General features: G+C 40.5%; 5 protein-coding genes across 9 annotated transcripts; 2 read left to right on the forward strand and 3 right to left on the reverse strand.

Moving 5' to 3' along the window:
- Positions 1 to 1,836: 1,836 nt before the first annotated feature.
- On the reverse strand, positions 1,837 to 57,391 carry ATP6AP1 (ATPase H+ transporting accessory protein 1). 2 transcript variants are annotated; one of them, XM_065663503.1, is made up of 11 exons: positions 57,177 to 57,391; positions 50,925 to 51,048; positions 50,751 to 50,819; positions 44,023 to 44,216; positions 42,924 to 42,967; positions 37,460 to 37,545; positions 22,596 to 22,634; positions 18,239 to 18,480; positions 17,565 to 17,618; positions 6,560 to 6,797; positions 1,837 to 3,253 (listed from the first exon to the last, which is right to left on the reverse strand). In XM_065663503.1, the coding sequence occupies exons 1-11, from the start codon at positions 57,374 to 57,376 to the stop codon at positions 3,044 to 3,046; spliced, it is 1,500 nt and encodes a 499-aa protein (XP_065519575.1). In that variant the 5' UTR covers positions 57,377 to 57,391; the 3' UTR covers positions 1,837 to 3,043. The 2 variants fall into 2 exon arrangements, with proteins under 2 accessions (XP_065519575.1, XP_065519661.1); XM_065663589.1 differs by lacking the exon at positions 22,596 to 22,634.
- A 6,561-nt stretch (positions 57,392 to 63,952) lies between these two features.
- IQUB (IQ motif and ubiquitin domain containing) lies at positions 63,953 to 88,322 on the reverse strand. Its single transcript, XM_065663696.1, is given in 13 exon segments — positions 63,953 to 64,497; positions 66,093 to 66,278; positions 69,626 to 69,874; positions 71,456 to 71,632; positions 72,868 to 73,038; positions 78,103 to 78,278; positions 82,138 to 82,348; positions 83,349 to 83,504; positions 83,748 to 83,923; positions 85,873 to 86,034; positions 87,163 to 87,315; positions 87,318 to 87,603; positions 88,140 to 88,322. Coding segments are annotated over 13 exon segments (2,388 nt in total). The 5' UTR covers positions 88,257 to 88,322; the 3' UTR covers positions 63,953 to 64,329.
- Positions 88,323 to 93,467: 5,145 nt separating this feature from the next.
- On the reverse strand, positions 93,468 to 96,476 carry NDUFA5 (NADH:ubiquinone oxidoreductase subunit A5). The gene is made up of 5 exons (XM_065664133.1): positions 96,368 to 96,476; positions 95,876 to 95,920; positions 95,122 to 95,238; positions 94,210 to 94,275; positions 93,468 to 93,674 (listed from the first exon to the last, which is right to left on the reverse strand). The coding sequence occupies exons 1-5, from the start codon at positions 96,386 to 96,388 to the stop codon at positions 93,573 to 93,575; spliced, it is 351 nt and encodes a 116-aa protein (XP_065520205.1). The 5' UTR covers positions 96,389 to 96,476; the 3' UTR covers positions 93,468 to 93,572.
- Positions 96,476 to 118,638, forward strand: ASB15 (ankyrin repeat and SOCS box containing 15). 4 transcript variants are annotated; one of them, XM_065663809.1, is made up of 10 exons: positions 96,476 to 96,597; positions 108,247 to 108,388; positions 109,487 to 109,539; positions 109,636 to 109,767; positions 110,178 to 110,336; positions 113,868 to 114,113; positions 114,748 to 114,919; positions 115,301 to 115,871; positions 116,441 to 116,594; positions 117,945 to 118,638. In XM_065663809.1, exons 2-10 carry the CDS (start codon positions 108,273 to 108,275, stop codon positions 118,115 to 118,117), a joined length of 1,776 nt encoding a protein of 591 aa, XP_065519881.1. In that variant the 5' UTR covers positions 96,476 to 96,597; positions 108,247 to 108,272; the 3' UTR covers positions 118,118 to 118,638. The 4 variants fall into 4 exon arrangements, with proteins under 4 accessions (XP_065519881.1, XP_065519944.1, XP_065520025.1 ...); XM_065663872.1 differs by lacking the exon at positions 96,476 to 96,597 and adding an exon at positions 102,419 to 102,952; XM_065663953.1 differs by lacking the exon at positions 96,476 to 96,597 and adding an exon at positions 104,314 to 104,381.
- A 10,429-nt stretch (positions 118,639 to 129,067) lies between these two features.
- Positions 129,068 to 135,663, forward strand: LMOD2 (leiomodin 2). The gene is made up of 3 exons (XM_065665012.1): positions 129,068 to 129,427; positions 133,565 to 134,896; positions 135,233 to 135,663. Exons 1-3 carry the CDS (start codon positions 129,155 to 129,157, stop codon positions 135,257 to 135,259), a joined length of 1,632 nt encoding a protein of 543 aa, XP_065521084.1. The 5' UTR covers positions 129,068 to 129,154; the 3' UTR covers positions 135,260 to 135,663.
- Positions 135,664 to 144,179: the final 8,516 nt, after the last annotated feature.

Consider the following 144,179-nt stretch of genomic DNA (forward strand, 5'->3'; position numbering starts at 1 on the left):
GCTGGAGACCGGTAACGAGTGGTGTCCCTCAGGGATCGGTGTTGGGACCGGTCTTGTTTAACATCTTCATCGCTGACATGGACAGTGGGATTGAGTGCGCCCTCAGCAAGTTTGCCGATGACACCAAGCTGTGTGGTCCGGTTGATATGCTGGAGGGAAGGGATGCCATCCAGAGGGACCTTGACACGCTTGTGAGGTGGGCTGATGCCAACTTTATGAAGTTCAACCATGACAAGTGCAAGGTCCTACACCTGGGTTGGAGCAATCCCAGGCACAGCTACAGGTTGGGCAGAGAAGAGATTCAGAGCAGCCCTGCAGAGAAGGACTTGGGGGTGCTGGTCGATGAGAAAATGAACTTGAGCCGGCTTCAGTGTGCGCTTGCAGCCCAGAAAGCCAACTGTATCCTGGGCTGCATCAAAAGGAGCGTGACCAACAGGTCGAAGGAGGTGATCCTGCCCCTCTACTCTGCTCTTGTGAGACCTCCCCTGGAGTATTGTGTGCAGTTCTGGGGTCCTCAACATAAAAAGGACATGGAACTGCTGGAACAAGTCCAGAGGAGGGCCACGAGGATGATCAGGGGACTGGAGCACCTCCCTTATGAAGACAGGTTGAGGAAGTTGGGGCTGTTCAGCCTGGAGAAGAGAAGGCTGCGTGGGGACCTCATAGCAGCCTTCCAGTACCTGAAGGGGGCCTACAGGGATGCTGGGGAGGGACTCTTCATCAGGGACTGTAGTGACAGGACAAGGGGTAATGGGTTAAAACTTAAACAGGGGAAGTTTAGATTGGATATAAGGAGGAAATTCTTTCCTGTAAGGGTGGTGAGGCACTGGAATCGTTTGCCCAGAGAGGTTGTGAGTGCTCCATCCCTGGCAGTGTTCAAGGCCAGGTTGGATGAAGCCTTGTGTGGGATTGGTTTAGTGTGAGGTGTCGCTGCCCATGGCAGGGGGGTTGGAACTAGATGATCTTGAGGTCCTTTCCAACCCTAACTATTCTATGATTCTATTCTATGATTCTAAGAGTCCACACACTCAAGAGGAGGCTGGACAAATCCAGGGACCAGAACTGTACCCACAGTTATTGAATACAAAGATACCACTTGTGGCTGAGGTATTCCCTGAGCTGAAATGGTGGAGAATGGGAGAACATCTGCAGGAAGTAGTACTGCAGGAAGTACTCCTACATGCTCACCGTACTCATACCATGGCTAGAGATAGGATCCTGAGCTGGGTGGCCTTGTAAAGCTGTTCTTTATTTCTTATATATCATCACCATTGAACAAAATCTGTTCCAAATTTTGTTGAATCTAGAAAAAGTCATAAGAAAGCTGTCTTCTACAAATCAAATCCTTTGTAATAGCCTTCATTTCTTCTAGCTATCATTTACATGACCTGTTATGTCAGTTTTCAATTGTCGTATTCACATAACTTTTTTTGAAGGGAGAATTAATAAAGCAAGTCCAGTTGCCTCTCCTGGCAGCTAATTTTTGCAAAGAAAATGTGCCTTTCTAACACAGTTTTTTCATGTAGATCAAATGCTAGCATTCTTTGAGGGTTTGGAAAACATTTGGGAAAAATATTACAGCAGAGGGGTTACCTCTGCTAGCTACATGACAGCTTTCTTTTTCTTTTCAAGGTCAGGATTGAATGATTCAGGAGGAATAGGTTCAGACAGCATTTAATTTACCTCTTCGACTGCATAATACAAATGTGACACTCAGGAATGATGGGTAGAAACTATTGTTGGTCTACTTAAGTAGTTGATTCTGTCTTTCCTCTGTATCACCATCCTATGACATGGATCAAGATCAGAAAAGACAAAATTTTTCTCAGGCAAATGTAATTTTGTCAAAGTGATATCTTTTTGTCCTTTATTAATAGAACACGCACAGTTGTAACAAAACATTGCAGAAGAAAGAATGAAAATGTTATTTTTAGCATTTTACTATTGCTCTTTTACTATTTCCTATTTTTCCATAACATTTAATAACTCACTCTATAGTCAGATTGCCCATGAGAGGCAGTGTCTTTATTAATTACAGCAGAATCCAGCACACTCTGAGTGTTTTTTAGCCTACTAGGATCATTGAGATAACCATAAACATCCTCAGACTTAAACAGTACATTAGCACAGTGCTTCTAGTGACTATACATTTGGTTTGGTTTGCTTTTTTATGTAAACTTTGTAACTACTCCAAAGATGCCTGGAAAAGGAGGGATGCTAAGAAAATCATCTTATCTCTGTTGAGATGCTGTCTGTGCTGGCATGTTAAATCATACTTGGTTGTGAGCTTGAAAAGTGGCATTCATTGCCATAACACCAAATACAATTTTGTGACCAGATTGGACAAGGACCTGTCTTGATGAGTAATTCCATCAGCTGTCCATGGCTAAATTGAATACATGAGTTAGTGTTACTCACTGTAATTCTCACAGGCAGAAGATAACATTAGAAGGAACCTAAACCTTAATCTACACATACTCATTTGTGATAACACATCTGAATAAAGTGATGTATTTTGAAAACACTTTTCAAGACTATTTATGTAGTGGATTATACTTTATTAGTCCCGTACATTCCTGAATTGTTTTCTCAAGAGAAAAAAATGACAAGACATAGTTCAGCCTTCTTAAGATGGAGCATCAACATGACATCCTTACTAAAGAGGCTTTAGAGAGACCAGTAGTTTCAATATATAGTTTCCTATCAAATAAGTGATTTATCCTTCCGATTTATCTCTGTGTGATATCCTTTCTTTGTCAATAATAGTTAATCTGAAGGCAGTTTGTAACGGTCTAATAGCCAGATAGACTAATGACCTCTGCAGCCTCGCCTCAGACCTTTAGCACAGATGGTTGTTAATAAATTATGGTAATAACAAGTGGAAGTATTATTATTGCCAAGCATAAGGAACCTTTTTATATGTAACATAATTATCTCTTTCTGCTATGCTATCTTTTTAGGTTACACATATGAAGTAGAGAGGTTACAAAAATCATAAATATCAGATCAGAAAAAGACATAGCAGCATTAAGTTAATTCATGGCTATTCTGTCTGAGGAACTGACAGAGATGGACCTTTGGGATCATCAAATCTGCTGTTTGTTGTGAGCTGCATGATCATATGGATTCCGTATGCCAGGATCCACAATAAAACTATAGATGTCACCAAGCCCATCCAGATCCCAGGAGTGAAGAAACCTGTACAGTCACTTGCGTAGGAAAACTGGTTGTTTTCAATGTTGAAGCCTTGAATCTGAAAATGGAGAAAGGTAGACAGATTAGTGCAATTAAGCATGGAGAGTAGGCCTTACTTTCAGGATACATGTGGTAGTTACAAAAACCACACCTGTTAATTACCACTCACACTCTACTCACTTTAAAAGAGTGAGAACCAAATCCCCTGCGTAACAATTTTCCAGATCCCCTTTTCGCCCAGGAAATTTAAAGATGCAGAATTCGTTTGTCTGCAAGAAGGTTTCCCCCTTCAGAAAATTGTGTTGCTTTCAGGCAAAGTCCCAGAGGGGACATGTGGTCAGTATTGCTCAATGACCATTTAAGAACCAGGAAACTCAAAGCTCTCAAAGGCATAAAAGTTAAGCCACCAACCCTGAGAGCTTAACATTTATTGAAATCCCCTGAGTTTTTTACCGATTAACTCCCTGACAAGATGAACTCCTGAAGCCTGCTTTAAAATGCATCTAATGAAGATGACCTTTTGAGTTGAGTTTTGGTGAAAGTTCAAGCAGTTGTGAAACCTTTCTTCTCCCCTCCTTAGACATCAGAGACTTGAAAACAGGAGAGAGGACTTGTTTTATTGAGGTGTGGGATCTGTCTGTCTATTAACATATGAGACCCATAGAAGCTTTTCCAGCAGTTAGAAAAATCTGTAATATCTCTCCTTTGACTGGATTTTTGAGGTCTGCCATTGACTGAGCTCCAACCATATTACTTTCTTCAGAAAAATGAACTAATTTGGGTATCTGTTCTCTGCTTAGCCATCACCTTCTCAAGAAGTATCAGCAAACAAAATGCCTTTGAGACCATTATCCTTCCAAAAATTTTCATAAATCCAATAAAAGCATTAGAAAAATTATGAAGAAAGGCAAGACATGCCCCCTTCTACAGACACGCACCTAATGACATAGGCAACAATTCCTTCAGAATAAAGGGAATCTAACTGGTGAAAGCAAATGATGAAAGGAAAGAATTAATCTTTCTCACATAATTTTATATATATATAAAAAGAAGACTGGGATTCTTCTGCATTTACAGATTATTTGAAACGTGTGTCTAAGGAAAGCACCAAATATCATAAATCCACCAGTAAAGAAACAAGACCTTAAAACTGACTATTTTTTATAAAATATCATAGAATAATATAATAAAGTGATTCTTTTATTTAAATCACTTCCCCCACCAGGCAGTAAGCAAGGAAGTAGAAGATCATGGATTTCTGTTTTTCTTACTCCATGATTACTCTATGCTTGGCATGCTAATAAGAGAGTTTTTACTTCTTAGGAAAGGTGTTGGTACAAACACTGAAGAACTTAGTTTGTGGCTTGCATACCATGCTGCACCAGTAAGCACTCTGGCTTTCAGTTCATTTATGGCCCAAGCACCTAAAGTTAATGTGTACATAATATGCGTGTTAAGACCAATGTCTATACTTTCCAGAATGTTGATTAATAAATCTATTCTCATATGGAGAACTAAGGGCTATTTTGGTACTGTGGAGGTGAAGACAATTTTAGCAGTCCAAAACGTCTCTGGGCCTTTTAGAAGAATCTTTCCAAGTCAGATCATGGTAATTAACTTGCAAAGACTGCCTGTTTTCACTATAGGCAGTCAGACTTCTGATTAAAGAAGGATTAGAGAAAATAAGCTTTTGGGTTGGATAACTGCTTGCATAGTTTTAGAGAATACAGGTGATTACCAAAGCCTTTGCTTGTTAAGCCACCGCTTTAACAACAGATGAGAATGTGAATAGGAGTCATGAAGTGTGGTCTGAAAGACTTAGAATAAAATCAGGAAGCAGGTGATGATTTATGTCATTTATAGTGAAAGAACTGATTGAAATTCTAGAAAACAATACACACTTGTTATGACATTTACAAGAACTCTCTGAAGCACTTAGCAGATATATTTGGTTTAGAAAGGTTTTATCACTTCGGATTTAGAGTCACAAATATTGAATTTTATTATATCAATCCTATTGTGATTTCATTGGTTTTTTTCTGAAGCAGTATTATGCTTACTGAACCGTCGAGGTGAAAGCTTTAATTGTACATTCTTAAAATGCTCCCTCTACTTCTAGGCATGAGATGAAATATATGCGGCGTTCTCTTATTGTTTTTCTGAAGCTTTATCATTTCTGTGGGGGTGTTAGATTCCAGGTGGGAGATAAAAATGTGACTTCCAGCAGGATTTCTATCTATAGATAAGCTAAAAATACTTACATGTGATTCTCTAGTTTTTATGAATGTAAAAGCCTTTTGGACAGAGACTCCTGTACTGCGGAAGTTTTAATTTTAGTGTTTGGAGCAGCATCATTTGTCATGGTTACACGGGTCTGCATTTCCTGTGAATTTTTAAAATATTTTTTTGAATGGAGTTCTTTCATCATTTGAGCTCTGACAAAGCCTTCAAGTAAAATCTGTTGTTTTCATGGCTCTTGAGTGTACACTGAACATCTGATTTTTGAACTTAGAAATATTTTAGCCACAAAGAATCATAATATTCTTGATTTGAAAAGTTTTGGCAGTTTTTCTTAGCAACTAAGTGGACTCTAAACCACTAAGACACATACTAAAGAAAAGCAGTGCTTTCGGTGTCAGTCTTCTCTTTCAGTCCGTAGGTGATTCTGAGATCCTCAAAAGGACAAAAGGTATAACGGCAGAACAACCATTCTTGTAACAGCAATGAAACCAACAAAAAACTGCAGCAGAACTGGAGCAGTTTTGGTAGTGTACAGCTATGAGTGCTGACATCCAAGGCTATCGGCACTCCTAGACAACATCCCACAGAAGTTCTTTAGGTGGTAGTGACATATATAGCTCCAGAACTGAAGTGAAAAGATGTATCAGTTCAGCCTTGCCTTGGAACAAGCTATGTGAGGCTTCACTGTGCAGGTACCACTAACTACTAAGCTGTAGTTTCCTAGGTAAACAAAGTGCAAAGAATTCAAATAAAAACAAAGTAAGCAGCATAAAGCCACTCACCTAGGAGGCCCACATTTCCCACAGCAGCCCAACTTATTAAACAGGCATGTGGACTTAGTCATTCTTTGCCTGATTAAGTACATTTGGTTTTATTGGTTTTTCTTTTCTGTGGACTACATCATTGGTTTTTGTTTTTCAAAACTGTGCTTTCATGTTCTTATTGTTCAGCAACTGGCATCCTTTTTAGCCCTTTATTGAATGGATCACCTAGGGAGAACAAATTCTCTCTTACATTTTCCCTCAAGCTGAAAGTAAAGGCATTATGAATGTGTGCTGTTCAGCACCTACAATAGCAAGTAATAGTTCTTGAAATCATCTCTGAAATGGCAATGTGTACTTACTTGCAACCTGGAAATGAAAACATCCCAGTTTTTTGCCTCATCGTTGGATGGAATAAGCCTTGCAGGATAAAGATTGCTTGTTCCCACCAGCTGACAATGAGATGAATACTCTGCAGGAGCAGAGATGACAGAAACATTAAATTTAGCTAACTCTTCTCCATCTTGTACAATCTCAACTGAATCTAAAGTGGACCAGTTTCTAGCTGAGCCTTCATAGAACTTGTTGGTCATTAAAAACCTACAAAGAAAACAGAGGGGGGAAAAAAAGTCAAAATGACAGAAGGAAAAAGTATTCATTTGATAAAGTACTGGTGGTAGATAGAAGTTCACTATTGCTAGCTGCAAACATCACAGTTGGTATCTTAGCTTGGCTTCCCATGTCATTAGGATTGTTCATTAATGAGATTCTGTGAATATGCTTTTATTACTTACAGTTTCATCTCACAAGCACAGCTTTCCATAGCTGTGGCAGGCAAGAAGCAAATGTAATTTCATTCAAGGGCCTTTGCCAGTGCAGTATTTCAGCAGTTACCAACAGTTTATAATCAGTGGAGCAGAACCTGAGAGACTGTCAGTTGGCCTGCAGTGGCTCTCAATAAACATTTTATGAGGTTTTCTGAAAATTGCTTTTATGATAGGTGCAGGCATGATAACCATTCTGATTTATCATTGCAATTCTTCCTTGGCTCAGATGCCTAAATGGCAATTTCCTTCACAAATGTCTGAATTTGAGGGGAAGACAGTTTTCTCTCACTGGAGGGTAGGGAGGGGTCATCAGCTCTAGTCTCCCAGCTCATAGTGGGTAAGGCACAAATAACTATTTTCTCATTGTCTATGTGTGGTATTGCAGCTGTTTCCAGTAGTTTATACTCATGGGCTTTATATATATGTTACTACCTTCGCCGTCTATTCAGCCGCCAAATAAATGTTCTGAAACAGAAATAATTGAGAACATCCAGAAATATATCCCAGTCCTTTGCAGATCAGGACTACATCCTGGTCTTTACCACTTTTTACCCAGTTACTTTTAAGTATTCAAGTTATCTCATAAGGATAGGATAAAGTTTCTTCCTTATTGTATGCTGATTAATACTTTAACCTTACTTGGTCTATGAACGTATTGTGGAAGATTTTTTATTTTGGCTTATTGATAACCACAAAGAATTTAGAAAAGGAATCTTTTAGCAATAAAAGAGGCTTGATACAAAATGAATTATTCTGCTTATCCACAATGCGCAACACTGTATGTGGATTTTAAAATTTGGGATAATACCTAGATGAAATTATGACAGGCTTGAAAAATAAGCAGCCATCTATAAATATAGCACAAAATAGAATATTTTCTGGTCTGGAGGGCACATATGTATAGAGAATATTCTTTGTTGTAGAATATTGCTTACTTGTTAAAATCAGTTGCTTTCAGTAGCACAGCATAGACTCTAAATTCAACACAATGGCCTTAGGAGCTTCTGATTCATAGGACTTTCTAATCCTCAAGGATTTCAAAATGCTTAAAAGGAATCCTAGAACTCAATGTGTCATACAGGTGAGAAAAGGATGTTTTGCTTTATTGCATTCCTTGCATTTTAAGCCTAAACAGCTCTTTCCATACATTCAGCTGAAAGTGAAACATTCAGCATCAGCGAAAATGAAAAAAACGTTTCCATTTCATCTAAAACACATTCACAAATATTTATGGAAAATATTGTATTGCTATAGTGAGAAAGCTACAAAATTAAAACATGCATTAACTTAGATGTTAATTCCGGGAAGAAAGGCATCTGATATAGAGCCCAATCGGAACAGAATTTCCATCATGTCTCAGTACAATGCTACAGGCACTTATAAGCACAGTTATAAGCCAGTTATAAGCACAGAAAAGTTGACTTAAATGTTTGTGCCAACCACAGATGCTGGGTGTGCTCTGTACTTTTGCTGAGCAGATAAGAAAAGTGGCAAAGAAGGAAATTGTTCAAAGACTTACCATATGAAAAAACAAGTTTTGTAAGGTTATGTATGTGAGTAAAATCCAAAGTGACCACCACAGAATCACAGAATAGTTAGGGTTGGAAAGGACCTCAAGATCATCTAGTTCCAACCCCCCTGCCATGGGCAGGGACACCTCACACTAAACCATCCCACCCAAGGCTCTGTCCAACCTGGCCTTGAACACCGGCAGGGATGGAGCATTCACAACTTCCCTGGGCAACCCATGCCAGTGCATCACCACCCTCACGGTAAACAACTTCCTCCTTATATCCAATCTAAACTTCTCGTGTTTAATTTTGAACCTGTTACCCCTTGTCCTATCACTACAGTCCCTAATGAAGAATCCCTCTGCAGCATCCCTGTAGGCCCCCTTCAGATACTGGAAGGCTGCTATGAGGTCTCCACGCAGCCTTCTCTTCTCCAGGCTGAACAGCCCCTACTTTCTCAGCCTGTCTTCGTACAGGAGGTGCTCCAGTCCCCTGATCATCCTCGTGGCCCTCCTCTGGACTTGTTCCAACAGTTCCATGTTCTTTTTATGTTGAGGACACCAGAACTGCACACAATACTCCAAGTGAGGTCTCATGAGAGCAGAGTAGAGGGGCAGGATCACCTCCTTCGACCTGCTGGTCACGCTCCTTTTGATGCAGCCCAGGACATGGTTGCCTTTCTGGGCTGCAAGCGCACACTGAATCCTGCTCATGTTCATTTTCTCATCGACCAGCACCCCCAAGTCCTTCTCCACAGGGCTGCTCTGAATCTCTTCTTTGCCCAACCTGTAGCTGTGCCTCGGTTTGCTCCAACCCAGGTGTAGGACCTTGCACTTGGCATGGTTGAACTTCATAAGGTTAGTATCAGCCCACCTCACAAGCGTGTCAAGGTCCCTCTGGATGGCATCCCTTCCCTCCAGCGTATCAACTGAGCCACACAGCTTGGTGTCATCGGCAAACTTGCTGAGGGCTCACTCAATCCCACTGTCCATGTCACCGATGAAGATGTTGAACAAGACCGGTCCCAACACCGATCCCTGAGGGACACCACTTGTTACTGGTCTCCAGCTGGACATTGAGCCATTGACCACAACTCTTTGTGTGTGGCCATCCAGCCAGTTCTTTATCCACCGAGTGGTCCATCTATCAAACTGATGTCTCTCCAATTTAGAGAGAAGGATGTTGTGTGGGACAGTGTCGAATGCTTTTCACAAGTCCACGTAGATGATATCAACTGCTCTACCCCTGTCCATCAGTTCCGTAGCCCCATCATAGAAGGCCACCAAATTGGTCAGGCAGGATTTCCCCCTAGTGAAGCCATGCTGGCTGCCACCAAGCACCTTGTTGTTTTTCATGTGCCTTAGCATGCCATCCAGGAGAATGTGCTCCAAGATTTTGCCAGGCACAGAGGTGAGACTGACTGGTCTGTAATTCCCCGGGTCTTCCATTTTCCCCTTCTTGAAAATGGGGGTTATATTTCCCTTTTTCCAGTTGTCGGGAACTTCACCTGACAGTCATGATTTTTCAAATATGATGGCCAGTGGCTTAGCAACTTCATTCGCCAGCTCCTTCAGGACCTGCGGATGGATTTTATCAGGTCACATGGACTTGTGCACTGGACCTGTTGAAATCCATATGTGGAGAACACTTTCCCTTCATATTGCAACAGAGACTAAAATTTTATGTTACTTGCAGATTTATGACGATTAGCATTCTAATTAGTGAACTAGTTGAGCATGCTTAACTTAATAACACAGGCTTTTATCCTTAGCATTTTTCCAAACAACTGAGAGTGAACAGCCTCCAACAAGCACATGCTTAACTGGTACAACTATAATTCAGTAAATGATAAAAAAGCCATTCAAACAACAAAAAGCAATAGAATTACTTCATTGAGTTTAATATTTTCTCAGATGAGTAGATAGTAACTAGAATGAGCACAATATATCAAATGAATGACAAAGGGAGGAGAGTTAACAAAGATTTTATCTATCTGCAGAATTGAAAATGCCTTGGCTTTTATGGGAAATGCTGTATTCATATTAAACATCAGGCCTGACTCTTTTTGTGCCAGGTAGCCATATGAACTCTAACTGCCACCCCCTGGTACTGATCACCATCTCATGCACCCATTCATTACGAAGAGAAATAGTTCAAGAAAAGAAACTAACAGGAATTACTACTGTGTCAAAGATTCAAAGAGAAACACTACCGTCGGGTAAAAGACTTTAAAACATGGTTTTTGAATCAGTTCTATTCTGTACATGCTATAAGCAATAACAGTCAAGTACTTATCAGTATAAGTGGTGTAAATACTAATGCTCTGCACTTCCATTCGCTTTGACACTTTTTCCCAGAGAAGATGACAGACAGGTGCTTGAACAGCTGGATGTCACCAGCTGCTGAGAGAACTGACATGATGCCTCTTCCAGCAAAAACTACTGCCCGCTCCTCCCTGGTGCGGCAGTAGCTCACTTTTCTAAAGCTAGCACAACCAGAAATGCGGCACAACCACTCCCTAACAGCTCACCTCTCAGTGGCAAGTGCCAGAGGATGAATGGGACTGATGCTCTTGCTAGACAGAGGGAGAAGGAGATGGCAGCTCTTTGCATGGGTAACAATGGTCACTATTGCCCAGGTTATTCATGAGTGTGAAACATGTGCTGCAATTAAACAAGCCAAACGGTTAAAGCCTCTTTGGTAAGGAAGACAATTGCTGAAGTACAAATATGGGGAGGCCTGGCAAATTGACTATATCACACTCTCACCAACCTGCCAAGTCAAGCGCCATGTGCTTACCATGGTGGAAGCAACCATTGGATGGCTGGAAACACACGCTGTGCCCCACACCACTGCCCGGAACACTATCCAGGGCCTTGAGAAACAGATTTTGTGGTGACACGGTGCCCCAGAGAGAATTGAGTCAGACAATGGGACTCATTTCTGGAACAACCTCATAGACACTTGGGCCAAAGAGCATGGCATTGAGTGGGTATATCACATCCCCTACCATGCACCAGCCTCTGGGAAAATTGAATGGTACAATGGGCTGTTAAAAACCACACTGAGAGCAATGGGTGGTGGGACATTCAAACATTGGGATACACATTTACCAAAGGTCACATGGTTGGTCAACACCAGAGGATCTGACAACAAGGCTGGCCCAGCCTTTTACATACTGTAGGAGGGGACAAAGTTCCTGTGGTGTACATAAAGAATTTACTGGGGAAAACAGTCTGGGTTATTCCTGCCTCAGGTAAAGGCAAACTCACTTGTGGGATAGCTTTCCCTCAGGAACCTGGATATACTTGGTGGGTAATGTTGGAAGATGGGGAAGTCCGATGCGTACATCAAAGGGATTTGATTTTAGGGGAAAACAGCCAATGAACTCAATTGTATGCTGTTGCCTGCTACATAGCACTTTTATAGCCCACCAACTAGATGTCTTCAGATCACCAGCAACTGGCCCTGACTTCCCTCCAACCCTCATCCCAACAAAGAATGAACTTTGACAAAACCAGGTGAGTTCTGCGGTATCATCAGTAGGCAACAATCCAGCATTGCACACAGCATCTCCAGCTGTGAAAGACTGTCACAAGAGATGGCGCCAGACATCATGAACCAGATTAACTCAGCAGCTTTATAGGGATTGGTCCACACACTAAGGAATGATCTCTCTCTCACTTTGTTTGTGTGTGTATGTGTATATATATATATATATATGAGACAAGAGTGATGTTATATAGAAAAATGTGTGATCTGAGCATGACGTGAATGGCATGGAATAAGGGGTGGATACTGTCCTGGGTTCAGCAGTAGCAGCCATTTATCTCCTTCTTAGTAGCTGGTGCAGTGCTGTGTTTTTGACTTTCAGCCTGGGAAAGATGTTGATAACACCAATGTTTTTAGTTGTTACTCAGTAATGTTTACTCTGACCAAAGGCTTTCTGAGTCTCATGCTCTGCCAGGGAGGAGGGGAAGCCAGGAGGAAGCAGAGACAGGACACCTGACCCAAACTAACCGAAGAGGTGTTCCATACCACAGCACATCATGCCCAGTGTATAAATTGGCAGCAGAAACCCGGAAGGGCTAGATCACTGCTCAGTCAGGCTGGGTGTTGGTCTCAGATGGTGAGTGGTTGTATTCTCTTCCCTTGCTATTTCCTTTATCAATATTATCATTGGTGGTAGCAGCAGTGGTTTGCGTTATACCTTAGTTACTGGGCTGTTCTTATCTCAACCCGTGGGAGCTGCATTCTTTCGATTCTCCTCCCCACCCCTCCAGAAGCGGGGGAAGGAAGGGCAGGGGAGTGAGTGAGTGGCTGCGTGGTTCTGGGTTGCTGGCTGGGCTTGAACCACAACAAACTATTAAATCTTCTTCCACTCTGGCGTAGCTTTCTGTCTTCAAGGGATGCTCTCCTACACCTCTGTAAATGGCCTTTTAAGGAAAAAAAAAGGCAGGCAGGGCTCTAAGCTCTGTACCTTCCGACCTCTTTGCCCTGCTTGTGTCCTGTTTATTGAGGCAGACTGTAATCTTACCAAAGAGTCATCTTGAACAAGAAATGGAATCAAAGTGAAACAGAAAGGGAAAACAGAGGTTGCAATGTATCTCTGTACATTTTAGAAGCTCTTGACAATAGACATGCTGAGATAAACAAGGTGAAAAAAGTGTTCCTGAATCTTGAAAAGATCACTGGGCTTTTCTGTTTCGGTTGAGTATATCATTATTTGCATGATACACCATGCAATATTGCATTATGGTAGTTAACAGAGGCCTAAAGTGATGCAACTGTTTCTTAAATCAGGAGATAATCAAACAGAAAACAGTACAAATAACGAGGTGTGTCTTTAGCAGAAAGTTTTCTTCATAAAGGCTTCTGAGGTGTTATGAGTTGATGCTAGCCAGCAGCCAAGTATCCATGTAGCTGCTTGCTCAGTCCCTATTGCAACAGGGCAGGGAGGGAGAATAGAAATAGCAAAAAATGACAAAACTCATGGGTCAAGACAAAGACAGCTTAGTAACTGAAGGAAAGAGGGGGAAAAAAAGCAGTACAGAAAAAAAACACCTCCCACAAGCAGGGCAATGCACAATCGGTGCCCAAGATTGCTGGAAGCCACTCCCCACCTTCTTCCTCTTCTATCTTTTAGTGCTAAGCACCTGTGTCAAACATAATCAGTTTAGGTATTTTTTGCGTCTAAGTGCCCTGGGGGCCTATTAAAAATTAGATCACACCTAACCCAACAGAGTAAATCAAATTCTCTTGCAAAACACAGCCAGACTATGCTTCCTTAATTACTTTCTGGTCATGAGAGTGATCAAAACTCCATCTGCACTCTTTTCAAGTCTCACCTATTGTGGAGCCTGAGTTTCTTATCCCAGCTTCAAAGGGCTGTTTATGTATTCTGGTGTTTAATTATAATGTATTCAAGTAGACACAAGTCAAGAGAAACTTTGCAAGTATTTCTGCCTTTACTACAATAAGCTCGAAGGATGTAAAAAAAAACATTCCAGAATAGGAGAAAACATGAACCATTCACCTTTTGTACTGATATTCTCTTTTAATTTACAGGCAGTGTGTCTGCAGATTTGCTTCAAATTTCTTCAGATGCACCTCAGATTCATGACCACATTAAAGTTTTCTTCCAATAATTAATTAAAATGGTAAGATTTTAGAATACGAACTACTAAACGTAAGTCTGAATAACCCTCATTAAGTCCATAAACAGGTACTGCACTAACATCACATCTGATCTTATTATGCCTGCTGGAGCAATCAAAACCTAAGATAAATGTTTCAATTGCCAAAGTATTTTGCTTCTGCATGAGCATCCTAAGGCTGTAGTTACCTGTTGTATAGTTAAGCAAGACCTGTTGACTACTTTAAATAAAACAACTCCTCTAAGACCTATCAATTAACTTGGTTGCTAGTTTTGCAGCACAGTGTCATGCTCCACAGGATTTTCAAGTGCTTTTTGATTGCGATTTTTCTTGGAATTGAAATTTTACTAGAAAGCGTGGTACTATGCTGATGATGGTCACATTCAGGACAAATGTAGAAAGCAACCAGATTACAGGAGAGCAGCTAAGACCTGCGTTAGTATGAGTAAAGATGCAGAACAAGAATCTAGGGCACCGTTTTGGTGGGTCTGTCTGTACAAGAGTGAAGCAGACTGTAAACAGAGGCACCAGGGCAGCACCAGAGAAAGCTGTATTTTGTGTCTTGGAGTAAAAGCAAAGACCCAATTTGGGCAGAGTTTTAGTTAGAGAATAATATTTTTTGAATAGAATCCAAGGAAAAATTTTCCTTAATCCCCCATGGTGTTCAGGGAAATGCATGTCCTTTGATAATTTACAGTACTGAAACAAAAAAATGCTTGACTCCATCACTAAAGACACAGCTAAATAAATCAGTCAAAAGAAGGTAAAAATACTATACTAACAGCAATCTTATCTGTATATTATGTTCTTTCACAAAGTTCTAGATGCTTGGTGTGGAGGGGAGATGTTAAATAACAAGGTAAGTTTGGGTTTTGACACAGATCATGGTCTCTGATGATGACTGAAAGTGTCTATATGCACTCTAATTATGGTGTCAAACTCATAACTGATTCTGTTCAACCCAAGACCTTCCAAGTGTCCTTTTACCTAAATCTAGAATGTTCTTCAATCTCAGTTTTAGTAATGGTATTTATTCCTTCATGCTTACCAGCTTGATGTCATGTGCCTCTTTTACTCTCCTATCAAAATATCGTTCAAGCTGTGATTACCTCCTACATTACTACTTTAATCTTCCTCTCTTTGGTTTCCTTGGATTTCAATTTCTCTTTTTCAAGATGTCAAAAGTATTTTTAGATGGCAAAAGTCATTTGTCTTTCTGCTGCCCGAGCAAACATCTAGTTCATCCTCTTATGTGCATACATTTACTTCAATGCACGTTTTCTCGCCCAAGTTCTTCCCAAATAAATTTAAGCAATTACCAAATGTAGCTAAATGACAAGAGCATGCCACATTATTTTTGCCAGTGCTTAAGAAAATAATTTTAACTGCAGTTCCTGCTGCTGAGGAAAGAACTGAGGATTGTGGACCAGCAGCTATATGGTAGCTCTCAGACAGTAGCAGATATTTTCCCAATCCCTAGAACCCACAAGTGAGAGCAACAGCTTCAAGTTCTCAAAGGGTGGTGGTGAATGGAGATAAAATCCAGTTGGTGACCAGTCACAAGTGGCATATTTGGGCCAGTTATGTTAAATATCTTTACCAATGAACTGGACAAAGGGTTGAGTGCACCCTCAGTATATTAGCAGACAACACCAAACTGGGCAGGTGTGTCGATCTGCTGGAGGGTCTGCAGAGGGATCTGGACAGGCTTGACTGATGGGCTGTGGACAATAGTATGAGGTTCAGCAAGGCTCAGCACTAGGTCCTGCACTTTGGTCCCAATAACCCCATGCAATGCTACAGGCTTGGAGAAGAGTGGCTGGAAATCTCTAGCAGAAAAGGACCTAGGGGTGTTGGTCAACAGTGGCTGAACATGAGCCAGCCTGTGGCCAAGAAGGCCAACAGCATCATGGCTTGTATAAGAGTGTGGCCAGCAGGACTAGGGAAGGGATTGTCCCCCTGTACTCAGCACCAGTGAGGCTGAACCTCAAACACTGAGCTCAGTTTTCGGCACCTCACTACAAGAATCATAGAATTATACAACGGTCAGAGCTGGAAGAGACTCTAAGAATCATCAGGTTCTAAATCCCCTTCCACTAGACCAGGTTGCTCAAAGCCCCATCCAAACTGGCTTTGAACACTTCCAGGGATGGGGCAGCCACAGCTTCTCCGGGAAACCTGTTCCAGTATCTCACCACCCTCATGATGAATAATTTTTTCCTAGTGTCTAATCTAAATCTACTCTCTGTCAGTTTAAAGCCATTCCCCCTTGTCCTATCTCTACATGCCCTTGTAAAAAGCCCTTCTCCAGATTTTTTGTAGGCCCCCTTTAGGTACTGGAAGCTGCTCTAAGGTCTCCTCAGAGCTTTCTCTCCTCCAGGCTGAACAAGCCCAACTCTCTCAGTGTCTCTTCATAGGAGAGGTGCTCCAGCCCTCTGAAAATCTTAATTGCCTCCTCTGGACTTGGTCCAACAGGTCCATGTCCTTTTTATGTTGAGTACACCAGAACTGCACACAATACTCCAAGTGAGGTCTCACAAGAGCAGAGTAGAGGGGCAGGATCACCTCCTTCGACCTGCTGGTCACGCTCCTTTTGATGCAGCCCAGGATACGGTTGGCTTTCTGGGCTGCGAGCGCACACTGAAGCCAGCCCATGTTCATTTTCTCATCGACCAGCACCCCCAAGTCCTTCTCTGCACGGCTGCTCTGAATCTCTTCTTTGCCCAATCTGTAGCTGTGCCTGGGATTGCTTCAACCCAGGTGTAGGACCTTGCACTTGTCATGGTTGAACTTCATAAGGTTGGCATCAGCCCACCTCACAAGCGTGTCAAGGTCCCTCTGGATGGCATCCCTTCCCTCCAGTGTATCAACTGAACCACACAGCTTGGTGTCATCGGCAAACTTGCTGAGGGCGCACTCAATCCCACTGTCCATGTCAGCGATGAAGATGTTAAACAAGACCGGTCCCAACACAGATCCCCGAGGGACACCACTTGTTACTGGTCTCCAACCGGACACTGAGCCATTGATCACAACTCTTTGTGTGCAGCCATCCAGCCAGTTCTTTATGCACCGAGTGGTCCATCCATCAAATTGTTATCTCTCCAATTTAGAGAGAAGGATGTTGTGTGGGACAGTGTACCTTAAAGTATGTTTGCCTACACCACTTTTTCAGACGTTTACCTGAGCATATTAATATATTCTCTCTATAAAGACTGTGTTGTTGTTCTCCTGCATAGTAACTCTTCAGAACAGAAAGGAAATTGTAATTTCAAAACAACTTTCACTTAACTCTTTTTCTTGTTTTGCTCCTAATTTACAAACAGGTTTTGTACATCACAAAGGTCTACTTAAGAATAAATCATAACTTACCTTATCTCTAGGCTGCTGACTCTATTCACTGGCCTTGTGTATTTTAATGACAGTCTATAAGAAACAGATTTTTAATGTTACAGTAGTCAGGTTTAGTTAGATCATTGTGACATTTCAAGCAGAGGAAATATTCTAAATCAACAGGTAATTACAAAAGTCATATAGCAAAGGTTCAGTACACAGAAAAATACTTCTAAAGGGTTTTTTCTTCACCTAGGAGCAGGTGCTTCAAAGTAAAGGAAAACAGAGATCATGTTTCATTAATGTACTTCCAGCTGAATTACTACCCAGTAACTGCCATTACTTCCCTTCAAGGGAATTTTGCAATGAAATTACGGTCTCACTAATGCCAGTGGAGATTTCTGTGACTGTGAGATTGGGCACAGGGAAACATGTTTGGACCAACATAAACCAACAAAGAAGTAAGAACTGTAAGAGGGAAAAAGTTGTGAAAATAAGGGGCTGCATCTGAACAATTTTAGTGGTCTTGACTCCATATTCTAAGAATATCCAATTTAGTTTTGCTTTGGGTTTTGCTTTTTTCTTTTTTTTTTTTTTAAATTTGGATGCTTTAGAAGAAGAAAATTAAAATAAGTATCAACTTGACATGCATCATTTCTGATTAATTTTCAGAATCACACGTATTATGATATGAAATTTCTTGTGCTACTCACGTTGTATTGCTGTCTGAGCACTCGGAGGAAGAAGTATCCACAGTACGTGTTACAAATGTTGCATTTGTCAAATCTATAAAATCTGAACTGCTGGTTTTGAGGCTGAAATTACTAGCGTAAAAAAGGATGCATATATCATTCCCAGTGGTCACATTCAGGGGAGAATATGATGAACTGTCTTCTTCCTCAGTGGCCATTAATTGTCGTCTTAATTCCCCCACTACTACAGCTCTTCTAGAAATCTGAAATGACAGCACATTAACAATTCATCTCCTTTGTAAGAGATAATATCAAATGACCACACACTTTCACCATTCTGCTCCATGACCACCCACCCTTCTTAAATCCTAAAACAACCCCAATATTTATTATTGCCTGTCTACTTAATTGGCAATATGGAGGCTAATAAAGTGGTGTTAACCTAGGTTCCCATGGTTAGGTGTCCATAATGTGAATACAAACACAACTGATATTAAGCAAATTAATGTAAACCCATGTTGTTAATGCAGACTTAATGTAGCAGTATGCTTTAGTGCTAACAGGTTAAAGATTTTAATTATTTTTTCTTTTTTTTGTCAGAAGAATGTTAAGAAAGAAATTAACTTTTTTCCTGAAATAAAATCACCAGAGAATTTCAGCTTGCTAGTTCAGTGACCATCTTCCCTTAGTAACAATGACAGTTTTTGTACTCTTCTTTTTAACAAGCGTGAAAGCAGCAGCTTAACTACCAGTGTTATATTTAGCCTCTTCTGATGTCTTCTGGAAAAAGATCTATGCTCATTTGGCTGGTGTGATGAACTCCTATGGGGCTTCTCTGCATATACACTTTTGCTTTTAGGAGTTTTCAAGGAATTCCCTTTAATAGGTAATGTTTTTTTACAAATGTGCCCAGGGCATCATTGGTAAAACAGCCCTATTGCTATTAACTGTAAAAGCTAGCTGACCTTTTCAGATGATAATTTAATCCTGTTCATATCTTGTTCTTCACTTCTTATTCTGTTCATATCCAGGCTATTCCATTTATTTTTAAGACCTATTTCAGCTTTATAACTTTGTATTCTACAAGTGGCCTCTACCCTTGGATAACTTCGGGATACAATAAATGAGAGGCATCACAGGGGTTACCAGAGCAATAATTATGTGGAGCAATAGCTTGTAACCCCTTTTAGCAGGTTTAAATACAGGCAAGGACTATTTTCCAGTCTGAAACAAAGGATCTAATATCACTTTATAACCTGCCTGTGGAGAGAAGCCCCAGAAGATATTGTCACTGTAACTGCTGCTCTCAGGCCATCTGTTATATAAATGCAACTTTGCAGATACCTCATCCTATGAACAAAGCAGAATGGACTGAGTTAAAAACCTTTGACTAAACACTCAAATGAAGATTGCAATCTCCCTCTCCCATACATGCATACTTTATGAATTTCTTTTTAATTCAGAGTAGTGCCTTTTGAAGTGCATCAGAACATGCATTATTTTAAATGAATACCATTTTCTTTAAAAGAAGAGTGTACAACAAAAGAAAATATTCAACTTTTGATATAAAACTTTTAATCTTCCCTTAGGCTCTCCCGAAATGTAATCATTTTATTTCAAACTGAGAGGAAGAGATGAAGTCTAAATTATATCCTGTCTAACAATTGACTTCACTATGTGGGCCCTATGTATCATCTAAAGAGGGCTTTAAAATCCGCCTGCTAATAGCTGAAAACAATGCTGCATTGGAGACTGTGGTGGGCTAACTTGGGGGATTAGGTTTAAGTATCTTAAAATAAAAAGAAAGCTATTAAAATATAATCATGAGACTACAGCTTTATTTCTCTTACTCTGCTGCCAGTACTTTGTCATGAGGCTCTCACATAAAGATTCCCTTCAGTCACTAAAAAAGCATATGAACCAAAAGAGTGTTTGCTTGTGAAGAAGAGGTGTCAGGAACTAAGAAATACGCTAGTTTTCCGCGATTAAACCTGTTTCAATAAATCTACCTGTGCTGAAGAAGGAAGGCAATGCAGCTTAATGAAAGCATTTCTGAAAGTGGGCTTTATTTTGGTCATATTTGTAGTTTAAAATACAGGCAGTCACGGACTGTGCAGGCCTGTGAGTCTTCACTTGCTCAGCTGATAGGCAGGCAGGACTACTACACTAAACAGGAGCCTGAAAGCATCAGCTCTCTGGAGGAATCTCCCCCAAACTCTTACCAGCCTGTGTATTCATCCCTCAGCCTGGCGATGTGTTCCTCTAAGATAGCTGTGGGTGAGGTAATTCAGCACATTCACAACCAGAGATTCAAGAAAATTTAGTCTTGAGGCTGGAAGGAGGATTTGTGGCACACCGCAGTGTGGGACCCACTGGAGACCTGAAGACAGCAGTTGCTCCTTCCCATTGACCTGCAGTGGGAAGCTGAGAGCTCTCCAGTACATCCCTGACTCTATGTCTTAGGCACATTTTCTTACTCTTGTTGCTGAACAAGCATGAGTTTACTGAATTAAAATAATTCTCTCCATGCCATATATTTCATGCTAATCTATAAATTACAAGATTTTTCCCTGAGAAATGGATTATATCTACATTGAACTCTTGTAAATCATATTAGATTGTTTAGTAAAAATCCACAGTGGCAGTGTTGTCAATAATTAAACAATATTTTATTCTGTTGTTTAGTGCCCACTTTGCCTTCACCTAATCTGAACAATGGGATGTTTGAGTCACTGTCTTGCTCCTCCAGATTCATCAATGACATTTTTTGATCTTGGATATGCAATGAACAATCACAAGACCTAATTAAATAAGGCACAGAAAAGAAAGGGTGTCATTTACAGTGTCCTAGGCCAGAACTGTAATTACCAACAGAACCTGCAGTACAAGCAGCCTGGACAAAATTCTTCCCTTTGATCTGTGTTGCAAACCTCCTAATTCAGAATCATCTCTGTTGGAAAGGAGAAAGACAGCTGATCTGGCAACATTCTGATGCACCAACATGCTGATCTTTTCCAAAGTAAACAGACCTTACATCCAAAATTATTCATTTGTTTTCTTGTTGCTGCCAGGGTTTTGTTGGCTTTTCCAAAACAGAATGGCTAGACACAAGAAAAAAGATTTGGGGCCATTTTATATATTTGTTTGCAATATCATATTCAAATCAAATGATGGCAAACACATATGAGAAAAATACAAAATATGGGGAAGTAAGATTTTCATTGGCTGAAATGATGAATGGTAATGAACCATAGAAACAGGTTACATTTCATTACTAGTTTCAAAGTAGGATTTTTAGGAATCAGTTCAACATATGGTTATGCCTTTTTTTTCAGTCTTGGCATTTTTATTGCAATGTTTAGGTGTGCACATAAAGGATAAGAAAACTGTCTTGGTGGTGCTTGTTGCTCCTTTTCAGCTCTAATAGTATGGATCTATGACCGCATCCTCTCTGTGGAGTTATTGTAGCAGCTAACGGAAGGGGAAGGTCTTTCTGTACTTTCAACAAGTGAGGTGAGAAGGAAGAAAGGTCCACTCCCTTTCTCTTTTTAGGCTGCATCTTAGCCTAGTACCTGCCTCCATACTGTGCTGTGCACTGCAGCAGTGCACTCTCAGTATACATGCTATTTAGATGGCAAAAGGTAATTTTTAGTCACAACACAACTAAACCAGCTGTTGGTGTCACAAAACTGCATAAAAATCTCAGCTTCTACTAAAAAAAAAATTAAGTGCAGTAAAAAAACCAGATATTGCTTAATAGCAATAATAAATGCACAAAAGAGCCTGAAAACATAGGGCATGCAGATGTAGACAAAAGCTTAAAATACTTCATGAAAGGGAAGGTCAAAGAATCCTTTTGGATCACTTACGATGGCCTGAATCATGAGGTGTAACTAATATCGCAGGAGGGGAAACCAGGCACTACAACTGCTCCACAGCACCCCAAAGACAAATAACTGCTATCTGAACAAGATTTTGGGCTTGGTAGCTTGGGTCTTATGAATGTGTACAATTACCAGAAGGGAAATTGTGAAGAAGGTGGAGCCAGGTTCTTTTCAGTGTGGCCTGGTGATAGGGCCTGAGACAATGGGCACAAACTGAAGTACAGGACATTCTGTCTGAACATCAGGAAACACTTTCTCTGCTGTGAAGCGGACTGAGCACTGGCACAGGTTGCCCAAGAAATTATGGAGTCTCCATTCTCAGAGATGTTCAAAATCCAACTGGACATGGTACTGGGCAACATTTTTAGAAGGCCCTGCTGGAACAGGGAAGTTGTAGATGATCTCCAGAGGTCAATTACAACTGCAATTATCTATTCTATTCTAAATTATCTATTCTGTTCTAAATAATTTACAGGTTTAGACCTTGGCATTACCTGAGCAGGATGCAGGATGGGGAAGGCTTCTTCAAATTCCTGGATTTCAAAAAGAAGTCGTCTTGTTAGGGTGTGGTTTCCTGCCTACTAAGTGAACTACTCATATTTTACCTGCTGCTTTTTCCAAGTCCTATTGTTTGAATCAACATATCAGTACAAAATGTGAACAATGAGATACTGGCTATTGCCTACAGAGATATGAAATTAGGCATAGTACTGAAAAAACCCACTGATTTGGAGCAACGCAACATTTTGAGCAAGTTCAAATGCAAGCTTTGATGCAGCAACTACACTTCTTGTGCTCTGTTGTGAAGGATCTTATCTACCTCCAGCTAATTTTGACTTTCATTCCTTGTAACTAAAACTGACAGAGACAAAATTTCTGCTCTGCTTCAGCAGAACCCAGAGGATATTTAAACTACATTTTCCACTAGGAAAGTTTGTAGGTGTTTGTGACCCAGCTATATCAGAATTCCCCAAATATTTCCAGTGGAGATGCCTAGTTTATCAGGAACTACCAGAAGCTCATGTGAGTACACCATTATTTCTCATTCACCTATCTCATTCATGGTGGTACGTTAGCACAACTTCTGGGTAGCTTTTTCAATTTGAAATTTCTGTCATACTAAATCACCTGAAATTTTATAACTTGCGTACAATACAATAAAAAACACACATCTAAAGACTGCACACATCCCAAGTAATTGCACTTGCAGGTGTTCTCAGAAGCACAATTCAACTTCTGAAATTGCTCTTTCTTTTCATATAAAATCTCTTCAATGCAAGCTTCAATGTAAACCTACATTAAAGCTTTCAAGGGAAACAAAGCTGGCAAAAATGTGCATTGAGTAGATTCAGGGAAATTTAGAAACCTCATTTAGAAAAATCCATTCTGTACTTATGTAGAAGCTGCAGTAAGCTCTTAGATTGTGAGAGCCAAGCCCTTACATTTTTTACTCAGACATATTTTCTGTCAACATTAATGATTTTTTTCCTATGTAGAAACTTTAAACTGACCAGCATTCCTACTCTACACAGAAAAAGCAAGCAGGTACGTAATGTACTACTCTTCAGTGAAATACAAAATAGAAAATCTGATCTAGGTTATAACCAAAGAGAGAAACATTCTTTAAAATAAAGATAAAATAATTCAAAATCCATGGATAATTGAACTGTGACAATACTTGGCATAAGTATGGACTTGGATACCTGTATTGCTCACATACTTATGTGCATTCACACATATACATATATACAGAAAGAGTCGAGTGGAAATACACTCAGAAGTGAAGAATTTCTCATAGATCTCATTCTTTTCCCTATGGACTGAATGATCCACGTGTAGATCCAGATGGAGAAGGCAGAACTGAGGGCATTTACAAGAGGACTTAGAGAAGGAACTTAAAGTAGTCACGCTTAAAAGCACACAGAAAGAAAACTGTTTTCAAAGCAGGATTAAGTTTGCATTGCTGAAACTGGAATAAACCCTCACCAAAGAAAAGGAAACTAAACTACCAGAAATGGAAATTAATTAACACTTAGCACTATACTTTCTCCTTTTCACTTCCACTTCAGCAGCTGGCAGGGAATCATTAGGCCACTGCTTGCTATCACACTGAAGTTAACTCTGTGCTTCAGTATGACAACACTGTCACTTGCACTCTAGTGCAGGCACGTTTTACTGTGGAGCAGGGAATGGCGGCATACAGTAGGTGTTCCTGAGCCTGGGAAACCCCAGGGGAGTGCTGAGATCCTCCAGGAGCGTGGGGAATGTGAAGCTCCAGGGCAACCTTGGCTGCAGTGACCATGGAATGGTGAAACTGCCTTACTTTTTTTGCATGTTTGTCAAGCAACTGTAAACCTAACCAAGACATCAGAGTAAATACCAATAGCATGACATTTTGCCCAGAGGAATCCTCCACCTCTCTTTCCCTTCTTTACTGTCTTCATGTGAATATTAAAGTCAAAATATTGAGTCCCACTGTAAAAGTTAATTATCTCACTGTAAAAGATAATGTTCCATAATCGATTGCACTGTTATGGCTTGTGGAGAGTACCCAAGTAATATTCTGATAAAGCAGGGGAAAAAGAATGTGCAGGAATGAGGTAAATTATATCAATAGCAGTCATTTTTAATAATGATTACTATAATTTTCGTGCCCTGCAGGACGTACAACCAAACTTGCTGGCCCACATTATCATCCGATTGCTCCCCTGCCCAACAATGCAAACTTCTACCAGTAAACCAATGGCTCAGGACTGTGACACTCAGTTCCTACCTGGTGTTTTGCACCTCCCAGGGATTTTCATGAAAGCCAGGCCGGGACATGAATATTAAAGTCAGAATATGAGTCTCACTGTAAGAGTTAATCATCCCTTTAATGTAAAAATCTAAAAATCACTGCAAAATATAATGTTTTTATAATTGATAGGACTGTTATGACTTGTGGAGAATACCCAAGTCGTGACTAAGCGTTTCTAAATCTTCTGCTGGAAGGGACAAGAGAACTGCAATATTTATTACACTGCTCTCTTCAGTGGCCTTCATAGACACAATCTGCAGGGTCGGCTCATGTGTTTATGGCTGGATAGGCTGCTTTACAGGCCTGTCCTTTTGTAGCACCAGGCTGTACAAAAGAACTCTTGACTGTCATTTACAGAGAATGTGACTGCTCCGTGCAACTGAATATGGTGCAGAGATGAGTCAGTTAGCAGAGACCATGCAAGAGGCAGAACCCACAGCAGAGGAAGGCATTGTGATGCACCACTTGTGATAATCATTCTGATTGAAAGGCCTTAAAATGAGGCAAGACATTTTTGCATGGATGGGACACATAAGTACATTTATAAATGCCACAGTAGCCCAAATTTTCTGAAGAAAATTGTATTTCCTGTTATTTCATGCTCCAGATTTTAACAGATTTTTATACCAACTTTTTCAGCTAGCTTAAGGAAGAGCAGGGTTTGGCCTATAAAAAGATCTTGGTTTTATAAAATAAACCAGAATATGTACAAGCTGAAGTAGCAGTGGAAGGAGCTGCTACACTTAATTCTCCACCCTAAATTACACTGGTTTGAGAAATTCTGCCATGAAGATAAAAGAAGCTACAGATTTTACATCATTTTTAGACTGCTAAGGGGAATACCCGCTCCAACTGGTTGTTTTCCTCACTTTCTTATGTCCATATGTGGAATCCAAGTGCCATGGGAGATGTGAAAAAGGATGAGGAGCCTCTGCTGCAATAAGAGGACATGGATGTGTGGTGAGGGTTGGACTGAGGTTAGGTCAGGGTCTGGTGAGTTACCTAACTGAAAATTGCAGACAGGGGCTAAAATGTGTTACTCACAGTGCTGGGAGAGTCACCAGCACTGTTTGTGCCAGATGGTGGCTACTCCCAGGGAAGTGAAAAATCTGAAGATCCATAAAAGTCTGATTCTCTCCACTTAAAATTTTGATCCTTTTTCACTTTAGAAGACTAATCTGCAAAATTAAGCCTCTCCACCTTTTCTTTCCTAACTTGAAGAAAGAAGTGTGGACAGGGCGATCGTAGGACACGCTGCACTTCAAATTTTCACTGATACTTCAGAAACCAGATTTTTAACTTGAAGAAGTTGCACATCATTCTTACATGTCCCCAAGTCTGTCCGTAATAAATTACAGTCTAAATACAAGTGTGTTTTTCAAATGGTCAGATTCTCCCTGTAAAAATACTGTGATCAATATGACACCACCATTCTTTGCTTTCGGCATCTCCATCTGTGTGTGACAACTCTTTTGGAGGAAACAGAGGAAACAAGAACTTGCACTGCAGGAACTTGTGAAGGGAGCCTGGCTCTTTCTTTCTGGTTTCGCTGAATCAAAACACAAAGGCCAATAATTCTAGCAAACTAGATCTCTTCGACAGGGAATTTAAAACAAGGGGATTTTTGGTTTGTTTTAGGTTGTGCTTTTTGTTTTTTTCGGGGTTTTTTTTTTCCCACAGGAAATCAATAAAAAGGTTCTTAACTTCTATTCTGCTTTCTTGCACTCAGTATCCACTTAATTTTTCTGACAGTAGTGTATATATGCTAGAAGGTATATATATAAATGAAACCCACATCACAAAGCTTAGACAAAGCTAATCTTAGAAATAGCATCCATGCTTTTTAAAAGGAGATCACCATGTCATATTTTCTCTTGATAAACCCTATTTCCTCTTCCAAGTTTGTCTCACAATAGACATATTCCCACCAAAGCTTAGCTGACCCTTCCAGTTAACACATCTCAGCCAATGTCATCAGTCTCAAGTTTCATAATTTCCTTCATCTTCTAACAGGCCCTAGCCCATCAGCTAAAACAAAATGAAACCAAAGAATGCAACCTTTGCCAGCAGTTAGGTGTAGCTGCCACCTCAGAGGCTGGTAGTCACTGACTCCTGTCATGATGCTTTGAAACTTTGGAAAACTGAACTTTATCAGGTGAGGGGTATTAGAAAACAAATACCAACTTCCTTCCAGAACTTCTGTGGGATTGCTTTAGCAGCTTGATGCCTATTGCTGTTCCTACCCCATAGCTAAGCTTTAGCGCCAGGTAATAGCAAGCCTAGCTGGGGATTTGATTCAACCTCAAGCAGTTGCTCCTGCTGGCAGTTCATATCCTGAGAAAAGCCATGAGCAGTAGCAAAGAATATTGTTAGGGAAGTCATGTTCTGAAGAGGAGGAAGGGGTTCTCAACAGTGAGGAGGCAAAGTGGGATCCAATACCCACCTTGCAATAGTTCTGCTCAGTGTAAGGCAAGAAACCCTCCTTATTCTGTTTGAGGATTTTTCAAGCGATTTGGCTGAAAGCCCCAGAGGCAGAGATATCTAGCTGTTAGACTACTTGGGGTTTAGCTTTCATACTGTAGTGCACTAAAATGTGGAATGGCATTTTTTCTGATTCATTAAATATCTGTGAAGTCACTCAATCACTTGTACTGAAACAGAAATCCCATCACAGAAGAACAGCTGTAGTGTTTCAATAAAATTGTAAACATTGAGGTTTTAGTAAAATAGAAAAGGACAGAACAAGAACAATATATGCCATGTCATATCAAATTTGGTGTCAAGAACCACTTTAAGCACAGCTTTTACAGCAATGCGTCCATTAACAAATTAAATAAGAGCTCCATGGCATTCTGTCAGGAAAATTATGAGCATCTTGACATTTTTATTGGGTTTTTTTGCCTACCAGTGATACTAAGGATATATGTCAAACCACAACCAAAAAACAGAGATTCCCATGTGAGGCTGGAGTGAGCTGGAAAGGCCACAGTGTGATATGGTAGAACGACAGTGCTATGATGCTAGGTTGGCTCCCAGAAGAAACAAAGACTTTTCAACTTCACGCTGGGCAAATTGGCCTCCTCTCTTACAACATCCCCAGCTAACAGTCCAGGGGTCCACTGGCAAGTCCCACCATTGCCTCTGGGTTTGCTGTAGTGTGACTGGTGCTAACACAGGTGACTGCACAGGGGTCTGACTGTACTGGGCTATTTCCTCAGATGTTAGCAGCAAAAGTTCCTGTAATCAGTCAATTTTCTAATTAGACAGCTTTCTAAAAAGAAATATATTAGGTGACTGAGATCTGATCCAATTTAAAGCTGTCAGCTACAAGGGATGGGGAAATATAGTCCTCAGAAAGAAATAATGTCTGCATTTCAATAGACAAACACTGCCGTAACAGTCTGACAACATTTTATTAACACCCTGGACTAGTACTTAGCTTTGTCTGCTAAAGCGCTAATGTGAAAACTTTGTGAATAGAGGTTTGCATGCAACTTCAGGTTCGCATTTTTATGTAAAAGCCTGTAGGATTTAGTAAAAGTAACTTTTAGATCATTTCAACATAACTATCCATTGCTAAAGCAAGGATATCTTTATTTCTCTGTTAATCTCATAAATATGCTTGAAAAAAATATGCTTGTGAAGTAATAAATATGTTTGAAAAAAAAATTATCATCCGCTACCCTAATTTTAGAGACATGCATGCTGTACTTATGAGTTTAATGGCTGCATATGCACAACGGCTGTGTATGAATAATGATGGCCCCTCCTTTCAGTTTCAAATGGCAGAAAATCATTAGCTGATAGCTTTGAACAGAGTCTAATACTTCAGGGATAACAGGCAGGGTAAGAGTTATAAAGCAGAGAAAAACATAACCACTACGTGTGAAATATCGCAGATCTAGAACTGTCAAATATCTTCCTACCACAAAACACTGAATTTTTAAAATTGAAACATTCTGTGGCACTACATGAAGTGAATGAATTCTTATCAAAAGTGAAAAGAAAGACAGAATATGATATGCCAGTTGAAACTAAACTGAAATAATCCAGGTTTCTTCTCACTAGTTTTAACTGTGTTACAGATGGGATGCACTAAAGCTTACGGGTTTTTTATTCTGCCACCAGATCACAAACACTTCCCAGGGTGAGGGATCTGCATTTTACCAATTACTGTCAAACTTTTATGCCATGTTTTGGCAAAATGTGCATTTGTTCCTCTAATAGCTACCTCTTTAGCATAGACAACAGAGGCTGCAATAGAAATGTAATGGTGCAGGATACAAATGCCTTTGCCAGCACACAGGGCACCCCTGTGGTTGCACCAGCTGGTTCTTTTACCAGATTTATTCATTTAATTTCCTACAAAGGGAAGAAACACAAGAAGTACTGCAGGTAGATGTTTAAGGCAAAGCTGCTCTGACCCCACACAGGAGCTACCTAGCTGCACAACACCAAGGTGCCGGCTCTTCAGCCCTGGGAACATGCGGGAAGGAGAGACACTGAGATCCTCTGGGTGGATGGGATCGTTCCCCATTTCTAACACTTAACTTTCCCAAACCGGGAATGCATATCTGCCTCTGAAAAAAATCATGCCTATGGGCTTCGGTGTCTGGAAAAGGTGCTGAAGATACAAGTCCCTATGCTCACCAGTACCAATGAATGGAGGAGAAGGGATTCAGAGTTCCCTGACATGACTTGCATATCCTTAATCACAAGGATAGGATCTTGAGAATCTAACCTGTTTCACTGCGCTGAAAGCAGGAAAAACTGCATCATGCTTAGGGTGCCGCCTACCCAGTTTCCAGCTCACACAGCCGCTTTTTGCTGTGGACTTCCTGGTTGCCAGCAGAACAATGATTTACATGCAGCAGATGTTCATTTGATGTGGCAATCATTTTAATTTTCAAAAGTGGCAATTCTACAACAACCTATAGGTGAGCATGATGAGGAAAGTCCGCAAGCTTTCTTTAGTAGAGCTTTGTTTAGTCTGTTGGCTGCCTTTTCTGGCTCAGAGCCTTTAGTTAAATAAATTACATATTACCTTTCACATTCCTGTCCCTGAGGAATGCTATGTCAATATCCCAACCCTCCACTGCCAAGACACAAGACCAGCTAAATTGTGAGACCAAAGGTCCACCTAGCTCACTGCCAGTGGTACTGATAGTAACTGGCAGCTAAAAATAAGAAAAGGGTAAAAACAAATAATACTTGTCCCAGGATACCCTCCACGATTTCTGTAATGTGTGGGTTAGAATCCTTCAGAGCTGAAGGCTGCATTCAAATGAACACATGCAATAGGACTTTATTTTAACTCTTCCTTCCTATCTTTCTTGCATCAGTTCACCAAATCACTGAAATCCACGTACTTTCATCACCCTAAAATAGTTTATTTTGTTTCTGTAAAGGAATTTGGTGCTCCTGCATTCCTGCACCCCGACCTGTGAGTGGAGGTAATCATGATTACTGGCCAGAGACAGTATACTTATCTGTAATTATTTCCTGTTTAGTCCAACCATGTAATTGGTGCTTTATTTAGTATTTGCCTCTTGAAATGTCACATTTTGTAGCAAAAATATTTTAATCTCCTAGCTCTGCTGTATCCCTTTGGAAATGGGTGGTCAGAATCGCACACACTATTCCACTGGCAGACTTGATGAAGGACATAGTGAACTAATTGATACTTGCTGCTTTGCCCTTTTCCTTTCCAACATGCTTGGTAACGCCATGCTTGCTATTCATCCCACTGCTGACTGTTGGGATGTTCCAAGAGATCTACTAACGTTCACACTGTAATCCCTCTTCTGAGAAATAGCAGCCACTCATCACAGTGTAATATGCATATTTAAGGTTTTCCTTATGTGTGTTACTTTCCTTCATGCTGGATTTCGTCATTTTATCACCCAGTAAGACAGTGCTGTAAGTAGTTTCTCCAGCTTGTCAGTACATCAGGAAACTTTGGCACCTTTGGATTTCAGCCCCCTTTTCATACTAACAACATCTCTGTTGAACAGCCCAGGCATCACCATCAGTCCTCACAAAATCACACTGGTAATTACTGCCCACTGCAAACATCAATCCTTTATTTTTATCCTTTATTTCCTACTTTTATTTTTTTTATTTTTGTGCTAAAATTATTTCAGTTTTTTACCTTTTTTTACTGTAGCAACATGATCACTTTTACCTACATATTTTAAATGTCTCAGAGAACACCAAATCATATTATATTTTCTTCATATATCCACATATTTACCACCTTAGTTTCAACCATTCTTTTAAGTACAGAAGGCAGGATTTCTGGTTGTATTTCTCCAGAGAGATGGATCCTCTTTTCAAACTCCATGTCGCATTTGACACTTCCTGCTCCTCTGGGATTAAGACTGAAATAATTTGTAATTTATATATTTAGATATATGTTATATAAAACATAATTTGTAAGTAAGTTGCACATTAGAAAACATGACAATTAATAGTTTGGCAGTTTCTTATTTTACTTAAAATTTAGGTGAAAATTATTTGACCCTGGTGATACGATACTATTCATTTTATTGATTTATTCTGAAATCTCTTCTACTACCACTACAGCAGCAGCAAATGTTTTTGAGGCTTGATAATTTCTGTAAAAGTCTTTAAACCAAGGACTTCTCTACGTTCCACCATTGAGATGATCAACACAAACTCAGTTGACTTTGCTTTCTCACTCATTTTTCTGACTTCCTCTGTTTTGTTATACCAAATACTCTCTGAAACAATTCTTGTCTAATGTGGTTTTATTAATACTTTTTATGTCTTTTGAAAATTATTCTTTTTAATATCATTAAGTCTGCCATATGGTTTTGCACTAATATTGTAAGAATTTCTATTCTTTTTTCTTTTCTGTATGCACACAGGACTTTGCTTTTTGAAGTGTGGCTTTATTACTTTTAATAGCCTCACCTCTTTCACTCTGTTGTTTGATTATGCCACAGTTTGGGGTGTTTCCATGTGGGGAGGAGGGTGAGAGGAAAGAAGCTGTCTTTCAAAAATGCTTTCTGACATATAGTTTGAGTTTTTAATATGTTGTGTTTAAGCAGTTTGCATTCCATCTACAGACACTGCAGTTCACCAAATCACAGATATATGGATCATTTCTACTAGGTTAAAGTCTTCTTACTTGGACGCTATGTTCAGGCTCAGTCTTCAAAGAATAGGACTCTAGAATTCCCAAAATACTCGCCTTTGTCTCCTTGAACTCAAATTTTCTTTCAAATACAACAGCAGTCCTCTTTAGATCTGTTCTGTCATCCTGATAAATCTTTTACCTTGGCATTTTCCTTCCAGAAAGTTTTCAGCACACCTACCAACATGCCATATCAGTATGCTTCGGTTACACATTCATTTATTCTATCCTATTTTAGCCTTATACCTTAATTCTGTTCTGAATTATATTTATGACCTCTACTTATATATGACTGCATTTTTAAGAGTTTTCATTGCCATTTTTATACCTGCATTTTATCAGTTTCTGGGTTTTTTCCTAAGACAGAATACATCTTCACCTGTGTTCTCCACCATTGTTTTCCCACCCCAGGTTTCCTGGTCCTTAGTTTCAAATACAAAATAAATAGAACTTTTGAATTTGGTGTATATGGAACACCTGCATGGGCTTCATTATGCCTTAAAAATTGAGTTAGCATCTGAAAATAAAAAAAATGTTCTGATCAGATAAGAATAAGAGTTCAGTTCCACACTGCCCTTCATTTCCCAGTGAAGCCAATAAGCTTATATATATATATTAATAAATATCAAAATAAAATGAAAGCTAAAGTTGCAGAAATGTTTAAAGTGAATCTTAATGCCCTAGTGCAAAGTCTGGGGTTAAAGGTAAAACACTAATTTTCACTTATTTCCCTCAATTTCCCACTAATACACAGAATGAATCATACACAATTGCTAACAAGTATTTCTCACATCCTGAGCACTCAATTTCCAAGCTAACTTGTCTAAATGTTTGTTCATTTTTCTTACTCTAGACTGCTTTAAGCAGTCCTTTTCTAACTATTAAAAAGATTGTCTTTATTTAAACTTAGGTGGGTAAAAAACCCACCTAAGTGCATAATTTTCATCTACAAGTTGTTTTTGGTTTTTTTTATAATGGAATTCTTTAAGTGGGGAGAGGTAAAGGATGAGGAATTCGTTTGGTTTCTTCTTTTAAGTTGGAAGCACTGATGCTTTATTATACTAAGTCAAACTGTAATTGCTCCTTCAAATGTAAAAAATACAAGAATAAATGGACAAGGAAATTCCTATATTCTAGAATGCAAGAGGATATTAACCTTACAACCCCAGCTCCTGCAAATGTCACTGTAAGCATTTTTCTGACATGCCGTTCATGGGGAAAGTTCCAATCATATAATGTTTGAGTATATTAAATGGTTAAAAGCATACCATTAATCAGAAGCCTTCATTAATCGGAAGCTGGAAGTTAATGGGGTGGATGCTGCAGAGTTTAGTCTCCTCAGAGAGGCGAACTGAATAGTCAACAAGAGAGGAACTGGATCTCAGTGGAAGATGCAGCACTGAGAAATGTAGAAGGCGAAAACTAAGAAAATTCAACCACCAGCACTTGTAAAAGAAGATAAAAACTTTTCATACTCTTTTCAGCTGGGTTTCACATAAATAGCACCTTTGAGATACCTTCAAGAGACACTTTTTAAGGGTCAAATGAAAACACTTGTGCTGTAGATGCCCGTGGTACTTATGGCTGAATAAAGCTACTATAACTCACATTGCCTGGCTCTGAGTGGGATCAAAGATTCAACACACTTAAATGCCAGCCAGAGCAGACAGCTTGTCGAATGAAGTAGTCAAAAGCCCACAGTAGCTGAAGCTGTCTGAAGGTGTGGAGGCAGTAATGAAGGTTTAAATAGCACTTCACAATGCATCTGTACAAAGTGTATTCAGCAAAAAGATTATCAGCTGGGAAGCGGCCATAAATCTCCTTTTGGCAATATGTGGTTCCGCAGCATTCAATATAACTGGGAAGAGATAACAACTATAAAGCTGTCTTGCAGAAGTTTCAGAAGCAAACTTGTAAAAATATGGCACGGACTAGAGTTTCATCTCATCCCACAGCAGTCCCCTACAAAGTAGATCGGAAGGATCATACCCTAAAAAGCCTTTGATTGGAAAAAGAACCCTGGTTGATGACTTCAGATGTAGACATTTACACCTCACTTGCCCAGAATGAGGTGGTACAAATCACCCTCTCAGTATCAGAGCAACTCAGCCAGACCTTGAAGGCTAAGCATTTTAGAACAAGAGCAGAAAGATGTGGCAATTGCCTTGTTGGAGGAAAGCAGATGAGTTATAACACGATGGGATATCTAGAGGAATCATCATCTGGTTAGTGAAACTATCTCATCTAGGTCACCAAAAAGCCTATGTTTCAGGGTCTTAATTCTGTCTTCTGCTTCGGATGCTGAAACTGGAACAGAACAAGCACCAGCCTGAATAAATCTCTGTCATGCATTGGAGTAATCAACTGATAACTGTGATAGCCCAAAGGGATCAATGGCTGCACTGCCTAAACTAAACAGCTCTTTCTCATCAGGTCCTAAAAGAGATTCGATCCTGTGGGAGTTTTCCTTTCTGTCTCATAAATTCATTTCCTGTGAAGTCACTACCAGTCTGGAATCTTTTCCAGTATATCTCACATTTATTTTTCTCTGCTTGAGGTAATGGAAGAATGAATGAATATAAAAAGACAACGCTACAAAGCCATTAACTGCCCAACAGCAAGAAGGTAGTGTTATCAGGAGAGAAGTATCTCATAGCCCCAGTTGTTGGCAGCTTCATTGAATAAAATTTATTTACCTAATCAGAAGGAGTTGTCCATTCTTTTTTTTAAGTGCTATGTTTAAAACTCATTTCCTTCACCAATGAGAAAAGCCAACTTAGTAAGTGCAAACCTTTCCCACTGAATAATTGCTATTGATTTTTAAATGTACTAAGTAATCACAGAATGATAGAATGTTTGGGTTGGAAGGGACCTGAAAGATTATCTGGTTCCAAACCCTCTGCCATGGGCAGAGACACCTTCCACTAGACCATGTTGCTTAAAACCCCACCCAACCTGGCCTTGAACATTGCCAGGGATGGGGAAGCCGCAGCTTCTCTGGGTGACCTGTGCCAGCGTCTCACCACCCTCGCAGTGAAGAATTTTTTCTAGTAATAGTATCTAATGTAAACCTCCCCTCTGTCAGTTTAAAGCCATTTCCCCTTGTCCTGTCCCTACATGCCCTTGCAAAAAGTCCCTCTCCAGATTTTTTGTAGGCCTCCTTTAGGACTGGAAGGCTGATTTAAGGTCTCCCCAGAGTCTCCTCCAGGTTGAATAACCCCAGCTCTCTCAGCCTGTCTTCATAGCAGGGATGCTCCAGCCCTCCGATCATCTTTCCCATATGATCAAAGTCTTTTACTTCTCATGTATAGTGATCTCGGTTATCAATGGGCAGTAACTCTGTAACTTCTAGATCATGATACATAGTTTTTAGAGTTTAAACAAAAGGAGTTAGCCCTTTATCTTAAGGTTATGAAACAGTTCACATCTTCCCCAGTTCAAGCACAGCCAAAGATATGCAACACATACCAAGAAGAGGTTACATGCAAACGTACAGACCGATGAACCCTCAAAGGTACTTTTTGTTTTGCCTTTTCTAGCTCTGTACAGAAGCTGATAACCTTGAATGCACTGAAATAACTTAAAAGTTTTTTGGGGGTGAGAAAATATGCTTCAAATGGGTTTATATAGCATTGAATTTACAAAATTAAGAAAAGTTTTAATTGCCTTTTTTTTTAATGCAGAACATCTTAAAATACATTGCTTTAATTATTTAAAAGTGCTCCAGTTGCTCAAACTAAGTCACTTTAATTTAGAAAGCCTGTTGAAATATGTATAGATGTAAAATTCAACAAACTTTAAAAACTGCTCAGAAAATTCCTTCTCATAACACCAATTCCTTCATTAATTAAAAATATTTTTCATTCCAATTGTTGTAAATGCAATTTTCAGCTAAGTGTGCCTTTGATTTCAAAGAGTAAAGATCCACAATAGCTAAATAATTTTTATTTTTACTTTGGGTATCTGTTTAAAAAATTTACAAAAAAGGCAGATCAAAACCCCTGGACTCAAAAAGGACAGATCAAAAACTCTGGACTAAATTCTCCCCTTTACCACAAGAACATACAGCATAGAGAATGTCGATGTGAGCTTGCTTCCTCATGCTTTGTATTCTAAGTCTGGTCTTCAAAACCCAGTCTCTGGAAATGAATTTCACAGGGTGGATTACTGAAGAAAGATCCTGGTTTTTCTCAGTAGAACTAGCCTTTTTCCTAGAGTCTGAAGGGACTATTCTGATCATCTTGTTGGTCAGCCAGATGTTCAAGACCCTACCTCCCTGCAAAAACCCAGATTATTTCTAGTTGAACACAGAACACCTCTGGGAGATTCATCCACTTTTGGCTTAAAAAACATGTATGAAGTGCAGTCAAGTTGCCTCTTATTCTTCTCTTGGATAAGCTAAAGAGACTTCACCACCACACCCATTTAAAACAGGTTTTCTAGGTTTTGTTCTTGTTTTAAGAACAGATGTGAATTTTTCATAGTGTTGTCTCTTGGAAACCCTGTAGCTTTTAAGATCCTGTCTGCGCTGCTCACACTAGAGCTAGATAATCCCACTAATGCCTTTCCTGTTGCCTAAATCAAGGAAATGATATCTTCTGTATTCTCAAATTACTTTATCTTGAGTTTGAATTAAAATTCTAATTAAACTAAGCACCATATCAGGAGCTCATATGTGTTACCACCAGAACAGATATTTCTTTCAAAGTTGCTGATGCATACAGCCCACCCTTCATAAACCTCTCTTCTTAGTGGGAACTCTATTCTGTTTTTCTCAAGGCATGACAAACTTCCATTTAATCACATTAAAATTAAAATATGAATATTTCTTAAGTACAACCTGTGTGTCATACAAACCAGATAACTCTGCATAAATAACTATTCTGCAACACTACTTACTGCTAACGTAATATGATGTGATCTATAAATGGTGTTCTGGCTATTAGGAAGGGTGAAAACTTTACTTCCAGTTGTAAGTACCAAATACTGACTAAAAGAAATGAAAAAGCTAATTTAGAAATTTACACATTAGTAGCCTTCAGTTAACTAACACTTTGTCTTTACTGACCAGCCATGCTAGGATGCTCGATGAGGTTTCACGTAGAACTTGCTATAAGACCTTTAGAGTCAGTTGGAAAAAAAAAAAGTATCTAAAATTACAGTCCTTCAAAATAATAATAAGTCCTAAAGATAACTGCAGATTTATGGTCTCCTAGAACAGGAAAACTTCAGCAGTTATGTAATACAGCTATCATGCATGAAAATTCATTTTTGGTCAAAACCTCATAGAATACAGATTGCTTGCTTGTGTAATCTTGAAAATCATCTACAGCGTTTCTCTCTAAACATTAAGTTGTTAGTTGCCAAAAATCTGACAGCTCTAGGCACTGAAGATTACTCACCCTTGAAGGTCTCACTGCAGTATAAATTACCGAAAAATTAATCCCTCGTTCCTGCAAATCCATGGTCAGTCTTCCAATTATTTTGTCTATAAATAGAAACACACATAATTTAACAAACTCTGCAAGCTGAGAAAGCTGAAATTTACAGTAGCTGGAAAATTAATGAGTTAGATGTTTAAGCTTATTTAGTTTATTTAAGCAATTTAGGTGTTCATACCATTTATATGTCACTAGGTACAAATGGGGTAAGACATGTTCAGTGTCTTGAAAAATGCACAATTTCAGTGAGACAATACAAGCAATTAAATTACAACAGTTCAGAAAAAAAGGGTGATTTTGAAACTGAAAATTAAATGCCACAGAAACAATACCTGAAAGGTTGAACTTTGGGCAATTAAAAGCAAGAGCAGAAGAAATCACTTAAGAGATGAGAGCAGGATGCATACACTGTCAGTAAAGATGAGTTAATAAATAATAAAGCTTAAATAGTATTATTCTGTGATTTACAAAGTACACAGAACCAATCACTGAGAAACAATACCCCAATGCAGTGCTTAGTCTGGGACATGATCTGCGTATTATTGGCAGCAATATTTCTTTTTGCTTCAGTGGATTTGGAGCCTGATTCTGCACCCTCAACAGGATATGGAAAATTTCATTCTTGACTACACTGTGGGCCAAAAGAGAAATATGGTGGGATATTTCTGAAAAACAGGAGGGAAAAGTCAAGGAAGAGAGGACCTTGCAAAAAGGTCCAAAGACACCTCTACAGAAGATCCTCCTTTAGTTCTGAAACCACAGGCAGTTGTGCCACATATTTACACCTGTAAAATGTTTTCAAGCTGTATGCGGAATATTAACATCTGCTTATGATAAGGATCATAATAGCTGTGAATCAGGAACCATTATTAGTGTTGTTATTGAGATTGCTAAAGAAATAAGAACGCAGACTCACATTTATTGTTTCACTTCTCATCCATGTGCCAGTGTGGTGAATGGATATTTTACAGGCTGGACATACATGCTTCTCAAATTCTGAGGTTATACTTTATAAAAATTGTATTTCATTTTCGTGAACTGGAAGTAGAGCTTATATTATTATCCTTTTTAGCCTCTTCTATTTACAGCAATTATGATCTGCTGGCTGAGTAAAATGCTTAGCTTTTGTAAAAATGCAAGCATTGGTTTTTCTGCAGGATTTTAATCAAACTGATTTCCTCATATCAGTCAAGAATTGCAGCTAAGCAAATCTTCCTTCTAAAAAATTATTGCTAAAAGGATCTACTCTAAGAAATGGACTTACTCCGAAAAACAACTGCTTGTGTGCTCCTAGTGTAATTGTATTGGGTGTGGAGGCATTACATAAGGTAGGATTTGCATTCTACATGCACAGGATGCAACTCACTGGAAATTCTCAGCAGCCTCAGCTAAAATTTGCAGCAGAAAAAAAATAATACATAGGAAAATACATGGATTGTCTCTGGATTTTCTTTCACTACAGCAACCGATTGCTTTCTGAAATAACATGCTATTTGCATGTCACCTCAGTAAGGAGCTATGCATAACTACAGTTACCAGTAACATCTATATCTCTTGCCTTTGGGAAGATTCTAGAGGCAATTCCTTCATTCAGAGAAGCTGCTGTAAACACCCTCATGACAACAGAGTTGATATCGATCTTTGTTTGCCTGTGTTCAAAATTCTACTTTGCTTCTGAGTGTCTGCAAATTTCCTAAGGAAAAGGGCCCAGGTTGTCCATCATGTTTTAAAGCACCTGAATTACAGAGTTAGCCATCCCAGGCTCTTTGATGGAACAAGAGGCATCTCCAGGTGGTGATATTGATGTTAGAGTGGTTCTACTGAAGTGTATCTTTAATTTTAGATAGCATGGATCAAGAAAACACTACATACATCTACGAATGTAAAACTGTTTGTCTAGGGTAACACCTTCCAGTTAGCAAGACTGCCTGAATTTACACCCTGGTGGAAGAAGTAAACCCTTCTAATTCATTGACGACACATGCCTTGAATTTCAACAGGGAATGTGGTATTAATGCTACTGTTAATTTCTAATCTAATTTAATTTCTTTTTGTGAACATGGATGGAAGGGATGGAAGAAACTAACTGAGAAGAAATGTTCTGGAAGAAGAAAGGTGACAAGAAGAGTACAAACTACAAACAGGAGAGAAAGAACAGAAAAGAGTAAGATGAGAGGGGGTAAAATGAGAGAGAAGAGAGAGTGGAAAGCACTGAGAATCAGAGTGGGAAAAGGAATACATGCAATAGTAACTAAAGCACTTCAGCTTAAGCAGATGGAGTCACAGGCAGCTTTTCCATCAATTTTGAAGGAAGCTGGATCCAGCAGGTAAGACTGACATGACAGAATGCAACCTTCTAAGCAAAGAAACATTTAGGAAAACTGTCAAAAACTGAGGAGCTATGTCAAACACTGCCTCATGCAAAAGAAAAAAAAAAAGAATACTGAAAGGAAGCATACGGAAAACAGTAAGCCTGAATCCCTTGAAACTTGAGCAGATTTGGTTTCTGAATTCCAGTTTGAATTTTGTAATGAGCCTCATTTTAATAACATGCTAAAAACCTCTGCTTACTCCAGCTTCTAGATATTTCAGAGCAGTACATTTCCCATGGGAAGAATCTGAGCCCATTTGTTCTGTCTTACAGAGCTTCCTCTCTGCAGTGAGTAAAACAGCAGGAGAGATTTCTCTGACATTTTATTACATCAGATTTTAAAACCCTCTGCAGCAGAAAGGAAAGACGTTGATGTGACAAACATAAGAGGCTTTGTGAATTCTGGGCAGCCTAATACAGGTCTGCAGTGTTCTTCTATGGGTTTATTGTTGATACTGACAAAAAAACCCAACAACTACACTCCATATTTATAGGTTAACAATTCTCTTATCATAGAATCATAGAATCACAGAATCATAGAATAGTGTGTGTTGGAAGAGACCTCCAAAGCTCATCTAGTCCAGCCCTCACTGCAATAAGCAGGCACATCTTCAAAAATATGAGGTTGCCAGAACCACATCCTGCTTGGCCTTGAATGTCTCCAGGGATGGTGCATCCACCACCTCTCTGGGCAGCCTATTCCAGTGTTTTACCACCCTTATGATAAAGAGTTTCTTCCACACATCCAGCCTGAATCTCCCCTCTTTTAGTTTAAAACCATCACCCCTTGTCCTATTACAACAAGCCCTTCTAAAAAGTTTCTCCCCATCTCTCGCAGGTCCCTTTTAAGAACTGAAAGACTGCAATAAGGTCTCCCTGGAGTCTTCTTTGCTCCAGGCTGAACAACCCCAAATCTCTCAGCCCTTTTTCATAGGAGACGTGTTCCATTCCTCTGATCATTTTTATGGCCCTTCTCCGGACTCTCTCAAACAGGTCCATGTCTTTCCTGTACTGAGGACACCAGAGCTGGATGCAGGACTCCACGTGGGGTCTCACGAGAGCAGAGTAGAGGGGCAGAATCACCTCCCTTGACCTGCTGGTCACGGTTCTTTGGATGCAGCCCAAGACTGTCCTGCGCAGTGAGTTCACACTGCCGGCTAATGTCTAATCTTTCATCCTCCAGTACCCGCAAGTCCTTCTCTTCAGGGGTACTCTCAACCCCTTAATACCCCCTGTATTGATACTGAGATATTGCCCCAACCCAGGTACAGGACCTGGCACTTGGTCTTGTTGAACCTCGTGAGAATGAGGTTCATGTGAGAAAGTATGTGAAAAATAGCATTTTTTGTTGCTTACCCAAGTTTGATCTAGCAGCAGTCCCTCTGCAACAAACACCCATTAATTCTCCACCTTGCAAGCAGTTTTGACCTTGAAGGGTCTCCTGACAGCAATATTCAGCAAATGACCATGGTTGTGCCTAAACACCTAAAGCTGCTGGAGCCCAAACTACATGACTTGGAAGACTGTGTCTGGGACACTTACCTACTACTTTTGGAAGGACTCTCTTCCGATTCCCATCTGCTGCACAGACTTTCGATGTTTTAAGGAACTGTGGCTCAGTAAATTTCATTTGAATTAAGACTTCCTGCTGATGTTATTTCTAGTTTTTATTCAGCAATTGAGTGGCCACTTTGCCAAATAAATCAGAAAGTGAGGATTCAGACCACACTCCCACTTTTCTAGAGCACAGCTGAGATGCAGAATACTAACCGCAGATTTTGCACTTGGTCATACAAAGCAGTACATCTTCCCTCATCCACACACCTTTTTCCTCATAACAGCTAGATGACACTATCTAGAAAGCTGGTATAGCCTGTTCCTCCATCATCCCACAGGTCTCCCATTAACTTTGCTGTTCCAAAACGAAAGTGGCCTGAGACAGGGTTTGGGAAACTTACTCTTGAGTTTGTGCAGCTGATGAAATAAATGTCCCATAAAGAAAAGGCTAATGTTTAGGCAAGGCCAGCATTAAGCTAAGGCTTTTCATATTTAATATGCTTGGGGACAAGAAAGCAGAACTAAACAACTCCTCTGCAAATCAAGGCTGTAAATCCAGCTGCTTGAGTACAAAAACCACACTCACTTTGGAGCAGTGGAAGGGACAAAGAGGGAAGGATACACCACTGGTTCCAGTGCTAAGGTATTTTCCCTTGATTTTCAAATTTACACCCATAGCTTTAGGCAGAAACAGTCACAGGCACTAAGGACACTGTTTAATCATTAGCCCACTACACTATGCTACACTAGACTACATTACACTACACTACACTATACTACACACTCCTGAAGATACCACTACAATGATTTCCAGACTTTATAACTTGATCTCTATTACAAGTAGTAAGTGAAAGAACTGCAAAATCAAAACAGATACCTCTCAGTGCCTTTTGGGTGTACGGCACCTCTTTTTCATCCAGATGGTAGGTAAGAGAAGTCTTATTATAGTGTTATTTGAGAGATTGAACTTTAACAAGCAGTCTTCAGCAAAAACAATAGAAGACTAAAACCAAAGGCTGTGAAGGGCAACAGTATAGTTTTCCAAAGACTAGAAAAACATTTGCTATTAATTCACATACCTTCTGTTGAGACTATGACCTTCAAACTGCTGAATGAGCCTGACACCTCCAGCTGCCGGTGCGGCAGGTGAGATGCAAGGAAGCAGCTCAAGCTGGATGGAGACATAGGGCCTGTACTCTGAACAAGGAGGATCTCAGAGCATAAGCAAAGGCCCATGCCTGAAGCAGAGGTGAATTATCATTACATTTCAGGTCACAGAGCCATATCCTTTTAGGGGGATTTTGAATCAGATGCTCAGTACTTCAACACTACGATAATTGACTGCTTGTAAGTACTATAGACAGGGGAAGAACAAAGAACAAACCTTTAAATAGTAGTATTACAGCAAAACCCAGGAACTAGAGAATACAATCTGCTCAAGCGAAAACACAGACTTAAATGATAAAATGTGAGTTATATCTTGATTATACTGCTTACCATTTTCAGCAATTGCTTCCAGGGTGGAAATCTCATTTAAACCACTACAAAAAGAGTGGGAGAAAAATAATTAAAAATCTTTTCTAGGCAAGAACAATGTGAACCAGAAATGTACAAGGACACTGACTAGGAGACGGATTACTGTCAGCATCAGTCACTTCGTCATTCTCTCATGTCCTCCTCACGACCCTTTTCTTCTGCAAAGCTATTAGTAGTATAAGGACCACACCTTCAGCTGATTCTTCAAAACTCTCAAACTTCCTTAGTTGCAGAGAAGCGAGACTACTGATGGTATTTTGACCAACCTCTGCACGGGGTTTTTTTCACTTGGTGTTGGCCCATTGTCTAACATTTGTACATGAGCTCCTTAAAATGGGTATCATGTCTTTTTATGTGTAGTGATGTGGTAGCTATAGTTGCACTTCATTAGGACACATTGGTACATGCACCCTATACTGACATGTACAAATGCCGGAGTAACAGGCTAGGAAGAACAAAGTGCAGGAGAAGCTGAGCAGAGGAAATTGATACACCCAAGCCTTATATTTTCTAAATATACATTCCCTGAAGGAACCATTTCTCTCTCCAGCTCTGTTAGATCACAGTTGTCACAGGCCTGGAAACACGAAGAATTATAGCCCTCTTTTTCCTTCTAGAGTGATGAAAATCAGTCTCGTTATTCATACTAACTTTAGGTTTGTCTGTATGTTTATCTTCTTGTTTATTTATCCTGCCAGGTTTTTTGATGCCTAGGAATGCCTTCTAGTAATTAATTCTGCAGGTTAATCATGTACTGTATAAAATAATTCAGCCTTTCTGCCAGAAGTGTGTTGCTATTTAGTTTTATTAGTTGTCCCTTTGTTCTCATATAATGAGGCAGACAAAATAGAACACTTGACTGACTTTCTCAACATAATTCATCTATTACACCTGCTAAGCTCATCAGGGGACTCTAAAAAGCACCAAATTCACCCTTGCAAGAAAAATAACTTTGTTAACCCTACGAACTTGCACTTTGTTTTTTAAATTTCCTGGATTTTCAAAAACTTTAAGAACTGTGCACACACACGGGTCAGTTTTGTTTGTGACAAGCTCCTACCTGACAAGTGGTTGTAGCTGAATCACCAGTAAGTTTGGTTTAGGTGTATTCACTTCCAGCTGAGAGACATTGAGATTAGTTACGTTTGTTAAGTTCCAATCTTCTGACTCCTGAAGAAAGCTCAGGAGGTACCTGGTAGTCTCACAGTCAACAGCTGGCAAAAGTAAAGATGAAGGAGAAGACTGAAGAATTTCCTGTAATAAATTTGCAAACAGTTATTTACTTGCTTAATAATGAAACACAAACCTTGTTTTTCAATGCGTCCCTAATTTAATATTCAAGGTGAGGAACCATCATGGCAAACAGTATGTTAATTCTCACCAGCCTGATACTGCCTGCAGGCTGCTCCTGAAAAGGGGCGGTGAGTGGACATTTGGGTCATTCTTATTCCTGCAACTTTTGGGGGAAAGTTTAAGATACTCAGGGACATCAGACTCTTACTGTTCTTTGCACAAGTGTGGTGGAAGAGGAGAGACAGATGATGTAGAAGCTCTCAAGCTAGACAGGTTATGAATGCTGCCAGAAATGAAGCTCATCATACGGCCACCTAACTGAACACCCTTGGAGGTGAGAAGGATCAATGTCAGACATCTCAAGTTCCATCGTCTGTATTCAGTACAGAGTCATACTTTGCATAATAAATGCCCTTCCATTGTGTATATCCTGGTAGTACAGCACATAGTATTGACAAATGTCTAATTTTTAACTATTAAAGAAAGCTACATGTTTCAGGATATAGAAAGCTTCCAGACACACAAACTTCATGTCATGTGCTTTCTGTCTTTGTACTCAAAATACAAATTATAAAGCTCAGGCTGAACTGGTTCAGATAATCAAGCATCAGTTTAGGTATCACTCCATTTGTAATCCTCACAGCTCAGCTTCTGATTAAAATACTTGAGTGAAATGAATTTAAAAACATCCTCATTCTATAAATTTGAAACCTGCTTAGTCAAAAAACATCTTTCCAAATATTTTTCGTGATAATAAAATTAACTTGAAATATTCAGGGGAAAAAAATGCAAGATGGAAACTTGAGAATGATCAAAATTAATGTAACCCAAATTTAATGTAAATATTAGAAGACATTTTTAAATTGAGTCTTAGTTTAAACCTTGTTAACTTTGCTTTCCCACTTTCTACATTTAAGTCTAGATTGAGTCTGTCACATGCTCCAACATTCAGATATTCAAGTTGCTGGAGACACTCTCTCTCCCTCTAATTTATGCAAGTGTTGTGCTGTTGCTAACACTTCTCTCCTCCTACTCTTTTTCCCTTTTGTCTGTCCTCCAACTGCCTACCACTTTTTCTGACCTGCTCTGGTTCTTCCTAGTTGCTCACACGTACTCCTTCCTAGGCTAGGGCTAGTTATTTTCACATTTCTATAGATTCTCAAAGGGAGAATTATGCAGCATTGTCTGATTTGTCAGACTGGTAGACAAATAACTGCAGAAATTAAAATAGAGCAGAAAGCACCGATCTGGTTCACAAGTTTGTGAGTAGCATTTTTAGCACTGCCGGGAAGGAAACAGTGTTATGCTTCATTTTTGTTTGTTTATATGAATTTAGAGCTAAAATTCTGAGCAATAGTCAACTTTTTTTTTTTTTTTTCAATATTTAATCCTTTGCCCCCTAGCAGCAGCCAGAATGGCAGCAGCCACTTCTTCCAAGGACATATACTAAACAGATTACTCATTTATCGCAGAATAAGATATAAAATGCATCATTACTGAGCATTATCAGAACTGTGCCTCCGCTCCTAAGCAATCCTGTACTGCCATCTGTCTCAGCTTCCAGCTGCTGGTATTCAACTGCTTTCCAACTGAAAGCCAGACACAGCTGGATATCTACTCCTCAGTCTCAGAGAGCCGCTCTGATCCCATGCCTCTTGTTTGTCATTCTTGACATTTGGCCACTGCACACTTCTCTTTACAATACCCATATGTTGCTTTACACATTTTAGGATTTCAACTGCCATGTATGTTCAGAACACAAGAACAAAGACGGCGGAGAATGAAGAGGCCTACTGAGAAATCTGCTAAAAGACTAAACAAAGAGGTATATCCATGCACTAGCTAGGAAAGAAAGAGGAAGGGGGAGAAGGAAAGAGAAGAAAACCTCCTATTGAGCTGTTGGACTAATAGCAGAAATTCCTACATTAAATGCAGAATTTATAACCTGTGTACAGGCAGCTTACTCTGAGTACAGCTCCCCTCTTTATTGTTCCCTGAAGCACTTCTTCTGATGAAATATCACAAGACAGCTCACGCTTGGATTACATACATCACTGTTGAGGTTTTTTTGAAGGTAGGTGTGGGATGACTGCCCACTTTTCTAGCCATCCTGAAGCCAAGTAGCTACACTATGATAAAGTTGTGCTTGGACTTACTTGCCCAGCTCTCATTTCAGTGTTATGTTAACTGGATTGATATCATACCTGAGCAATTTGATCCTGGAATAGTGTAAATTTAGGTCTATAATTAAAAAACTACTGTTAAAATCTTTGCTAAAAACTTGTGCATCCACCTATAAGAGATTATATAGGTGTACTCATTGTTCTGCACTAGCTTATGTTTGGTATCAAAACTGATAGACAGTCCTATAATAAAAACATTAGTTTGGAAAAAGGCTCCTGTGCTGGCTGTGGACATATCTGGGAACCTACACACAGAGTAGGCAGGCTCCTTCATGTAAAAAAGATCTTTTAAATATTATTTTGTTACCTGTATGTAATTCAAAATATTAAGTATTGTATTTATTTTCTACATTGTTGGTCAATGGGTTATCTATACAAACAGAAAAATCCCTTCAAACAGATTTGGAAGCACATCTGTTTCTATACACAGTAATAACAATGAAGAAAATTATCATTGTTGCATTATAACCTTCTAATTTCTATTACTCTTGCAGTGTTTTACACTATACCTGTGTTCTCCAAATATATGCATAAAGCTACATATTATGATTTTCATGAAAATTGATCTGATTTACTTCAGCTGATGAAATACGTTGTAGTTACAGAAAGTGTTGTTGAGCACACCTCCATACCACTGTACTGTACGGTGGGAAACACGACATCAGGCTTTTTTCAAGGGTTACAGACAGATTCGAGGAAGCCTAGAGAAGGAAACCTGAAGTCCAAGAATGGGAGGAACTATTCCAAAGAATAAAATACACACTACAACAACAAGGAAGGATTATAGTGGGGAGAAGCTGACATGGCTTTTGCAAGAGAAGCAGTGCCTCAAAATTCTGCTGAAAATCTCTGAAGGAGTCAATAGGCATGTACAGCAAGGAGCTCTAGCTGATATGGTGTACTTGGATCCACAAAAGGCACTTGTCAGAGTCTTGAAGCAAAGATTCATAAAGAAATAAAGCTGCTTTAGCATGGGGGAGGCAGTCTTCACGTGGAGGTAGGAAAAGAATAGGTAAAAAGCAGGTAAAGAGACGGCAAGCAAAGGGTAGATAAAAGTATTTGCTACTGCACTAGGGTCTGTTCTGTTCACATGTTCATAAATTATGACATAAATACTGGGCTAATGAAATCTGCCAATTATGTTAAATTATTCAAGATAGTGAAGGCAAGAGCTGACTGATGAATTGCAGAAGCAACTTCTAGTACAACCTCTTGGGCAAAAAAGTAACTGATGAGATTCAATGTAAATTGATTTTGGCAGCGTGCAGGGTGAGAAAAAAACCAGCACTGATTTTATGTACACAATACTAGATAATAGACTAGAACTGAGTGTTACTCTTCAGTAATGAAACCTTAAGAGGCACAACAGCCCTTTGAAAATGGCTATTCAGTGGCTGATAGCAATCAGAATTGAAAAATCAAATTTTAGCCTTTTTTTGAAAAGGCCAGAGAACAAAACGTCATCGTATCACTGAGTAAATCCATGATGAACTTATACCTTGGTTATTATTATGCAGTTCTGCATGCTGCCTTGTCAAGAAAAAAATAATATACATATCTAGATACACATTAAAACTCAAGGGGGTAAAGAGAAAGGAAATAAGTCAATCAAAACTATAGTCGGATCTCTGTACCATACATGACTAAACAATACTCCTCAGTCTATGACCACTGAGTGAGAATACAGTTAATACATAGGACTACGAATGGCAATGACTTAAAAATTATGCAGCTGCACAGCTGGCCATTAACTGGAGTGTGTTACCATACACTGCAACTCTAAGGAACTGGACACAGGTTAGGCAAAGCCAAAGCTAATACTAAAGAGAAATAGTTTGCATGGTAGGTGACTGCTTGACAAAAAAGTTCCCCAAGTGCTAAACTTTGTGTTTTATTATTTAATTTAAAAATTCTTTAAATGTTTAAGATAAACGATCTACCTATAAGCTTCCTTTTGTATGAACAGGAAATAGAATTCTTTTATTGCATACAAACCCATTGATACCAAAAGCTCAAAACAGCTGCTAACATAGTTGAAAAAACGTACTCTGTAAATGTCTCTGTGGTTTACAAGCCTGTAACTCTTTTACAAATAACACTTCCTTCTTGTAGTACCCATGCTGCTACATGAACATATATGTTCTAAATGAGATCGTCAGTTTAGGTTGTGAACAAATTTCCATTTCTGAAGTTCAAAAGGAGGATGCCCAAGTGACATGGAGTGCCTATTACAGCCTAATGAATCACTTGTACAGTATCAAACGTGAAGGTATAAAAATTTGTGATTATGCAACATCCAAGATTCTAATTTCCCCAGTGAGAAAATTCAGACCTGACCCTTACTTTGTCCTGTGTTTTGTGCATATTATGAGGGAGTCTTTCATAGCATGATTAAGGATGAGTTTCTTTCCCAAAGTAGCTCAAGTGGAGTGCAACTGATGCCATAGCAACTGAGCAAATTTTTGTAGCCTCTGTTACATCCAAGATGGAACTGGGTGATTATAAAGATGCTTTCTGGTCCTAAAAGCTACAAGCCTATGCAATAGATACTGACAAAATTCTCCATGCTGGCACCTAGTTGAAAAATAAATATTTAATTTATACATCCCTTTTTTTTTTTCACTCAAGTTACAGCACCTCACACCCACAGAGTTATGCTAGAAAAGTATTAAGATTTTCAAGTCCAACAGCACAAATCCAGGAAGTGCTGGAGTTAAGGTGAGCAATTTGTCAAAAGAAACTTTCAATTTTTAAAGAAGCTGTAATGAGAAAAATTTTCTCAGCTCCCAGACAGACAGAGAACAGAGGCAAGGTCAGAAAGCAGGTACTGACATTTATTCAGCTTGTTGAAAACCTGGGTTTAAATCTGTGCTCTGCCAGATACAAACCCAAGATATATAGCTATATAGATAAACAAAGGACCTTTGTTTAGCTGAGGACCTCCTCACAAGCTCTCTGTAGGTCCCCACCCACTCAGTACACCATCCAATTTCTAAACCTGCAAATCTCTGGACTCATCTCTAGCCTCAAGCTTTATCTATGGTGCTGATGGAGTCCTGATTACAAGGCAAAAATAGTATTAAATACTTTAATATGCCTCCTTTTAGACATCCAGGGCTTGCTTAAATAATGCCACCACATCATTAGGAGCTTGCAATGCCATGTGCACATTTCACACAGCTTCTGAAATCAGAGTTTTGCTGTCAGACAGCAGCAAACTTTGCTCCGCAGACTGCCTTGCATAGGTTTGAAACCCAGAGAGTATAAGGCGTACCAGAGAAGTACCAGTACATCCGCCTGTGGACAACTGCTGATCCTTATACTACAAACGAAGATTACCCCCATTCATTCCTCAGAAAACACAGGCATATACATACCCTGAATAGCTGGTTTTGTTCTAGCATCAGTGTTAAACTGCTGTTTTGTGGCAAAGAGATGAAGAGCTCCGGTATTAATAATACACGGAAGATGTGAGGTTCTTAGTATAGATGTAAAGGTAATACGTGAATATTTATGTGTTTAATAACACATGCAGCTTGCTGTGTGGTGCTTGGGAATTTACACTTCCTCTGTTCATCCAGCACTGCCTGCAGGAATACCTTTATGGCTTTCATGTGTGAACACTCCCTCTGTATAATTACAGTTCAATAAAGGGCCATGCAAATACAACCATAGATGCTGTGCACAAAATCCATAAACCTCCTCAGCGAGGACAGAAACTGAAGTTGCTGACTGGCTCAGGAGGACTCCAACTTAGAATCTGTGCCTGGAGTTTATTTCAAATTACTCACGTACCATTACTTATTTTCTCATGAAGATTAAAGCAACCTACTATCTAGTTACATATTAACCATGTTTGAATATGAAACCATTAACTTCCTGCATGAAAACAAATGGGGGTTCAATTCCGAAAATCAGGAATAAATAATTGATTCCTACAGCTTCTTTTCTTCCTATGGCTTCAAAACAGAATTTTGGGGTGTCAGTCTTGAAGTTTATGTATTTATTTTTTTTTACAACACTAAATTGCAGCATGTTTAGGAATAATTTTGTCAGTTACAATGAATTTTGAACAATTGATCTTCAGATAAAATAGCTACAAAACACATTTCTGCAAACTCAGTTGATTTCCTTTAACCCATCTGATTCAACTGGAATAATCTCAATAAATAATTAAAATAGGAAAACTGCTGCAATTCAGTTTTATTTTCTCAATTATTGCCTATTTGCATCTTTCTTACATGTTTGTTGGTTTATTTTTTTTTTATTTTAAATACTACATATAAAAAAAATAAAAGAGAGAAATGCTTGCCTGAATATTTTGAAATGGATTCTTGTTACCGTAGGATTCACTGAGGTATGTGAAATCATCTATGCTAAGCTGAAAAACAAAGAGAGTAGGCTGGTGAGAAGGAGCCATGGCATCTCATTCAGGTACAGAACAGCACTCAGCATTGGTGAGAAAAAAGGAATTAATGTTACGTACCATATCTTGCAGGAACAAGATGAGGTTTCTGGAACTCTGGGTAAATGGTTGTAAGAGTACAGTCAGTTCCTGTGCTGAGACGATGTGTCCTTCATGCAAAGCAGCATGTGGATTCCACTGTAATCTACAAAAATAATTGTTTTTCTGTAAAATATCCTGCTAGTGATGACACCTCTTCTTTCTTTAACCATGAAACAGAAGGTAACGATATCATCTTTGGTTTGAGATCAGGTTTACAGCTCAGTTTACTTACACTCTACTCAAGAGGAAAAGAACTTGCCCATTTATGCCCACATCATGTTAATTGTGTTACAAGATGAACAAAATTGGTCCAATTAAGATAACTGCCTCTCTCTACTTTCTTGTTTGTGCACAACAAAAATAGCTACTGAGTAGAAAGAATAACATGTTCAAAAGATTCACAGAGAATTCCCAGAGGGAATCCAAACTCCCAAACCACTTTCCAGTGCCACTGGATATCTTGGTGGCCAGAGAGGAGTAGAACTCAGGCTAGACCACGAGTTGTCATAAAATCAAGGTTTTTAATAAATCTTTTCTTAAATAAAAGTGGCTTTTCAGTGTCATTGTAAACAATATGTAAACAATATGGCCTCTCTTAAGGTTTTCATGGTGAAGGACCGATCCTGCAGAAGCAGCTCTGAATTGCTACCTTTCCAGAAAGAAGAGCTCTTCTGAACAGAATAGCTCAAGACACCAAGAAAAGCTTATGAGTCTTTTGCCAACCTGTCATTATGAGGACTGGAAAGAGAAATTTCTCATTCATTTAGTTTTGCTGCTATAAAAAATAGTTATGGACAAAATGAGATGGCATTATTCTTTCAACACATGACTAGGATTTTAACAGTATGCAACATGGGTCTACAGGGATGAAATTTATTACAAAAACTTTGGTCCTGGGTGTTTTGACTAAGGTAAAACTCATTCTACAGAAAACCCAGCATTTGAAGCACAATCTCCCATCTTCCCCAAATACTTATCAGTTGGTAATGACTGAGAAAGCAGGTATTCCAGATCCTCTAATTGGTTCTAATTGCAAATAATAAAATACAGAGAATTGCTGAGTGCTGTAGCACCAGCTCTTATATGATTGCAATTTGGTGAAGTTGAGATGCTGATTAAATTTTCTAACCCAAAAGCAATTTGAAAATGACCCTTACACAGCAAGCTTTTATGAGTGAGAACAATCTTGGCAGTCTCTTAAGATGGAGGCAGAACAGGGATAATGAACACATAGGGGGGTTTCAATGTTGTTTCTTGGATAAGGAAAAATCTATATTTCACTTCAAGACTTCCCAGTAATTCTAATGAAGATTGCCAAGAGTGAATCGAAAGCCTCAAACTGGACCCACGGCAGAGATAAAACAGTGCAGTCCTGCAGCACTAGATATCCAGCCTACTTCAGACTTTGGGGTTTGGGAGAGTGTTAGATCAAACTGTACATGTGGAAAACTCTTTCAGGACAACGTGCTGCAGATGTTAAAATCAAATTCTAGTAGGTTTTCTGCCTGTCACTTTTCAAGCTTTAGAAGCAAACTTTGCTGCGCAGGAAGGATGTTTTTTTTTTCTATTTGGTTGAAATGATCGTTTGACATTTTCTTAGTTTTACTCAGCATCTTCATTTCTTTGATAATTTGTGCTTGGAAATTCACATTAACTTGTATTTATAAAGCCAAACAGTTAGAAATTGTAACCTCAACTTGTCAGAAATGCCTCAACTTGTCAGAAAAGACAAACCTCGCAATCTCAAATATCTAAGTATGATCTTTGAAAATAAGATCCATGAAAACACAAACCCCTCAAAGATTCTGAGTGGCTGTTCAGGAACTGACTTTCATACTGACTTTTTGCATTGCATGGCCACACCAAAATACTAATGACATTAAAGGAAAAGAAGATTGATTAAATTAAGAGATGTTAAAAATTGGGTAGTGTGAAACAAAATGAAAGTGAATATCTTGGCATATTTATTTTAAAAACTAACTGTATAAATCTAATCTTAAAAAAAATGAAGACTTTGAGAGCTTTGTGAACATGTAGTTAAGAATAAAAGTTAATAGCACATGAAATAGAACAAAGTTATTTGCAGCAGCACAATGGCAAAGGCTTTTGTTGTGAACTCAAAAACTCAGAAATGTAATGATAATGTTTTAAAGCATACTTGCTTCTAAGGTATTCCTCGTGCCTTGTAGCAGTTCTTGCTAACAATCCAATCTTGAAAAGCGCTTTTTGTGAAACCTTTTAGCTTCCAGTCAACTTTAGTAACTCCAGCATCATCATTAGAAAAATAAATCTACATCAGTTATTCAATAATTCTACTATAATGCAGTGTTTTCCTAACGCTTACATTCAATATATTACACATGCATTTATTGTGCTTCTTCTAAACAGTTTGCTAAGCACTGTAGGCAAGGCTATACTCTTTACTGAGGGGGCTGCTACTGTCAGCTGGGTGCAACAATATTCTCGCCATGGTTCAGATGGGAAATGCCATATGTTTTATGTTGTACTAGCTGGTTTACTGTGAACTGCAGAGTGAAATGGAGATACGTGACTGCCACAGGCAGTGCATCGTGGCTACGCTGATGGTGCGCTTTAGTGAATGCAATGAACCAGCCCATCCCTTTGAATGCTTCACATCAAGCGGTCAGCAAGAGAACAGTCAGGGGTGGCATAGGATGAAACAGGCAGTAGGCCAACACACATATTGATTGCTACTATTGATTGCTCTCACATAATATTATGTCCAAAGATGAACAGCCTTCTGTGGTCCTCTGCATGCCAAGAACATCAGACTTAACCTTCGCACCGCAGAGCCATCCTAGAGTCCTGAGCCATGGGGGCTCACAGTGATGAGCATCTCTGCTAATATACGTGCTTTTCTGTTGGCTAAAAAGAAGGAAACTTGGAAATCACCTGCTCTTTCCTCCAATGGCAGACATTAGACTGTTATTTTGCTTCTTTCTTGTCCTTAACTGCTCTGGCATGACAAAAGGTTTAAGCATACAGATTCTTAACTGACCAGTGTTTTTTCTAGGCAGAACTGGAATCTGGGCTCTTATTATTAATGGAAGCAAAGATGCCAAGATTTCTTGTATCCAACACACCAGAAGGGCAGATGGTAAGATAACAGTAACTCTTACTTGTGAGCTTACACTTTTGCTTCGTAGCTGCCTCCTGAACTCTTTCCTCCACATTATTCTGGTCATTTGTCTCTTTCAGTCTCATTGTGATTACCACATAAGAAATACTGCTTTCTCCTGCACAGCAGAAGTAAACTGGCATGCACGCTAGCACACAGCAACTCCACAGAAGTCACACAAAGTTACAGCTGAAACATTTTTCTGTTCCACTGTATGCTCTTCATGTTCCACCTTCTTCCAGTAGATTTTTCAGTCAATTCCTTGCAGTTTTAGGAAACACAGTAAATAATTTGGTATTAACGCTGTCTCAAAAAATCACTTATAATTTGGATTTGCCAGAAAAGAATTCATTTCCCAATATTAGCATAGCATAAATGAATGTAGTAATGCATTTTGCAATGACTGTAGGCAAAAAACATTTCTAAAACAAATAGATGAGGGGCAATCATAAAAGCTAATTTTAATAAATTTATTTACTCAAGCTCCCTCTCTAATCTGGGGAGGGAAAGAAAAAGTTCTGAATATTGGTTCAAAATGACTAAATAAGGTTTCTGCTATGTATTGTTTGCAAGAGGAATTTCTCCATCTCTCTTGCATCGAAAAGCAACTGGAGTTATTAGTTTAAAGGCTGATTTAAGAGAAAGGAATTTTTTTCCAGGCCAAAGTTATTTGGAGAATCTTTACTGATACATTAGTATTCCTTAGTGAAAAGCAGGACACCGTGACATACTGAGTTATTTCCACTCCATCATTTACTGGGATCAATGGGAAAGATTTTTGTTTGGTTAAAAGCACTTATTTTTCTCAAAGTAGAGATCTGCATTTTTCTTTATAGAGGAAAGAGGTATTTGTATTACTAATATCCCTGTAAGGAGATATATTACGCTTACCTTATGCTTTGTACACTGCATATACTTGTCAGTTGCAGTTTTCATCTGTATCTGATATCTAACATTATCTTTAATAGCATGATTACAGTACAGTAGTAATGCATAAAAGAGAGACTTTAAAGTGTTACATTATTCTGATGTAGCTGTTCTGAGACAGGGCTTTACAAACACTGGCTAGTTCTAAAGAAAAGCAAAATATATTACCTTTCAACTATTTGATATCAGATCCTAACAGATAACCTGGGAGAGAGTGGTGGAACAGATCGGTGAATCTCAGTTCTGTTGCTTAGTGAATCACTGAACTTTTAAACTGTGGGACACACTTCCACGAAGTGAATAGAAATCCATTGATAATTGCTACGCCTCTTTAGTTACTCTTCCTAAAATTCTTAATAGTTTCTAGGTTTCATAAGCCTGAAGACCACACACTGCAAACCTTGCATCACTGCGAAGTACCAAGATGTAAAGCACTCATTTCAGGGTTAGCAACCAGAAGTTGTTGCTACTGTTTCTTTATTTTACAAAATAACGAGTATTCTTTCCTGTTACTCCATTGACTCTCACCAGAACTAACTTCTGCCCCACAAGAACTTCTCTTTTAAAAAACGCAAAGGTCATGGTAGGAAGAACGCTTCCTCCAGAAAATGTTCTATTTGTGGAACCATGAAACCAGACTAATCAGTCCACAGTCCCGATTTTCTGGCTCCAGATTTGTACAAACCTGAACAATCTGCAGCCTAATCTAAAGCAAGATGCTAATTGTGGATGCAATCTTGGTGGAAAGTTTGCTTTTATGACCACCCAGGATTAACTGATAAAATCTTGTTTATATTTGCAACAGGTGTGTTGTTTATACCAACTAGGAAGTGGGACAAAGGAATCACTGATCTTTTCTTAGTCTCTTAGGAACACTTTTATTCTAAAACAGACTCTTTCCAACATTTACCTGCAGCAAAAGTGAGGGTTAACCTGTGCACCAAGGCTATGCACAGTACAGTAACGCATTTTATGCTTACAGAATCACCCAGCTGGATTGTGACAAATTCCAGATACTGTTGCTGTAATGAATTATTTGCATGAGAGAAATAAATAAGCAAATAAATGCCAAGCTGAGATCAGGTTGAATTAAATATAATATATACTTGTTTTCTGAGGGTATGAGATGGACTCTCCATTAAAGTGTTTACAATTTATATAAACCAGGTTAAGAATAAAGAGGATTTAGGAATCAGGAGGCGAGAGTCAAGTAATTCACTCAGGCCAAAGCACACCTTAAACATATTCTATAGAGTATAACCGCTCTGTTGTCACCTTCCCACCCAGAACAGAACTTTGCTTTTAGCCCTCCCAATCAGTCCTGTGATCCCATAGACCTTCAGGAGCCTTTTCTTACAGATCTCTGACATCAGCTTACTGTATCTTGGGGCAGTACTTCCTAGACAAACCAATGTGTATGCCCTGCAGAGACAGCCTTGTGAGTAAGAGGCGCATAGGCCTCTGACAACTTCACACACCCAGTGCCCCACCTGAAGCTGTCACGTTGCCCAAGCTGCCAAATTTCTGGAAATACCAAGTAATTTTATAAAATCCTTAAAGTCTGCGTGAATAAAACTCCTGGATGGAAAAAACAAGATCTGTATCAGGCTCTTTCAAGACAGGTTCAAAGTCTTCTTTCATACGTGTAAGCCAAATCCCTGAATTTTGTGTGTCTCTTTGGATCTGTCAAGACTCTGCTATTTTTTCTAACAATTGATGTCTATGCATACAGCAATGCATTCTGCTAAAAAAAAAAAAAAAACCCCTGCATTAAAAAAGAAAAAAGTGAAAAATCAAGATTCAGGAGATAAGAAATGCAGGGATTAAAGTTGCCCACACAGTTTTTAGTCAGGCCTCTTTTGTGAGATTGCCTTATGTCTTGCCTTTAAGTCATGACATCTCTGACAGCAGAGTTCAAGGTCGCCTTAGCGTGAATGTCTACTTCAGGGCTGAAGAATATGCCCAGTTGAGAATGCTAAAATTATGAATAAAAATGGGTAAATTCATCAGTGACATTGTCTGACTGCTGAGAAGCTTATTTATTTATTGGGTAATATTATTGCCCAGAGGTTATTTACACCTGATTAAATACAATAATTTCTGTACACACATACACACAGAGAGCAATGGCACAAGTAGAGATACTCTTTTATTAGGTTTCTTACCTCTGAGATGACCAAAGCAGCATCGGTACATGGCCCACCGACATAGATGTTCTGAAGAGCACAGCAAGGGTGCACAGCAGCGGGGCTGGAGCAGCAGAGTAGAGCCGTGTCATGACTCCAGGCAAGTGTGTACGTAACTGGCCAGCTGCAAAGGCAAAGCACGAGTGTATGCGCAGTGGCACTTCCTGGTTCAGTTGCATTATCCGGATGCAGCCAGGCTGCTGGGTGAGGTTGCTCTCTAACGACAATGGGAGTTTTCAAAACATGGACTTCCTTATCTTGCAGTTGGCAGTTATGCATATTTTAGTAACTTTCAGGTTTGTCATTTAAGCAGCTCATATAACTCTCCGCAGTATAAGCACGGATTCCTCTTATGTTCTAGTACAAGGGAGAGTCATGAAGTCCAAACTCCTGTCCTGCTGTTTTCTAACTCCCTAATAACTGCAGGCTGATAACAGAGTTGATCAAATTCAAAATGGAGTTCATCACAGAAAAGTTTTCTGTACTGCACAAAATGTATTCTGCAGAACTTCTGTCTGCTTCCCCTGCTACATATTAGCATGTCCCTCAGCTTAGCTCTTTCACATGTACTGAGAGCTGGTGTCACACATTTGGGTGTTGACAGGTTTGAAATCTGCAGTAAATTTACCCATTCCAGATTCCAGAAAGAAGGAAGAGAGTGAGAAAATGGTACTTTCAGAGCGTATCCACTGAAACATGCAATTGTTAAGCTATCTTTTGCATGGAGCAATGCTGTCCCCAAAATAAAAAATATCAAAAGTCAAGAGCAAATTTTAATACTTCAGAACCCAACATGACTTCAGCACTTCACAAGCCTCATGCAAGATCAAAATAGTCACAGAGAATTTCTTCATGCTGGGAAGCAAATTCCTCTGGCATACTGTTTTACTCCTGCCAAGCACTGAGCTGTTTCTACACCTTGTCACTACATTAGGCAGCAGCAGTCACTCGGCACATGTTTGGCACAGGGCATAGATGTCTCTTCACAATCGGAACAAGATGTTAGGGAATAATACACAGAAGACATTGTTAGCTGTGTTAAAACAAGTTGTCATAAGGGCAAAATAAGGAAGCACAATGAAAATTGTAAGAGAATGTATAAATGTGTCAGAAGACATGCACTTCTGAATCTGAGCACATGGAAATTAATTAAATCCTTTTGCCTTAACCGACAGCATAATGTTGTAGTGCTGTTGTCTACAAGGGAGTTTGTTCATCACTGCTGTCTGAAATCAGATTTCTGAGACAAAAATAATGATTTTGAGGGAAGCAATAAAACCTATCATCTACACGTTCCTTTTCTTCTCCGTGTTACCTTTACATAACACTGAATTTAACTCCTTAATTGCACTTTTTTCCTCTTCTCTTCAGAGATGTATTAGAAATCCTTCATCTCCCTTTTCACAAGCCAGTGTTTGTCTGTTTAAGGGTTTGTATGGGTAAGACAGCAATCCAGAGCAGAACTGGAATGCCCTAGGGAGAATTTTGTATGAATTGGAATAGCTCTGTCAAACACAAACAAAATACTTCGTAATTCTCAAAGTGCTTGACTTTTCCACGGTATCTCCCAGGCCGCGAGAGATCTGCTTTCTCAAGTAATTGTTCAGAATAGTCTTGCCAGGTTTTGTGGGCATTTCCTGCCCACAAAGCCAATTCACTGTAAGTCTTCCTGTCTGCTTCTTACAATTCCCTTTATATAAGAAATGAAGATGAGCTGAAGGTCAGCATTATGTAAATCACGAGTGCTCAATATGATTGCCCACTGAATAATAAAGGAACCACAGAACTCAGCTAAAGTCACAATTTTGCAGAACCCACTAGATTTGCATTGCAGTTGGCAGCCTGGAGAAATAATTAGTAACACTTTTATTCCACTAAGACCATTCCTTCTCAGATTGTGATTCTTTTAATGCTTTAGCTAGCATGGCACAGAGATCCTTGTTTTGCAAAACAGAGCAAGAAAGCAACATATCTTACTACGCTTCTAACAGGAACCAACGAAGAGTAAGCTCTAATGGGTCTCCTCCATAATTAATACAGTTAATAAATATGACCTACTCTGCCAGGCCTTCCACATCAAATTAAACCTTCACAATCTGATCTGAACATGTTGAAATCAAGACCCTACAAATACATTGTGTTGTACAAATACATACTGTAACCTGACAGGAACCTCACTACAAGAGCAAATGCTTTATTAATAAATATTTGACAATTTTATACTTTTTAAATGAGTGACAAGTGCTCGACTCTATTATTAGAGAGCATTTTCCTTAGGCTAAAGCATTTACACCATTTCAAAAATTCCACTGCTGGTGTGTGCAACTTCTTTTATAAGTTTGTACTCAAATGCTGACACCCTGGACAAAAACCCCAAGTCATGTAAGAGATTCCTGGCTTCTTACATTCAAAATGGCTAACAAAGTAGGTTAATGAAAACAAAGGAGAAGCTAATACAAGGGAGACAGTTACGAAATAAAGGTATATTATCCCTATCTCTTTGCAGCTGGTAATATCTCAAAACCTAGATTATCGCCTGTTTGAGCTTCATCTTTTGGAGGGCATTTGCACACACTAACCAAACTACACACAAGTGAGATGGAGCAGTTTGTGGGTATACTCTGTATTCTGCCTTATGGAAACAGTCTTAAAACTTTCTGAAACAAAACCAGATTGTTTTGTCTCTGATTGCCATATTACTTATGATCAAAATTTCAACTGAAAACAAACTGAATTTTCCTTTTTAATATTTCTTCACAAACCACAGTCTGCGAACAAGTGAAGTGAAGAAAGCTTTGAAAAAAAGGAACGAGAAGAACCTATTGAGTGGGATGTTAATTTGCCTCCCTTTCTAAATTTGGCTCACAAATGCATCTGCATGCATTTTCTCCTTTTGCATTTTTTTCCATCCTAAAAATATTTTTTTGCCAAATTGTAAGAAAAAAGATACATATTGCAGAGAAATTTTTCAAAAAGGTTCCTAACTTTCATTTGATTAAAATGAGATGAGGTCACAGTGGTTCTCTTATCTGTGAGCGGCAACCTAAACCACTTGATTATTGTGTCAGTTGGTATACACAAAAGCACACAAAGTTTACTGTTGCATTTTCCATAGGGCTTTTCCCTTTAAAACCTATAACTGATCTTGAGTCCAGGTTTAGAACTGCCTGCACATGAAGATTCTTTTTAAATTCAAAAAACTGAAACTCAGAATACTGTGAAAACATTATGAAACTGATGAAGAAAAATATACCTCCATTACCATGTAACTAAAATAACTTTTAAAGAAGCTGTAATATTGACATACCATGTATTTACATTCTATTCCTACCCATTTCTCCGGAATTATGCTTTCTTTTATAATTGTATGCCTATCACATATCCTATGCATTTCTTACCCTGTCAAAGTTGAAATACGGAACTCATAAAAAATAACTGGGAAGCAAAGACCAAGATAATGGAGGCTTAATTTCTTTTGCTCATGAATCCTTTTTCAAAACAAAACAAAAAAACAAACAAAAAAAAAATCCTCCCAACTTCAGAATTCCACATTCCCAATGTAAAAAATTTTGAATAAAAAGAAGTGTGAATGCCACATTTGTGTGGGATGTAAATTTAAGACTGTAAGTCAGGCTAAAGGGGATGACTATCATAACAACGACAGTTTACAGTGCAATGTAAGCCAGAAGAACTATCTATATATAGGTGACAAAAATAAGTGCCATCCATTTTGCATGTAAATTTGATCCTTGAGCAATGGGTTTGGGTGCTAACAGCAGTATACTAAAAAACTTTTTCCTCCAGCTCAGATAACAAATTTACTCTAATTATCCAAATTTATGTTAAAAAAAAAAAAAAAGCAAACCCCCAAAAACCCCAAACAACCTAAAAGAAACCAAGATTTGGATTATTTTTTTTTTTTAAATCTCAACTACTATTAGTATCATTTCCTTCTGAAAAAGTATTTTGCATATACCAAAAACTGGTCAGCAGCTACTTTGCTACACTCACATATTTAATTTATAATCCTGTTTTATCATTTGTTATAATCACTTTATTATCTGAGAAGGCAATTAATACTTCGTTCGTCAGGACATCTTTTGGGGGCAAAGACGTGATTTTTATTTGATTTACGCAAATTACTCTGAGTTCTTCTTCCTTTAAGACACAAATAGGGAAATTTATATCCTGGAAAAAGCATGGACTTTCCTCTTGGGAGTTCAGAGGCAATATGCACGTGCTGCTTTGCTTAATGAATGTATTACCCACTTTTGCATGTGGGAGGAAAGCCAGAACTTTTCCCTCTGAAATGGATTAGCACTGGTGTTGGAGGTGGGCAGATGGTAATTTTTGCTTCAAACTTAGAGTCCTGCTCACAAAAGAGTCTTGTGAGGTAAAGTGCAGGTGTTAATTGGCCACGGGTCTCTGCTAGTGCAGAAAGAGAAATACGAGCCGTGTGGCCCAACAACTTTTTCCTGGTAGTGAGTGTGTACATCCAGGAAACAACTGAAGCAGGCCCAGCACTTTTCACCAGTTTCAGAAACATGCATTCCTCATGGTCCCAACTTCTAAACCACTATTTGAGAGACTTTATAAGCCTATCACAGTAGCCACTTCTCAGAAGTGAAGAGAGAAGGTTGGAATTTCACCTTACAGTCTATTCTCCTTTGAAGAGGCACTGACACTGCAACCACTTGTCCTCATTACCCTGGAAAGAACTAGGCTCCAAACCAGAGGCTTTTTTACCAACAGATTCCGAAACCATCTTGTGTGCAACTCTGAAGCTCAAGCAAAGATGATCAGGTGTACATCTAAAGAATTTACTCAGTTTTAACAGAAATTGGCAGATCTGAACCTTTATCTGAACAGTTTTCTTCTCCTGATAAAATGCAATGACTTTTTCTAGAAATACAGCATCTTTAACTTTACTCTGATCTTTTTAATCAGAACAGTAACTATTTTCAATTCATTCTTTTTCAAAACACAATTGTAAATGCAATGGATAAAAGGGGAAAAATATTTGTTTTAAATTCAGTAACAAGAGGCTGAGACCAATTCTCCAACAAGGCAAAGTGCTGGGTCCTGCACTTGCATCATAACAACCCCATGCAGGTTTGGGGAAGAGTGGCTGGAAATCTGCTCGGCAGAAAAGGACCTGGGGATGTTGGTCGACAGCAGCTGAACATGAGCCAGCTTGTGCCGCGGAGGCCAAGAAGGCCAACAGCATCCTGGACCTGTATCAGAAATAGTGTGCCCAGCAAGGCCAGGGCAGTGATCATCCCCCTGTACTCTGCACTGGTAAAGCTGCACCTTGAATCCTGTGTTCAGTTTTGGGTCACTTATGACAAGAAAAACATTGAGCTGCTGGAGCATGTCCAGAGAAGAGCAGTGAAGCTGGTGCACAGTCTAGAGCACAAGTCCTGTGAGGAGCAGCTGAGGGAAGTGGGGCTGTTTAGCCTGGAGAAGGGAAGGCTCAGGGGGGACCTTACCACTCTACTACCTGAAGGGAGGCTACAAACAGGTGGGCATTAGAATCTTCTCCGAAGTAACAAGTGATAGAACAGGAGGAAATAGCCTCAAGTTGCACCAGAGGAGGTTTAGACTGGATATTAGAAAAAATTTCTTCACCAAAAGGGTTGTCAAGTATTGGAACATGCTGCCCAGGGAGGTGGTTGAGCCACCATAGGTGCAGATGTGGCACTTGCAGACATGGTTTACTGGTGGGCTGGACAGCATTAGGTTAAAGTTTGGACTAAAGGTCCTTTCCAACCTAAATGAGCCTAGGACTCCAAAAATCTCCAACGTCACATGGCATTGAAATCAATGGACTAGTGGCTTTTCACATTGGTTTGTACTATTGCCTTACTGTTTATTCAAATTGCTCTTCTGGGATCAGTACATATCTTTAAAGGCATTTAAAAAGAAAGGGAACAAATTTTTAAGAGATAGGTTACTAACTACGTGATTCATGTTTTCCTTCTTGCCATTCAAATCATAATTTTCTTCAAAATCTTCAAAATCACCTTGGAGGAAGCCCGGTTTAGCAGCCATTCCTACCTAAAGGCTCAGATCCTGGAGAGCACATAAGCCAACTGAAATGATCATGTGCTGCAGTCCTATAACTGGTTCAGTACAGAACTGAAGTCTAGAATATGAATTTAATGGTAACTTTAATGGAAAGACTCCACTGATGTTAGAAGGCGTTCATCAGTCAGGCACTGGTTCTACAGTTCATGCATATTCTGTTGTGAGAGTCTACCCAGTTTTCAGCTGCTTGTTTCCAAATACATGCTTACTTCTGTTTGTAAATGCTACTGCTTTTTTCTAGACAGAGCAAAAGGCTTTTTCCTGGGTCAGAACCACATCTAGAATAGAGGTTTCAAGCAGAAATATGCAACTTTCTGTAGTACATTATTTAATGTACAAGATATCGTCTTTTTCTCTGTAACTGTGATCAAACATAAACATAACTAAGTTTATAGATAAACTGACCTCTACTTTAATTAACAGAAGCTTCTCAAAAATAATCATGTCCCAAACAGTCTGCATTGTCTATTTCAAATTGCCAGCCTGATTTACACTAATTTCAAGATCTCAGATACAATAATTACAGGCCGGCAGTTCCACTCTCACCATCAAGATGAACTATAAAGTTACTATTTTGCCCAAATCTTTGTAAGGCAAAGCATCTATATTTGTAAGGCCATATCAATTCTGTTGTTCTGCAGGAATTCAGGTTTAAAGGATTTTCTGCCTTTTATACTTGAGAGAAATTTAATAGTTTGTAGCATTATTTTTCTAGATAAAAGGTGACAAAGAATTAGCTAAGTTCCCCCAACACAGACAGATTGTTCCAAGCAACACAGGCAAACACAGAAAGACAGTCAATTGCTCTAAAAAATCAGAATTTACAAAACTCCCCAACATTTTAGTTTTTAACTAATGAGGTTACAAAACATGAAATACAGTTTTATTGACTAATCAAGATCAAATTATTTTATCCTCAGAAGTTTATTTTGATCTGTGTGATATAATTAAGGTATTGAAACAGTACATTTCTTTAAAACCAAGGAAATTGTATTAATCAATAATTAAGTTAACTTCTTTAACTTCAGCTAACTTCACCTAAGAGTTATGTTTTTGCACCAGTAGGAAAAGGCGTAGCTATTAAAAATTCATTTGCACTTGTCTGATTTTCACTCCTCTGCAAAAATGATGTCACGGCTTGAATCTGAGCAAAGTAGTTTTTTGCCCAGATATGCTTATGCTTTATTCTGTGAATAAATGCTGCTTCGTAAGCCTGAAAGGAAAAAAATCCAAATCCCATTAAATACAATTAAAATTATCTAGCAATCTACATGTTGCTTCATATTTCAGACAGTATAAATAGTGACCCTTTAATGAACTAAGGCAAATAATTTATCTGTATATGATACATAATGAAATACTTTGTAGTCCTATACTGCTACCTTATGGTCCAATAGTGAAAATTACTAAGCACTCCTTGAGTAATATTAGTCAACTTTTACAAACAAAAAAACTTCTGGCATTTTTTTATCTGTACAAGATAAAATTTATTTATTTTCAGGTAAGAACATTCATACTTGGCTTTGAAAATTAAAAAAGGCAATACTTAAATATTAACATTTGCAAGGTAATGACTGTAGGAAATTTCCTTGATAAAAATCAAGCGATTATTTACAAATAATCATGGCAGCATTTTGCAGCATTTCAGTTGGCCTTCAAGTCCAATGGTGACATTTTCCTGAATTTCTACTGATTAGTAGTAGTTCAGATGATATCATAAATAAACAGATTAATTAGCTAAAAAACCCTTTGCTATCACTTTAGTCATCATTATGAATAACTGCTATTAAATAGAGTGCTTGAGAGGCCTCTGGTTTTTGTTTCAGTGAATAAGAAACAATGATTCAACTTACAACATTCTAACTTTGCCTCATTTTCTTTATTTCACACACAGTTTTTGTTGAACAAAGCTTTGGCCATTACCAGTGAAGGAAGCTGACTCCTCTTTTTGTAGCAAGAGCTAAGGGAAAATATCTTATGATTTTAGGTAGAATTGCATACCTCACCTGTTGCTCTTCTGGCCTAACTTCCACCTCCACTGAAGCTCTGGATCTAAGTTAATGACATCTCTTTGACTATGACATCCAGTCTTACGAAGTTAAACCAGATCAGTGCATAATCAGAATTGTTTACCATGTTTAGATATGGAATTTGAAGGGAGTGGTGTAAAAACACAGTTCCGATGACAACTTTAACACATTCATGAGTTTTTTAACTCAGAACAGCAATTATATTTTACTGCTTAATTGAAAAAAGATTATGTTGTCAGGGGTACTTAAATGACATCTATGTAAGAAAGCAAATTGAGACAAACTTTATTATGACTAAGGCCTAAGTTCTAAACAAAGCACCATACTGTGACTTGATGATAAATTTATAAGGCCAAAAACTAATGAGGCTAGAGCATGTGCAAGAGCACAGGCACACAACTGTTGTATTATTTATGGTTAGTCTTTTGTAAGTTTTTTATCCAGGCCAGTTCTCGTCTGATCTCAGCTGGGTGAAAGAGCATAGACATGGCACTGTCATCAGCAGGCAGCCTGGATGAGGCCACTTAGCTTCTTGCATTTCAGGAGAGAGAATCAGGGCAAGAGATAGCTCAGGTACATGGATATGAGTTGCACATGTCAGCTGCCCTCTGGACTAGTGCCTGTCTTATTTAATTATATAAATGCAATCATTCAAATAGTCACAGTGGGTCAATTTAAACATGGATGAGTGTAAGGACTAAATTTGGCCAAACAATATTAGTCACAAAATTCCATTAAAACATAACTATTGTAAAAAGTTAAGCCCATCAAATTTTACCTTCTGAAGGTCACACAGTTTAAGATGTGCATCTGCCTCATCTTTAGTGAGAAGAATAGTGTTCCATGGAGACCATTCATGCTGCTTATCCCACCTGACCATAACCAAATCATAGAGGTCACTGGAGGCACTGAGTGCTGACTGACAGCCCCATATTTTCTCAATCAGGTATTGCAGATCTTGATGCTGAAATGGAAAACATGGTTCAGAAGGAAAAAGCATGTTTCATTCTCCAACAAAAGCACTGTAACCATATAAGAATCCAAATAAAACTTCGAGTAATAAATTTTCTATGTGTATGTGATATAATCACTTGGTTAAAGAACATCCAGATGTACGCCTCTTCCTTTAGCATGGTTTGGCAATTATTAACTGCATTTTTCTTGTATCACCTCTAAAAGACTACATTCTTACTTTGATTGTTCCTGCCAATGGTAATTCATATCTTCCACTAACATGCTGATTGCTTAACCACTCTTAAAAAGCTTCCTAAATCTCATGTTGGTTTTTTTCCTCATCGAGCATGCTTAAGCCTGTTAAGAACTTTTTGGATAATAATAATCCATCTCTGCCATTACTGAGATGACTCCCCCATTTCATTTTTGGATTAAGAATTAATGTTATTTGATAAATGAGCTATTACAGTACTAGATTACTTAAAGTTTATATACAATCAGAATAATCTGGCCTAGAAAATGTGGAAAATTAGGACAAGAAAAACTTCCACCTGTGACAGACTCCAAATCACTGCCTACTTTGCTTTCTTCCCCTCCCTTTGCTGCTGACATATGGAGAGCTTATTGCGCTCATGATACTGTTGCTCATTTTACCAAATAAGATTAAAGATGAGGTTGCTATGATACAATATTAGCAATAAATAACAGAAGGTCTGTTTGTAAAGGTTTCCCAGTACAGAAAGGCTTTAAAATGTACTTTTAACCTAGATCTAAGGTTAATTTACATCAATCTTAATTTGTTTAATTTATTACCAGCCATCTGAAATCACTACTAAATCTTGATAAACACAACCTCTTGAATGAAAGAAAAAAAATAGTAATTGGGACAGCAATTACTACTCTGGCAGGTATTTCTGTCACCCTCCATTAGAAGAGTTTTATCTACACAGTCAGTAAAAAACAGATTTTTAAGAAGGTTTTCCTCCAAGCTACCCACTTAAAGACTCATTCCTCTAAAAAGAAATCTTGACCTAATTAAATAATGGTATTTACATGTTACTTATTAAATTCCTGACAAAGGATGAATAAAACTATAAAAACACAGTGCTTCAGTGAAATGCAGCTTAATGTATACTTATCCATCTTGCTCCCAGAATCCAGGAGCCTGTGAAAATTCTTGTCAAGGAAAATGTAACATAAAAGGGATGCTTAGAACCTCCACTGGTAATAGGTCTGATTTCAAGAATATAGGCCTAGACCTAAATCTAGTCTTAAAAGTGGTCCTACAGAGTCTCCTCTATTCGGTTTCACTAATTGTCTTCTGTTTTCAGTACTTCCTCCTTTTCACAAAATTTCAGATAATTTCTATATCTTCCTCTTAGAAGCCAAAAATTTGCAAGCAGACACATTAGCAAGTACTACTATTTCTGTACTAAGCTACAAGTCTCAAAAGCTACCTGAACTTGCACAAACCTATACTGAGGTATATAAAGGCCCATGTAAAACAGATCTATAATTTAATCTTTCCTGGATTACAATTATTTTTTCTACCTGAAAAATAGGCAAAAGCTTGTATTCTGTTAAAACTTCTCAGGTTATGGGGAAGAGTTTGATTTAAGAGACAACTTCTGCACTTACTAAAGGTAGACATACATTTTTTTTTCTGAAATTTTAGTTAATTAATTTCAAATTATGCTCCTCCCCTCAATATGTTCTGTGCTCACAAGAAACAGAAACAGCCTTCAAGTACTGTCATCGAACAGGTTGGGAGCAGGTATCATTGAATGCTCAGCAGGTGAGACTGGGAAACAAGGGTAGGCAGCAAATCAGTGAAGGAGTTAGGTGTATGTATAGCTCCAAATGAATACAACATTGCCATCAGGATGTGCTCATCAAGATAACTCAAAACCACAGCATGTGCCATCAATTCTAAGGAGTATGGCCTAGTTAAATACTCTGAAAGAATAAAAAGCAGTCTCAGGACCTGACATATTTGCTGAACAAGTTCATTTTGATACGAAAAAGGTCTTTAGCTGCAGTAGCCATAACTTACTGGAGCTACCATAACTCTCACCAACTGTTTTTAGCCTTTTAAGCCTCAGCAGCACTTCCATTGGTGGTCAATCCAAACACAATTAAAATCAGTATGCAGGAGATCTCAAGAAAAATCTTTTATCTTATCAGAAAAGTCTTGCATCCATCCACAATACAACCACAGCCAGTAACGGTACTTTACTGAGCAATGAATGAAGCTGTCATAGCTCATGCAAAAGACTTTAAGTTGTGCCCAAGTAATTTCTAGATGCCCCAGAACTGTTTTCTGCATATAAGAGCAGAAGGGGACAGATGGCTGTTGAGAGGTGAAGGGAGAATACAAGCAAGTAGCTCATTAAAAAAAATAAGGAAATACTAGGAAAAAACCCAAGGAAATTAGTGATTTTAAGGTACAAACGCCTGCTTAGATATTTACAACTCTAAAGAAAATAAATTAATTTGGATGAAAATGACACAGTATCTAGGGATGCTGCAGTGGTACAACCACTAATGGAACTGCATGTGAGGGCTTTCAGTGCCAGAAGTTAAGAAGCAGTTATATTCCAGTGTACCAATGGCCACCAGCCATCACAAGTGATTTGAAGAATGTTGACATATTAAATAAAGTGAGACACAGACAAAAAACTTCCCAGCCTAAGTGAAAACAACATGAATGAAGAACATCTACAAAATCCAGGTTCTTTGATCATATTTCTTAATACAGGCATGATAATTAAAGAATCCCAATCTTTCTCTTGGCAACTGCCATTGGCAAAGTGCTAAACCCTCTCCTAATAAATGCAAAAGAGTAAAACTTCCAACTATATAGATATTCTACTGAGATATAACAGATATGTCAAAACCTCAGCTCCTTTATCTTTTCCTTCTGGGACTATAAAACAATTTATTTGTATTACTAAACCAGTCTAAATAATGGGGCCCAAAATACTTTACTAGCATTATGTCTTGAAGGATATTATAATCACAAAAACATTACTATCACTTTGCAGATGGTGGTAGTATCTTTAAGCAACAGGATGGCCATGGGAGAACCAGAAGAAGAATTTGGATCACTCCCTTCTTTGACCTTGTCAGCTAGACTTCTACCTTCTTGTGATGTACAGCTTGTAATCACTTCTGAAATTACGGCTATACTTCAGAAGCTTAAGTGCTGCTTCCTTATGGTATGTAACATTCCCTGTCACAGGAAAAAGCTTTGTAGCTCTTAATCTATTTCTCAACCTGTCAACAACATACACAAAATAAAGGAAAAATTACAGTCAGAGCCATTGTTTTTATTAGCAATGCTCTTTTAGACAGTACCTGAAGTAAGAAAACAATTTTAGCATCATCCTGATAATCGGCTTCAGACTTCCTGAGGTTTTCTAGTATAAGTTTGCACTTCAAAAACGTTTCTCGGTGCCGAGCCTCATTATCAAGCTTGCAACACAAGCGACATCTGCCAGTAGTGTGGGTAGTAGCAGGAATAGGAAATGCAGTAGACGGTAAGTAATTTTTGCAACTCTGACAGCAGTTCACATTTTTATAAAGCTTTAAGGGATCTGGTGGAACCTAGAAAGATTAAAAAAAAAGTTAATTTACCACGAAGTACCTTTGTATCACTTGTGTGCTACCCTAACTCTGTCAGAATACACTGCACATATATTCATGCAAGTATTTGAATATGTGAAAGCTAGAAATAGTTATTTTAACATACCCAATAGGTTTGTTTTTAATAAAGACCAAAAGCCACTGTATTTTCTTACTGTACTTGTTAAAATCAGTTATATAAATCAGCCAATTCATTTTTAAGCTATTGACAATACTAGACATTACGCTCCAGTGCTCTTGCTGACTATTATGCAGATTGTCAGCCATTCTGGAAAGACAACACAGAGAAAACAGAAACTAAGCCTTCTGGATTTAATTTTTCATATAGAATCTGCCCTTTATGTCAAAGATAAATCCCTGTGATTATGTGCATATTAATATTTTGGCATAAGAATATAAAGTCATCAGAGCCAAAAACAACATGGGGAAAATAATAAGCTAAACTTGCTAATGATCTCCTCATCGCACATTGCTTCATGGGTTCTGGAAAAAAATATAATGCAGTCTGTGCAGAGGGCCCAAGTCTGTAATTGGATAGTTTGAGCAGCCTTATTATCCAGCTACCTATTGAGGTCATCTGCCCTTTTTTGCAAACAACCTGAGGATTTGGTCACTTTATTGACTGTCTATTGATGAATTCCCATCTCTTTTATGGTCCACACAAGGTTACAAATTTCAAATAGAAAAAAAGATGCAATTCAGACTTCAACTCAGTGTACAGCCAACCAAAAGCTACAGAAGACAAAGATCCCCCATATCCAGTCTCTGCTATGACACATTTAGGTAACTCTGTGTGTAAACCTAGTGTAAAATAACTGTTAGTTGGTTCTAAATCTGATTAACATCTACTGACAGATACTTTACCTCTGAGATATCATCACCCACTGTAAGAGGAATACTCTTCTGACAGATGCAAAATACATCTTGCTGCCTAAAGCAGCAACCTGTGTTAGTGAATCATATTTTTAACTGTAATCTGTAGTCAGAAATAAAAACAATCACACACCTTTGAAAGGCATCTACCACTTTCTCTGCTACCTAGCTATCTTCTTACCATGAAGTAGCAACTGGTTGTACAACAGAAGCTCGTAACAACTCTTGCTTAGGTGCAAGCTCATTAGACATAACTTTGACAATGGCAACATTCTTCCTTTCTGGAAGGGATGCTGCCTTTGTCCAGTGGAAAGAAGATAACCACTCTCTCTATTTGTTCCTCATTTGCTATTACATTTTCCTGTTACCATCCCATAAGATCTATCATTTACAATTCTCAGAATTTTTATTTCATACATAGAGTTCCTGGGCTCTCCCAGTGCTACCAACCACCTGTCAGGTTCTTACACCCATATCTATGCCCCATGCTTCCTATATGACTATTTAAGCTTATTTTTGTGAAGCCTGTGTACTTGCTACATTTTATTTCTTGAAGAACTCCTCTAGCAATTTTACAGCAAAGGGTAAAATAAAAAAGCTTTCCATTCTCCTTCTCCACCATCCTTAGTTCGATGGGCACTATGTCAGACTGCAAAACAGGAATAATACCTTAAGTATCTTAGCAACTTCAGGGTTAAACTTCGGAATTTTAACAAACTGAAGAAATAACGTACAAATTCTTTTTCTTAGTCCTTCCAAGTTACATTCTTTCACATCTCTTGACATAAGATCAATTTCCCTGTCAATTAATTCCATGATTTCCTGTGTTAATTTACACTCATGTTCCTGGGGGGAAAAAAAAAAAAAAAAATCACAAAGAAAATGGAAAACAAACCACAACAGCAAGGAAGCAAACCAAATAATTCTAATGCAGATATGAAAGCAAACTATGGATTCTATGCCAATGATCATTCATACCTCTCCATGTTCACACAAGAACATGTTCATAGAAGAACCCCTTAGTGTCTTAGGAAAACAACCTCCAAGAAAACTAATATAAAGAACTACAAAACTGAAAATGCTTACAGATTCTGCTTTAAGGTGGCCTGTATATATGGCCAAAGCTGTAAGGAACCATAAGCTTGGAGGCATTAAAAAATGCTAAACAGAGGCATACAACATGCAAAATTTCCAGTCTCCATAAACCCAAGAAGTATCCCCCAAAGGAGCTTCCTTTGAATAGGACAGGAAATAGGAGAGGAGGTACAGTGTATATACACAGTAGATGGTTTAAAAAATGCCAACATGAATACTGACTTGTATTGAGATGGGCAGGAGTTTATAAAGCAGCAGTGTTCCCAGCAGTGCTATATGGGCTTTAAATCAAATTCTGGTACTACCAAAGCAAACAGTGTTTGACGAGGAAGCAGCATTCTCTTCTAGCTTGACATCAACAAGTTAACAAGTATCCTGAAAGCAGTTTGAAATTCCTAATATTCTTTTTGTACATGACTACATATATAAAACAAATACGAAAGGCTGAAAGAAATTCAACCAGCTTCTGATTCACTGGGAACACTGGCAGCAGCAATGGGGGCGGGGAATAAAGGATAAAGGAAAAAAAAATCCCAAACCAAAACTATTTGCTGCCCAAAAAACTGGTAACCTAAACAAACAGAAAGATGAGGTTCTAAACAGACATTTCAAAGAACCCTGAAAAATTACTAATAGCCACTTACAACTCTGCCATGGTTTTCATCAAGTTGTTACAAACATTAAGCTAAACTTTGCACTAAAACTCTATTATGCACCAGTATACAAAAATTCTAAAACCATGGCGTTAAAATTCTAACACAACTTCAAGAAAAATGCGCACATCACAAAATGACATATGAATTTAAGGTATATCTGGAATGTAAATTACCCTCATGCCAGATGGTACAGGAGGCTTTCTCATGTTGCCAGTTGATCATCCTGGCACCTGTCTGCCAGAAGAAGCACTGCTTGTGTGTCAACACAACTGATTGTATCTTTGGGAAGTACTGCTTCAAGCTAAACAAAGATAGAAAAATAAGACATACCTTCACTGTACGTCTGAGTGTTAGTAGCACATCTATCCTCTCATCTTGTGGGATGTCAGTCATACTAATGCTGCGGTAGATTTCCAATAGTTCTCTGGCACGGAGTGTGAACTGCGTATCCATTTCAGTGATTTTTCCATCATATGCTTTCCATCTCTTAGGTTGCGCACACTTCAGAAACAATTTGTATAACTCTGAGCTCTTATAATCTGATCACCAGTTAACAAGTGCATTACTTTACATCAAAGTTCACCAGAGTAAATAGGGACTTAGCATTAATGCTTGACTAATACGAAAGGCTAACTCTACTGTCGATATTTATATTCCTTTGTTGTAGGTCCTGAAATCTGGACTTAACAGTATATTAAAAGTAAAAAATATTCTCCTACAGAGATATGCGCTACTTCTCTAAAGCAAATTTACTGCCAGTAGTGTTAAAATACATTTGCTCTGTAGTTCATCTTGCCCTCATAAATCCCTCTAAACTATCAGTAAAAATCAATGGGACTGTTGATTGTGTAAAGATTGCAAATTTAAGGCCTTAGACTTACTGCAGTACAAAATATCTCCAGGGAACTGTTCTATTTATGCTAGCTATACAGATAGACATGAGGTATTAGCAAAGACTTTGTTAAAGCTGACTAAGGCAAAGAAGGAGTTACAGCTTATCAGATACTTCACCAAGCTTCTTGTTTGCTAACTTAACCACATACCTTACTGCTACCACTTCAATCGTTTCTTTAACTTCTATAGATATGAGAAGTTACACAGCGTCAGCTGCCCCAATCAGTTTGTACAGTCCAACTATTCACCCCTTTTAAGAAGGCTGGATCTGGTTGCAAACCACAATGTTACACAGGGATGTAGGTGTTTAAATCCAATAGAAAGACAAGTATTCAAAACCCTCTCCCTATCACAACCTAACTCCACTCCCTTTCCTTAACTGGGACAGCTCTTTGGAACCTCATTCTGTGTATTAATTATTCTCTTTCACTTTATTTGGAAGTTGACAGCTCACAAAAACCTGTGAGCTTCACTTTGCAGTCTCAGTGTGAGTTAACTACAGCAACACTTCTTGCAGCATTCACATGACTAATAGTTTTCTGGATATGACCCCAGCATTGACATAATCATTATTTTGACTAAATACACATGCTTGCTATGGTGATAAGTCATTAAAATGCCAAGAATGTTAGGTAGAATAGACATGTTTAGTCACCAACACAATCAAAATGGAGCTTCCCTCACTTTTAGATAAACAAATTATAAAGTTACACAAGCAAAAGGAAGACAAAATAATCAGGGAAAAAGGATTTAACATTGAATAACTGACATTTTTGACCTTCCGCAAAACCAGAAAGAGGCGATTTCCTCCATGTCAGCAAAAAGTGAGCATTCTACTTCAACTTTACCACTGTTTCACTATCTCTGTACAGTACTACGAATTCTAAAAAAAAAACCCAAACCAAACCAAGCAAACAAAAAAAAAAACCAAACCACCAACACTTAGAAGCTGTTTCATGCTTTAACTCCTTCATATGGCAGACTGGCAAAAATTACCTTTTCCTTTAGAATAATTAATTTAGTATCTACATTTGATCCTCTTCAATGAAATCATTTATTACATGACAGGAAGGCCACCTGCTTATGCTAAGGTGAGGCAATGGCCAGAGTTTCCCTTAGGAAGTAGTTACTAAAATTTGGTTCCCCTGATAAATTTGCAACAACCCATATATGAACTAACAGTCTTGGTATTCCACTCTGCAAATGATCCTTAACACAGACCAACTACCTTATTATAACCTCTGAATTATTCAAAGATAAAATATCTGTAACTTCTGTAGTTTTTATTACTACCTCATTGTAACTGGGTATTAGATAAAGTAAAATAATTTGGAAAAAAAAAAAAAAAAAAAAAGATGCAGTGTTTTCCTGTTTTCCTGAAAAAAACACCAAAACAGATGTCTCATCAATATGAAGATTTCCAGTATTTCAGAAAGAATCACAGGCGCTCTGACTTTAGGACTATTTTCATGTATTCAAGATTGATGTAAGAAAACTAAAACTTTGATATTTTTTGCCAGCTTTCTCTTGCCTTTTAGTCTGCTGGCAGTGCTGCAGAATTTACAATAATCCAGTTATCTGGACTACTTGAGAGAGCAAATTTGCTATAAACTGCACTCTGCTGGCAATGCATGAAAGCAGAAAAGAAAAAGCACCTAAGGAGAGAAACACAGCATCAGAGACATAGAAAAAGGTAAGAAAAGTAAAAAATAAATAAAATAAAATAAATAAAAATCCAATCCCTAGGTTGAGTGGAGAAATAGCACAAAGCGTGAAAGTTATGAATTCAGTGACAGGTAATAATTACACAAGTTCCTTTAAGAAAATGATTGCTATATAGAAACTTAATCAAGTACTTCCCCTTCAAAGTACAAATGCTGAAGAAGCATGAGTACACAAAAAACAAACTAAAACAAACTAGAATGCAGTACACGCACAACCAGTAGCAACCATTGTAAAAGCATGAGTAGGTACATGCTTAAAGTAGCAAAGAAGCAAACGAAGGTTTCCATGGAGAAGCAAGTTTCATATTGCATTGGATACTGCAGCAAAGTGAAATGCTTGCAGTCTTCAGATGTGAAAGGTATTACTTTAACTGGCAAGTGTCTAGAGTAACATTATCAGCTCAAAGGTCAAGAAATAAGTGAATAATCTATAACCTAGCACTTCACTAATGAATTTCTACTACAGTTTGAAGTGTTTAAATTGCACTGCTACAGTCATAACAAGCCATACATTTAATATTGAGATTTCAAAAATTCTTTTTACTTATTTCTTAAGAAATGCAGAAATTACTTTCTCTACCTCTGAATTAGGCTGCTATCTATGTCAACAGCTCAGAACACTTAAAGCTCTATAGCTGACATAAAAAAATAAAAAAATATGAAAAGAAAAAAGTTTCAGTAGTTCAGAACTCATGAGATTTTCAAATTAAAAAGAAAGCAATTTCTTCAATGGAAAAACAAAATTAGTAGCAAGTGCTTCAGAAACATGTCTACTACTTGGAAAGAGAGAAAATCTCTTGTCTGTCATGTGTCTCCAGGATCTCCAAACGTCAATTGTCACTAAGGATTCTGGTACTGAAGAGCATTTTGCTTCTGGTTCCTAGATGTAAAAAAGCTTGTGAGAGTATGTACTGGCAGTAATCTATACAGGGCAGGACATTGGAAAGCAGTCCTTAATGGAAAAATAAAGGTAGAAACTCATTTAAGAGACAAATATATTTGTTTCTTCTGAGAATATAACAAAATATATTGCAAATAGCAGAAGCAAACATTTAGTTATTAATTAACATTTATTCTATTAAATAGAAATCATTCAAGGTTTTAATATCCTAAATATTCCTTTTTGATTCCTAAATATTTAGTTTTGCACTTTCATCAAAACACTTTTTACAGTCCAGATCCCACACATCAGTAATAAAAAGAATGAAAAACAGGGTGGGTTTTTTAAGATAAAACTCCCATTTTACTTTTGAGCACTAAACGGTCAAAATTAAAAAAAAAAAAATAATTATAATAATAAAAAAAACCCAACCCCATAAAAAAAACCTATTTCTGTTGCAGCATTTCTTTTCATAATTATATCACTGATTCGGAGAAATCTCCAGGACCTCGCCAACAAAGTTTAAATTGACAAGCAGGTATCCTTTATCACTGTGCCGGGAGACACGGGGAATAGCTCCTCCTAGTGTGTCTGGTCAGAGCATCAACCAGGCTGTGATTATACTGTCCTTAAACATATACATTCATTAGATTACACACATATTCACTGAGTTACTTATTACATCATACTTCTAGAATTCCTCCTGCATGCACACTAAAATGTGGCAATGGGCTTTGGGACCCCTGGTGGTTACTTCTTCATCATCTTCCTCTTCATCACTTCATTTTAGGATTGTTGTCATGTCAGTAACCACCAGGCTGGTTCTGGCCAGTTCTTGAGCAATGCTTATGTTAGCCATCTCTATAGCTGCTAAAAAAGCCTAACATCCTTGAAGTTACTTATTTACAACCCCATTCTTCAATCAACCCCATTCTTCAAGCGACCCTATTCTTCAATCAGCCCCATTCTTCATCACATACTATGAAAACAGCCAGAAAGTAAACTTTTTTTTTTTTTTAGGGGATGGATGGCTGGGTTGTCTACCTAAAAAAAGGCCTAAATCATGTTTGTGTATGAATGCTCTTGTTTTACATACGAAAGCCTGACGCAGACTTGCGTTAAATTTCTTCCTTAAGATCATGCAAGAATAAGACCTCAAGCTAAAGTTCTAATGGATCTGAAACTAGTGAATTAATAACCGAGTTCAATATGATGTAAATTTCAGTCAAAGTCCTTTTGGTTTTCTATCCTGTACATGGAAGAGAATAAATGTTTTCTTTAAAGAGAGACATATGATGACCAGAGACCTGTGCTCAACTTGGAAATTGATCATTCTGAATTGTTAGAATTAGAGCCTTTAATGCTGTAAAACAGTGCCATTTGAAGCACGTTCTTTATGCAGAATACTACATAATGAAGGGTCTATAAGGATGCTGGGAGGGACTCCTCATTAGAGACTGTAGTGACAGGACAAGGGGTAACGGGTTAAAAATTAAACAGGGGAAGTTTAGATTGGATATAAGGAGGAAGTTCTTTACTGTGAGGGTGGTGATGCACCGGAATGGGTTGCCCAGGGAAGCTGTGAATGCTCCATCCCTGGCAGTGTCCAAGGCCAGGTTGGACAGAGCCTTGGGTGAGATGGTTTAGTGTGAGGTGTCCCTGCCCATGGCAGGGGGGTTGGAACTAGATGATCTTAAGGTCCTTTCTAACCCTAACTATTCTATGAGTCTATGATTCTATAATACAAAGTTCATTCACTCAGTGCTATTTTTTAATGTTATATATACACACCTGAGATTTATATTAGACACAGGTAGTTAATAGTCTTAATGATGCACTATTAGTCCTTCAATCAGTCACAGATCTAGGAAATTCTCAGCTTGGAAAAATAAATTTACTGAATTGTATTGACTTGAACAACTAGATAATTCGGATATTTATAACATTAACATCCACATAATTAACTGTTAAGCTACAAAAGTTACTTTTGGCAGGTAGTTTGCAGATGTCTTTTCTGTTCCTGTACCTTGTTATTTTTTATTTTCAATCTAAAATTACATCACTGACCTTATTCAGAAAGTGCAGTATCGCTTTTTGTCGATTCTCCTCATCGGCATTTAGTTTGTGTCTCCCAATGGAAGCAATCAACTGTGCCTCTTGTTCCAGAAGTCCACAAAGTGCTGCCTTTCTTTCAGCTCCAGTAAGAGTTCTGTTAATCTGCTCAGTCTCCTCCTGCCTCCATACTACAGATATAAATATTGTGGGTACTTTTTACAATGTGTTTTCCAGTGAATGTTCTGATTTCATATTTAAGAAATAATATAATTTTTAATGTTCATTAAAAGCCAGTTTCTATGTTAGAGAATTGATTATAATGCATATTTTCAACACACACAAAATAGCCCAGAAATTAATGTAAATTATACATATGTTCTGTGAGAGTATGTGTGTTTACATCAACTCCAAACTGCCAATTCATACTGCAAACTCAAAAATGGGTTAGGAGAAAAAGCTGCTCTGTGTGAGAAAAATAATTTAGCTCCTGTGGAAACATGTATGGAAAAGGTATAAGCAATAGGGACTTTTTACACAATTGCTCATCAAAGCCACAAGAAAATATACCATAGAGATCTTCTCACCAGATTAAGTTCAGCATCTTACTGTTTAGTGCTTCCATCACTATTCCTGCTTCTCCCTGCATAAATGAGTAAAATCTAAAGAAGGCTGAACTCTTCCAAAATGGAGATAAAACTTGACTGACAGTCATGTTTAGCACTCCAGGTCTTACAGTGAATATTTCACTGGTATCACCTTTTGCCACCTAAAGCAGATGGAAGTGCATTAATAATTAGACAGTATTTGCTTTACTCTCCTGTTCTACAACAGAAGGTGGAAGGAAGTAGCATGCAAACCACAGGATGGACATCACAGCAGCACTTCAACTACTACCTGCTGTACAGAATCTGGCCTTATGACTCTTACAGTCAAATCACCAGACCACAGGTACCAGTGGCACTTACAAGCTAGACTACTTAATGACACAAAGATACAAATGTATACATATGTGTCTATCATGGTTTATTTTTGTAGTACCTATTTCTTGACTATAACTAGTGATACACAGAATACCAGTACAGAAATCTGTCAGTAAAATCAAATTGTGTTTTCTGAATAGTGTTTTCCTTTGCATACATTGTAACAATTCTTGACTTCTCTGAAGAATTTGTTCCATTTCAAATACCTCTAGAGTTCTGTAGGAAATTTTATAAGATAAAAAAATGCAGCATTCCTGAAATCTTGCAAATCCCAGCATTAAAGAAAACAATCCAATATGTGATACACAGTTACTGTATCAGGTAAGAGTAGATGTAGAAGGGAAAGGAGGAAGATTTAGTTTCTGCCTGTGGCTTCCTTATCTACAATACCTTACGTTTTCCATTTTAAAATGTTACAATTCATTTCCTTAAGGCTCTCTAAGCTTTGGTATTAATATAAAAGTTGTCTGACAAGTTCTGAGTACCCAAAGCTATATTTTTAAATAAAGTAATTTCAACAAACAAAAGCACTTCAGAATTAATTTACATTAAGTTTTATATGCCTGCAGGGGGCAGCAACATCAAAGATAGAGGTAATAAATACAGTAAGCAATTTTGTGTGTACAGAAATGAAAAAGCTGTCAGTTACCATCAATACTCACCTCCTGACTCACCATATATATGCAACCAAATTAAAAACATTCCTCTTAGATTATCTGTTCTGTAGGCAGAGATTATACTCATTACTTTTTTTTCAGTTTTTACAGAACAAAGTAGTTCATATTTTTCAAATAAATAATTAATGTCTCTATACGCAGACACCCTGAACATACATATACATCTCATTTGCAACACGCTGTCAGCAGGCAAGTTTTTTGTACCAACAGGAATTGCTAGTGCTGGCTGACCCTGTAATAGTATCCCCCTGTTGAGATCAGCAGCAATAACCTTCACAGGTCTCTGGAGGACAATGGTGTCATTCTATTACTGTCACAATGATTTAGCTTGTGTAGACTGTTGACACTATAAGAATGTAAAAGTAGTTTCAGATGCAGGTAGGAAAAAAACCTTCCTAGAACCACTAAGCTCTATTAAAATAAACAGCATGACTGCAAGTCTCCATGTACAGAAGCAACTAGTCAACAAAGGTAAACAAAACCAAAAAAGACTAATACTACACCATTATTTTTAACAAAATGTTAAAAAGACATTTCAAATACTGGAGCTTGTTATGTTCCAGCTCTGGAGTGGCACATGGTTTTTCAGGTTGCCCTGACATTAAATTCCTGAACATGCATAGCTGAAAGGTTTACTATTTGTGAATCCAGTTACAACAAATTAAGCAAAAGAGACATTGACATAACCATAAACTCTAAATCTAAAAATACTGGGAATACCAGCACTAATTTGCAACTCCAACTCAGCTCTGTTGTTTCCATTGCAAATAAGACTCTTCGCACTTAAGAAAAAAAAAAAAAAAAAAGGTGGATCATACATTTAACAACATATTAAAGAAAACACTGCAGGAAATCAGACACCAAATACTAGCACTTGCCACAAATGGAGAGTAAAAAACTATTTGAGTGCCTTGGCTTTTGATTACCTAATCAGACACACCTTAAATTGAGACTGATTCTTGTGAAGCAAAAAGCTAACTATCTGTGAAGAAAAAGGGAAAACAACCCCTATCCCCAAGTCTCATAAAGATACCATTCCCAAAATTCTGAAGTTTAAGATCAGTAATAACTTTAAATTTGTCACAAGCACCAATATTTACAAGTCATTTCTACACTCAGACCAAGCAATTTTCTCAGTGACCCAAGTATGACAATATTAAAAGAGTAATGTATAACTTTGGAGTTCTTGAATCATGACCCTAAGCTCTATGAATAACAAATGCCACCAAATTTATGCTCAGTTCACCATGGAAGAAACAGCTGAGATTATTTCAGGTAGGTCAGGTGGCTTTGCAGAATCGGGCAATCCATTAGGTCAGTTCTGCTATAGGGACAAAAATGTCCAAACTGCCACAGAGTTATACCATAAACAAGCACTGTAGCCTATATAATATACAAGCTACTTGCAAGTCACAATGCAAGCATCTTGCTTAAAAGGAGACCTTTTTAAAAGAACTCTTGCAGTTTCACTTTATGGTGCTACAAGTCCACCGATTCTATTGTTTTTATTTTTCCCCAAAAGACAGGTTTTTTGTCCCATTTTGCAACATTACTGTCCTGTAAGGCTTTATGTCAATTATCTTCATATTATTATTAAATATTCATCTTATTTTTCCCAGAAAGGTTAGAGGTGCTTGTCTGTACTAGACACCATCCACCCCAACAGGAAAACGAAGTCCTTCAGGATGCCCTGTAGGACTCCTAACAGACTCCTAAAATTTTGACAACACAGTTTTGTGCAACATGGAATAAATTAGAAAGGAGAAAAAGCATCTGTAGAAGATGACTAGGGCAAAAGGAATAACCTCAGTCTTACGCTGCAAAATTATGGGCAAAAATTTAATCCATTATAAAAACTACCTTTATTAAATGGCAAATGATGGATCTCAATACTGTATTTCTTCATGCCATTATTTTCAGCATCTTAAATGTAGAGTAAAAAGATTAACATAACGCTGATCCAAAAAAAAAAAAAAGGTTCCTGTTCCTCTAGATGACCTTAACATTAGAGATGAATAATAAAAAAAACCCCAATAATAGAACTGCCAAATAGCACTATTCTATAAACTGATTATTTCCTAAAAAGATGTACTGGTTTTGGCTGGGACAGAGTCAATTTTCGTCATAGTAGCTTGTATGGTGCTATGTTTTGGATGTTGATAATATAGGGATGTTTTAGTTACTGTTGAACAGTGCTTACACAATATCAAGGCCTTTTTTTCTGCTTCTGATAATATATGAATGTCAAATAATTATGTAAAAATGAAATTCCAATGTAAGTAAAATTTAAAAATCAAGGCAGTATCTATAAAAACACATAAAAATATAAGTCTGTTTTAAACAAACTATATTTTGCTGATTTAAGAGTAACCCTTCAAGAAAAAGCTTACATTCTAAAGCATGGTACAGTAGCTCGAAGTCTCCTTTTGTTTTAGGGTTCAGTCTTCGCTCATGCTCCCTTCTCAGTTTTTCTTCTTTTTCTTTTTCTCTCCGTAATTCTTCTTGTGCCTCCCACTCCAGCCTTAATCTCTTTTCTTCCCTCAGTTTTTGTACTATATTTGTAGCATGCCAACGACGGAAATATCTCTGTAATACTATTACCTATGTGTGATACAATACCAAAGAATCATGAATTTAAAACAGAACAGCATATTTTGTTCTTAGCTGTTATTTTTTCCAGCCACTTAACTGTATCTTCTAAGATCTGCCTTGTACTCAAACTAACTGAAAGGTACATACACACAGAATCAACTGCATTTTATTCAAAATGAAGTTAACAATGTTGTTATTACCAAACTTAAAAAATTAACCCTCCAAAGAGGCAGCTATTAAAGACTAGGGAACTGTCTATAGTATGCTAAGGGAGGATAATGCACAAACCCGACCTGCCACCTGCGTGGACCACACAAGCAGGCCAATACCATGAGCTAGTAAGCATTGTGCAGCATTGACGGCTATTCAAGCAAATAACAACACTAATAGTTATACTGTCTCTAGAGATATCTTATCCTAATATGTCTCTTGAATGTGTCTTCAGCTAGGATTTCAATATGGACCTACACTGCATGGTGCAGATCCATCAACATGAACCAACAAGAAGCTGATGTCTCTCACTGTGTGCTACCTATTACCTATAGACACATTACATAATCCAGTAATGATCACAGCAAACATATTGGTAGTCCTGAGGAAACAGTAACCTATTCGGGTTTTCCACTTCTACAAAATACTTCCTGCTGCTAGTTGATGCTGACCAACTAAGAAGTTCTTAGAGAAAATTTCTACCAGAAGTCTTCAAAGCATCTTGCCAACTGCATTAATACAATCATCCTACTTCAACACTCAGTGAATCAACTATCTCTCCATTTAGTTAGATTCAGACTGCCTGGTTTAGGCAATCAAATTAATAACTAAAACCCATATGTCACAAAAACCACAGAGCAAAGACACACGTTCCCCATACACGAAAATTACAAAATGTGAAGATTAAGCAACACTTTGCAGTTCACTTTTAAATTCACTCTTTGAGCACTCATTAAATATTCAGATGGCCTTTGTAATATTTTGCTTTACAGATAGTTTCAAACAAATAAGAACTTACTGCTTCAAGTCTACGTTTATGGTATTCTTCTGCTGTAACATACTTCCCAGGAGTTATCAGTTTGTCAGTCCTGTTTGACACATACAGGCCAGTTTTAGTCATTTGTGTTGATGTTGTATTCATTGTTTGTTGTTGCTTATTTTTTTCAAAAACTGTCTGGGGAAAAAAATACATGTCAGAATATAACACAAAATAGAGGGCTTTTTTCCTCATCACAGAAAGTGGCAAAATTAGTTTTCTGTAACAAAAATCACAAGACCAGTGATATTCACCCACTAAATATTTCAATTGCACACTTATTCCTCATCTATTCCCTTATTCCCATTGGAAATTATAGTGTCAACATTCCATTCCATTTGGCAAAAACAAGATTCTAAAAAGACACTACAAAGCCGTTACCTGTGTTTCCCTATGGAATACAAGAATTCCTTTATCAGGTAGTTTTTTTGGTATCGTTTGTGATCCTGCATTATGAAATTCCACTCCTGTTATCCTGTTCTTAAATCCACCCAGAAATGCTTTTTGATAGGTAGGTCTTTCAATTTTTACAACTACATCTTGGAATGAATCAGAATCTGTTAAAAAGGAAGTTCCAAGATTGAAATATCGAGATTAGAGCACAAATACATGTATCAACACATAGAATCATAGAATCAAAGAATAGTTAGGATTGGAAAGGACCTTAAGATCATCAGATCATCTAGTTCCAACTGCCTACCATGGGCAGGGACACCTCACACTAAACCATGTCACCCAAGGCTCTGTCCAACCTGGCCTTGAACACTGCCAGGGATGGAGCACTCACAACTTCCCTGGGCAACCCATTGCAGTGCCTCACCACACTTACAGTAAAGCACTTCTTCCTTATATCCAATCTAAACTTCCCCTGTTTAAGTTTTAAACCGTTACCCCTTGTCCTATCACTACAGTCCCTAATGAACAGTCCCTCCCCAGCATCCCTATAGGCCCCCTTCAGATACTGGAAGGCTGCTATGAGGTCTCCACGCAGCCTTCTCTTCTCCAGGCTGAACAGCCCCTACTTTCTCAGCCTGTCTTCATACAGGAGGTGCTCCAGTCCCCTGATCATCCTCGGGGCTCTCCTCTGGACTTGTTCCAACAGTTCCATGTCCTTTTTATGTTGAGGACACCAGAACTGCACACAATACTCCAGGGGAGGTCTCACAAGAGCAGAGTAGGGGGCAGGATCACCTCCTTCGACCTGCTGGTCACACTCCTTTTGATGCAGCCCAGGATACAGTTGGCTTTCTGGGCTGTGAGCGCACACTGAAGCCGGCTCATGTTCATTTTCTCATTGACCAGCACCCCCAAGTCCTTCTCTGCAGGGCCGCTCTGAATCTCTTCTCTGCCCAACCTGTAGCTGTGCCTGGGATTGCCCCGAACCAGGTGTAAGACCTTGCACTTGTCATGGTTGAACTTTATAAGGTTGGTATCAGCCCACCTCACAAGCGTGTCAAGGTCCCTCTGGATGGCATCCCTTCCCTCCAGCATATCAACTGAACCACACAGCTTGGTGTCATCGGCAAACTTGCTGAGGGCGCACTCAATCCCACTGTCCATGTCACCGACAAAGATGTTAAACAAGACCGGTCCCAACACAGATCCCTGAGGGACACCACTCGTTACTGGTCTCCAGCTGGACATTGAGCCATTGACCACAACTCTTTGCATGAGGCCATCCAGCCAGTTCTTTAACCACCGAGCGGTCCATCCATCAAATTGATGTCTCTCCAATTTAGAGAAAAGGATGTTGTGTGGGACAGTGTCAAACACTTTGCACAAGTCCATTTATATGACATCAAATGCTCTACCCCTGTCCATCAGTTCCATAGCCCCATCATAGAAGGCCACCAAATTGGTCAGGCAGGATTTCCCCTTAGTGAAGCCATGCTGGCTGTCACCAAGCACCTTGTTGTTTTTCATGTGCCTTAGCATGCCTTCCAGGAGAATCTGGTGTGGTCAGAGCCTTTGCCAGTGAAGACCGAGGCAAAGAAGTCATTCAGAACCTCAGCCTTCTCCAAACCCAGGGTAACCAGTTCTCCTGATAGCTTCCGCAGGGGCCTACGTTGTCCCTAGCCTGTCTTTTATTCACCACGTACCTACAGAATCCCTTCCTGTTATCCTTAACATCCCTAGCTATGTTTAATTCTAACTGGGCCTTAGCTTTCCTAACCTGGCCCCTAGCTTCCCCGACAATATCCCTGTATTCTTCCCAGGCCGCCTGTCCTTGCTTCCACCTTTTATAAGCCTCATTTTGCCTTCGAATTTTCCTCAGCAGCTCCTTATCCATCCAAGGAGATCTCCTGGCCCTCCTGCTGCACTTCCTTCTAGTCGGGATGCAACACTCCTGAGCTTGCAGTAGGTGATCCTTGTATATCAACCAACAGTCCTGGGCCCCCCTGCCCTCTAGGGCTATATCCCATGGAACCTTACTAAGCAGGTTCCTGAAGAGGCCAAAGTCTGCTCTCTATATATATCTCTACACATGTGCAAAACCAGCATTTACCTGTTTGTATTCTGACAGTTATGACATCAGGCATGCAGTAATCCTGTTGAACTGTTTTCCCAGGAGAATGTTCCTGATCTAGACGTAACTTCTCAGACTGGATAGTTTCATCAAGGTTAGCCCTAGTCCTCCCAGGATTTTCATTATCCTCAATCATGCTTCCTAAAAATAAAGCCAAAATTAATTCTTGGTAAGCTTCGTAAAATAAATTAGTAACTTTTTCAAGTTTACTCTGAGGTGATTTTACTGAAACACTGCAACACAGAATAATCAGATTTTTGAGCTGGAATGACAGTGTACTTGAAATCTGAAACAGTATTATCACATACTTTCTAAAGAGATACCTAAATACTGTCACCACTGAAAGTCATTCATATTTCAATTTTTTTACAAGTTACAGTAAATGCATAATCTTAAATTAGTTACCCATTTACATAGAGAAATTTTACTGAAAAATCTCACTGAAACCTCCTCCACTTTAGACCTGATCTAAGCATGTGTTGTACGCTTAGAATCACTGTTGTCTTTCACACAATACTTAATGCTGTGGTATTTACTCAAAGACTATATTCTGAACCAGATCTACTCAACTCCAGAAATTATTTCTTGAGTTAGAAATATCTGGCTCTGGTACAGTGCTTTTCCTAGGACATGGTCACCAGCTACTCTGAACAAGAGGATCTGAATGCAGCCCTGCCAAGAGGACAGCAGTCGGCAGGTCCATACTCCAAACAGTCACTCACTGCACTCGCCTGCTGAATGGTATGTGCTACCTTCTGCTCTAAAGACCTAAGAAAACAGGGCACTGAATTAGGAAGTAACACTGGACATCCAGAGTGCAGAGGAAAAAGTGCAGCACATGATGGAGTGTTGCAGGGACTGCATTGATAATGGAAGGGTGGCAGGCAAGTGGCAGGGGAATCCAAGAGAGCTAAAATAGTAAGGTGTTTGCTGTGATCTGATCTAAACTGTTAGTAGCCCATGTATTCAAGTGAGTTATGCATTGCTGTTTTGCAAATGTGTGTACAAAACACATAAACTTACACACATTTCTGGAAATGAAGATCTCTATAAAATGTCATATGAGTTTCTACTACAATTTGAGATGTAGAATGCATTTCTCATCTTTTCAAGTGTGTTTTACATGAGAATTAAAAAAGTCACTTCAAGTTCAAAAACCAGCAAACATGAATAGAATGAGAGTGTGGGAGATGAAAGAAGACATAATCAAGTTGAAGAAAAAAGCAAATCTCTTTAAAGCCTTAACATCCAACATTTTCGTAACTTTACCTGTCCCACTTGCCATATTCTCTGATATTGAGTTTTGAGATGTTTGTTCTTCCCCTTCTGAATTTCTTACTTCAGTTAAAGTAGGGTAATTCTCATTGGTAACAGATGATGTGTTCTCAGATGATGTGTTGAACGGGGCACCTGGCTCAAATCTTGCTGGTTATTTCCAATTGTTTCTTAATTGCTTAGCCCTTCTCCAGGTTGTGCTGAACTTGACTGCTCCTGTTCCTTCAAAACTGACTGCTCCAGAGAAGACTGCTTCTCACAGCCCTTCTCTGACTGTGTGGTGCCTGTAGCTTCTGAAAGCAGAGGCTTCTCTGCTTCGTCTGCGCTCTTGCCCTCTCCAGCTGCTCTTCTTGGTGGGGATGCAGATGGTTGCTCTGCACTGGGCCCTTGTGCTGTAACAACTTCAGAGCAATTATCCAACGTACCTTCCTTTTCCTGAAATATCAGTTGCACACTTTCAACCTTTCTGCAAGAATAATCACAGCATCTATTTAAAACCACGTACTAGCATAGCTCTACTACCAAATACATGGATGGTGTAGTGTCAAAAGCTTTTTCTGTATCTGTTCCCTAATAGCCTGTTTAGAATAGCCAACCCCCAAAACACTTATTATCTTCCCACTGGAGTTTAACAAACATAATACTGCAGAGCAAGCAGTCAGGACAATTGGCCAGGTTGGTCTAGCGAGAGGCGTCCCTATCCATGGCAAGGGGGCTGGAACTAGATGATCTTTAAAGTCCCTTCCAACCCAAACCATTCTATGATATACAGACCCCCAGACTCAGCATTACTCAGCGACAGCACACCTTTAATGTTTTCTGTGCTGCCACTCAACGACGTGGGCTGAAGAACCCCAATCCCACACTCGTGAAAAACACGGGCAGCAGCTGCAGCAGCAGCGGAGAGCCGTGATCCCCGCCCAAGCGCCGGTCGCTCGGGCCATTCCTACCCACGGGCCATTCCTACCCACCGCCCATCCCGGCCGGCGCCTCTCGCCAGGCCGATTGTGCCACTGGGCCCCGTCACGCGGCGCCCGCCGGTGCGCAGGTACTACCACTAGGCCGGGCCGGGCCGGCCCTCCCGGCATGCTGCGCGCCCGGACCGGACCCCAGCCCGTGGCTGTGCAGGAAAGCAGCGGCTCCCCTGCGCGGCCCGGCCCCGGCCCCGGCCCCGGCCCCGGCCCCGGCCCCGGCCCCGGCCCCGGCCCCGTTACTTCCCCCCGCAGTTCCCACCCCTCGCCGCTCTCCGCCGCGGCAGCTTCTTCGAGCGGCGGCGCGTCGCGGTACCCATAGCAACCGAGTCGGCACGGCAGGGCATGTGAGCATGCGCACTGGGGTCGGGGGTTGCCTGGCCCCCGCCGAGCAGCAGCTGTGGGCTGGGCGGGCGCTGCTGTGCACGGCCCCGAGCCGAGGAAGGCCAGGGAGAGGTGAAAAGGGAGGCGCGATGAACGGACGAAGGCCGGAGGTGACTGCGGCAGTCAGCAGCACGGCGGCACAGCGCACCTGCAGCGACTCCGCATGCTGGCGTACCGTAGGTCAGTGACTGTGCCTCGGTCCACACGGTGTTGGTGACCAGGAACTCTTACCAGCTGATAGTGGCATAAACGTACAAAACCACTATTTTTTCTCTCGGTTCACATTGTGGACAGTAGCAGAAATTGTGCTAATACCCCAAGCTGCTCCCTGGATGTTATGAAAGGCTGGGATGTTTGGATGTTGATAACCCTTGCTCTACAGCCCGTCATTCCCAGACCCTGTGGCAGCACTTACCTATATGATGCGCTCAGCCTAACCGTGTTTGCCCTGAAAGGTCTGCGGTTCTGCTGCAAGGGCTGAGGCTGCTGAGTGGAAATGAAGACACTTACACCAGAATTAAAACCCTGTGAAACTGAATTTCCTGGTGTTTGATGGGTGATTTCTGAGACAACACCTACAAGTACTTCAGCACGGCGCAGGACAACTGTGACCAGACTCACATCACAGAACCACTTTAGAGGTGAAACACAGTTCTGTGACACAACTGTGGGAGAATCCTGCAAAAAAATGTATTTCAGCAGGCAATGTAATTATATCTGTATTTAGTAATTGTATGCTATGATGTTTCGATGTGCCTCAGACACAGGCATTTGAACGCAGGCCTGCTTCCCACCAAAAGGAAATTTCCCATTACTACTGTTAATGATCTTTTTTCTAAAATCTGGACTGAACTTAAGGTAGAATAGGACCAGCAGTCACTACTGCATAGTCAATTTGGTCAAACATTCAACCTCCTCTTCAGTTTGCAAGATAATTTTTCAGGGTTTTTTTATGAAATGGCATATAAGCAGTAAATTAAAAAAAAAAAAAAAAAAAAAAGCAGCTTTTACTCATCTCCCACTGAACACAGCCAGAAATTACGTGGAAGACTAAAATGGTGTCCTGTTTAGCCACTTGGAACAGGGGAAACAGCACACAGTGCAGGTAGGAATAAGAAAACCCTTGGTATTGCTGCTGCCTGGCAATCTGAAAGCTGTTTTCCTGGTTTAACAGGCTCTGTCTCCCTTTGGCCCCATCCTTGCAGAGAGAGCGATGTTCATTCACAACGACTCCCATCAGATGATCTCAAAGCATTTTAAAGATCTAAAGTTTGTTAACTCTAAAGCTTGCAGTTATTTACCTTACCATACTACACAGAGAAAGATAAAACTCTTTTGCATCATTATGTATTTTCAACATAAAGGAGAAAAATAAGCAGAAGTGTTAGTCTCCAAATTAGACCTTTCTAGCACATTTATCTGAAATTATTTGCAACATAGTACTCCTAATATAGATTCCCTTGCCTGTAAAATACGTGTACTGTTTTGTTGCTACATTATGCTGTGGATTGAAATAACAGATATATAGTTACAGAATTAACAGCAAGGTAAAAAATATTGTTTCTCTTCTTAGCAAATATGTATTTTTAAATCAGCCAGGAACAAGCATGACGTGAACTATACAACACTGCACAAAAGGCACATACCATTCCATCTCAGAACTGCAATCCTCCCTTTCTTCTCAATAACTAAAGTTAATGCTACAATATAATACTAATTAATTTAGTAATCTTATGTAGCATAGATGATTAATTTATGCTAAGATAATGAACCATAATTAACCAATGATGATAATAATAATGAAAAATGCAGAAAATGCTAAAAAGCACAAAGCTGAAAAATCCTTATTAATGATTCCTAGAGTAGGCTTCAGTAGAACTTTTTTAAGATTCCAGTTAATTGATTTCTAAATTAAAGCATTTGTGAAGGCTAATCCAGTGTTTTGGATAGAAAGATTTAGAGAATGTTCTTATTTTGAGTCATGTGAAACAAACACTCATACACCAGAAAAATCACTGAGAATATACCTCAGGAAATAAGCTCTGAAAAAAAAAAAATCCCCTCAAGGTAGTGAATAACTTCTGTTAGGGCCTGTATTGAGGACATATTTGTGCATTTACGAAAGGGAGAAGGTGCAAGTACACTTTTGATCAGTGAAACTCAGTTTTAAAAGACCAGATTTTTAAAAGACAAATTTCAGCAGCAATAGGCCAAGAAAAATACTTCCTTTCCCTTGCAACAAATTTATGAGCTTACTGGAGAGCTACTGGAAGTCATGCAACAAGTACAGCTTTGGAAGTGGAGAAAATAACCGCACAAGAAGAGAGAGTTCAGCTAATGTCTGTTATGAAAGAGTTCCAACAGTTGCCACCACTTCTGGCAACTTATTTTTCCACCCCCCTTAAGTACCGCATGCCAGCACCATTCATATCAGACTTGTAGTATTTTATTTTTTATTTTGCTTCTTCCCGCATCAGCTCAATACTTATACCTACACCCATTCACCTTCATTTCTCACTGGACATTGTTTGCCCTCATTCCAAGCTTGTAATCCTCTAATATTTCTCATGTGAAAACTGTGCATGTTAACTTATCAAACTCCTCTTCTGGAATGCCATCTAGTGGTTTTATCTCAGAAGAGACCAGCTTCTACCCTTTTGAAGACTGAAAATCCTTCAAAACTAAACAGTGCAGCAAAATACTTTCCACTTTTTCAGTTGTCCTGGGTTCAGCAGTAGCAGTCATTTTTAATCCTTCTTAGTAGCTGGTGCAGTGCTGTGGTTTTGACTTTCAGCCTGGGAACAGCGCTGGTAACACCGATGTTTTTAGTTACTGCTCAAATGTTTAGTCTGACCAAGGACCTTCTGAGTCTCATGCTCTGCCAGGGAGGAGAGGAAGCCAGGAAGAGGCAGAGACAGGACACCTGACCCAAACTAGCCAAAGAGATATTCCATATCACAGCACGTCATGCCCAGGAGGTAAACTGAGAGTTACCCAGAAGGGCTAGTTCATTGCTTTGTCGGGCTGGGTATCGGTCAGTGGGTGGTGAGCGGTGGTATTCTCTTCCCTTGTTATTTCCCTTATCATTATTATTACTGGTGGTAGCAGCAGTGGTTTGTGTTATACCTCAGCTACTGGACTGCTCTTATCTCAACACATGGGAGTTGCATTCTTTCGATTCTCCTCCCCATCCCCCCGGGAGCGGGGGGAAAAAAGGCGTGGGTGAGCGAGGACTGCGTAGCTGATTTACGACTGAGCTTAAACCACAACATCAGTCTTCAAAATCTAAAACTTTTTGTAATGATAGTAATAATAGTTGAAATAAACAATGCTAAAGAATGCAGTGCAAATAGTTGCTAGAGTCAATACCCTAGGTATACTTCCTGGTTTTTTTAATTCCACTGCCCTACTCCTCTAATACCTTCACTATATGAAATACTACGTAAAGACATAATTAATTATTAATAATAATGATGTCACAGGTAAGCTTATAGGCCTAATGACTATGAAAACCAGCTATGTTACCTAATGTTACATAGTACAGTGTCATTATTGTAAACGCTTAATCAACCGCAGATTTCTGTCATACAGCTATATTCTTCTCTTTAAACTTGTAAGAACTTTATTAACACTACTGAAAAAAAAACTACGAGTAAAGGCAAACTCATACAGTTCCTCTGATCCAGTTTGGATATTTTAATTGGAGCTTATAAACTGAAATCTGTAAACAATCAGGAGAGGCAGGCACTGTTTCCATTTAAATGCTTGAAAAAACCTAGCCAGATATACCAAGAAAAAAATCGGCTATTTTTCTTCCTTTACTACATAATATTCAAGGTCTGAATCAACAGTATACATCTATAAAGTATATGTGTTTATATACCAAGCCTTTGTAAGACCCCAATAGTAAAGTCTGTGCAATGCGTATGATGCCAAGTGCTGTGGTTTAAACCCAGCCACACAGCTCGTCCACTCACTCGCTCCCCCTACTCCTGGAGGGACGGAGAGAAGAATCAAAAAGAATGCAACTCCCACTGGTTGAGATAAGAACAATTTAGTAACTAAGGTATAACACAAATCACTACTGCCACTACCAATAATAATAATGCTAAAGGAAATAACAAGGGAAGAAAAATACAACACCTCACCACCAGCTGACCGATAACTCGCCCAACCCCACCTGACCAAGCACTGACCAATACCTAGTCCAACCCTGCAGTCTAAGCCCTTCCGGGTAAGTCTCCATTATATCCTGGGCATGACGTGCTGTGGTATGGAATACCTCTTTGGTCAGTTTGGGTCAGGTGTCCTGTCTCTGCTTCCTCGCAGCTTTCCCTCCTCCCTGGCAAAGCATGAGGCTCAGAAAGTGCTTGGCCAGACTAAAACATTTTTGTTATCAGCAATGTTCCCAGGCCAAAAGTCAAAACACAGCGCTGCACCAGCTATTAAGAAGGAGAAAAATTACTGCTACTGCTGAACCCAGGACACCAAGCATAGTAACCTACCAGCTAACCAACAAACCTGTTCTTGCCCTCACCTTCAGGGGCAGTTCTCTCGGGTCTTTCCAGAGCTTCCCCTGAGACAGAATTAGCATTGATGTGGGCAGACACCAGTCACCAGATCCCGATCTTGGAATTTGTCTGATCAGACACTGGCAGTGGCTGGCAAAAATGCACAACCCAAGGTGGGAAAGAAGGGCAGGATCATACTTTTCTACAACTTGGATTCTGATTTCAAATGGCCTGTAATATCAGTATTTGTTAACATACAGATGCAGATTATAAAAATTAAAAGGCACAAATATCCTGTTAATAATAAATTACTAAAGAAAATAAACCAAAGGTTGTATAAATTGTGTAACATCTGGAAAGAAATTTCCAAAAAACATTTTTCCAAGAAAAGCAGTCTTTAGATTGCCAAATATAAACAGACATTGGGATGAAATATGTTTTTATGAAGTTATTATATTTAATTTAAGGACAACTGTCAGAAATAATAGATTAATAATTAACTTTTTTCAACTTTCAAGAGCTTACACCATTTTGAAAATCAGATTGGCCATCTCCACTGGTCAGAAGGAGGTTCTTCAACTAGAGGCTCCCATGGTTTCCACTGCACCATTTTTCTTGCCAGAGAAAGCTCACTTTCAGCCTGTTAATAAACACCATACACAAATGCTTAAATTCTGTACAACTGACAAAGTATTAAATTATCTCTACTTCATTATCTAGGTGATGTCACTACCCATAACAGTTACAAACTATCAAAAGGAACTGTGTGTTTTGGGTTTTGTTTCTAAAAACCATACTGAATCACCCCCAAATATGAGACAGTCTGTTCACCAAGGCATTCCCAATGATAACTTCATATTTACCAGTTTATCTGGATTACTCCCCAATATTATTCAGTCGCTTTCTGCCCTTTCCACTGATTTAGGACTCTGTAAGAACCAGTGTAGGTACACCACAGTACACATGTAAGCATAATAGTAAACACGTGCTGTGTTAGGTTTCAGCATGGTCATCCCAATCACATGACAATTCATTTTTAGATTTTTTTTCTGTTTGATTGTTTTGCCACAAATGAAGATATGGAGAACTGTTGATTTTCTGACTGAAGCTTAGCCAAAAGAACACTGAAAACCACAGCTCCCTTTTGTGCTAACCTTCCAATTTTCCCACTTTACCTGTAAAATGACTTCTTCTATGTGACCACTATTCAGTTTGTCCTGTAGCTTTTGCACGTCAGTCTCCTGTGTATTCAAATACACATAAATAAATGTCTATATTTACTGAGAAGTAGAAAGCCCAGATAAACTATGAAAACAATAGTTTAACCAGATCACGCTCTAATCTTCCCCAAACCTTGCACCAAATTAGCTAGCTTCTATCATTTTACATTATCAAAGAAATTTCACACACTTTTCTTATTGGAAATCAAACATTAAACAGTGATAAATATACAAAAAACAAGTACAATTAATGACATCCCAAGAATAATTAGCAGCTCAGGGCTTCAGTATATATCTTTGAAAGACAATTTTGATCTTACCTTTTTATAAAATGATATGCAACCTTCCAATTATCATCTTAAATACACAGTTCCAGTACTGCATAGTTTAATGTACCAAAAAGCAGTTTAAAATGTCAAAGGCAAGGACTGGGCTTTCACCAACCCTATCTAGTGGGAGGTGTGCCTGCCTATGGCAGGGGGTTGTAACTAGATGAACTTTAAAGTCCCTCCCAACCCAAACTATTCTGTGCTTTTGTGATTGTGCTAAGATCCTACACTGTTAAGAGCACATGCATTTTTGTGCAAGTGTGTGGAAATTACCACTGTTCCTAAAAATGTATCTTAAAAAATTATATTTTCTTCTAATTTTCACAAAAAACATCAGAAAGAAATTAACAATTCTTTTTAATATACCATGAAAATGTTCCAGTCAGTAAGAAAAATAAACCTCAAGTCTTCAATTATTTCTGAATTGATACCTGAAGGGTACATGTACTCCTGAAAACAGCCAGTCATTTTGAAAATCTTTCTCGTCATCCTAAAAATGTTTTCATGTGTAACATTTATGAAGCAGCACCGTACTTACCGTCTGCACCAAATTAAACCGCTCATTTATAATCTGCTCAGTGTATTTCCTGTATGCTGCATCTTTGGGAATGTTCTGCAGGACACCAAGGATTTTTGTGTACAGCATTCGCAGGCGCTGAAGTGATGACAAGACATGGTTAAATTACACAACTAGAATTACTTAACTTGTCCTACTTAACCTACTAGCTATCTAACTATACAGAAATATAGAGGGTTATACTATCCAGAAAAGTAGGATTAACAAAGTAAGTAAGTCTGAACCACAGAACTGTGTCTTGGTTAAGACTGGGATTTATCAGGACTGAAAAGTTAGGACTGTCAGAGTCCTCAAAGGACAAAAACAAAGTTGCGATCTGTAGCACATTTGACGTAAAATGGAAACAATAAAATCTGTGTTTCTAATATTAACCATACTTTTAAAAAAATCTGGTAAATTCACATCTGAACCATCAGCTTCTGAAAAACTACCTGGGAAAGATTACTTTGGAGATCAGAGAAATCAAATACTAGTTCATAAAACTATGTACACCAAGGAGGTTTTTGAAAATTAGCACATGCGACAAAAAGCAAACGTACAAAATAACTCCTAATGGTACCAATTAAACTTCTGAGAATTCATTTCCCTCTCACTTTGGAATTATGACAAGTTGTGACTGCTTTATGCTACACAGTGTACCTACTACAGAAATATATACCCAAAAGCCTTCACCTTGCTGACAATTTCCATCAAATACACAAGACACGTGACGTACCTCATGAGGGTTTTCAGCTACGGCCAATCCTACAAGTCCAGTGGTCTGCACACAGAGCATGAACACATTTAGTATACCTAAGCATCCATTTCCGTGCTACCCGATGATTCTGTTTTGGCTCAATATACACCTGACAGCGACCACCCCATGACACGAGTCTCCGCCTCACATCACACACACAGGATCCCATACGCTCTGCGGTGCTTTGACAGGGAGAGAGAGCGAGGACTCCTTCACAGGACAAGGCGGCTGCTGGCAGCCTCCCCGGCGCGGCGAGCTCCGGCTTACCCGCCTCCTTCCCCGGACCCGCCCCTCCGGTAACTGTCCTGTTGCCCTACGAGCACCCGGCGCCTGACCCGCGTACCCCGCGGAACCGGGCCTCATGCTCCCCTCAGCCCTGCCCTCGCGGGGGCCCCGGCTCCCTCTCGCCCTCCGCTGCCCAGTGACAGGCCCCCACTGCAAGCAGGCCGCCCGCCCGGCGCACCGCCTCACCCTCCTCAGCGCCCCCGCCATGGCCGCGCTGCGCGAAACGCCCCGTCGCGCCCTCCGCCGCCGGACACCGATCAGCCGCGCGCATGCGCACACGGGACGCCGGACGCCTGTAGGCACCAGTTAGAGGACGCGGCGAAGGACGCCCTTTTGCGCATGCGCCCCTGCTGCGCCGGCCCCGGTCCCTGTGAGCAGCGAGCGAAGCACAGCGGAGCGTGAGGAACGCGCATGCGGTTTGTAACGCAGCGGTGACGTGAGCGCCGGGCTGTGGTGTGCGCATGCGCGTGGTGGTGGATGAGGTGGCCGGGTGTTCGGCCGCGGGGTTCCTGCTAGGGCCGGTGCGGGGTGGCCTCGCCCGCTGAAGAGAGCCGGGCCGTGTCGGTGGTGCGGTGGCCGCTTGGGGGGCAGGCGGCTGGGCCTTCGCTGCGGAGCGGCGGGGAGGGGAGGCGGTGTCACTGTCTGTGAGGCCGGGCTCGGTGTGGGGAGAGGCCAGGCCTGCTTATGGCTCCTGTTCCTGAATCTGTCGCAGGCCGGGGCCGTGCGCGGCCTTTGTTCGGGGCGGCTGTCCGACCCGAAGGCAGGTCGGGGTTTGTAACTCAGTGCTCCTTGGTGGGCAGGGTCTGCTGTAGCAGTACGCTGCAGTTTGTGCTTTGCTGCACTGAGAAGAGTTACAGATCTGGTTATCCCTTTTAAATCTAAATACTTTTAGCGGTGGGCGTGAAAATTCTAAAGACAGCTTTTGGTCCGTTTGCAGAAGTTAAAATTTTCTAAATGACAAAATACTCCATTGAAAGAGCTGTTCTAGAAATGCATCGCACGGAAGTCGTATGTGTGGCATGTTGCATTTAGGTTTTTAGGATGTTTCTAATAAAGATGCAGCATAATTTTTGTTGATGTGTTTGGGTGGTGACAGCAGTTGAAATCAACTGACTTTTGCCAAGTGATAGCTAACTGCCAATGAGTTCTCAGTGCTGACAGGTTCATAGCTTTGGATTTATTTTCCAAAATATTTTGCAGAGTCCAAGCTTCAGACTTTATTTCAAAGCTCCGTTTCATGGGTCAAACAGAATCACAGAATCACAGAATCCCAAGGGTTGGAAGGGACCTAAAAAGATCATCTAGTCCAACCCCCCTGCAAGAGCAGGGTAACCTACAGTACATCACACAGGAACTTGTCCAGGCGGGCCTTGAATATCTCCAGTGTAGGAGACTCCACAACCCCCCTGGGCAACCTGTTCCAGTGCTCTGTCACTCTTACAGTAAAGAAGTTCTTCCTGATGTTAACGTGGAACTTCCTATGCTCCAGTTTACACCCATTGCCCCTTGTCCTATCACTGGATATCACTGAAAAAAGCCTAGCTCCATCATCCTGACACCTACCCTTTACATATTTGTAAACATTGATGAGGTCACCCCTCAGTCTCCTCTTCTCCAAGCTAAAGAGACCCAGCTCCCTCAGCCTCTCCTCATAAGGGAGATGTTCCACTCCCTTAATCATCTTTGTGGCTCTGCGCTGGACTCCTTCAAGCAATTCCCTGTCCTTCTTGAATTGAGGGGCCCAGAACTGGACACAATATTCCAGATGCGGCCTCACCAAGGCTGAGTAGAGGGGGAGGAGAACCTCTCTTGACCTACTAACCACTCCCTTTCTAATGCACCCTAAGATGCCATTTGCCTTCTTGGCCACAAGAGCACATTGCTGGCTCATGGTCATCCTCCTATCCACCAGGACCCCCAGGTCCCTTTCCCCTTCACTACTTTCCAGCAGGTCAACCCCCAACCTGTACTGGTACATGGGGTTGTTCTTCCCCAGATGCAAGACTCTACACTTGCCCTTGTTAAATTTCATCAAGTTTATCCCCGCCCAACTCTCCAGCCTGTCCAGGTCTCGCTGAATGGCAGCACAGTCCTCTGGTGTGTCAGCCACTCCTCCCAGTTTTGTGTCATCAGCAAACTTGCTGAGGGTGCACTCAGTTCCCTCATCCAGGTCATTGATGAAAATATTAAACAGCACCGGTCCCAGCACCGACCCCTGAGGAACTCCACTAGTCACAGACCTCCAGCTAGATTCTGCGCCATTGACCACAACTCTCTGCCTTCTTCCTTTCAACCAGTTCTCGATCCACCTCACTACTTGATCGTCAAGCCCACACTTCCTTAGCTTATCTATGAGGATGCTGTGGGAGACAGTATCAAATGCCTTACTGAAATCAAGAAAAACTACATCTACCGCTCTACCATCATCCCTCCACCTAGTCACTTCCTCATAGAAGGCTATAAGGTTGGTCATACATGACTTCCCCCTCATAAAACCATGTTGGCTGTTCTTAATGACCCCCTCATCCTTGATATGCCTAGTGATGGAGTCAAGAATAAGTTGTTCCATCACCTTTCCAGGGATGGAGGTAAGGCTGACCGGTCTATAATTACCCGGGTCCTCCTTCTTGCCCTTCTTATAGATTGGTGTGACCTTTGCCATCCGCCAATCCTCAGGCACCTTGCCCGTTTCCCACGACTTACCAAAGATGATGGAAAGTGGCCTAGCAATGACCTCCGCCAGCTCCCTCAGCACCCGTGGGTGCATTCCATCCGGACCCATCGATTTACAGATGTCCAGATTGCATAGCTGATCCCTAACCCAATCCTCATCTACCAAAGCAAACTCCTCCTTTGTCCTGACTCCTTCTGGGGCTATAGAAATCCGGGGCCCTCGGGGAGAGTCTGCAGGAGTAAAGACAGAGGCAAAGAAGGCATTCAGCACCTCTGCCTTCTTTATATCCTCTGTCTCCAGGGTACCCACTTCGTTCAGCAGTGGGCCTATATTGCCTCTTGTGTTAGTTTTATTTGCTATGTATTTGAAGAAGCCCTTTCTATTGTCTTTAACCCGACTAGCAAGATTGAGTTCCAAGGAGGCCTTAGCTGTCCTAATTGCCTCCCTACATCCTCTAACAACTGTCCTATATTCCTCCCACGCGGCCAGCCCCTCCTTCCATAATCCATAGATTCTCCTTTTCCACTTGAGTTTGCCCAGCAGCTCCTTGTTTAACCACGCCGGTCTCCTAGATCCCTTACTTGACTTCCTACTTATTGGGACGCTCCGATCCTGAGCTTGGAAGAAGCGGTCCTTGAATGCTAACCAACTATCTTGAGCCCCTTTACCGCCTAGTACACTTTCCCATGAGACTTCCCTTAGCAGTTGACTGAAGAGGCCAAAGTTGGCCCTTCGGAAATCCAGAACTGTGGCTTTGCTAGGTATTCTATTCCTCCCACACAGGATCCTAAACTCCACCATCTCATGGTCACTGCAGCCAAGGCTGCCATTGACCGTCACCACTTCGACCAAACCCTCCTTGTTGGCGAGTACTAAATCTAGCAGCGCTGCTCCCCTAGTTGGTACGTCCACCATTTGCATTAAGAAATTATCATCAATGCACTCGAGGAACCTCCTAGACTGTGAATGACTGGCTGTGTGAGTCTTCCAGCAAATATCGGGGTAATTAAAGTCCCCCACGACGACTAAGGCATGTAGTCGCGAGGCTACTTCCAGTTGCCTGTAGAAAGCCTCATCAACTCCTTCGTCCTGATCAGGAGGTCTGTAATAGACCCCCACAACTGTATCACCCGTGCCAGTCAGCCCCTTGATTCGTACCCACAGACATTCCACTTGCTCCTCATCCGACCCCGGACAGAACTCAATACATTCTAGTTGCTCTCTCACGTAAAGAGCCACTCCACCACCTCGCTTCGCTGACCTATCTTTCCTAAAAAGGACATAGCCATCCATGACCACATTCCAGTCATGTGAACTGTCCCACCATGTCTCTGTAATCGCCACTAGATCATAACCTTTAGCCCGCACACAGACTTCTAACTCCTCCTGTTTATTCCCCATGCTGCGTGCATTGGTGTACAGGCATTTCAGGGAGCCAGTCCTAGTAACCTTTTTCCCCTGCGAGACAGGGTCTAAAGAGCTATCCTTTCCCACAAGTGAAACAAGAGATTGATAGTCCTCCTTAGCCCGCCATCCTTCAATCCCTAGCATGTTCCTCTTGGGCTTGTCCCCAACAGGCCCAGTTAAATCCCCTCCCCCCTTCCTAACTAGTTTAAAGCCCTGTCAATAAGCCCTGCTAACTCCTGCCCCAAAACCCTTTTTCTTCTCTGGGACTGGTGTATCCCGCCTGTCACCAGCAAGCCAGGTGTCCCATACAGCAGCCCGTGACTGAAAAACCCAAACCCCTGCCTTTGGCACCAGTCACGTAGCCATACATTAACCTGCAGAGTCTTCTTATATATCCCTTCACCCTCGCTTGCAACAGGTATGGAGGCAAACACCACTTGCGCTCCAGACCCTTTAACCAGCCGTCCCAGGGCCCTGTAGTCTCTCTTCATTGCCCTTACGTTCCTCGTAATAATTTCGTCACTGCCAACCTGAAAAACCAGCAGTGGGTAGTAGTCAGACGGCTGCACCAGTTCAGAGAGCTTCTTTTTAACATCTCTAATCCGAGCCCCAGGCAGGCAGCAGACCTCCCTGTGGGGGGGATCCGGTCGACAAATGGGCCCTTCTGTTCCCCTCAGAAGGGAGTCACCCACCACAATTACTCTTCTTTTCTTCTTGGTTGGGGAAGTTCTGAGGCATGTGGGTGAGTGACTAGCCCTGGGTGACTCACTAGATAGATTTGCCTCACCATCTCCATTCACCTGGCCCTGAATTTCCAAGACCTCGTACCTGTTATTCAAGGGCAATTGGGAGGGAGGAAGGGATTGTGAGGGTTTTCGCTTACCTCTCCGAGGAGGAACCTCCCTCCATCCATCCTTGTCCATTAAGCTCTCTCCTTCTGTCTGATGGTAGGAGGGAAGGGGATCCATATCTTGTTGAACCACTTCCCTCTGCCCTTGCCTTAGGGTGTGGTTCCACCAATCTATTTCACTTTCACACTCTCTAATGGCTCTCAACCTTTCTACCTCCTCCCTCAGTTCAGCCACCTGCCTGAGCAGGTCATTTATTTGCTCACAGCGAACACAAGCAGTATCACTGGCTCCCTCCAATACCAGTGCCAGGCTCAGGCATTCGCTGCAGCCAGAGACCTGCACAGCTGCATGTCTGCAGGAAGGCTCAGTCTGGATACCCACATTAGTACTCACTACAGCTTTCGATCGTGTTGTAACCATGATCTATCTGGTCAATCAATCCGTCTACGTCCCTCAGCACTCCTTCCCCCTCCTGTACTCCAGGCGAGCCCTCTCGATGAGGCGGTTGGAACGCTTCCCTGCCCGCTCGCCTGCCCGCGCAAACTGCCTCGACGCTCTCTGTTCGCCGCGCTCCCTGGGAAGGTTTTTTAGCCACTCCCAGCTGGTGCCACTCCTCCTGGCTCCGCCCCCTGTGAGTCAGCCCCTCGCGGGAGCTGAGCTTCCGAGTCCTGGGCAAGTCCTGTTGAGGACTTGAGGCTCCCTCCTCGGTGGCTCTTGTCGCTCTGAGGTGAGGCTCCTGGACGCTGATCTCTCCCCTCTCCGCTCCGGTGTTGCAGGCGTCCTCTCTCAAGCTACTCACCTCAGCAACTGATCGAGAGTGGCTGTTGGTGGCCGGTTTGAATCTGCCACCGAGCCTCCTGGCTCCGCCCCCTGTGAGTCAGCCCCTCGCGGGAGCTGAGCTTCCGAGTCCTGGGCAAGTCCTGTTGAGGACTTGAGGCTCCCTCCTCGGTGGCTCTTGTCGCTCTGAGGTGAGGCTCCTGGACGCTGATCTCTCCCCTCTCTGCTCCGGTGTTGCAGGCGTGTCAGAGATATGTTTGGCTGCTGCTCAGAGCAGTTTTGTGTGATGTATGCTTGGAAATAAAGATGTTTATGTCCACTCATAGTGGATTTTGGTGTAATACGTGTGATTTGAATACGTTTCAACTTCTGACATCCTTTCGTGAAATACATGTTAGGGTTTACAAAAGTTTCTAGTACTTGAATTCAAGTTTTCTGTGATGTAAAAAAAATATGATTGATAACTGATGCTGTGTGCCACAGTAGGAATTTTTGTGCCTGGGAATAGGTCTAATTAGAAATAATGTAGAAGTTTATAAGCAATTAGAATGTTACATATTTTTTGCAAAGGTACTATACTAAAGGGTTGTATGCATCTATTCATCAGTCAGGTCTTTCTGAGGTTGGTAATTTTCTACCTCAGAGAATACACAGAAGTATTCTGGAATTTGTTTAATAAGCAGATGTGTGCATATACCTTCTATGAACTTTAGCTGTGAAATTTGACCAAGAAAAATGCAATAGAATACGGCAGATAGGTGATTGCTCAGTTAATAAAGCAAAAAAAGTATAAAATACTTAAGGGAAAAAAGAATTAGTTAAGGGACATGAGATAGAATGGGAGAAAAAAATAATTGTAGATATAAACATGACATTCATTTGAAGATCCAGCTGTTCCATTAAGGTGTAGCATTATGGCCTAGCTGCTGATTTAAAGGGTGAATTTTGCATGATGAGAAATATTGCTAATAACTGTGTTGTGAGTTTACATAGTATTTATTTGGACAAATATTTCTTCAGAATTCCTTTGGCATGCTCTTGTGGTCATCTTTTCCATCACTGGTAAGCGAACCCAACAAAACAAGTTTCAGAATGCTATGGAGTTTTCCCTGAAAGCCGGTCTTTTAATAAGACACATACTGCCACCATTCCGTAACTTAAGCAAAAGTATTAATACTGGTTACATCAGAATTTCAGTTTTGTGCTTCTCCACTTCCAGGCACTCTTTGAGATTGTATCAGACCTGGAGTTTCCTTCCAAGACACTGAGAATCCCTATTTCCTATCAAAATGAAAATTTTTAAACATTTCTGCCTTTCTTTATTGGATTATTTCTGCTGTGAGGATCCAACCAGATGATCTGTCTCCTGATTATACTAATCGACCACAGGACAAATTGTTCTGTGCCTGGTGATCTCAGCATCATTCGAACAATAGTTCTAACTGTTTAGACAACCCAAGCATGTAGGTGTCCTTACCACGTCCTAGTACAGATAGTAAAAAATACTAAACGATGTTGATGAGATAGTTCATGAAATCAATCCACAGTAGGAAGTTCCACAAACAGTTGCCGTGTCAGAAGTTGCAGTATTATTTATCGTCATTAAATGTTTTTATTGATCTTGTGTCCAAAGATGAGATGCATGTAGTGCCTTAGTTAAGCTTACAGTTTTATGGGTCTGTAAATGCAGGTGAATCATGGGGCACAGAAGGGTTCACAGCATACAATTTCATCAAAACAATTAAAGATAAGTTGTAAGTTTGTTTGTTACATTTCCTTGTTGTCTGTTCATTTTGGTAAAGATAGTAAATAATTGGTTAAAACCAAAACAAGGCAGAGGTGTTGCATCAGTGATAAGTATCCATCGTCTTCCTCATCCCATGCATGTGACTGAACTTGCTGGGTACTGCTGCTATTGATGTTACTTTTGGGTTATTCTGCTTTTGCATCATTGCTGTTTGTGGTGCTGTGCCTCCTGTTTCTTTGCCCAATTTCAAGTTCTTAAATCTAGTAAAATAAGCACAGTAGTTGTCTGTCACTGAATCTTTGCATCCTCTCAGCTTCAGAGATCAGTGTTTTATGGTGTAATATGGTACAGTCTACAGCTAGTGAAAGGCTGAGTCTTCAGAGATTTGATTTAATTTATGTAAATACATTACAGATTTTTGTTAATGTAGCCCTTGAGACTAAGTTAGCAAATAATTTATTTTATTAATGAGAGCTGTTGAACCAATGAGGGCACAGATAATCTTATTATACCATCCAGACCTCGTGTTACATTTGTCAAGATTGTAGAGAAGTCATGTGTAATACTTTCCTGTGGGTCAAGTCTGCTTATGTTACAGTTGCACAAGGTCAGTCCTTAATTTATCTAGCAACTGTGTATTTAATTTTAGAAGTATCACAGGACCCATCAGCTTGCAGGGCACCATTCCTGGCTGTTCAAAAAGCAGGCCCCAGAGTAACAGTGGCAAGATAATGGGTTGCAAAGGTGAGAATATATGGTATGCTCGCCAATTAGACTAACAGAGAAAGAGCTTAAAACTGTAGTATTTAATAGACTGAGTCCAAATTTAGATTGTTATTAATTATTTTATTGCTATTAATAACCTCTTTGCATGCCTAAGGGCCCTCTATTTATAGAGAGCAAAGCTAGGATTGTCTAGTTTATTTTAAGGATAAGAAATTAGAATAACATTAACACTCGCATAACTTTTAACTTTATACCTATGTGTTTAGAAATGATGACTGCTTTCCAAGGAAAGACGCAACTTCCATGATTAGCAAGTAGGTCAGATTTATTTCTGTGAAAAACCAGTAACTTAAGAGAGGAAGCCCTTTTATTTTTTAAAGAAACCAGCAAGAAGTATATCTAGTTTTTCAGGCATAAATGGAAAAATATCAGACTACTCAGTGTTATTTAAGGAAAATATTCTTGGTAATACAAAAAGCAAAAGTTGTTTAAGCATTTGCAGTTGTTTTTTGTGATCTAGTGCCTGGTTCTGGAAATTGCAAAGCTTCCATACATTAATGGGAGAAGATCTTGCTGCTGAGATTTTTAGCTTTTTCATTGCCACATCATGTAGTAGAGTGGGGATATCTCTGCTGCTGCTCAGTGTACTAGCCACGCTGTTATATTCCACTGTGAATCCTAGTGGAACATCCACTCCTCAGTCGGACCTTGTCACCTCAACGCAGTGTATTACCTGCACTGATATTGTACATCAGGCTCTCGAAGCATGTATAGACCCATAGCAATGTGTTCAGAACTTGTGCTGTGATGAGCTCTTTGCCTTATACTTACTCTACCTTGTCACAGTCACTTGCTGCCTTACTAACTTTCTTGTTTTATAATATATTTTTTGTGGGATAAGATAATTTGAAAGCGGTGCACACAACAATTCTGAAACGCTGCTCATCTGAGACCTTTCTGGTTAAGTCTGTGTTCAGGCAGAGCTTAATGTTGCCTGTGGCATAATCCATCTGGGGAATACAGCACTGCAGGAGATGACTGACCAAACAAGTATGGAAGTTACATGACCAGAGGAAAAAAAGTTTCCATGATGACCTCTAAGCTGATTTCTTCCTCTAATCTTTTGGAGAGACAGAGGAAGTAGAAAGGCAATACGTATTTTTCCAGAAATAAAACTATTTTCTTACAAAACAACTATACTGCAAGATGTTCTGTGCACTTACCTCTCTCCTTGGAATCAGTAACATTGGAGGGTATTGATCACCTCACAGGTCTAAACCATATAGATACTGTAATATACCAAACCAGCCTCTTTTTCAGACATTTTTCTATGTGTGGGTCTAAGTCTTCAGGAGTCTTTTTGGTTCAGGCTCTAGGGCAGATATAACATGATGGGCTGTAACATTGTAATTTTCAGTCTTAATTCTCCTAAGGACAGCAACTTCAGTAGGGATTGTGGGGCACAAGTGTCCATCCATGTGGATCTTACAGGGTGACCGTGATTCATTAAAAGTATGCTTCAGGAGTTTCAGCAGTGGCATGAAGTCTTCAAATGGAGGGTTTTCAAAATGCAGGGTGTGAAGAGAGGGGAGGTAGCTTCTCTTTGCCTTTAAGCTGTTGTGGAGGAAGCAAGAGATAATGAATGTTACGTGGTTTTCCTTAAGGAATTATCTTATGTAAATTAACTGGTTAGTCTCATTAGGAGCACTATCCTAATGGATACGTATTTCCCTTTTAGCTGATGACAAGAGGTTGTAGATGTGTTTATTGAGATACGTTTCTAAATCTGCAAGACCAAGAAGGATTTTATCTTTGCTGTCTAAAAGGTTTGTCAGAATGATGGAAGCTTTAAGATGCCATCAGAATTAGAAAAATATTTATAAAAATGTGAAGATAAAGGCACAACAGAACTTGAAATAGAATTCTCCTGCCTGTTGGTGAAGTTTATTGCCAAAAAGGGATGTGGAAGAGAGGCTCAGTTTCATGGCCTTACTGATTATGAGAATTTTACATTCTGGTTAGTAAGAAACTTGTGATAGCGTTCCCCAAAAAACGATGGTTGGCTGCGTTGTTTTGTGTAGCATGTTCAAGTTGCTATGGTTTGTATTACACCTTGGAAGTTTGGTGTGGGATACCTTCCTTTTGAATAAAGCAAATTACATTAAAACTAGACAAACATCCTGCCCAACAGGATGGCAGTCAGTCAGTAGTCTCAGTAATTTCAAAAGCCTTTTATGCATGAGAAGTTCTGCCTAAACTCCAGTATGCCAGAAGATAACTTCGAGAACTTTCCAGAGTTAGTATGATGTGGAGTGGATTTAACATTAGGTAATATGTGAAAGATTCTGGTACATGTGCCTGCATTGTGCTGACAAGTTCACCAGTCAACCTTCTGTGTGAAATCTTTTGCACTGTTATGGTGAAGCCTTGGTTAGAGACACCAGAGGAGGGAGCAGAGAACCCTTCAGAAAATCATTGTCTTTTCTGAACAGCATGAAGGTCTATTCTTCTAAGCTCCAAAATAAAATGTGTCCATGAATATTTATTATTTGTGGAATGTTTTTGCGGACAGAAGTGTCAGTCAAGACCAAAATTGTATATTTTTTCCTTCAAAGAAAATGGGATCAAAGTCGAGATTTTTTTTCCACTTTCCTTCAGATAGTCCATCCTTGCAGTTAAAAACCTGGGCCATGCAAGAGGTTGGAAGCTGCATTATGTGGAATCTGAGTCCAGGAGACCCTTAACTTCTGAGTCAGTCTGACTCTAAGCCCTTACTAATTTAATTTTGGTTTGCAAGCTTTATTGTAATACTCTAAGTAGTAAAGTATTTGTGGATGGGATTATAATATTTGCTATGGTACTTTGATTGGCTTACTGTTTGCGGGAACAATATTGAAATTAGTATAAAAAGAAAACTGGTTAGCACTTTACCTCGAAGATAATTTTCAGAAAATGACCTCTAAATAATTTCCAAACAATGTTCCTTCTCTAATTGCAAAATTACTCTTATTCCATCAGAAACATACAACAGATGCTTAATATAATTGTTTAGTATGTGTGCAACAATTTGGCGATGATAAGTATTCTGTGGGATAGGTACAGTGCATGTAAACTGTGGGAGGAGTAGTTTAAAACTTAAAAATAATTAACAACATCTGGTGTCCTTTGCCTGATTAAAGGACAAAGATTGAATCTACTAAGACTGAATAAAACAGAAGAATTGGCAAAACCTTAAGCCCAATAGTAAAAACCTAGGTAGCTACGGCCAGGCATATTTGAAGTTAATAATTCCCAAACAATTTGAGTGCTTTTCTTTTTTGTGTCTATAATTTTTAAATGTATATGTGTTTGTGTGTGTGTGTGTGTGTGTGTGTTCATGAATTTGTGAATGCTTGCGTTTGACAGGAATCATTTATGAGGTGATAACTGTGTTCACTATCCATTATTCATGCTCCTGTAGACAACATATATTCACTGGCATGATGACCACAGGTTTCAAAGAGGAAAAGTTCCTTTTTATGGTTCACAAATTTTCCAGTGTTTGTCTGTAGATGATAAATGCAGTGTGTGAACAATAAAGAGAGCTTTTCCTAAATTGCATGTCTAGTGCTAAATGTTTCCAGGGTTCACCATCTTTAAACGTGAATTTTAACATTTTAAAATAGAGTCCTAGAATGGTTTGGGTTTGAAGGAACCTTAAAGATCACCTAGTTCTAGCCCTTGCTGCCATAGGCAGGGACACTTCCCACTAGACCAGGGAATAAACTCACAAAAACATTATTAAATTAAAAGATATTTATGGAAACACCTGATTTTATTACAAAAAGTACCTTAAGCAAGACATGATCCTTAGCAGTATATTTTTATGTGTATTTCAAAATAGCTCATCATTATAGCTCACCATAGAAAATGATGGATGAAAGAGAAGATTTGGTTGAAGATCTGCTCACTGAGTATGCCATACAGCTTAGCATCCAAGAATCAAATGGGGCCAAACCACCAGTGTCTTCCAGCTATAATGACAGGTACTGTCCATTCAGTATGTTAGAGATTATGCCATATTTTAAAGAGTGTTCTGAGACATTAGTATTTAGTCCAAACTAGAACAACAATGAAAACACCACAGGGGTGTTCCAGTAGGGGTTCATACATACTTCAATGTTACAGTTAAGAGTGGTTCCTGTGATTAGGAAATGTAGGGCTTAGCTGAGCTACATGGCATGATGAGAGCTTTGCAAGTGATACTCACTTGGCTAAACTAATACTTTGCTTTTCAGGCCATTTACCTTCTTATGAAAAGTGTGTCAAACAAAGCTAAGCTTTGTGTTAATAGTTCTTCAGCAATAATTCCATGTCGTGGTTTAAACCATGAACCCAGGACATTCCATAAATACATTTTGTAGATTGTTCTTTCTAAAACGGAAAGAGCTGTAAGTCATTGGGGACTGTTAACATTTCCCCATTTCCTGTGGGCTCTCATGAAGGTCTGCGTCCTCCTTGGGCTCCTGTTGTAGGACTGGAATCTTCCTTTTCTCTGAAGGCTCTCCACAGAGCCGCTGGGTTATTTGGCTGCTTTTTCTTTTTTATTAAATATGATCTATTTTTTTAATGTGCTCTTACCACCAAAATAGCTCAAAGAGCTAGCAGGCACCAATAATTAAATCCCATCTCATGGAGGTTTAAATGGTATTGTTAAAATTCTTACACCTCTTTTCCAGGGAAAATGGTACCATTTTTCCACTGAGATCATCAAACTCTCCTTCATTAGTGAATATTGACATTCTGACACCATCACATTCTCGTTTGCTGTCTTTAGGTTTCTGAATCTGACGGGATCATTTTTGTAGTGTGGGGCAAATACAGCTTTTAGTCCATGTAAGAATTCTTCACCAGATTAGGAATTTTATCAGGTCAGTCCTCCACAGGAATTCTGCGCTTTAGCAGTTTAGATACTCTGAAGGACCACAGAGTTTAACTTGGGAGGCCACAAGACTAATCAAGTTTGTAGCTGATATATTCAAAGGAAAGTTGGCTCAGATGAGAACCTAATGGGAAATACTGAACAAATATTAGAATGCATCTACTTTATATTTTCTATTTTCTGCTCTTTTTTTTTTTGATAGTTTTGTACCACCTAGTGAGGAAAATAGGAAAATTGTAACATCCATAAAGCAAGGTAAAAACCCTAAACCAAAATAGTCCCTTTGCAAAAATAAGCTTTCTGTATATTATTTTACCAATTGTATCTCATTTACCTGTTGGAATTTTTAAGGTGAAGTATTTGGGCTCCAAGAACTAGTGAAACAGAAATATGCTTTGGATGAAGCTGATGAAAGAGGGTGGTTTCCACTGCATGAAGCTGCAGTTCAGCCGATTCAGCAAATACTTGAAACCATTCTAGATGGTGAGTGAAGTGAAAATATCCCACAATGTAAGGGAAGCACCAAAGAATCATAGAACAATAAATACCCATCCACTGCAACAGGTTAGAACTTCTCAATAAACGAAGTATGATCAGATCCTCCATGGAGCATCTTGCTTATGTTGTTTAAGTACTTGGGCAAATTTTCTTTTGGGGAAAGTTCCATTAATTTGCATCAACAAAGAACTTGGACTGTTTTTAATGTTTTGTTCAGAAACCTACAGAACGAAATTACTGTTCAGGATGTTTGTCAGTACTAGTTAGGCTAACTTAAACATAATTACAAGTAATTTTCATAAAGACTTAGTATTTAAGGATTTCTAGTATATGTGTATGTGTTAACAGCCTTGTGCTTTAATATTGTCTTATCTTTTCTCACTTTCTTACTCTAGCATCTTATAAAGCAATGTGGGAATACAAAACATGTGATGGAGAAACACCATTAACTTTGGCAGCAAAAGCAGGCTTCGTGGAGAATGTCCGAACGTTGTTGGAAAAGGGTGTTTGGCCCAATACCACAAATGACAAAGGAGAAACTCCACTTCTTATCGGTAATTGTCTCTTCTCCCCGGGTTTAATCAGAGCGAATGGCAGTGCTTCCCATCTGCCAAGTACTCACCCAAGAACTCCTGTGGGCTTGCGTGGTTTAGATGCTGGTCATCATTTTAGATGAAACTAAAAGCCCAGCACTTGGTGAAATGTACCCAGTGTTCAGTTCAGCACTCATAGTGCTTTAGGTGATCACTGAGCTCATCTTAAAGATGGCCTTTATGCTTTAAGTGATTGCTGAGCTGCTCCTAAGAAAACAGGACCTATTTTTTTCTAAAAGAACCTTATCTCTGCCTTCAGGTGCTATAAAACTTTTTCCAACCTTTGGTCCTATTTGACCTTCTTAAGGTACAAGTACAGTATAAGAATAAGCTGATGTGTTAGCTTAAATGTACTTTTGTGGAGGTCTGGAGGTTATTAGAGATTTTTTGTTTTATCGGATGATTTCTTCTGGAGCAGGCAAGTATTTTCAATTTCAGAATCTCACAGAATCACAGAATCACAGAATCCCAAGGGTTGGAAGGGACCTAAAAAGATCATCTAGTCCAACCCCCCTGCAAGAGCAGGGTAACCTACAGTACATCACACAGGAACTTGTCCAGTCGGGCCTTGAATATCTCCAGTGTAGGAGACTCCACAACCCCCCCGGGCAACCTGTTCCAGTGCTCTGTCACTCTTACAGTAAAGAAGTTCTTCCTGATGTTAACGTGGAACTTCCTATGTTCCAGTTTACACCCATTGCCCCTTGTCCTATCACTGGATATCACTGAAAAAAGCCTAGCTCCATCATCCTGACACCTACCCTTTACATATTTGTAAACATTGATGAGGTCACCCCTCAGTCTCCTCTTCTCCAAGCTAAAGAGACCCAGCTCCCTCAGCCTCTCCTCATAAGGGAGATGTTCCACTCCCTTAATCATCTTTGTGGCTCTGCGCTGGACTCCTTCAAGCAATTCCCTGTCCTTCTTGAACAGAGGGGCCCAGAACTGGACGCAATATTCCAGATGCGGCCTCACCAAGGCTGAGTAGAGGGGGAGGAGAACCTCTCTTGACCTACTAACCACTCCCTTTCTAATGCACCCTAAGATGCCATTTGCCTTCTTGGCCACAAGAGCACATTGCTGGCTCATGGTCATCCTCCTATCCACCAGGACCCCCAGGTCCCTTTCCCCTTCACTACTTTCCAGCAGGTCAACCCCCAACCTGTACTGGTACATGGGGTACATCTCCCATGTCACTTCCCTCCCCTCTTTCACTGAAAATAAGTTTCAACTGCATTTCTAAGTAATACCCCAATTCAAAGAAAGAGAATTCCTTTGGAAGATTTTATGCTGTTGGTAGACTTAAATGAGCTTTACTATGCATGAGTAATTTAGCTATATTAGTTTCTAATTTCTCCTGAAGAGAATCAATCTACAAAATCAGTACAATATTAGAAAATACAATCTATAATACAATTATCAGTATTTTTCAGTTCTCCAAATTTTTGTTGACTTGTCAGATGCAATTACCATGTTAACTTTTAAGGCCCAGAGGCATTTCTAGAAGGTTCCTCTGTAATGTCTTGCTTTAGAATTGTAGAATCATAGACTAGTTAGGGTTGGAAAGGACCTTAAGATCATCTAGTTGCAACCCCCCTGCCATGGGCAGGGACACCTCACACTAAACTATGTCACCGAAGGCTTTGTCCAACCTGGCCCTGAACACCACCAGGGATGGAGCACTCACAACTTCCATGGGCAACCCATTGCAGTGCATCACTGCCCTTACGGTGAAGAACTTCTTCCTTATGTCCAATCTAAACTTCCCCCATTTAAGTTGGAACCCATTACCCCTTGTCCTATGGCTACAGTCCCTGATGAAGAGTCCTTCCCCAGCATCCTTATAAGCCCCCTTCAGGTACTGGAAGGCTGCTATGAGATCTCCACGCAGCCTTCTCTTCTCCAGGCTGAACAGCCCCAACTTCCTCAGCCTGTCTTCATACGGGAGGTGCTCCAGTCCCCTGATCATCCTCGTGGCCCTCCTCTGGACTTGTTCCAATAGTTCCATGTCCTTTTTATGTTGAGGACACCAGAACTGCACACAATACTCCAGGTGAGGTCTCACAAGAGCAGAGTAGAGGGGCAGGATCACCTCCTTTGACCTGCTGGTCACGCTCCTTTTGATGCAGCCCAGGATACGGTTGGCTTTCTGGGCTGCGAGCGCACACTGAAGCCGGCTCATGTTCATTTTCTCATTGACCAGCACCCCCAAGTCCTTCTCCTCAGGGCTGCTCTGAATCTCTTCTCTGCCCAACCTGTAGCTGTGCCTGGGATTGCTGCAACCCATGTGTAGGACCTTGCACTTGGCAGTAAACTTCGCGTTAAGTTCTTTTTAGGAACTGCTAGACTATGAAACTTCAAAGCCATCTGTAGCCTTTGCTTTTAATGAGTGCTGCAAGGGGTCAACTAGAGCTAATGAAAAGGGTCTTTACCCCTTATAATGACAGTTTATTTTCCTGGTTATTTCTCTATACAAACTTATGAAAGTGAGGTTTGTCAGTTTGTTGTTGCTTATATGGTGCTTTTCACGGTTTTGTGTCACTTAGCACTGAAAATGTGGATGTAGACATTGCTGTGCATCATACATTTCAAACTTAGTCTAGAGTATCAGGTGCTTGACTTTTAATAAGTGATGGTCATTATTTAGTTACTCCTTTTAATTTTAAATCACTGGACCAAAGGGCTTTTTAGTAGCAAGGTAACTGCTGAAGAAGTTTCTGTCTAGTGGGATGATTTCTGCTTCCAGGTACATTTGGTAATACTCTACCTCAAAGCAATTGTGGATAAATGCAAAGAGTGTTGCCTCTTCAAAACTTTCTAAACTATATAATGGGACATTCACAAGAGTTAAACTTGTTAAGCCTATGATGCTGATCTCTCTCAGCTGCCCACCAGTCACTGGAGAGATCTCCTATTCAGAAGTAAAATTAGATTCTCACTCAGGATCACTGTTTTATATGTAAATAATTTTGCAGGTGTAGTTACCCTTGAAAACCATGGAACCTAAAAGGACAGAACGTTGCCTCTAAGTGTGACAGATAATCAACTGTACTTTGACTGACAACACCCACTGAGTACGTTAGGATTAGAGTTACTAGATGACAAAGCCACAAGTAGAATTTTTTGGGGACACTCTAATGTTTACACCAGCTTTAGAAGTAAGAACCATATTCAAATATGTTATTTTCATTGTTGCTTTCCTTTGATACACCTGCTTCTGCTTTCTCAGAATCAAAGCAGTGCTGCTTTTGCCCTCTGTGCTCCCAACTGACATATTTCCAGCTTCTGTTGGTTTACCTTGATTTCCTGAGCAGCTGACATTACCCCTAACTTACCGGTAAATTGGATTCCTAGATTTCTAGGACTGGGAATCTTTTTAATTTCCTCATATCAGTACAAAAGGAAAAGCCTTTCTGAACTTAATAGATGTCTTTCACTTTTAAGATAAAATACCTGAAAATGTATTTTCTTCCTTTTTTAAATATCTTCAAGCTGTAAGAGGGGGCTCTTTTGAAATGGTGTCCACTCTGATTAAACACAACTGTAGTATCCACCAACCATGTGTAAAACGTTGGTCAGCAATGCATGAAGCTGCAAAACAGGGACGCAAAGACATTGTTGCTCTTCTTCTGAAGAATGGCGGAAACGTGAACCTTAAGGATGGATATGGAATAACACCATTAGGTGTAGCTGCTGAATACGGTCACTGTGATGTGCTGGAACATCTTATTCATAAAGGTATGTATCTTATTTGTAAAGATATGCACGGGCATACGTCTTACCTGGTTGCTGGGGTATTTTAGCATGATCATGGAAAAGGAAGGAGAGAGTACTGATGAATGAGGAGATTGGTTTCTTGGAAGGAAATTAAGCATATGTGAGAGATCCTGCTAGACCAGAGTGATTCTTTCATGTTTCCAGAATACATATGAGAGGAGTGGCAGAGTAGATACCAATCCATTTCAGTCAAGGAGGGCCTTACTGCTGCTATACATGCCCCTCTTGTTCTTCTTTCTTGCTCTTTACTCTTGTCATTCCCTTCCTTCCCTCTCTCCCTCTCCCTTCCTCCCTCCCCTGTACAGAATTATATTAGTATTAATTAATGAAATTAAGTATTTTTTAAATATGCCAGAATTTTGGAAATCCTCAGTTGTAACACTTATGTTCAAAGCAGACCCCAGTCAGGTGAGCATTTGAACTCATCTCTGTACAACTCTTGTTTTGCCTTTGAGTTTTAAATTTGCCACAAGAAATATTTCTTGTTTTGGTAGCATTTTAATTTAAATACATCCGAAAATGAAGAGGAAAGTACTCTGGGATAATTTATATGATGATCTACCAATCATTTTGAATATAATTATATCCTCTCAAGGTGGAGATGTTCAGGCCTTAGCAGATGATGGTGCATCGATACTTTTTGAAGCAGCCGGAGGAGGTAATCCAGACTGCATAGCCCTTCTTTTGGAATATGGAGGAAGTGGCAATGTGCCTAATAAGGCAGGACTGCTTCCCATACACAAAGCAGCTTATGAGGGGCATTACCTGTGAGTACAAGCTTGAACTTTACATTTTCTATAGGATTCAACGTGGCAGAAGGTCACATTGATGAATGGTAAACTTGCAAATGTTATAAACTTGCATTTATATTTCAGAAATGCCTACAGTAGCATTAGTTTGAATTAACTTTCAAGCCATTTTCTAACATAAACAAAGCAAAATGCAAAATGTACTCCTTAGAACTGAGTGAAAACCACTGAAACAACTTAAACACAAGGTCCTGTTTGACAGTGTTCAAAACTGGTGTTTCTGTGTTTGAGTATTCTTGTTTAAAGTGTCTAGCTGGTAATTTAGCGTATAGCTGAATCAGGGTCATTTTCTTTATTCAGGGAACTGTTGCCTAACTAGTTCTACTCGCTGTTTTTTAGGGCCCTGAAGTATCTCATTCCGGTCACATCCCAAACTGCAATCCAAAAAAGTGGAATAAGCCCTGTTCACTCAGCAGCAGATGGCCAGAACTCACAGTGTTTAGAGCTCCTCATTGAACATGGTTTTGATGTTAATACTCTCTTGGCTGAACACATTTCAGATAGTTACGATGACAAAAGGAAAACCGCACTTTATTTTGCTGTTTCTAACAATGACATTCTTTGCACTGAAATACTGCTCAAAGCGGGGGCAAATCCAAACAAGGATCCTTTAAACTGTCTTCTTGTGGCAGTGAGAGCTGGCAACCATGAAACTGTAAGGCTGCTCCTATCTTACGGAGCAAATGTCAACTGCTACTTTATGTTGGTTAATGATACACATTTCCCCAGCGCCATTCAGTATGCTTTGAATGATGAGGTGATGCTGAGGCTGTTGCTCAATCATGGATATAACGTGGAGATGTGTTTTGACTGTATGCACCAAGATATCTTTGGAAATTCTTTTGTGTGGTCAACTCCAGAGGAAGAGATTCTCCCCGGGTGGACTTCTTCTGTAATAAAGGATAATCCAGTAAATACATAACTTCCTTCTTTTCACTTTGCTCTTTCCATTAGCCATCTTTAAACATTCCAGATTACTGTGCGGAATTAAGATTAACATACTGGCAAAATCCTTTTTTAAAACACCCTTAAAATAAAACAACCATTTGCATTTCCTACTCTGAGATAGAGAAAATTATGTACATAGGTTGGTTTTAGATTGGGGCTCTTATATTAGAGCTTAAGGAAGGATGTTTTAAGAAATTTTGGGGCAGGGTTCTGGAATTTCTGTTCCTATCCTAAACCAGTGGTGTGGATGTATTTCCAAAGAGGTATCGCTGTTGAACAAAACAGTGCTGCAAATTATAGCAATGTTATAGTAATTATTGGCCTTCAGGCCTGTCCAGATAAATTAAGGGATCACAAATGTTAAGGATGGAAGAAAATTACTTTTAAAGTAATGTACCGAGGCATCAGTTCATGACTGTTAAATGGCATTGATAATACTTTGTTTAAATTAGCTTGTGTAATTGCTTGAAAATGTGTAATTTTGGTATTCTGCACAGATTTCGAACTTATGACTTATGTTCTTCCTTTCAGTTCTGTGACTTTATTGCTGTTCCTTGGTTGAAACATCTAGCAGGAAAAGTGGTTCGTGTTTTTATAGACTACATGGATTATGTTCCTCTATGCACAAAAATTAAGTTTGTCTTAGAAACACAGAAAGAGTGGACAGAGATACGTCAGATATTGGGTAAATATATAACTTCCAGTTAATAATGGTCTGTTATGGGAAACCTTTAATTACTGAAGTCGGATCACATTCATCCAAAGTGTTTTAGCAGTCCAGATATGTACTAGCAAAGAACCAGGTTGTGCCTGTCATCCAGTTCTTGAGACAGATTGCCACTGCTCATAAATTAGTTATTCAGTCTGGAATATGGCAAACCTGCATCTGGCAAGAATTAATCTCACAAGGAATGTCACAGTTGTGTGGGAAGCCTTTTTAGTTAAGCCAGATCACTGAGGTACTTCTCAAACTCCTTATTAACCCATGTGACACTAGTCATTGCACAGCTATAGGGCACAGCTCTTTTTACTGAGGAATATTGCTTGCACTTCCATCCTTTTTGCTCCCTTTATCTCTCAAGTCTATTAATCGTTGAAGAATTATTGTTAAGAGCATGGTTTAGATTATGTTCAAGGTGATAGGTGGTAATGAGTGTTCCATTACAGTCTCTGTACTATCATTTCCTAATTCTGATTTACATGATTGACATCTAGAGTTGTCATTGCTAATAACGTGATTGAATAATATTTCTTACATATGCTTTAATTTTGAATTTCTACACGTTAGCCTGGACCTTCCACTATTGGTGGCGCCAGAGATAAGTTACGCCCATTTTAACTTAAAGAAGTGTTTTGGAGAATGTATTAAATGTTCTCTTTGCATTAATTTTGACCTCTTTTTGTTTTTAAGTTTAAATAGAATTTGATTTCATTTAAGATTGTAAAAAAAAATTAGGTTTAAGACTGGTACCCTGTATTTGATTTTGCTTCAGTATTTTACATTGGCATGCAGAGGGACTCCTTTTTGTTAGTGTCACAGGAACATTCAAATACTTTGGTAGTCTTAACTACTGATATTCCAAGTATGGTGAAAGATTTTGTTATGCTCAGGAAGGCTAAATCAGACTGAGCGCTCTGACTGAGGTAAATTCTGGTAAGAAGTATTTGTTTAGAAGACTCAGCAGGCCTGAGCATGGGAAGGTCTGGTCCTTCTGCTTTAGTGATGAAATGGATGGTGCCATGGGTGCACCGGAGACAGTGCAGTGTACATATTTCCAGAAGTGAGACATTTCCCAAAGTGGGACAATAATGCTAAGCAGTTAGCTGACAGAAGAAGTTTGGTTAATATTAGCTTCGTGTATCATCACAATTCTGAAGTGACAAGAATTGTATTTTGTCAAAATTGTAGTGCCCCAAGATACTAGATCGTGCTACTGATTTTACTAGAGCATGTTTTGAGATTGCTAACTGGCTTAAAATCCCTGTTAATGGCATTGATATTCCCACCATTTCTTTCTCTCCATCACTTATTTAGACAATCCTCGCCCATTGAAACATCTCTGTCGCCTGAAAATACGTAAGCTCTTGGGGTTAAAGAGACTGCAGCAACTGTCATCCATGAAGAAGTTTCCACTTCCACCAATTCTCAAGAACTATATCCTATATAAAGAATATGATCTGTATGGAAAAGGGATACAGTTAGAATAGTTTTTAAAAAAAACTGCATACAGTCTGTAATTTGACTCATTTCCTCACTTTTTTTTTACTAGCTAAAGAGCTGTTTGTTTTTCATATTCATTTATAACATTTCTCATACTTGTTGTGAATAGCTCTTTTATGGGAACAAATTTTTCTTCAGAACTAGTACATTAAAGATCATGTTTTAGCACAACATTTTACTACCCAAATATAAACTAAAATCAGAATAAGGATGCTCTAATAATTATGTAAAACAGTACCCTCTAAATGGGAATTCAGATGAATAAAGGATGAAAGGATAAAATAAGAATTTTCATGATAGACTTCCCAATGAAGATGATAAATACAATTGATGCTCTCACCTTGTGGCACAAGTTTATTTATAAAGGAAAATAAAGGTCTAATTTAGCTTGGCAAAGAAAATTAAACCACAAAATGCATGTCTTCTGTCATGTAGTTGGCCCAAAATGTAGCACATTTTGTACTTTGATGATCATGGTCCTATTATAAAATTCTCCAAACACTTACAAGATTCTCTTTAGCTGTTTTTTCAAAGTATTTCCTCCCAGGTATGACTGCTGTGTGTGCCAGTACTGCATGTTCAAGGCCTGGTAAAATTTGAGGGACTTTAAGTAGGCTGTTTTAAAGAAAGAGTAGATTTTGATAGAGAAACCAGGAAATTGGACAGCATATTCCCTTGATTGAGAAATGTTGCAATGTCATAACTTTAATAATGGTTCTTACAGAGTTTTGATAGATCAGTTCTCCACCAGACTAAGCAACACCCTCAGTCATGCTGTGACGCACTTGGCAGTATGCTTCTGCACCTCTAAATTAAACCACATCCGATTAAATATTCTTTAAATTACTCTATTAGAAGTGGATTACATTTCTGGCCTTTTCTGCTCTACCATCCCTTCTTTTCTGGGGGAAAAATACCCCAACAAATCAGTCCCCCTAAACAAAGAAAATATTTCAGTTGTTGGATGTCAGGATTACGTAAGACATAGTCTGAGTTTAGCTAAACATGTTATTTAAGAGATATGCTGGTTATCACACGCAGATACACATTTTCACCAACCAACATCAGCTCAAGCATCCTTCTGCCCTGCTCCCTGAACTGGCTTTGCCTGTTCTTCAGAACTTCCCCTTATTTGCCGGATGTTACTGTCACATGTAACTTATGAACACCTCAGTCAGAAACGTAAATTCCACTTCCAAAGGCAGCTACATCAGTCATAGAATCATAGAATAGTTAGGGTTGGAAAGGACTTTAAGATCGTCAAGTTCCAACCCCCCTTCTGTGGGCAGGGACACCTCACACTAAACAATGTCTTCCAAGGCTCTGTCCAGCCTGGCCTTTGTGGGTCCGTCTTTCCTCACAACAGATTTACAGTCGCAAATGGAAGGAACGGATATGACTGGACTGGGACATGTAGAAGGTTGAACAGAAGGCTTAATTGCTGCTTCGGCTCTCACTGGGGCTACTGTTCATCTGGGTTTCCAAGGCATGTTTTCTGTTTTTTTTTTTTGCCAGAGATTTTCACCAGGATGAAAAAGAACTTGTGGCAAATGGCTAGGTGTTTGGCATCCAGGCCAGGCCCCTGGGAGATACCCAGGGTGACTGGTGCCTCCAGGCATGCCCTGAGCACAGAGTGCCCAGTGAACCCAGCACGGCTGTCTGCTGTCAAGGCTCCACTGGCCAACACATCCAGGACATACCAGGCTAAATGTGTGTATGGTGCATAACCTATCAACTGATACTTCTATTTGGGAATTCCTAAATAGAAATATGGGCTTAATAAGTCTTTAATAGAGGTAGTTTTGGTGAATACAGTAACCACAACACAAGAATCTGGGTAGTCACATATCTGATACAGTATACTGCAACCAGCAAAGGAAACATGATCAAATAGGGCTTTAGACAAGAGATTTTAAACCCTTTCTGTGGCTAGAGCCAAATTCCGTTAGTAATTTTAGTTCATGGGCCAAGGTTTATATTTAAGACTTTATACATGCCTCAGGCAATAGTTACATTGCCTGCGGCATTAAAGCATTCAGCTCTAGGACAGAGCATTGCCCCAACTGTTTAAAATATAATGAACTAGTCCTTAGAATATCATTAGGTAAGCAAAAAATATATTGTTGTTTTGTCTTTTAAACAATACATCTGGGCCCTTTTTGTCGTTTGGTAGCCAGAGAGAGGGCTTAATCCCATCCAAAGCTTTTCTGTCCTTCAGCATTGAAATAGTTTATTTATTGAAGACTTGCCCCCTGCCCCCTGGATGCTAAAGGAATTGCAGCACTATGAGAAAGCATCTTAATGCTTTCAAGGCATCTGTGAACTGGATAGAGGCTTGAGAGGCAAGACTTTGTTTTAAATGGAATATAAGGTGAGATAGACACAGAAAGGGAGCTGTGTAACCCATATCATCTTATGGCACAGCTAGGTATTGAACACAAGTCTCTTGATTCCCAAAGTTTGGAGCCACAACATTGAATTCTACTCTTGTGGAGTTGAATATGTGGTGATGGGAGCAGGACATGTAACCGGTACAGGGCGGGTGGTTGTATGAAAAGAGGCAAAGGCAGTACCCTTTTTCCTGGTAGGAAAAACTATTCTTTGTTTTTACCCTGCTTGGACTGTGATTGAGCCCTTGCAATGCTAGGATTTAATTTTCTCTGCTATTTGGGTGTGACTCACGGGTGTTCCACAGCAACCCAATTCCATGGCATGCCCACCCCAATGGGCAGTAATTGAATGCCCTGGCGCTGATTCAGGCATGCTCTGGGGTAGGGACTCCTATTGGTTTGGGAACAATGTTTGATAGCAGAGATATCATTTGGTCTCTGTTTCTCATCAAATCTGACACAAGCAGCTGCACCAGACTGATGAGCTCTCCAAGAAGCCAGAAATTCAGCAGTGGTTACATCAGCCTTTGCAGCACCAGCGAGATAGACTTTGTAAGCTGTGTTTTCATAGCTCAGTAGAAAAACAGACCATAGCCATGAGTTCTGATTATGACCAGCTATTCCCTGTAGAGGCCATATATGTTATGCGAGCCATCCATAAAACTTCCATACACTGGCTATCATCTAATCATGGGAGCTGGCATGGCAGATCCTTGTTCTGGGTATCAAGGGGGGCAGTTTTACTGTTTCACCACACCAGTCAGTGTTCAGGCTGTTTAGCTATGGTTTGCATGGAGAAAAGGGACAAATTCATGATCGCTTATTTCTCTAGAACAGGTCTTATCTCATTTGCTTTTCCATCATTCTCTTTAAAATGCACCTAATCAAGAGCCTCTTGCCCTTGCTGCTGTGCCTTCTGTATAACCAGCTTTGCCTTTATGGTGATCCTTGCCTCAGCTCTGGTCTACCTGCTAAGTCAGTCCTTTGAAAGCCCTCCCCTCTAATTTTTGTTTCATGTGAGTGTCTGGGCTAACAGATCTCTGATCAGGAAAGGTATCAAGAAAAGCAGTTCCAACCAAGGGATTTTCAGCCTTAATGCACCTCGTTCTCTTCCTGACCTTCAACTGGAAATTGTTTGTTTAGGCTGTAGTAATTAAAAATTGCTCCTTGCAACCCAAGGTGTCTATCCCTCAGAGGCCTCTTCTGACCTCAGTTCAAAAATACCCTGTCTGTCTCCAAATGCATGGTGCAGTCTTCAAAGAAACCCGTCCCAATTCTTTACTAGGAGAAATGCTGGATAATTCAGAAAGAAGTACATGGGTGAGTGCACTGAATTACTGTATAAATATTTAGAGGTAAATTTTGCAATGGGAAGCATTTTCTCTCTGGAATTCTCCCATAATTGTCACCCACACCAGTAAAAGAAGTACTTAGGTCAGGGGAAGTATTCCCCAAGGAACCTGTGCTTCATGGTTCTCCTGAAGAGCTGTGAAAATATATCAGTAAACGGTTAGTAGTCGTAAGACTGCTGTAACCGCGTAGCTCTTGTGCCATGTAGAAGGTATTTACATTTCATTTTTGAAATTCACGTTTTCAGTAGAAATCTCTACTTTTGATTGGGAAAAAACATTGCCTTTCGTCTGCATATTCGGCGTGTGGTAGATGAGGTGCCCAGAAGTCCCAAAGTCATTAATACAGACTATCTAAAAAACAGACACAAAGACAATAGAGTAGAGGATTAGTGAATACTGCTGCTTTTAATTCCCTATGAATTACATCACTTCTTTGTATTGCTGGGATCTCCGTTTAAAAAAATCTTAATAAATGCACACTGTCAAAAAAAACCCCAACATCAAAACATGACAAAACCCAAGGAAATGCTAAATACAGAAGCCTTAAATACCTGTATTGCTCCCTACGTATAAAGAGATAGAGCAGTTTTTTATCTGAGTGACAAACTGTAGGTTTGGCTAAGCTACATGGGAGAACTGCATGGGGCTAAGACATTAACAACAGATTAAATCCATGCACTTTTTACAGTCACTTATAATTGAGTAACTGCCTGATCGAGACATGCAAACTCTGGTGTATTTGCGAATGGCACCACAAATTAGATAATCCTTACATTGCAGATGTTGCCTATTTGATCATGCTTTCTGGAGAAAGAATAGGCTGACTGCAGCTGCCTAAGCAACATCCCATTCAAACTGCTCTTCCAAACCCCACATTTTTTTGTGCATGTAGCAGTTCCTCTGCTACTTTCCTTGCAACGCAGTGGCCTCTGCTTCCTGTCCAAAGCTGTTGAGCAATACCGCGATGTCATTCCAAGCAGCTGCTGGTCACCCTATGTCTGTACATCAGTGAAATGGTTTCTATATATAGTTTGTAAGTCTGTTGGCAATGTTTGTAAAGCACGCTCAGATTTTTCCTGAGGGATGAGAGCAGCTAAGTGAAAGCAGGAGCATTAAGATCACCACTGCATACAGAGCAGTTTATCTCTTTGGTGTGGCAGAAACTGGCACCGAGGAAATGGCCAGTCTGCAGAGATGTGGAGAAGCACTTGCTCTGAGCAAAACACTGGCAGGAGTAGTTTGTGCTGTCAAAGATAAGCAGGTTCAACTTGCGCTGTTATTGCAGAACATGACATTGTACTGACACAAGATTATTGAAAAGTACTGGCTGCACAGGAGGGAAAGAAAACTGGGAATGGCATTTATTCAGTAAAATTTATTGGTCCCCCTTGCCTTCCCTTTTTAGTATGATTCAGGTAGGCAAAAGGGGCAATAAACCCTGAGTCTGCTTCACCCTTGGCACCCAGCTGCATGCCTCTCTGTATAATCAAATAGACCTTCAGTATCCATGCACGGAGGACACCAAGTGCAGTGTGGGCAGTGAGTTTTCCTTCTTTTCATCAAATACTGAGGAATTTGGTAGTCCAGAAAGGTTCTTATTGGCACCCAGATGAATTCTTCCCCAGTGCTTCCTAGCAGCCAGGTCAACCTCTTGAGTCCCAAGATGCGTCCTTACGCTCTTCCCACCAGCAACACTGTCAGAGCCCATTCACTTTTTCACTCACTGTGACTCTTCTGTCTTCTTGATAAGCAAGGCAACCCAAACACCCCTGCCATCAAAATGCATTAGATTACTGGTTGCCCCACAGCTTGTTGGTATACAGTGTTGTATTTAGTCTTCTGGTTGTGTCTCCAGCAGCCATTTGGAATGCTATTTTCAAAACTAATCTGAGCAATAAGGCAGCCTACAGGCACGTGTTTTTGAGTGAAAGCTGATCGCTGTTTGTGATGGGTCTGAGTTGTTTAACTACAGTCTGGACCTGGCGTCTGCCCTCTTGGTACTCTGGGGCGTGCTAAGTTGAGTTAGGATGCTGGGTCTGACTCCCAAAGACTGCTTTTGGACCAGAATCTTCTTTAAACTTCCCTCACTTTTTGTTTCCCCAGCATGGATGAAAGGAAAGGTCTTTTTCTCCTGTGCGACTCCCTGTTTACGGCATCACCAGGGGTGATGGACTGGACAACAGAATCATCTGGCATAGAGAAAAGCAGCTGAAAAATTGATCCTTCGGATGCCTTCAGTGCATGCTTTATCCCATTTGCTCTGCTGATACCACTGTTAAATGTAGGTGATGACACATCCTTTTCAGGAACAGTATGGTGTGCAGAGTTTTCACAAGTTACGCTAGTCTCTCCGGGGAAAAGAGCTACAGCTTGTCCCATCAGTCTGCCTTGCAGTCCTGTTTAGGTGCCAGCTTGTTGACCCTTTGGGTCTCCAGGCCGATTTGGACACTGCATTCAACCTGGGCCTGTACGACCACCATACAGAACTGAGACACACACATATCTCATATCCTAATTGCTATGGGCTGGAAGTGGAAGCAAGGCAGCAAAGAGCATGGGGCAAGACAGGGGACATGTGGGGGGGGGGAAGGAGAGGTCAGTGGACAGGCTGAGGAGGGAGTGAGGACAGTGAAGGGCTGTGGAGGGAGGGCAGGCGAGGGGGACCTGCAGGGCCAGGGGTGGAGAAGGCAGCACAGCAGCAAGGAGGCAGGAAAGGGGAAGGTGGGAGAGCTCAGGGGCTGGTGCCTCATGGTGTGCATGAGGGGACAGCAGGAGGGAAGGAGCTGGTTGAGGAATGAGGGGTGCAAAAGCAGTGAGCACTGCAGGCAGAAGAGCAGCAGGGGAGATGGGGAAAGCCCAGTGTGCTGTGGTGCATTGTTTTTAATGTGCTCTATGGCAATTGGACCCGCTCCTGCAGCGTGGGACTGCAGCTCAGTATGAGCCAGTGCATCTGTCTGACAGGCTGTCCTCAGGAGCTGTGACTGAAATAGCCGCTGTCCCAGGGCCAGCCATGTCCCATGCCTGAGGACAAGGTTGTGCAGCCCTCTCTTTGCTTGCCTACAGTTTTCCCTGTGCTCACCCAGGTGGAAGTAAGATTTAATCTGTGGGCTCTGCCCTGCTGGGGGTGAGCACCACGCAGCACGTGTTGCTTCTGTCCTTTCAGCAACTGGACCAATGTGTCCAAAGTGTGGAAACATGAGAACAGAACAAAGTTTCCTAGACTGCTGCTTGAATACTGAAGGCAATATAAGCACTTAGAAGGGTTTCCTCTTTTAAAACTGAGAAAACAGATCAGCCAGGCTAGGAAAGATTGAAAGGTCTTCAATCTAACTGCTGCTGAGTGAGGTCCATCCCACTTGAACCTAGGTGTCAAGTATCTGCAGCAGCAGAGCGAATCCTGTGCCTATAAACTGGGCTCTCCCAGTTTTTATTTCTTTCATCTTAGCCCAGATCCTGAAGGGAGCAAACCTTTTGATAATTCTGTTGATTGAGTGATAGGGTTTCATGGCCTATACACGAAATGGTGTACTCCCTGCACACTGGATTTCAGCAGGACGTTGAGGAGGTGAGTTTGGGTTTTCTGTTTGGATGTGCCAAGCACCTCAAAGGATTCATCCTAAAACGTGCTCAATGTAGCCAGTATAAACCTGTCCTCAAGTAATATACGTGGCTCATGCTCTGCTCTCTGCCTTTTGTGACAAAAGGAATGCACTGTGGCACCTCAGTAGCACACGGTCTCTTCTTAAAACGTGTGATTGAGCCCATAGGCTGGGATGTATAACAGGATGATCAAACTGCTTGCTTTTACAGAAATCCCAACATGTATAATGCCTGAGAAATGGAACTGCGGAATGAGAAGAAAAGGTTCCAGGCAGGAATGCTGGTAATAAGAGAACACAATCACTCCTGTGTTTGCAGCAGAATTCCTCTCAGAAGCTGGAACCTGTGATCTTATCTGTTGAAGTGGTGGGCAGCCTCAGCACCAGCTGGTGCCCACAGGAACTGAGCCCTGGTAAGCTGAAGTGCTGCATAATTCCAAATGCTCCCCAAAAGGGAATCCTAAACTCCAGATTAGTGGGTACTCTCAGTTTTAAGGTCTCTGTACCTCTGTTCTTCCTCACAAAGGCGATAACACCTTCACGTCTCCAGAAAGGGCCACTGAACGTATAAAGCCATTGGTGGTCTTGATATGCTGAAGAACAGGGGCAAAACAAAATGCTGAAAGGCTGTTTTTCAAATATGCATGATCTCTCCTGCACACTGAGCCAAGAGTAAAGGTCCTGGGGACTCATGGGTCCAGGATCAAAGTATATGATTGTAGAATTACGGAATTAAGGACTGTGTTTTAGTGCTCATCAGCAGGCAAGGGCAAATATTATCCCTGCATTTTCTGACCTGTAGTACTTAGCTTTACTTTTAGCTTTTAAGCATCCTTGGTGTGTGTGTAATTTGCCATGTGCTACAGCCTTATTACTTGTATTAAAATTGTTCCTGAGATGTTCATGGGTCTTCACCCTTGGCCATCCCGCTATAAAGAATGCTTCGTAAACTACCATAAGTAACATGTACAGGATCAAGAGAGGACCCAAGCCTCTCATATCCTCTCCTAACTGTGCCAATTTACCTTTTGCTTCAGGGGAGACATTTACAATAAAATACCTTGTCCATCTTTAGTCATATCTTTAAATTATCCTATCTCATGTCTGGAATGGACATCACTGACTTTATATATGCAGAAAAGCATCAAACCCGGCCCAGAGTTGTATCATGCCTCAGCAAGGAGTAGCATTGAAGTAATATTCAAGTTGCTGCCAACGTCTGGACTAAATCTTCCTTTGGAATATTATTTTAGAAGTGAGTAATGCACGGTGCTTTTGGAGTTCTTTTGAGTTTGGAAAATTTGAGTTATACACAGAAAACTTCAAGTATCTGTAAGTTTTTATTTTGTATTATGAGCTGCCGGCCCAGGAAAATTCCAAGACTTACAAATTTTGTTATATCTGAAGAGAAAAGGAGAAGCAGAAAACTCCAGCTTTTCTGGGAAACAGTATATTTGCATAGATTTCATTTTGAACAGCATGTCTTTGCTTTTAATATTGTACATATCAATGTTGTACATGTCAACACTGTACTAATATAGCACATTTCTAAAAGCATTTCAGTTTCAATCATCATTTTCCAACAGAAAATGTGTCCAGTGCAAATTTTCTAACCAACTCCTTCTAAAAATGTCTGCAACAAAATATTGTCTGCAAAAATGTGCCTGAGAAAGGTAATTTTTTTCTGCTGCTTCTCTGGCTAACTCCAATGATAACAAAATGAACCATTGTCCTAGACATACTGAAGAAATAAAATTGCTTGGAGTTCTGTTATCGACATCTAATGAATGCCAACGTCAGAGAGACCACAATGCAAAGTTAAAGAGAAAAGGTACAAAAGGTACTTCCTATTTTTTCATGATGCTTCACATCTACAGAATTTGGCCTAAGTATGATTTCTACAGGTGCAGCTGAAAGGGTGAATAGAACTCCTACTTAGACACAGGTGACCCACCACACTGTCTCAAAACACGAAGGTAATACCCTTAGCTCCATAAGCCAAACTGGTTTTCGTCTTCCTCCTTTTATTCTTTTATGCAAAAATTTGGTCAATGTAAATGACCTGCAAATATTTATTTTATTTTAAGATACACAATATTCTTTAGTCTGCTTTATGAATGTATTTTGTGTGGTAGGGAAGACCAAGCTTGTAAGCTTTCATGCTGCTTCTTAAGCAAGACAAACTGCATGAAATTGATATAGAAAAATTATCAAAGAAAAAATGTAAATTTATTATCAAATCTGTTATGAAACTCATGTTCAATCTCCTCTTTCCATTGCCAGCAATATGCAGAATAGTAAAATTAATTGAGCAATTTGGCTAAACATCATACGTAAGTTCAGGTACCCAATCGGTACTAACTAAAAAGAGATGATGTTGGACAAGGACAATACTTCAAATTATTTTCACTCCCATTTCCCTTACATACTGCCTTGGGTATCTAAAGAATAACCCACCATGTGTTATCATTTAATAAGGTTGCTGCATATTGTTATAAATGTGCTCCTTCTTTCATGTACCAAAACCAACCTTTTCTCTGTCTTTCTCTCTTCTTCTCCTTGCCCCTCTCTCACAACACAGGTTAGCAAATATTACTGAGTGTTTCAGAAAACACTGCTAGTTCACAGTCATTCACTGCTATAGAGAAAAGAAGTGAATGTTAACATTTCATTTAGTTTCTTACGCTGGAATATACCTGTCTACAAAAGTAATATAAAATATATCACTTATTAGAGGACATGAATGTAGAAATACATTTGAAATTAAGAATTGAAGGACACTCTCCAGCTGCACATTAGTCAGCCACAGCGAGTAATAGCCATAACTAAAATAGCCACTAGAGGCCTTCATTCGCCAGGCGCTGTCAGAAGTGGTGAAAACAGAGCCCCGCTGCCCACCTAGGGCTGGTTCCCCCTAAAGCTCTGGGGGAATCTGCTCACACTCTCCAGCAGAGCACAATTCTCTGCGTGAAAGAAAATCTCTCTGGAGCGCCAAATGGACGTCTCAGGCTGATTCTCCCTCTGATCATCCATGAAAAAACAAAGGGCAATTAGTAAACAATCCAGTTGTGTGATTTGTTACAGGCAAGGCATGACACTGCAGGAGCAATGCTCCCACAGGTGCTGTCACACACCAACCTTCTTACCGATCCCAGCCTCCTGTAGGCACCTTGGTGGGATAACGCTGCAGTTCTGCCAGAAAGCCGTGAAAATGAGAGGAAGTCTGAACAACAGCAAGGGTGTTTTATTTGCAGTCCCCCGTCAGCTTGGGATTAAATGGATTTTCATTCTCTGCTGCGGTTTGGACATGATGTCGGTGTCAATGCACTCAGGGTTCTATTTGCTGCCTCCCTCCTGTCTGTGAGGCTGGTATTCTCCTGCTGGCTGCCTGCTCTAAATATGGCCATAGCCAGTGTGTCAATAATCCCCCTCTTTAAGGGACCTGCAAACACTACTGTTGGGACATTCTTGCTGTTCAGATGTCTAGCTGACGTCTGATGCTTAAAACGGCGCATGCTTTCATCCCTCCGCGCATTGTCGTAAGCCCCTGATGACTACTCTTAAAAGGGTGTCTCTGCGACACAGGGAAACAGTTGCTGACCAAAGGAGACACAGCTTGCTTGCTTCAGCCTTCTTGAATGCCTAGTCACTGCAGCTTTGTACCAGCCTGACCAAGCAGGACCATGTCTACCTTTGGCTACAGAAGAGAGCTCAGTAAATATGAAGACATTGATGAAGATGAGCTCCTCGCTTCTCTCACTGAAGAGGAGCTCAAGGAGCTGGAACGGGAGCTGGAGGACATAGAGCCCGACCGTAACCTGCCGGTGGGACAGCGGCAGAAGAGCCAGACGGAGAAAACACCGACAGGGACTTTCAGCAGGGAAGCGCTGATGGCCTATTGGGAGAGGGAGACCAGGAAACTCTTGGAAAAAGAGAGATTGGGTGCATGTGACAAGGTAAGACATTGGGGCATTTACTGTCTCCTAGAAATATTTGGGTTTGTTCTTCCCTGGCATGTTCTCGCTGGCTGTTTTCTTTCACTCTCTTGTAGCATTTCTAAGAACATTGTTAGCCATGCTTTTGTGCCTGCAAATTAGCTCAGAGAGTTTTTGCTCCATCTGGAGGTATCTATCTTAAACGCTCAGTTGAGAACAGAAGAAAATCCCATAAAAACTATCATTGGTGATTAATACAGGAAAAATCTGAAAGGGCATCTTAGGACTTATTGCCAGGTAGCGATGTGGGCTTTTGAATGACACTTGATTTTGTTTAAAAGCTAATAAAAGTGCTTCTTCCTTTCCTTCAAAACACCCCAGTATTGACTGCTGAGAAGCAGGTGAGGAAGAAAATTTTGCATACAGGTTATGTCTGAAGTCAAGTAAGGGGCTGCCATGTTTCATGCTTGCTGGAAGGAAGAAGCTGCGTTGCAGACAGGAGTGCATGCTGCGTTGTTCCTGCTGAGGATCCTTGGCTCGGGGGTTTTCTGGCAACTGCAGTCAGAGGGTAGCTGTCAGTTATTTTAAAAGTGACCTGGGGTAAGCTGAACCATTTATCTGTATTCTCTCTCCCCCCAAAAAAACCCACAAGCCATTAGTGCTTGCTGGGCAATTTATCCTGCAAAATAAAAGTGTTAATAATAATAGCTGATCCCTGAACTGCAAATGAACAGTGCAGCTGGGCAGTAGTTAAGGGCTCAGCCCCAGCAGGCAATGAGTGCTCTCACTGTAAGCTGATATCCTTGTCAGCATCCCCTGCTCTTCCTAAAACAATTTGTGAGACTGAGCTCTATCAGAAAGGGGTTCTGTTTCCACCCTGGTTCCATGCAATTTCAAAGCAAAGCTGGGGCTTGAGGGTCGTGAATAGCTTTTTTACATTTAGCACTGCTTCATACCAAGCTCTGGCTCTCCTTATAAGAATATGTTTTCCCGTGTTTAAGTAGAAAAGAATACAACAAAGGCAAACGTGGCAAAACAACTCATAACTTCAACAGCCTTGATTCAAGAGCTTGTTTCATTTGCAGGGAAATAATTGCAGTTTGTACATTAGATAAAATAGTTTCCTGGAGCAAAACCACCTGGATTAAATTAGACAACAGTAGCAATAATAATAATATCCAGGTTTTCTTTAGACATAAGTGTCTCTTGCTCATGAATGGTGGTGTCATGTCTTTGCAGGCAAACGCACAGGCCACTAGCTGTCATCAGACCGTTAGTATCAGCTTGCAGATGCTGACTTCACTCCCTGTTTGTCAAGTCCTAGGGAGGCAATGGCAAGATTAATGTTTATTTCCAGCTGAGCCTGGAACTCAAAACCTGGACAGTTCCAAAAAACCTTCTGAACAGGTCTAGTTCAGTGTCTTACGCAGAGGCAGGAGTTTTTAGTGTTGCCATGTCTATGCAGCATTATGGTGGGTTCTGGCTGAACCTCAAAGTGCCTGCAAAAGCCTCCATGGTTTTTGATCTGGGAAGAAAGTTCCTAAATGCATCTGTAGATATGAAAATGTTGACACACTGATGCAGAGGGCACCGGGGCTTTCTCCAATGAAGGCAGTAAGGAAGCTCCTTCTGAGTTTCTTGGAAGCAACTTTCTTGCCCTCAAACTGTCCGACAGGTTTGTCTAAGATAGTTATTTGTGCTCCTTCTATAGTTAGGATGAGAGATCAGCCCTTCCAGAAGGCAAACATCCTGCAGATAGCCTTTTAGGGTGAATGACTTGCCCTCCAGAGATATCTACCTCTCTCCATTAACTATCTCAGTCCTAACTTTTCATTGAGCTAGTACTGCAAAGTAAGATGTAGCCCTGCAGCAGTTCTGTACTGAAATGCTGCCACAGTAACAGAGCATACCTCTATGGCTCTGCAAAGAGTACTTGATTTCAAACTTATCATGCAGGTTGTCACGACACCAAACAATGTGTGTGACAGGAAACTGAATTCCCCCTTTGACCCTAGAAATGTCACTCAGAAAAAAACCCAAGTACTTTTTATTAATACAGTGTCATCAAGTACATTAGCAGTCCAGTCGGAGGCACCAGCTTCTCTTCTGTAGCTTTGTTGAAGGCTGTAGTATGTATTCCTGTATAGATAAAAACATAGCCATGCAGACAGGTTCCTGGGTACCTGACATTTTCAGCTTTTGAAAGTCTGCAGTTATGTATAGAAGCTACAGATATAAATCTCAGTCCCATAATAAACCTGGCTTAAACACAGCCCTGTTTCTATATGTAGCACAACATTGCTCAGAGTAAGGGCCTCCCCACACATGATCCACAGGAGAAGCAACAGGGCTGGACCCTGCAAGCCCTTCAGGCACTTAACACTTCAGAATGACAGGCTGGAACAGCTCTATGCCCAGTTTCATTAGAGTCATGCTTCTGCAAACATTACAATTAATGTCTGGTTTGTGTGTGTCCCAACAGAGAATTCTACTTAAGATTGTGAAGCAATACCATGAAATCTGCCATTACTATTATTTTAACCTTTCCCTGCATTTTCAGAGACAGATAATTCAGCAAATCTAAGTCTGCACAGGTTTTCTAAAAATAGCCTGTCATGTTAGTAACTTTTGTTTTCCAGAAGCACAAAACAGAATTGCTGTGTCACTGCAGTGTACTCACTTTGTAGGAGACTGTCTAGGACTTAGCAAGGACTAAAACATGAATGCTGGTAAAGTAGTGCACACAGAACGACTGTATTTCATGCAAAATTACATGAACATTTACAAATGTAAATAAAAAGGCATATGCTCTGGCTTGCCTAGTAGACAAAATAGGACATGGCAAATTATTTTGGGCGAGAGGTTTAAGGTTGGTCATAGCATGTGGGTTCAGTCGTGCCTCATACAACACTGCCATGCTTCTGGAGTGTTCCAGGTGGAGAGTGAGACTTTCCTAAGGTGCAGACCTGCTGGTGCTTCTGCACTAAGAATTGTCTCTGCCACTGTAACTGTTAACGGCACCAGGCAGAGCTTTGAGAAATGGTTCCAAATTTGCCTTCTTGGCGCCCACCAAAAACACTAAAATAACCCTGGGGTTTAGATAAACAATCAGTCTACTCTCTAGGCAATGAGTTATAATGTCGGCTGAAGGTTAATTAATGGGTGTCTTCAGCAGTGGGCGCCTAAGGAAAAAGAGAGATTTAGATCAGACCTTAGGAAGAAATTCTTTACTGTGAGGCTAGCAAGGCCCCAGCATAGGTTATCCAGACAAGCTGTGGATGTCCCATCCCTGGCAGTGTTCAAGGACAGGTTGAACAGGGCTTTGAGCATCCTGGTCTAGTGGAAGGTGTCCCTGCCTGTGGCAGGGGGTTGGAACTGGGTGATCTCTAAGGTCCCTTCCAACCTAAACCATTCTAGGATTCTAGGAGTTACAGTATAACAGCTGATCCGCAACAGTCTTAGTTCTTGGGAAACGTGAAGAAATTTGGGGATTATTGACATCTGTTTACTTGTTACCTGTGGGAATGTGTCTGAATCTTTTCTTCACAAATAGCTTCTGAGTGTGTATAGCCCACGTAGTGCATCCAGAGTCTTTTTGATGTGACTCCTACAATTCTGTATTATTTTCAATGTCAATATGCATGTTTCCATGTGCAGATACTCTTTGTGTTCTAAATCATAGCAGTCTTTAACCTTTTCAGTTGTGCTAACACATGCAAGGGAGTCTGAGCATTGGCACAGGTGTCTAATCCTTGTGAAATGAAGGAACTTGTTGCTCATAGATCATGTCCATTCTGAAACTGCTGTCTTGTGTTTCTTCTGGCAAGGATTCAAATGAAATCCCTTGTGGACATGCCAATACATAGAAAACACAAAGTATGCCTATGTTGCAATATCTTCTATCAATTTTTCTCTTGGCAGAAATCACTGACATCAGTACAGTGGTTCCAGTTTATTCTAAACATTGTCTTCTACAGAATATGAAAGAAATAACGTTAAAAAGGTGCTAGGTGCTGTTCTCCTGTCTCTGTTTCTGGGGATTTATTTTTAACTTTCGACATTAACCTATGTAGTTTCAAGATAATTGGTTTTATGCAAAAAGGCAGCAGCTACCTTAATGCAATCATGTTTAACACACACACCTACATTCTTGTCCAGGATTTTGAGCAAGAAGAAGACAATTCAGAAGACATCCAAGAAGAGTGTTTCACAGAAAGCAATAGTGAAGTGTCTGAAGAGGTGTATACTGAAGAGGATGAAGAAGAGGAAGAGGAGGAGGAAGATGAAGATGAGAGCGATGATGAGGATGAGGAAAAGCAAAATGCTGCAGCTAGTAAAAGACCTGAGGATAGCAGGAGTTCTGACCACATAAGACGCAGAAAGTGCAACAGCACAAAAGACAGTGAGAACCTACTCAATGGACATGATGGAAAAGAAGCCGATAATCTGAGCTTAAAAAGCAGTGCCATCCACCCTTGTGGGAATCCAACAGTTATTGAGGATGCTTTGGAAAAAGTCCGGAGCAATGACCCTGACACCACAGAGGTCAATCTGAACAACATTGAAAATATCACTTCGCAGATGCTTATACATTTTTCTCAAGCCCTGAGGGACAACACAGTGGTTAAGTCATTCAGCTTGGCTAACACACATGCTGACGACAGCGTTGCAATAGCTATTGCTGGTATGTTAAAGGTAAATCAGCACATAACTAGTCTGAATATTGAGTCAAATTTTATCACAGGCAAAGGAGTGCTGGCTATCATGAGAGCTTTGCAGAATAACAAGGTTCTGACAGAACTACGGTTCCACAATCAAAGGCACATCATGGGTAGCCAGGTGGAAATGGACATAGTTAAACTGTTGAAAGAGAACACCACTCTGGTCAAGCTTGGATATCACTTTGACCTTGCTGGCCCAAGAATGAGCATGACAAGTATCCTGACAAGAAATATGGATAAACAAAGGCAAAAGCGTATGCAGGAGCAACGGCAACAAGAGTCTGGCTGTGATGGAGCCATCAATCCAAAGACCAAAGCCTTGCAGAAGGGGACACCTCGGTCCTCACCTTATGTGTCACCTAAGAACTCACCTTGGTCCTCTCCAAATCTCCCTAAGAAAGCACCACCAGTGAAAAGTCAGCCTACAGTTCCTGCACCCCCACCTCCTCCTCCACCTCCTCCACCTCCTCCTCCTCCCCCCGTTATTCCAGAGAAGAAGGCACCAACCAGGAATATAGCTGAAGTAATCAAAGAGCAAGAAAGCTCAAAGAAAGCCTTACAGAATGGACAGAAAAAGAAAAAAGGCAAAAAAGGCAAAAAACATGAGAACAGCATATTGAAAGAAATTAAAGATTCTCTAAAATCAGTCTCTGACAGAAAATCAGAGGAAGGTTCACAACCCTCCACCCGTCCCTCTACCCCACAAAGGTCTCTCCATGACAACCTTATGGAAGCAATTCGGGCAAGCAGCATAAAGCAATTAAGGCGGGTAAGTAAGAGGTCCTGTTTCTGGGTTTAGATAAAGAACAAGATCCATTAATTTTAGTATAGGTATATTTAATAAAAACCCCCATTCTTAGAAATGTGAGCATAAGGAAGTGCTTGGGAGGAGACTTTCTTCTGCTTGGACTTTTCTGAGCACACTGACTTCTGTTCCACTGTGATTCTGACAGCAAGTGGGTACTTTCCCAGGTTCAGGCTTGTTGTGGGAGGTGATGCGTACATAGCACAGGGCTCTTGGGAGTGTGTCTCTGGTAGGAATTTTGCCATCCAGACTGTACAGCAAATGTAATGAAAACCCTTCCCACCCCACCCCATTTCATAGGTGGAGGTACCAGAAGCCCTTCGGTGAAAGCCTGGACGACAGAAGAAGCAGAGCACTGCAGTGGTTGAAGGGAGGCTGCTCGAACCTTCACTGATGGTAACATAGACTGTCTAGCAAGCTGCTTCCAAAGTACCCTCTTAGATACAAACCGTTTCTCTTTTATTTCAAAGAAATAAACCTGCTAAATACGAAACAACGCTTTAAGGATACATTTGCCTTGTAATCTGTAAATATGGAAATATTTTTTTTATTTAATGAGATTTCTATTGAGAAACTGCTGCTTATTTAGATAATATTTTCAGTATTTGATTGCACATCACTGGACAAGTTCTTCACTCTGCGATGTAACAGTTTACCAGCCTGTGGTCTCTCCCTATTTTTTTTCCCCATGAATTTACAATAAACGTGGTTTGAAGCTTTCAAGAACACAAGTCCTGGGTTTCTGTGAGTAAAAACCTACCAGATGTTTGCGTCAAGTTCAGGAGCACTAGGGAAGCCCCCTGGGAAAGAACCTGAGATCTTTTATAGCTGCAGCCATCAAGCCTGTTTGAAGCATAGTACCTGAGCCCATATGTTAGTGCGGTTTCATACTGACATGGGAAGAATGGTTCACAAGGCTATATACACCTAAAATTAACTAAAATTAAGCTAAGGGCTGTGTCAGGTCACTGGTGTTGCATACCACCTCCTGAACTGTGTTCTAACAAACAGAACAGGAAGTGGGTGATGAGTACAGCTGCAGTTCATGTTGACCTAAAGGTTAAAAATTAATGTAGATATTTTAAGGATGCAGCCAAACTATTCAGCTGACAGCCATTCAGTGCAAGTGCACACACTGTATCTAGGCAGAGCTAACGCCACTGCAGACATTCAGCCAGACAGAGAAACTTGAAAAGCAGTCTAGCATTCAGGTGGAAAAAGACTCTCGTATGATATCAGCTGAACAGCAAGTGGAGTGTGAACTGTCAATATGATACGGTGGAAGCAGAGCGAGTATCATTTGGAGATGCACGGCTGGAGGTATCACATCACAGGCAATGGCACAAATAGCCTTTCTTCGTGTAGTACTAGACATCTCCCTCTGTCAGATTAGTTATGGTTCTGGGTGCTTCAGCTAGTGTGAAGGTAGTGATAGCATGGAGAAAACTGAGCAGTGGCCAAAAATGTTGAAAGGCAAGAGGAGATGTATGTTTAGAAGCACTACTAAATATTAATCAGTTAGCTCATTACAACAATAAACAACACCACACCAAAGAGAAGTAGTTGCTTAAGATTAGCTAACATCGTGGTGGTACTGAAAAACTACAGGTGAGCTTGTACCTAGAAATATTAATGAGACAGAATTCCCCAGAAACAGGAAGAGATTACTAAAGGGAAATGAAGCATAATGAATTGGGGATTCATTAGTGAATTGTCAGGGATGTTAATGCTATGGCAAGAAAATGTTGAAGACACGTTTTTGCTTTTGTATTTACTGATTAGAATGTACCAAAAGCAATTGAAAGCGAACTGAAACACTGACAAAATGGAAGCTGAGGCTTGTATCTTCTGGGGATGGAAGCAATGCTGTAATACAGACTGCAGTCAGGAGTAGACCTAAGACCACTGCCCTTGTTTCCCGTACCTTTGTAAAGGATGCAAAGCAGCAAAATGTTTAATCAGAGTTCAGGTTACATATAAGGAAGAAGTTCTTCAGTGTAAGGGTGATGAGGCACTGGAACAGGTCGTCCAGGGAAGTGGTAAATGCTCCATCCCTGGCAGTGTTCAAGGCCAGGCTGGACAGAGCCTTGGGTGGGATGGTTTAGTGTGAGGTGTCCCTGCCCATGGCAGGGGCTTGGAACTGGATGATCTTAAGGTCCTTTCCAACCCTAACTATTCTATGATTCTATGAAATACCAGAAGCATTAGAAGCAGCTGAGCAGTTGCAAGGCAGAATGAGAGATAGGGAGGGAGTTCAGGGAAAGCACAGTGGAGAGGATTTGGAGGACAGCAGTAAAATGTTTTGAAAACACCAAAACCAAACCTTTAAGGAAAGAGTGAGAAGCGAGGAAACGATCTGTATGGGAGGTGAAAACTGACAGAGAGGAAGAAGATGACATAGAAGAAAATGAATACTGAAAAGTACAGATGAGAGAAGAACGCAGAAGAAAATGATAACAGAAAAAGGAAGAAAGGAAGGTAAAATGCGACTTTTATTAAGTTGAGCTGCAGAAGTGGAGGGTGATGGGCACAGCCCTTGGTGAGAACTGCTGACTGCGGCTGCTGACCAGGGGCTCATCAGTCCTCACTGGTACGAGGCCTGCTCTGACAATGGAGATCAGTATTTCAGCTAAAATGCAGAGTCATGGAAGTGTGTCTACATGTGGGTATTTATGCTTCTGTGGTACACTCCCTCAGGAGTTGTCAGTCCTGTGCCTCAGCCGAAGCCTAACCTTCTGCCTGCACACATTTCACAGCGGCTTCTCTTGGAGGCATTTCCAGGCTTATCTCCTATTTGCCGAGCTGTGATTCAGAGCCCCCCAAAAGACCTTGTTAAGGTTTTGATGCCCCGCTGAAGGGAAGGGCAGCCCCTTCCCTCCTCAGGTTGGTGCCAGCCCTGCTGCTGACAGGGCTGAGCTCCCTCGCAGTTACTTCCAAGAAGCAATCTGTTTTCCTTTCAAATGGGCAAGTGGGCATCATATCACAAGTATGCAAGGCCCCTCTGGAAGGGACTGGGCTGCCTTCCTGCACTGGGAGATGGTTTAGCAGGTGCCAAGCTGTGTTCGTGCCTAAGGAACAAACACCCTGCAACTGTGCATTTCCCCTGGGGCCCAGGTCCTGCCTGTCACCTCAGTTCACTTTATGTACCCTTGCCTTGAGTCATGGCGGGGCAAATCATCTCCTCTGAAGGCCTGACTGCCTCTTGTCTGACCTATAAGGAAGGTGGCTCCTGGGTCAGCTCCTGCACATCCTGTGCTATGTCCCCATCAGAACTGGATGTGTTGTCTGGACAAGGGAGCCCTGGGATGTATGTATGCTCCTTGTTTGGACCACAGGGCTGCTGCGGTGGGTGGCCACCAGTGGGTGGCCAGAGAAACAGACACACCAATATCTGTCAAAATTAAGTGGTCATCAATCAAAGAGCTGCAAAGGATAACCAAGGGCTTGCAGTCACTGAATACACAAAGGGACAGGGGAGGACAACGGGTTGTAATGTCTTCAGGAACAGATGATACATCCTTAAAACATTATCTCTTCATGAGCTGCAGAAATACCCAGCCCATGAAGAGCAGAAATACTGCAGCTTCTGGAGGAAGAAAGCAAGCAAAGCCTGCCTCCCCTGTTTACACTGAGACAAACCTATCCTGTGTGCTCCCCCAGGGTCAGGCTGGAGGGTGGGATGGGAGGGCTCTGTACTGAGCTGCACACTGTGGCTGAGACTGACAGCGGTTCTCCCTCTGCCCCACAGCCGCTCTGCCCCATGTGCTGCCGTGGGGACGCTCTGGGGACGATCCACCTGCACTGGGTGAGGGCTGCAGCCTTGTGTGGTGGTTGGAGCCCCACGCTCCGGGGAGTCCAGCAAGGAGGCCCTGCCTCCGCTGCAGCTTTGTGCTTTGGCTCCTTCCCATAATGTGCATCCATGTGGTCACCCATGCTGCTTAATGTGATAGAAAAGAACTGACCTACTGAAGCTTCAGGAGTACTAGAGCTTGACTGTTACATGTAACTGCAGTATTTGGCTCTTTCATTTGTGCCTTATCACCTGGTGAAGTGTCTGAGCCTAGAGAAAGAAAAAGAGCTTGTGTAAGTCCAAGAGATTTTATTTCCACATCTCCTGGAAGTTCCCTGCCTCCTGCAGAGTCCACTGTTGTACGCTCTGGCCAGTGGCCCATGTTACTCTGTCACAGGGGGTACTGGTGCTGGTTGGGCAGGCCTGCAGAGCTGCTTCCTTCCCACCACCCAGAGCAAGTGGCTGATGAGGCTCCTGCCAGGCAAACCCATGTCCCTTCGGGAGGCTGTTTGTGCTGCAGGAAGGCCGGGGGACCTGGTGCAGCACAGTCCTAGCACGGCGTGGTGACAGCATGGATGTGCATGGGGCGGGGGGAGCAGGAGGTGGTGGCCCAGGTCTGTCCCTTGCCTGCACAACACAGGCACAACCCTCCCAGCATTGAAGAGAAGCCGTGGGCACTCAAGGCTTCCACACCAACACTCCGTTTCCTCAGGAATTCATCAGGTCTATGGAAGCAATGATTAAGGCAGAGCACCTCCACAGCTGGAGGACTTTGTCTGTAGGTTGTTTAGGGAGTGACGCATAACTACCATGAGTTTGCCATGAAGGGGATACCTGCAGCGCCTGGATGTAAGGGGAGAGGTAGCTCCAAGAACTGTTCCCAGTGCAGGACCAAGTGAAACAGCATCTGAAAGCTGTGTACACAATAGCTAACAGCCAGGAAAAACTGTTTTGAATCAGAAGAGGGGCAGAAAATGGCTAGGAAAATTGGGAAACTGGAGAGGGTGTCCCATGAGAGAGATAAGAACAGGTGGTGGGATCAGGCTAACCAAACAAAGGCTCAAAAGGATTTCAGCTCATGTCTATAAATACTGCGGAGTAGAAGGAGCTATAGGACACTGCTAGCAGTAGGGGAAAAAAAAGGACATAAACTGTGCATGACTGCATTTGGATCAGAGATCAGAATGAATTTCCTAGCTCTTAGAACAAGAAGACTCTGGGAACAGTGTTCCCAGTAAAAAGGAATGGCCAAATTGAAAAGGAATGGCCAAATTCACCAACTTACTGTGAAAAGAATGCAAGAAGCTTGCAGAAAGGATAGCATGGTATGGTGCTTTCAGCAGCAGAGGCCTGAAACTGGTAGCAGAGAAGTGATTATTATATTAATGCTCTTAGATGTGATAACTCTGCAGGATCTGCAGGTTGGAGTAATACTGAAAGTTGTAGGAATCTCCTAGAGTTTGTAGTAAGATGCTTTAATTTCAAACCCATGCAGGTCAGATGCAACTTTGGGAAAAGACTGTCACATGGACGCCAAAGTCATCCCCTAGATGCTGTCTTAACACCATCCATGCTTGCTACCAACAGAAACCAAATACTTGAAAGCAAGAGCAGAATTTGACTTACAAGCCCAGCGCTATCCATCCACTGCCCTGGTCTGACACATCTCTGCACGAAGCCCTGCACTTCAGACAGAATTCGGTTTTAGATTCATTCCTCTGAAGCTACTGCACCAGTTTACTCTGGCTTGCGGTGCAGTGACTTCATTTTGATTTTCAAGCTCTTGAATAGGATGGTGATCATTGTGCCTCAGTCACGAGGAGAAAACCTGCAACCAGGAGATAAAGCCTTGTTCGGAAGATACCATGTGCCTGCAGCACTGAGAAGATCTTTAGAAGCACCTGGTGGTTTGGAGTGGCTGGTTTTATATAAGCAGCATCAGATACTTTCCTTTTCAGACTTACAAAACATCAGCCCATTGCCCGTGTTTAGGCACTTCCAGATGAAGTTTCTGAACAGGACTGTGATTTTTGCTGTATTTTGCTCATTTTACTTTATCTGATAGTGCTCTTGCTCTTGGAAGCACAGAGGATTCGTATTTAAGAGCTGCTACTCAGCATACTCAGGTGTGTTTATTGCTACATGTAACATCTGACTATCCTCAGCTTCATATGAATACAAATTTTATGAAGCCTTTTTATTGGCAAAAAAAGAGTTATTTCCTATGGAACTGTGACACAGGGAAAGGCTCTTCTCTTTCCTTGAGATACTGGCACAGTAAATGCTCTCAGGGAGTTTCTCGTAAGAACCAGAACACGTATCCTAGAGCTAAGTCTGAGGGTTATATCCTGGGCTGTGCCTCTGCTATTTCTGCACTCTGGGGTATATTGCTTCTTTTCTTTTGCTGCTTCTTTGCCCTAGAGACACCAGTAATGCTCTGCCTCACAGTACTGCAAGGCTGTGTTCACATAGGCTCAAGTGTGCTCCAAATCCCGCAGACATCAAGAGCTATTAGATGCATTATGTTTATTGTTTTAATTTATTTGATTCATTTATTGTGGTGTTTTTGCTAACAAACAGGAGTGTTTTGCCTGGCTGAATAGAGGTGGCTGGGACGAGTGTCAGTGTGTTTCTAAGCAGTCAGAGAAGCAGCCCATGACCCAGTGCAGGGAATTTTGTGAGAGAGATGAAGCAAGCCATGAGAACAGGGACCTAAAGCCTGACCTGGCAGTGCAAGAATGCTGTGAAAGGAAGACATGCCATTCCTGTCATTAGTCACCTAGGACACAGGCATGTGGGGAACTGAAAGGACAGTCAGAAATGCTTCTGCACCCTGAGGAGGGTAAATTGGGGCTGTTTCCCAGGAGTGGCCTGGGAGACAGTTTCTACAGATTAACCAGGTATAACCTCTATCCATCAGACTGTTTTTCTTGCATTGGAGACGCCTGAAGTTTCAGCTCCATAGGTAAGAAACTGGTCCCTTCTACACCCCGTTGTGCCTTTCTGCCAAGAGCATTCGGTCAATGCACCCATAAAGGGCTAAATATTTCCTGGTTTTCTTTGCAGGGCTTTTTCTGAGAAACACTTGGAGCCCGAGCTTTATATTTTTATTAACATGGAGGTTCTCGAGGGCTGTCAGTGAGCTACAGTTAAAGCACTGAATTTCCCAGGCACCTGCAGGAAGCGCCTGTGTGTACACAAAGCAGGGTCACCTCTTTCTCTCGGTCTCAGCTTACTGCTCTCTAAATCATCCATACTTGCACGTGTTGCTGTGTTTCACAAACAAGGTGGAAGGCAACAGTGCTCGTGTTTCATGTGCTCTTGAACCTTTCCAACAAACTCGGCTCTTTGTTTTCCTCCCTACCAAGCCTTCCCTGACCATGGCATATTAGTAGCGATTGTGTGCGGCAGGCAGGGACACGCAATCTCTGCCTGTATTGCATCCATCTAGGTGTGTGACTGCACAGGCAGCACTCACACAGGACAAATGTTCCTGCCTCTCGTCCTGGTTTAGCATGCAGGTTAGAGTCTGCCACTAGCCCCTGTTGCACGGCTTCTGACGTCCCATGTCAGACTCATCTTCCATCCAGCCAGTCATGAGCTAAACTTTTCAGTCTCTGCTATAGTTTAGAGTGACCAAAATAGTCTCAGTGAGATCCAAACACTCCAAACATCCCAAACCAGCTGAATTTTAGCTGCAACACCAGTCAGAGCTGATCCAGGAGAATTTTGCAGCTCTGGATGAGCACTGCTGTGGTCCCTGTTGTCCCCTTCATGCCTGCTTGTTTGTGCATTGCTGCTCCCTCTCACATCAAACCTGCAATCGCTGAGTTCAGAGGTAAACCAGCACCAAATAAAAAAAAAGCAAAAGGAAAAGAAAACCAGTTGAACAAAGGGAAGACTTCTGGTTTGGTTCATTAGGCCTCTCACTAGACGTATAACTAAATGCAGGGTGACCAGACCTGTTCAGTGCTAAGGTCCCCTGACAGCTGTCTGTCCAAAAGCTGACAGGGCCCACAACTCGTTACACATGTTAACAACTTGTGATCCCACTGACAGCATGGATAATCCTGAAGCACTCAGCCGTGTGCGGCTCCTCAGCCTCTCAGCTGTATTTCCACCAGAGGAGGCATGGTGCTCAGTACCTGAGAATACGGGGTCATCATCACACGTAGGGAGCATGACCCAAGCGTGCTCCCATCGCTTGCTTTGCCTGTCAGTGCTCTGATACTGTCCTGTAATTGTGCTGACTCCAGTTAGCAGTGCCTGGGATACAGTGGTGCAGAGGAGGTTCTTTCATCAGGGATGGTGTCACTTCATAACCTCCAGGGTTGAATTTCTGGTTGGAGTGAGAGAAGCAGCCTGAGCCCCTGGGTCTCAAGTGCTGCTGTTGTGGTGGGACTCACATGCCTGAGGCTGCTCGAAACAAAGACCTGAACTTCACTCTGTCGTATTTCAATGAATGTTTAAGCACCCGCTTTCCAGATCAGCCTCTTTGCAAGCTCTCTTTGTCCCTCTCCAAGTGGGACATTGCTCTCCAGAGAAGTTCAGTTTGCCTGTACCTTTGTTACAGAATATTTTTCATGTGAAATTCAAGGTTAATGCATCTCTTGGGCAGGCTCAGGGTGTCTCTGTCTCTCATTTCTTTTCATGAAGAAGTCTGGAGGGTTCCTTTCTTTCTGGGGAAAACAGTGAAACCATTCAGTTCTTCACCAAGCGTCTGCAGGGCCATTCAGCCCCCTTGCTGGGGCTGGGAGAGCTCCCATGATCTCTGTGCAAAGGAGAAAGAATGAATGCGTCTACTTTGTTCCAGTCTTTCTGCCGGCAAGAGGTGCTGCTGTGAGGCCATGGGGGGTTCTCAAGAGCCATTGCCATGTTTAAAATCTAGCAACGGAGTCGGGTGTGTTATTTCTGACACAGAACATCGTACTTTAAAAGCAGCACATCTGATTGAGCTGAAATCAGCTGGGAATGGCCTGAAAGCAGATAAGGAATTGCATAATTTATTGTAGTCAGCTTCTAAGTGAAATGAGGAATTCCGTCTGGAAATGCTGTTGAAGCTGTAGCTCTGCTCCGACCTCCTGCCTTTTACACCAGATGTCTGTAATGATTCAAAATACAACCACTGAGCTAACCAGTGGCAGAATTCTGTGCACCATATCTGCACATCTGCTGGTGAGCAGGACTCGCACTGCAGCACAGGGAGGAGGCCGCATAAAGATGGATGAGGAAGTAAGGATGCTATACCCCTGATTTGCTCTTCCCCCAGGTGGTTTGTGGGATCACTGTGCTGTGAGAAGGAGGTGGGCACAGTGCTACCAGTGATCAGACTGCTCACAGAATTATGGGGGAAGAATGCCCCCTATTTTGTCCTGCTGTCCCTTCCCTTCACCTCAGTGTTTTGCATGGAAGAGGCTTGCTTTTATCCATGTTTGCTCTGGGACACTGTCTGTTTAA

The sequence above is a fragment of the Lathamus discolor genome, chromosome 1, assembly GCF_037157495.1.
Source record: "Lathamus discolor isolate bLatDis1 chromosome 1, bLatDis1.hap1, whole genome shotgun sequence".
NCBI lineage: Eukaryota > Metazoa > Chordata > Aves > Psittaciformes > Psittacidae > Lathamus > Lathamus discolor.

Coding starts and splice junctions, on each gene's coding strand:
- ATP6AP1 (XM_065663503.1), bottom strand. CDS start 57,376: ATGCAACTGAACCAGGAAGTGCCACTGCGCATACACTCGTGCTTTGCC. Junction 51,049..57,176: donor CTGCTTTGGTCATCTCAGAG/GTAAGAAACCTA, acceptor TTATTTTTGTAG/ATTACAGTGGAATCCACATG. Junction 37,546..42,923: donor GGAAGCAATTGCTGAAAATG/GTAAGCAGTATA, acceptor TTCTATTTATAG/ACAAAATAATTGGAAGACTG.
- NDUFA5 (XM_065664133.1), bottom strand. CDS start 96,388: ATGGCGGGGGCGCTGAGGAGG. Junction 94,276..95,121: donor GGTTTAATTTGGTGCAGACG/GTAAGTACGGTG, acceptor TTGAATACACAG/GAGACTGACGTGCAAAAGCT. Junction 93,675..94,209: donor TAGAAGAAGTCATTTTACAG/GTAAAGTGGGAA, acceptor GTTTATTAACAG/GCTGAAAGTGAGCTTTCTCT.
- ASB15 (XM_065663809.1), top strand. CDS start 108,273: ATGATGGATGAAAGAGAAGATTTGGTTGAAGATCTGCTCACTGAGTAT. Junction 109,768..110,177: donor ACTTGAAACCATTCTAGATG/GTGAGTGAAGTG, acceptor TTCTTACTCTAG/CATCTTATAAAGCAATGTGG. Junction 116,595..117,944: donor AGAGATACGTCAGATATTGG/GTAAATATATAA, acceptor TCACTTATTTAG/ACAATCCTCGCCCATTGAAA.
- LMOD2 (XM_065665012.1), top strand. CDS start 129,155: ATGTCTACCTTTGGCTACAGAAGAGAGCTCAGTAAATATGAAGACATT. Junction 129,428..133,564: donor GATTGGGTGCATGTGACAAG/GTAAGACATTGG, acceptor ATTCTTGTCCAG/GATTTTGAGCAAGAAGAAGA. Junction 134,897..135,232: donor GCATAAAGCAATTAAGGCGG/GTAAGTAAGAGG, acceptor CCCATTTCATAG/GTGGAGGTACCAGAAGCCCT.